Source organism: Petaurus breviceps, unplaced genomic scaffold, assembly GCF_028583685.1.
Source record: "Petaurus breviceps papuanus isolate PSGF00001 unplaced genomic scaffold, PetGlider_PUasm1.0 175, whole genome shotgun sequence".
Classification (NCBI taxonomy): Eukaryota; Metazoa; Chordata; class Mammalia; order Diprotodontia; family Petauridae; genus Petaurus; species Petaurus breviceps.
The window spans coordinates 41,075,008-41,217,834 of NW_027185764.1; the positions used below are offsets into that span (position 1 = coordinate 41,075,008).

The 142,827-nt window shown below is 36.4% G+C and overlaps 1 protein-coding gene and 1 pseudogene across 2 annotated transcripts; one reads left to right on the top strand and one right to left on the bottom strand.

Moving 5' to 3' along the window:
* Positions 1–3,993: 3,993 nt before the first annotated feature.
* On the bottom strand, positions 3,994–120,774 carry TMEM161B (transmembrane protein 161B). Of its 2 annotated transcripts, XM_069085071.1 has the most exons (13): positions 120,511–120,774; positions 114,321–114,489; positions 70,375–70,478; positions 62,818–62,901; positions 61,343–61,440; positions 58,079–58,235; positions 28,333–28,484; positions 27,707–27,767; positions 27,088–27,228; positions 24,208–24,321; positions 17,826–18,000; positions 16,654–16,750; positions 3,994–14,529 (listed from the first exon to the last, which is right to left on the bottom strand). In XM_069085071.1, exons 2-13 carry the CDS (start codon positions 114,330–114,332, stop codon positions 14,252–14,254), a joined length of 1,473 nt encoding a protein of 490 aa, XP_068941172.1. In that variant the 5' UTR covers positions 114,333–114,489; positions 120,511–120,774; the 3' UTR covers positions 3,994–14,251. The 2 variants fall into 2 exon arrangements, with proteins under 2 accessions (XP_068941172.1, XP_068941173.1); XM_069085072.1 differs by lacking the exon at positions 114,321–114,489 and having other exon boundaries at positions 120,511–120,768.
* Positions 120,775–134,906: 14,132 nt separating this feature from the next.
* Positions 134,907–135,682, top strand: LOC138159104 (CD70 antigen-like; annotated as a pseudogene).
* Positions 135,683–142,827: the final 7,145 nt, after the last annotated feature.

Genomic DNA, 142,827 nt, shown 5'->3' on the forward strand with positions numbered 1-142,827 from the left:
TTCACATACAAGAAGCAAGAGAAGTTGGAGAAGGTAAACATGGAAAAGAAATCATAAGGAACTTATCAAAGTTGAACTATTAACATTCCTACATGGAAAAACAATAATTGTAACTGTTAAAACTTTTCTCAGTATGAAAATAGTTGAAGGGAATATACATATACATATATATGTCTGTATCGGAGGCTATACGGGCATATGAATACATATGTGAATGTGTGCATATATGTTTACAGGTATACATAGAGGGCACAGGACCAATTTAATAGGAAGGGATGATACTTAAAAGGTGAAATAAAGAAGTGAGAGAGGAATATAATGATAGGAGATGGGGAGAGACAGAATGGGGTAAACTATCTCATTATAGAAGAGGCATGGGGAAATGATTACAATGGAGGGGAAGAATAGGAAGGCAAAAGGGAATGGGTCAACCTTATTCTCATTGAATTTGGCTCGGGAAGGGAATGAAATACACACTAAATAGTGTATCTCACCCTACAGGAGAGTAGGGGGGAAGAGGATGAGAAGGGGGATGATGGAAGGGAGGGCAGGCTGGGGGGGGGAGGGAAGTTGGAAGCACCCACTTTTGAAAAGGGACGAGATCAAAGTAGAGAGTAGAACAAGTGCGAGGTGGGTTAGGAGGGAGGGAAATATAGTCAGTCTTTTACAATATATCTATTATGTTAATGTTTTGCATTATCTACACATGTACAACCTATACTGAACTACTTATCTTCCCAGTAAGGGTGGGTGACAAGGAAGGGAGGGAATGAATCTGGAATTCAAAGGTTTAAAATCAAATGCTTATATATATATATATTCTATTATTAATACTATTTTACATGTAATTGGGAAATAAGCTATACATGCACTGGGGCATAAAGATCCACCATGCCCTACTGGAAAAGTCAAAGTGGGCATAGGAGAAGATATTGGAGAGAGCAGATTGGAGGAAGGGATATCCTATGCGATTGCTATTTTGGGGCAGTGGGTTGGGGAAAAACGGGGAGAAAATTTGCCAAGTCAAAATCTGGCGGAAATGAATGATGTAAATCAGAAGTTAATAAAGCATTTGAAAATTGAAAAAAAAAAAGAATCCCCAAGAATAAAGCAAAGTCAATTATGTGAGGAAAACAAACAAACCAGGAAGCAGTTCTTTATAAATCATGGTAAGTGGAAATGACTTTGCAAGCATTAGATAAAATAGTAGTGTGTACCTACTCAGTTGGAGGGAAATCATGCAAAATTGTCAAGTATTTGTCTCCTTACAATTATCTTCCCTTTCTTTGTCCCATAGTGGTGACCCCAGCCATCCTTTCTAGTGCTCAGTGACTTTTAATTCATCGTGTTCCTTGAAACTCTGAAGAATCCAGTATCAATTCATGAGTTAAATACTGACACCAAAATATTTTCTTTTGGGATTTTTCATCACTTCTTTCAGGAAACAGTGTTCATTCTGTTACAGAAATGGTCTAACTGCCAACAAGCCTCTTGTCTCTTATCTCTCTCAACTCTAACCCACTTAAAATATCAATTTTGCTTATTGGCACATTTGACAATAATTCTGAAAGACTGACATGCCCCCTAAATGGTTTTTACTCCTGATTATGAAACTTCTAACAATGCTTATCAATAGAAAGTATCCTCACTAATACCATTACTACAGATGAATATTATTGAGTACATGAATTCTCACAACGTTCAGATAAAAAAGCACACCCATTTCCTTTTAAAATGTATTTAGTTGGATTAACTTTTAAAATTTATTTTCAATTACTTTGAGCATTTTTTCTTCCAGACCTTTTGAGGGTTATATTGTACACATTTATTGTAATATGCTAATAAATCTTTCACACTGGAATAATGATGGAGCAGAACAATTACATATACAGAGGTTCAACGAAAATCCAAGCAATGAAACCTGTGGGTAAAATTGAAAGTTAGTGTCTTACTGAGTGGAATGTAATTTCTAAAACTCATGTCCACATGAAAAGTTACTCTAAAACCAAAATATTCATGCTATTAATTCCTTAGTTTCAGTATCTTTGTTATGTGTATAAAAATGCATTTTCTCTGGATGCCTAAATTCCATAACTTGAAGGTGAGTTCATTAGTTACTCACTATATCAGAAACCTAAATATAAGTTAGAGTTGAGACATAGCTCAATTTCCCTACTGCTAAAGTAAAGGCTACCTTTATAAGTCTTGAGAAAATGCTTCAGTGCTCTCTGGGATAATATAACCCAGGGAATTAACTTTAATAGCATATCAAAGCTTCTTTAAATTCTGAAGAATATCGATGAGACCAGTGCCATGAAATGTGCATAGAATCATATACATACCCCTTAATTCTGAGGATTATTAAGCATCAAAGAAAATCATTTTGTTATGGCAAGTGCCATACAACAATTACTTTGTGGATGGTAATTATATATTGGTACTGAAGTCCAGTAAACTACACTATTTGAAATGCTATATACATGTAATCAAAAGAACTATCTTCTAATCAAAAGGTATCTTCTGAAGTCTTCTAGTGCTAAGTGACAGGCAATTTAAAAGCACAAAGCTTTGAAACACAGCATGTATCATGGTCCCTCCCAGGTCAATACCTCTCAAAAGAAACACAAGTTGCATAAATTTAGAGATTCCACCCCAAATATTCACGTGGACTATTTGTGCCCAACCTGTGGTGGAATATCCTGAGCTTGTATTGGTGGGATCAGCCACAGAGAGACAAACTGTAAATTGACTCTAGCATAGAGATGCCATTTTGGTCTTGCTTGAGAATGAAGGACAACAACCTACTGTAATGGTAATGTAATTTTGAATTTGAAGATCCCTTCGTGTTGGCAAAAATAGCAGGTACTTAGCACTTAGTAACTGATCAAGCCTCTGTGGGGGAAACAGAAGGTATGAATTGATGTAACAGGAAGGGGTTGGCTGAAACAGGAAGCTAATGCTGTATATAAGGAAAAGCCCCAGAGAGGCACAGTCAGAATTTTCTTGAGACCATATCTTGTGGCAGAGCAGCTACAGAAGACAGAATGGAGAACTGAGCCAGAATTTTCTGAGAACTTGTAGTGGTGGAGCTTCTTCTGAGCAGGATCCCAGGAGCCTGGAGCCAGGAGCCAGGAGCCCAGGTGACTGAGGAGGCATGACTGGGATGCTGAGACTTTGTTTGTTTGTGGCTTGGTTGAGCCTTGAATTCCCTGGAGTGGAAATGGTGAGGGATCTGACATGGACCAGACCCTGTGAACTTCAGTGTAGAGCCGGACCTACCCAGGGAGCTGGACAAGGAACTAGGAGCTGTCTGCCATTGAACCCAGGTGACAGTCTAATGAATCCAGGTAGAATCTGGGACCATGGATGGGGATCCAGGGAATCCAAGAACAGGCCCCAAGTCAAGATGAAAAGACCTCTCCTTGGGTACTGAGTAATTATGGAATTATAGTTTACTAGTGACCTAAAGGGTGGAGGGTTTTGTGTATGGCACTTAGTAATTGATTGCCGACTAAGTGGCTGATTGAGTTAATCAAGACTTTGCCCCAAGAGTAGAAGACTTTTGACTATTGTACTTTGAGACTACTGATAAGTGACTGATTTGAGTTAACTTAGTTGCCCCATGAACGGAAAACTTGGACTATTGTACTTTGAGACTATGCTGTGAATATTATATTGTGATTTTCTGTGATAAGTTGTAATATTGTGAATGCTGTACCTTGATTTTCTGCTAAAGTTTTGTTTTCATTTGTTATGGAATAGAGTGATCACTATACTGTGTAATCAGAACCTTAAAAGCTGTTCACAGTAGCATTCTTCTGGAAAGCTTCTGTGCATGGCATTACACCTACCAGGTCACTATCTAGACTAAACCTTTAAGGAATGAAGAAACATGTTTGGAAAGTCACTCATATTTTGCTCTTGATTTGTAAAGCCAAGAAGTAGCAATTTAAAAATTATTTCAGACGGACAAGATATACAACAATCAGTACATGGGGGAGGGGGGAATATTTTTATTGATCTTTGGTTTCAAAGTTGCTGTATTTCTGATTCAGGCAGCACTATGTAAAAACAATTTAATGGATTATATCACATGCAAGGGTAAAGGAACAGAAACAACAAAGTTTCTATTATTACAGTGATGGAAAGGGAAGATACAAAAACTGATGGTGGGAAAGTATTTCTTTTCTTTTGAAACTACAGACACTGTTTATAATAACTTCCTCTGCATTTGACTGCATTTCACAGTATCTAGACATGATTACAACCAGTTTGAAAAAAGGAACTTCTTTCAAATCATGATTATTTATAGTCATTTTGGAAACAAGTATGTTCCCTTTAAAACTTTTTAAAAAATCAATATTTAATTTGTGCTTAAGAATTTTCCAAAGGGAAAAATTTTTTTAAAATAAATTATCCGGAGCATTAGGAAAAAAAAAACACCTAAATCACAAATCATTTTTTCAATAAAATCTCACAGTTTTTCTTTACTTGGCAAAATATCTTTTTAAAAAGTTTAAATCAGCAAGTTATTCATCAGTCTCAAAATCATTAGTTTTTTTTAATGACATGCACATATCTATCAAGTAAGAGGATAAAAAGCTTTTTAAAAAATCTCTTAAATAAAACATTAGCAGCAATAAAGACAATGCACCTTCCTACACATGGTGCAAGAAAATAACAAAATGGTTATACAGTAGCTTTGTACGGATACATTTCCCCTGCCCCATCATTACATTAATACACTAATTACTAATGACATTTCATTTTAGTTTGTAAAGCACAAGACACTATAAGGCTTCTTTATAAGGAGTGCTTCCTTTGGTGCATACTCTTATTATTTTAATTTAAACATATAGTTTACACATATATTTAATTCTTTACATGCAAAATGACCAAATCTTTGAATTATCCATGTATAAGTATGAACCATACTTTTTTCTGTTGAGTCACTGTGTGTAGTAAATTAAATAACAAAAATTCTAATTCTTAAAAAAATAAAACTTCCAAATTCAACAGTCGTTCATATGACTTACACATATAAAAACCACTTTACAATAATTATTCTCATTTCAATCTACTGTATTGTCTGTGATACTGTCTGCACCCATGTTGGCATGAAAGTATGAACATCCAAGTTTTAATGACTTTCAGTCAAACCAACTGGCAATTTACTTAGAAGATAGTATCCTCACTGCAAATTGCAAAAGTTCGCATTTCTGACTAGTTCACAATGTCAGATGCTACTAATCAATTTGACCAAAAGTAAAGGCCAGTAATGATCTTGGAATAAATTTTCTACCATGTATGTAAACCCAAACTATCTGCTTTCAATTCAGAAACTAATGGTATAAACTTAATTAAAAAACAACATACCCATTGCTGTAGAAAGCTGTTTCAATAGAACAGGTTACAAAATCATCTATGTTTCTCCTTTTTCTCAAGTCATCTCTCTGACAAATATGAGAGTGAAAGAAAAGATGTTTTTGGAGTGGATGAATTACAACAGCAAACAAAAGAACTTAAAAAATGTTATTTTCTCTGGACAGTAAGAATGTACTGTCAATGGCAGGTTATTAATAAAGCTTTGCCTGTATTGTCCCACCAAAATGTACAATGTTAAATGAAATGGGCAAGCATAAGGCTTCTATTTGCCAAATATGTTTTGATTCCAAAATCCTATGGAATATAATACAGCAAAAATGGCTTCTGCTTTTGCCATGGCTAAAAGTTTGAAGATATTTTCTTTTTGGTCCTCTGTGAAGTAAAATTGGGAGTTTAAAATATTGAAGCACCTTAACATTGTTATGGTTTATTCTGAAGATGAGATGGTATTTTTTTTTAAAATATGCACTATTTACAATACTGTTGTAAGTTTTTTTTTAAATGATGTCCTACAAATTGCCTTTTTTCTTTATGACAGATATTAACGGCTCCTGACAAACTGTGGGTTACTGTAATGCAGTAAGTAGCATAGATGTACAACTTCTTAGCAAGCACCACTGATGATAACCAATAATGTCAATAGCTTTAGGAACAAGAGAGAATCTCCCCCGTATTCCCTCCCCCAGCCCAGTGATTATATTGAAATATATGGCATATTTAGATGTCACTGAGGAGAGTAATTATTCATTTTCCTCTTGCTAGTTGTTTAAATTTATGGATAACGTTATAAGAAATTCAACATTAATTTAAATGTACCCAATAGTAGTCCCAAAACTACTGAAATGTAACTTTAAATCTAAATACTTAGTTTATACAAAAACAAGCATTTTAAAAGCATTTTTTTGTGAATTATAAAGTAAATTGGAACTTTAAAGATTCCTGTCTCTGATGGAAAATTCTATAATTTATATCTTGTTAATAAAGACATACTTTCAAAGTGTGAGATAAAATGTTAAGAACAGGAGGTGTTCACATGAGGCATATGACTGGTGAAAAATGATATTTACATCCTTTGAATTTATCCTCACTCACAAGTATATATACAAAATTGAATACCCAGAGTTTTGAATGCCATAAAAATCAGCTACAGAAAAGTAACATGTTATAAAGAACGGTAAAAATTAATTGAGAGCATTGGTTTATAATTCTCTAAGCATACTGTTAACAACAAACTTTACAAAGGATATGTGAAAGAAATGTAGTGTGCCTATATATGTGGATATAGACAACCAAACATTTGTTCCAATATAAAGTTTGTTGCTAAAAAAAAGCAAGTAGAAAAGTTTTTTTTTCTCTTGATAATGCTAAGTATCTTTATTATCAGTAGAATAAAGCAGCATTCTACAGTGAAATAACTTTGAGGACGTGAGGCATTTCTGTCTCCTTGTGAAACTAAAGAATATTCTAAATAATAATAAAAGCTGGATGAATTTTAAAACTGATATTTATATTCCCCTAAAGATAGAAAAATTGCAAACTTCATTTCCTCTAATTGAGCTTCAAGAGATCTTTTAAAATGCAACCACCTGTTACAGAAGAGGAAAGAAATATAACAACCAATATTTAAAGAATAAGTGCAAATACATGTAACCATTACTGATTTTACTCTCAATAGCACAATTATTTTAAAAAAGTAAGTCAAACTAGTTTGATTTTCTATGTTTTGGCATTTTTTAATAAAAAGTCACATTTGTTTTCTTCATAGAAAAGAATTAGAAATCCTGTTTTACTGTAAAATACACAAAACAGAAAACATTAACATTTAAGAATAAAAGTAGAGGGGAACAAAGTGAGTTCAGAAGAATCTTCTTAAAGAAAACAATCTTCCTGACTATACATTTCTATTTATTCCCAATATCCTTAGCAGTGCATATAGAATATCATGCCATGCACCCTATTTTCAAACTTAAAGCCTTAAAAAGTTTAAATGACTGAGACTTAAGTAATACTGTCATTTGTCTATTTCATAACAAATATACATTTTGAAAGATTTGCCATAATGTTGAATCATGTTTCTTGCTTCTAAGGGAGTTGGTACTGTATACTACTAGTTATTTTTAGATAAAATGGCAATTATCAGCCCCACTGTTCTTTACACATAGCTTAAAAGGAATTTTTATGTATACAAAAATCCCTCCCTCTCCCCATATTTTGGAGGAAAGATTTTTTAAAAAGTCATTTTTGATACAAGGGAATAAATCCTTGCATCTAACACGTACTTAACATTTTTGAATTGAATTTAAATTAAGCAATATATTCCAATTAATGTATAGGAACTCTGGGCAGTTATAATACATTATGTTACCTTCATGTTTCAGACTTTGTAGAATTCTTGCGTGGGTTAGCAGATTTAATAGCTCGAGTTTGCTAGCACATGGCAAAACTGATGTGGCAAATGCCAAGGTACCAGATATATGGGCGCCACTCTTTCTATGCCACTAAAATAGCCTCTGGGAATTTAACTGATAATGTAAGTCATCCATCTGATTTGCCACTATTGCATAGATAATACAAGGAACAGATACATTCATCCTACAGACAAGACATAAATAATGACGATATATGCATCATTGATATAACTTTTGGATTCTAATAATTTGAACTTATATCATCAGTTAGAATATGAAGTTCAATAAACATCAGTTCATATTCCAAAGATGAGTAAGAAATTTCATCATGTAATCTAGAGTGTTTGAGTGGTGAATTAAGTTTCCAGCCACTTGGGTACTATTACTATGGGGTAGTTATTCACTAACTTAAATTCTACTATCCAGACAGAGTTAACATACCTTTCAAGAATCATAATTTATACCCTGAAAATAATTAGCTATGTATACATATGGCTCATTATGTTTTCTTAACTTAAACCCAGAAAAGAAGGAAAAGAATATACAGATTGTAGCACACAGAATACTTGATAGTTTCTTTTGACTGACAGAGATGATGTATATTTAAGAGAGGATAAACTAATAGATTCTAACTTATTCATGAGAAAACTGGAAGTTATCACTTCCCTTGGTATCCACATTAGGCTCTCCAAGGCTCATAAGAAAACAGGAGTCTAGGTTCCTCCATCAACTAATATAGCCCAGGGGTGGGGAACATGTGGGCACTCTAGGTCCTCAAGTGTGACCCCTTGACTGAAGCCAGTTCGCCTTGAGGCTGCAGGTTCCCCACCCCTGCCTAGCCTCTTCTAATTACTTCCCCCAAAACCTGTCTCCTTACTAGCAGGCAATTGGTGGCATGAGGATGTTTCTAGAGGAGGTAAAGGAAATTTTAGAATCAGATGTTCCAGTTTATGCCCTGACTTGCTGCTACTAAGGATTCTGACAAGAAAACACTAACCACTGTGTTTCACAGTAAAAACAGCAGGATGGGGGGTGGGGGGTGGGGAGGGAGAAATAAAGACAGTTTCATTGGTATGATGCAGCAGCTACAGAAGATAACTAATGGTACCAGTCAAACCATGGCCGAGTGATACAGGAAAGTAGTAATATTAATTTCTTCCCCTATGACTCTCAATAAAGCATTATACTTTTCTTTTAAAGTAAAAAGAAAATTAAGGACATTCCATCCCTTGAATAAAATTCACGAATGCTATACAATATCTAAGGATTTTGTTAATGCTTGAGAAAACGGGAAATTAACTCCCTCACACTAGAGTGTTTACTGTCACTTGAACAATTTTAATTGAGTTAAAATTTTCTAATTTCAAATCCTCTACTTCTTTAACCGAAAAATCATCCCAATAACCATGAATCCCCCATTAGAATGTAAGTTCCTTGACAGAAGGAGTTGATTCTTTTTTCATCTTTGCATCCTTAATGCCTAGAACCCAGGTAAGCCTTTAACCTGTTAGCTTAACTGAATGAATTTAAGAAGAAAACATGGCATAGAGGCTGTCTTAGTCTCAGACTTTCTTGTTGGCATAGATTCTTCCCTACAAGGTACAAGCTCATTTGTCTGATAAGAGATTATCTTGCAGATGAAGAAAAAGAGACAAAGAGTTTGTTTTTGCCAAAGTCAAGTTATATAGTTCGAAATAGGCAACCCAAATATACATAACAAAAAATTAAATAGCATTTCAATTAACCTGAATAGCATATGACAGGCCCCTAAGAATCAATTCTTAGCTTTCTACAAAGCTGAAGTCAAATACCTCAACCATAATCCTAATCAACCCAGTACTATCTAAGTGCTATCTCTTCCCTCCTCTGATTACCTTATTTAATCCAACAGTCAACATTTGTTAAGTATTTACTAAGTGCAAAGCACCAAACTAGGTACAGAGGATATAAACACAAATCTGTGTTCCCCTGGTAACCCCAAAAGAACGTAAGCTCCATGAGGGCAGATGTATTTTGTTTCTATCTTTTTTATCCCACAGTGAACTTAATAGGTGCTTAATAAATGCCAGTTGGGGCGCAGCTAGGTGGCACAGTGAATAGAGCACAGACCATGTGTCAGGAGGACCTGAGTTCAAATCCAATCTCAGACACTTGACACAATTACTAGCTGTGTGACCTGGGGCAAGTCACTTAACCCTACTGCCTTGCCCCCTCCCCTCCCAAAAGTCAGTTGAATTAAACTGAAATGGATTCAGTGAAAATGTATTCCAAATGTTCAACTTCTTACACGCCTTTTTAAGGGAAGGGAGTGTTCAAGGGGAGAATATACATTTTTGTTCAATAATATGGTAAATATTTTCTTTTGTATTAGCCATTTCTTTCACTGTCAGTTAAATTCTATGACTATGTGCTTAATACAGATGTCAAGCAGCAATCTCAGATTACCCCAAAATAATTATTTTTGGTAAAAAATACTTGTGACTATAAGAAGATCGGTATATCATCATTTTCAAGTAGTACTCAATAAATGCTCATTAAGAAGTATGGTCAACAGCCATCTCTAAATATAAATTATTACTATACATATATATTCCTTCAAGTTAATATCAAATCAGATAAACTCATATCAGATTTGCAGTTGGCCAAAAGATTCAACATCTTGCCCAAGGAAAATCACACAGGGTCCAACTAGTCTCCTGCCTTCTAAATGCTGTCTCTTTTCTTTCCCTTGCCCAACTTAAAAGTCTTTTGTAGCAAAGAGAACAACAGTTGGATCATATCAAATATATAAAAACTACTTTTATCCTCTTTTTTTTAAAGGACAGAAACGGGCAAGAATAAAGGGAAACCATTGATTTCTTTGAAGAAAAGGAGTGAAAGATTGTAGCTCTAGGACCTGTTGAGCCTTCTCATCACCATTCTCCAGGTGTATGACTAGCTCAGTTATAAAGCCAGAGTACAGACATAATGAGATGAGTGGGAGTAAGAAGCTGCAACTGTGTCACTATTTGTGACTGAGTTCAAGCACTGGGATCATAAGTTTGGTTGGATCTGATTCTTTAAGCCAACTAAAGCTCCATGAAGACACTGGATGATCCACATTCAAAAATCACTTAGTTTTACTCTGCTGAGCAGAGCTACAAACCATAACAAAAAATTTTCAATTATGAGATGGTGTCAAAAAGTCTACCAGATTGAGAGACTAGATGATTTCAGAAAATGTTAAAATTCTATATTTAGATGTAGAGAATTTAACCTTTCATTTACAAGAACAAAATATTTTCTTTTGTATTATAATTACAGCATCATAATGAATACTATTTCCTTTTCCCTAGACCTATCAATTTCACTAATTAATTTTTTTTTCCTGGTAAGCCAGGAAGAAATGCTGCTAATCATTTTATTGTTGATTAGCACCAGAAATGAAAAATGGATCATTTTCCATTTATATGGACATCTGTCATGTATTTGTTGCAATTTGGGGGGACAATTGTGGGGAAAACTTCATTAAGTTTTACAATGAAGGATTTTAAGTGTTTCTACTCAATAAGTAACACACAACTGAATTATCTAAAAAATAATTTCCCCACTCAGCATGTAACTGAGAAAAATGTCTAGTAGAGGTGAAAAAAAGGGCAGATTAAACCAGGAAATTTTGAATAATCTAATAGTGTGCATTAACTCTGTTTAAGTTTTGGAATAATCAAACAAACAAAGTTCCAGAAAGAACAATTTGGTAAACTCTGAAGTACCAAGCTTCTTTAAACACACACACACACACACACACACACACACACACACACACACACACGGGTGCACATGTATGCATTTGCACCCATAAAGCTATATTGCTTGCTACAAGCCCTTGAAAACATTCTAGTTAGCAATCATTATCCTTATCTACTCTCAAAAAACTCTTCTTCAAGAATTTATTTTACAACTGAAGAGATATCTATCACTTGAAGTAATTTGCACACTGTGCAAAATTTGTGGCTTAGAAATTTGATACAAAATAGGTTTTAAAATAAACCATCAGTATATTTTTTGAATTACAGGTATCCATCTGAAATGAGGAAGTTATATGAAATGTAGTTTCTTTCAATTTAGGAATAGATCTTATCTTCTTTCTGTACTTTATTCCATAGCAAAGATTTTAAAACACTGAAGAGGACAGCCTTTGGTAAAAATCTAAAATTATAAAAGCAACAACAAATTTGACTTATGCCCACTTAATTCAGAACTATTCAAACACAATTCCTTATTTACACACATACACACACACATCATAAATATGGCAGTTTAGTTCAACAAACATAAGGAATTATCCCTAAATCCATGACATTTAGAAAGGCAGATGGGAGACATGACTATACAATAATAGGACGGTATTTTACCAAATGTAAGAAGTTAAACAACTAAATAAATGTTCCTTCTGCATAACCTGGAGAGGCTACACGCTTATGTCACCAATACTGATAGCCCTCAAAGAACAATTTTGGAACTCTCCAGTGGGAACTGGCTTTAGGAGCGCTTTATAAAATACACAGGTAAATCAATTTCACTACTTACTTAGTTATATCTTACTATGGACCCAAACAGTACTACCCAGGGTTGATTATGTACTTTATCCATCAGACTTAGCTCTAAATGACCTTTGGCTATTTCCAAAATCAAAGTCACTCATAAAGGTGAAAACTTTAACACCACTGAGAATAAATATACCACAGGCTCTGATGACTATTCCAAAAAAATGAACTACAGAAATAATCTGAGCAGTGGCAGCACTGCTGGAACAGACGATCTGCCTTGGTTGCTGCCAGGAGTGATAACTCTTATTTGGATGTCTAAGTTCTTTTAAAAATTAACCACATTACTTTATAGTTACACCCCACATAAATCTTTAAATTTCGAACTCTGAATTTAAAATTTTAAATGTACACATTTATCATGTTCATATGTCTGTAAGTGTATATTAGAAAACAAAACAACCTAATTGAATTAAAATCTATTTCAAATATTTGACTATTTCTTGCTTCTGAAACTACAGGATAAGCCATTTCCAAAAGTTCTTATTTCTTTTAGGAAGATTTGATTTATAAAGATTCAAATGAAATTTTCATTACTGATTATAATATATAAAGGGTTCTGAAGCTTTTACTCTGGGGAACATAAGAAATGACAGAGTAAGAACTACAACATATGAGTGGAGTTTTCAACTAAGAAGTGCCAAACATTTTTAAAAATCTAAAGTGTCATAAGGCAGTACAAATCAACAGCTTTCTGAACTTTCAAAAATGACTTTTAATTTTCATTCAAAAAGCCTGAAACTTCTAAACACATATGTACCTCCATTCAATCACCTTTTTGATATACAATCAGCAACTTAAAATAAGATTTCTCTGTTCATCTCTTATCACTCCAATATATTATATACTTAATATATAATATGTACAATACATATATGAATTCAGCAGGACAAAAGGTATTTTTAAGTTTGATCAGTGTCAATAAATATTTTTATAGTGTTTTAAGATAAATTTGTCCAATAATATAAAAAAAAAGAAATTGAGGCCCACTCAAATTTGTGAGATCCAATCTTAGCAGCAAGCTGCTGAAAGCAATTGTTCATATGGCCATTTATTGTTGCTGTTTTGAAGAACTGCAGAGATTGAGACAATGTACATTTTAAAATAACAAGTCCTGCTATGCTCAGGCAGCAAAGCTTGCTGATAATATGCACTTACATCTCCATTAAATTAAAATACGCTACAGCTTCCTTTGCTGTAATATACAGCAGCTGTTTCTTCTTTCCTGCTGGATTTGTTGTAGTTGCTGTTATTCATCTGGAAGAGCAACTAAGACAGCTCCAACAGAAGTTTATTTTTTCCCCTTGTCTCCCCCCAAGTATGGCTCAGTTTCAAGATTGTTCTCTTGGTAGCCACCATTAATATTACCAGTACCTTAATACCATTAAAAGGGATCAGACAATGACTGAAGTCATAAACAAAATATCAATAACAGTTGGGTGTTACTGTAAACCAAGGCATCACAAGCATTTAAATAGCCTTCTTACGTCAGTAAATGGGTATGTATGTGCATGTATATACACACATGCACACACATATACACACATATGTATACATACACATGTGTATATATATTTATCTATATAAAGAAAAAAGTCACAATTCCACTACCACGATTGAACAGTTACTCACCTACTATTTACATAACAAAATGAACAAACCAACTGGTGATTTTAAACATTAAAACATCAATTCACCCTGAGAAGACAGAGGAAGAATTAAAAAAAAGAAGCTAGTTGGATGATATGTATTTTTCTTCAGTCTTTCTGCTTCCTTCTGATTTTCCTCAGCCCTTTCTTCAAAGGCACATGGACTGCGAACAAGGTTGCCTTCACTATCTTTTGCTGTCATCGTCTTTGTTAGCTGATTAGTTCATGCCACAGTTAGGTACTGGTGGTAGAAAAGTCCAAAAAGGCTTGTGGCAAAAAGACAAGCAGCAATCCACCAGGTCAGAAATGACAAGAGCCCTCGGAAGAGCAGAGGAGTAAAGATGGTCTTTAGGCTGCCCAGCGCCATAGTTATCTGGGTAACAGTTACCTTCATTTTTTCATCAGCAGATGGTAATTCAGAGTGAACAGAACCAGAGAATGGATGGCTCTCCACCAGAGAGTCAGAGCTAGACTCAGAATAAATTCCCCAGGAATGATTACCTGTAAAATCCAAGTCAACAAATGAAACATGAATGGAACATGTTCAAAAAGTCTTGATTTTTAAAGTGAGACATGAATCTCAAAATTCTCTGGACAAACTCTGCAATTAAGAACAACAAAAATTACCAGGCCATCAGATTATTACTCAATGTGGAACATAAAATTAAAACAAAGAGGAATCGGTAACATGCTTGTGATAAAAATTGTTATTGAACCTGAGTAAATGACAAGACTACATACAATCTGACCTTGGAAGTAAAACATACAAAAAATAACTATTTCTGAATGGATTTCTAATCAGCATAGTGCAAGTCACTTAATCTCTTCAAACTCTTGAAACTTTTTCAATTTCTTCATTTATAAAATGAGAGGACTAGACTGAGATGACCTCTGAGGTCTTTTCCAGCTCTGAGTCTAGGATACTCTGATCTTCTGGAAACTAAAATATGGTAAGATAATAAAAGATATATATATTTAAAGCAATTGGGGTTAAGTATCTTGCTCAAGGTTACACAGCCAGTTGTTTCTGGGTATGGTACTAAGTGTCTGAGCCCGGATTCCATCCCCAGGTCATCCCGACACTGGGGCTGGTGCTCTTACTCGCTGAGCCACCTGGCCACCCCGATATATTTTCTTAATGAAGGGAATGCCCATAATAATAATGATGCTGGTTACTAATATTTGTTGTATTTTATGGCTTGAAAAACAACTTGTTTTTATTATTGTATTTGGCCTTCATGACAACCCTATGAAACAGGCACCACAGGCACTACCCTTCCCATTTCAGATGACAAAAATCACAGTACATTAAGTGACTTAACCAGAGTATACTAGCTAGTATACAGCAGAAGCAGACTTGAAGCTAGGTCTTACTGACTGAGCACAAAACTATGACTCTTCAGAGTTAACCAATCATAGCTTAGCTAGAACACACAAGGCAGAGGACAGATTAGGTGGCTTCTTAAATGTTCTCACTATTCTATGATAAACTCTCAGTATCATAATAACATTAAAAAAGTAATTAGCAATGTCAATGCTAGAGCCTAATAATAATTTTGAGAACGTTTTCATCATACACTCTTAGTTTTATGTTTACAACTCTCTCTTCTCTATATCATACACCTAGATTTCCCAGGTTATCTATTAAACCCATTCACACTGCACTTATAGCTTCTTTTGGTCTCTCCAAACACACCTCCTGATGAAGCTGTCAGATAAATGGTTTTCAATCTTGAATCAAGCCAAGAGGACATGATACTAGGGAGATTTCACACTTTTTGGTGCTGAATTCTAATTCTCTCATCAGAAATTTTTTTAGAATGAAGTATACAAATGAGAGACAATTAAGCTAATAACTTAGTTCAAATAAACATTCTGTAGAGTGAAAGTATTGGTGGAACATTGTTAAACTTTTAAAAACATTAATAGCAACTTAATTCTAGTAATGAGTTTTTAAGAGACCTATCCTCTTGCAACATACAAACTGAGATGAACAATATGTAATAGAGTTTGACAAATGAACTAATTTAAAATCAAAGAATTAATAGGTGGTTGATACTCTTCTTTTTTTTTTTTTTTAAAGCAATCGGGGTTAAGTAACTTGCTCAAGGTTACACGGCCAGTTATTTCTGGGTGTGGTGCTGAGTATCTGAGCCCGAATTTGATCCAGGTCATCCCGACACTGAAGCTGGTGCTCTTACTCGCTGAGCCACCTGGCTGCCCCTAAGCAATTGGGGTTAAGTAACTTGCTCAAGGTTTCATGGCCAGGTGTTTCTGGGTGGGTGCTAAGTGTCTGAGCCCGGGATTCGATCTCCAGGTCATCCTGACACTGGAGCCGGTGCTCTTACTTGCTGTGCTACCTGGCCGCCCTGATACTCTTCTTAAAGATAAAAACACAAAGCACAGAGAATAAGAAGTTAGGCAAGAAACTTCAAAACTTCATGATCTTGAGTTTTTGAAGACAAGCAGTTGAAATTTTTTTATGCTATTCCTGCTTTTTAGGATACAGGGCTTTTTGAGATGGGTGCCTAAGAGCACTCCCACTCTTCATGTTTTACATATCAGTGTGCTATGAATCCAACACAGGTACGGTAAATAGAAAAAATGTGACCGAGGCATACGTACCTAGCGTTTTCAAAAGGAGGGTTGTATGGAGCAGCATGACCAAAGGTGCCACGTACTGCAGTGCGATTACACAAAGGTAATAAAATACTCTCGCCACCTGAAAACAACAAGAATCTTGAGTGACTCAAGATACCAAGAACCTCAATGTAACTATCAGACTAAACTTACAATTTTCACAATATTACAATTGCACATAATCACAGGAGTTTCAATTGGATAAAGCATCTGTGCCTGACATGAATGAGATCAGACTTAAATTAAGTTCCTATTTCATGATTGATACAGCAAGATGACTTTGAAGATGCTGTTGTCTGGTTTTCTCATAACTTACTTTTGGGCTATTCTATTTCCCTTACAAATAACATTTCAATTAGCTGACAATCAGTAAGCATTTTACTAAGTACTTACTGTGTGAACACTTCCATAGTTCACAAGAGACCATCATCAATCAATGCTGAGGCCAAAGACCATTTACCTCAGGTTAAAGTCAATCCCTCCCTAGCTGAAGTTCCAACTGAAAAAAAGGTTTAGAATGCCATTAGGCTCCTTTCACATAGCAAAGCACCCGGTGCTGATTCTTTTCCAGCTGAGATTTACAGAGGGGGGTGTCCACTGCTCATACAAAAGCTGACTGAAATTTTCTGGGTTATGTGGCAAGACGTTATCCCCCAGGAGTTCAAGGATGCCTCCATTGTCCATCTCTATAAAGGTAAAGGAAATAGATTGTCCTGGGACAATCACGGGACAAGAAAAGTGAAGATAAAATTTGGGACAGGGTGATGAAACCCCTTCCCCCCTTAGTGGTACCCCTCCCCCCAGTCAAAGGCCTCTCTTGATCTCTCCAGATGTCTTCTCCCCAAAAGAGACTGTATTTTTTATGGTGTGTGTGTGTGTAAAATTTAGTAATTTGTGTACATTATTTTCTCCTGATAGAAGGCAGGCTCCTTAAGATCAGGGACTGCTTAGCCTTTGTCTTTGCGTTGCCAGTGCCTTGCCCAGGGCTTGGCACACATAAGGCATTTAGTAAATTTAATAATGCCTGCTGAATTGAATTCTGTTGCATATATCCAAAAGAAAATCAACCTATGGGATAGGATTAGTGTTGTAATAAGTTAATTGAATGCTATTTTCTTGGTAACAAGAAGATTGCCTCATTCCTTCAAAATATTTACCATTTTCTGTAAATCGACGGTACTTATCCGGCCAGCTTCCTTCTTCATCTGATCCACACACTTCTGGGCTAAGTTGAGGTAAGCTTGCAGGTGATTGCGCATCAGAGCCAACCTCAGAGCACACAGCAGGATTATCAACCACAGTCGCACAGTATCAAATGTCGTTTCTGTCATTCTGCAGATTAAACAAGGTGATAAAGTGTTGTCAAAGGTCAGTGGAGTTACTTTTCATTGTGCATACCTGAACACATGGACCCTAAGGAGAAGGGAAAACACAGAAGCCAGCAGAACCTTAACATTCTGCAGCAAAATCCTCTGTAATGGGCTTCTCTTAATTGACCAGAGATACTCAAGTTAGACACTGGAAAGAGAACGGCTCTAAAGTGTGATTTTATCACCTCAACATCAGGATTTCATGATCTCAAATGAAAAAAGCTCTTGAGGGTTGCATTCCAGATCTTCAATATGTAGCCTACTCTGTGTTTTTTCCTCTTGTAAAACACTACCAATATTCCAATATAATTTAACATTATATTAAGCAAGGTTGGGGGGGGGTAGGGGTAGGAAACATGAGTATATGACTGACTCAAGCTGGCTTAACCTGGGAGAGGAGTCAGCTAACATGGGTATTGAGGCCTCCTGGCCTCTTCTATCTCCCATGTGTGCCCCTTCATTGACCTTAGTCTACTTTTACTTCAGTGGATCTGTGGTTTCATTAGGGCTCATATTCCCTCCATTCATGCAGCCCAACCACACTTTCTCATTCTATGCACTTCTTGTCCATGTCCTTCTATAAACTATCAAGGGTGGAAGGTAGTGTTTACCCAACATTGTAAAAGTTTTTCGTTAAATTTTATGTATATTAATAAAGGTCCTCTGGATGTTTCCATTTGTGGACAACAGACTGCTAGTTGGAACACCGCAGAGCTTCCTGGCAAAGATCCAATCCAAAGATTCTGACCCAACAACACTCATAAGAAAAATCAAATAAATGAAGAACAACTATTGTTTTAATTATGATTATTAGCTGGACAACGTATAGAATTCATCAATGTTGATCTGGACAGACACTGCAAATGAAGAACAATTTGGACCTAGAATAAAAAAGGAAAAAGAGAGGAGGCTAGATTGTTTTAGGGAAACTGCAAAGGTCCTTTAATAATTCCAAACATTCGAGAAACCAAAGTCAATTTTAAATAACAGTATTCTATTGGAGGTATTGTATGTCTGTGAATCATAGAACAAAACTGTCTCTTAGGAATTAAAAATTAATATCCTCAGAGGGCAGTGGAGAAATGTGTGGTGGAGAGCAGACTTCAACACATAACAAATAGGAATCACTAGAGGAATAAGTAAAGGATGTCATGAAAGAAATATGCAATAAGAAATGATATGGGCTGGTCACATAGCAAGATCAGTGGTGGATAGAGCATGTGTTCCACCGGTTTCTTCAAGATGTCAAGAGGAAGTGAGGAAGACCCCCAGTACACTGGGAAGAATCACCGTGTTAAACTTATGGGAAGAAATATAATGAGCAGGTATAGATGGGTTATGATAATGGATCCGTTTATGTATTTGAATAGCAGAGCCACAATGAAGCTATTTATCACACAGATGGACTACTATCTTTTCCAATCATACATACCCTTGATGATGATGTCCTTTGTGATACTTCTTATGCTCAAGTCACTGTGATTAATGTAATAAAGCTTACAATGTGTCTGGGTCAAATGAAATTTTATTTTTCTGAGATAGTCAATTTCCAGCCTATATATTTACTGAGAAAATATTGGTGTTAAAACAAAGGACTTCTGAAACTTAGGATCTTTGAAAATACTATGTAATTTTCCAAAGCAATTAAGCTCAAAGTCCTTTTATTACTTACTCAATTCTAGGCTCAGCTCATCTTCCATTTGCACTGCCAATCTAAGATATACACGTACTGATGAACTAACTTAATAGTCTATCTAATGAATGTCATAATTTGAAATTAAGTGGGTCTTTCATCCATTTTAGTTTTCTACTATGGAAATCTCTTTTGAGCAAGTTTGGATTTCATTGTGGAGTCATCTAGTATTCTAGTAATTCATGCATCAGAAGAGTCTCATTTGCTACATTTTTGAAAGCCTACTTCTGGCCAGCAGCATCTTTTAGAAGCTCAGAATAATTCTGAATCAACCTTTTCCCAAGGACTCTGGAAACCACAACATAATCTTGGTGTTCTTCCTCTGTAGGGGGTTCAGAGGAAGGGGAGGTAGATTTTCAACTGATATGAACACAACAGAAATATAGCTCTAGGATGGTTCCAAATAGCTTTTCTCAAAGTGTGGTCCCAGGATCCATAAGCCTCTTTTAAAGGGTCTCTGAGATCAAAACTACTAATCACAATAATATCAAGCATGTATATTTCTTTTTTTTTTTTTATGAGCAATCGGGGTTAAGTAACTTGATCAAGGTTACACGGCCAGTTATTTCTGGGTGTGGTGCTAAGTGCTGGAGCCTGGATTCGATACCCAGGTCATCCCGACACTGGAGCCGGTGCTCTTACTCGCTGTGCTACCTGGCCGCCCCAAGCATGTATATTTCTAATATGGTAAATATTGATAGACAGAATCCACATAAAAAGAAGCTCTTTGGAGGTGATGCTCAAAAAATTGTAATAGTATAAAGTGGTCAGGACCAAAAAGTTTGAGAGCTGCTGGGTTAGAAGAACTTAAATGCTTGGGTCCTAATTTATCTGGTTTTCCCAAGCTTCTTAGAACCTGGAATGCTTCAGATTTAGGACTAGGGTCATATCTGATAAAGTGAATCCTAATTCATGAGGGTCAACTGAAATTAAACTGGCTCTCATAATTAAGTAGAATCACATAATCAATACAAAGTGGGGGGCTAGAAAGGACCTAACTAACCTCAGTTAGTAGAATCATGCTGGACTATACCTGTGTTTGATTCATCTCATTCTATTTTCTGAGACTTTCTCAAGGTTTTCAAAGTGCTTCAGGGCAAATCAAGTATAAACCAATAAATTAAAACCCAAAAATGTACAAAAAATGAAAGTCTCTGCAAAAATGACACAATAAACACACTTGTAATAATTTTTTTTTTTAAACTCAGTAACTTCTTCCTTAGGGCATGGAATGGGGTAGGCTGAAAACAAAGTTGATAAGACAGAAACTTATGAACACATTTTCTCAGTTGCTTATTCATTCCTCCTACAAAAGGTAGTGTATTTGTGGAGAAAAAATAATCAGAGATTATTGGTGGAGACTAACGTAGAGTGGCTAGAAAAAAAAGATTACAGTCATCAAATGTCAGCGGATTGAGAGAAAGTGAAAGAGTAGAGAGGACAGATCAGCTGGTCTATAGGTCAGACAAAATGAGATAAAGAAAGACAATGAGATTAAGTGTAGTGGAAGAACACAGAAAAGTTATTGTTTATAACTTCAAATAGCTTTTTTTCTGGACTCAATACACTGAAATGATGGTGTCGACGTTTACTATGTTCATAATGAAAAATGATTTTAAAAAGTGTGTTGATTATGACAGGAAGTAGAGGAGAGAGGCAGTGTACATAAAGGCAATGCTAGAAGATAATTAGAAAATGGTGTTGGGCTGTGTCTGACTCTCCATGACCCCATTTGAGGTTTACTTGGCAAAGACAGCTCATTTTACAGATGAGGAACTAAGGCAAACAGGGTTAAGTGACTTGCCCAGGGTCACACAGCTAGTGTCTGAGGCCAGATTTGAACTCAGGAAGATGACTCTTCCTCACTCCAGGCCCAGCATTCTATCTACTGTGCCACCTAGCTGCCCCAAAAATATGGACTTTCTTTTTTAACTGAAGAGTCCAGAAGAATACTAAAGTCTGAGGTCTTGCATATAGTCATATGGTTTATATAACCTAATTTAGAGATCCGAAAAATGTGGACCCAGAGCAAATCATCCACTGAGGTAGCAGTATGATACAGTGGAAAAGAGAACTGGATTTGGAAGGCAGAAGATCTGGGTCCACGGCCTGCTTCAACCACTTGGACATGTCATTTAACCTCTTTACAGAGTGCACTTTGCTAATCAGCAAAATGAGGATAGGAGTATTTGCATCATTTACCTGATAGGGTTGTTTACAGCAGGAGTGTCAAACTGGAGGCCTGCAGGCCAGACACACAAGCCCCTGAGGCCTTACCAGACTAGAATGTTTAATAAAATAAACAAAAATACAATCTGTAGATAACAATACAGATAATGTCAATTTGTGGTTTTACAAGTCAACATGCTGGCCATCAGGGATCCATTTCTATTTAAGTTTGACACCACTGCTTCAGAAGAGGATCAAATGAGATGATGCAGTATTATACAGTTTCATGGTTTAGAGCTAGAGCATCTTCAGAGATCACCTACCCTAATCTACTCCATTTTATAGATGAAGAAACTGAGGCCAGTGATTAAGGGACTTGGCTAAAATTTACAAAGGTACGAAGTAGCAGAGCTAAGTCGTGAACCTGGGTATTCTTGATGCCAAATCTAATGCTCTTTCCTACTGTATCATGCTGCTTAACCATTATTAATAAATATTCAGTAAGCAGTTTTTAAATTGATTCTGCACTACATCTCAAGAGCCCCAGCTAGGTATAGGATGGAGAGGTATGGTGAATTAAGGCAACCAAATCCTCTATCAATCATTCATTCCTGAGAACTTGGAAGTATTAAAAACACACATTTTACACACACCACACCCATACACACGTGTGACATGTATGTATATAATCACACAGTACTCGTACAGTGTGTACTGACATGCATGTATACAATCACACATGTGCTTGTACAGTGGCTTTTTTTTTTGTCGTCACAGTGCCGCCTTCTGGATTTCCTCATAAAGGCATATGGACTTGGTTTACTTAAATAATTAATGCTGTTACCAAATGAATACATAAATATTTGAATCTATTTCAGGGTTGAATCTACATTACAACCAATTTTGTTCTTAATTGCAAACAAAGGACTTCCTAGAAATTATTGTGCCTATATGACAGAAGAGAAATCTGTCACTTACTTCCTCCACCACCCTGCATTCTTGATTGATAGGCTGCCTGCCTGGGTCCTTTCACAATCTACCATGTGGGCTGTGAATTTTAAATAAACCTTACTGTCTGTCTAATTACTTAATGGAACTGTCTGACAGTTGGAGAAAGTCAATCAGGGGTGGAAACAGAGGTGAGAGTTTAGTTTCACTTGCAATGTTTGGGAAGCTGGGGTCAAGAAACAATGATATGGAGATAGAGGCTGAGAAAGGGAAAGAGAGAATAAAGGGTAAGGTCCCATATCTTCTGCTGTGACAATGTCTTCCTTACAATTTAAAAACACAGTTGAAGAGGAAACTGACATACTACTACCCTTCCTCCCATCTCCTTCTTTTACTAGAACTTGGGAGAAGATTGCATAATTTCATCTCCAAAGACCAAGTTACAAGCAAGAGTGGAGAATTCTGAATCAGGAGCAAGATCATTCATTAAAGAAACACTTACTAAGAAGAGCCCATTGTATACAGAGCACCCCACTAGGCACAAAGGTTAGATGAGACACAGTGCCTTCCCACAGAGAGTTTAAGATTTCCTCTGACCTTGGGATGATAAAAAATCTCTAAGTAAATGGTTATGGTTTACATAACCTAATTATATAAGTCATCTACTCCCGCCTTTTCATTTTACAGATGAGGAATACAAATAATAAGGCACTTGGCATCTGAGTTTTTAAATACAGACCAATGAAGCTATCTATAGTAAAACTGGATAATTTAAAAAGCACTATTTAACTTTAAATAATATAGAAGCTATTAAAAACAAAATATGTAATTTATCATCTATAATGTACATTCTAGGACAAATATTCTAAACCTGAGGGAATTATAGTCACAATGTGGCCTTAGTGATTCAATATATAGGTGTTCCTGTCACATTACAAGCACTTTTAAATTATGTTTTTCACTCTAAATTGCTTAATCTATGAACTTGCTATTGCTGGATAATAGTATTTTTTTTTTCACATTGCAAAAACACTAAATCTAGGACCAATGAAATCTAATAGTTTGCAACTTCAATTTTGATAACCTAAAGTTTATTTTTACCAAGTGAAGTATCAATGATGCAAATCTTTCACTGCGCTACCTAGCCACCCTGATACAAATCTTTTAAATAATATTCTTCGTGCCTATGATCTTTTTTTAAGATACATTTTTCTAATGATTTTCATTAAAATAGCATTTCAATGACAACATAAAGTCAAAAAAAGTATTGTTACACAAAATATGCAACTGAATAAAATCAATCAGAAAATCTTATGAATGAATACTTCAAAATAAAAAAAAAAAAAGAATGATACTTACAAAGGAACACTTTCTTTACCCAAAGTTGGGTTCATAATGTAGTCTTTGGTGATTGGTTTTACCCACAGCAGGACCATAAATAAGGGTGCCAAGAAGTTTATGTGAAGTAATGTTCTGAAAGCACATAAAAAATTATCATGAATACAGAAAGAGAACAAATGCTGCTAATTAACCTGTGGAAAACTTGAGTCAGACTGAAGTTGAGAATTTACTGCTGATACTATGGACTCTACTAATACTACTATCACCACACCTTACAATACACTGCTTTAGTTTTCCCCTGAATGCATTAACACCTGATCTCATTTGATCTTCACAATAATTTTGTGACAGAGCTATGGAAGACGTCATCACTGCATGCTTAGGGAACTGAAATGAGGATAGCTCAGGTCACATGGCTGATCAGGGGCCAAGTCTCTTGGTCCTACACTCTCTCCACTTCCCCTTTCTGCTATTCTTCTCCTTACTCTCAGATTCAATAAAAAGCTCTATGAGCAGTCCTCTGAATCAAGTGTTCAATGACCCCAGTGAATTTTGAGATGTAGAGAAGTCAGATTTTTACATTTAATGTAGCTAAAAGAACATGTCTTCTCATTATAGAGAAGAAAGTTATATCCATTTAAGTGGTAGTGATTAGAAAGGTCCATAATACTACTCTATAAGGCATATGGCAGACAAACTGGAGTGAAACACTGTTTAAAATAGAATCCCTTCAGTATAGAATGATCATGTAAAAAGTTTAAATCATATTATCAAAATCATATGATTCACAAATTTTCATTTCTTCTTGGATCATTAAGAACATACCTGAAATTAATTTTCATATCCTATACAAATCAAAGAAATTTATTTCACTTCTGACAAGGCAATATTCCCAATACAGCAAAGGGTTTCAGTTCATAGCTGTAACTTCATTGTTAATTGTACTCGGAATTTTTATCCCATAGGGACAGATGGTTGGAAAAGATTTTTTTTATTATTTTAGAACAAAGGCAAATTCTTTAGAACAGTTATTTTATTTTACAAGTGCTGGTTTTATTGTCAACTATCCTGAATGGCTAAAATTGAGGGGGTTCAAAGAACCATTTTTAAAAGTAAAAGGGGTGGCTCTAATATCACTGAAATGATCTGAATGTATCTGAAAATGATAATGAATTGTGTGGGGAACAGTGTTTGAGTTAAGAAACCATGAACACCTGACAGGAAAAAGGCAAAAGTTTGGCTACAGCCCTCTGCCGATATAGTAAGAGCTGATGCCCGCCATGAGGGTAACGTCTTTGTGCCAGTCACGCTCCTCTCAAAGCCAGGCTAGCATGCCCACACCCCTTGTATCTAGGCAGAGTGCTGGAACACAATGGGGGGTGGGGGCATTCAGGAAAGGGCTGCAGCAAACAAACTCCCCCCCCCCCAAATTCCCAAGCATACAAAAGCAGGATCTTTACAAAATCACATTGAAATCCAAAGGCCACTAAAATGTCCACAAAAATAATAAATGCTTAAATATTTTTATGAAGTGTTTCTTTCACCCAGCAGTCTGAGTAAGGCAGTGGGCTTAGCCAAAGAAAGAGGCAGTATTAGGTATGCAGTGTTGCTAGGGAACACTATAGTATCAAGGAGCAGCCCACAGCGGTTTCAGTAGCTTGTGAAGGGCTCCCCTCCACCCACCCTTTTCAGCTTATTTAAATCATAACGCTGGGGTTAGTGGACTGAAGTGTGTGTGTAGAGTGGAGGGAGAGAATCAGGTTTTTTCTTAAAAGAAGCCATTAGAGAGACGGGTGGTGGGAGAAAGGCTGGATGTAGCCAAGAGCATGCTGAGTAAAAGGAGGAAATAAAAGGGGATGAAGGGGTGTGTGGTGGGAGGTGGGAATAAGTACACCCACACACAAAGCATATGCAGAAAAATGGAGGTGGGGGAAACAAAACAAAAGGACTGTCAAAATTAAATAAAGGAAAATGACACAGGTAAAAGAGATATGAATGCTCATCTCCCTAAGAAAAGACTGTAAAGAAGCACCATCATTAAATACAGGGTTTTACAGATGAGGAATGTTAGGAAATATGAATTACTCAGAGGATCCTAATGATTGTAAATAAATAGATCAAATGGGAACATTTTCAACTTTGGGCTTCCACTGTACGTAAACAAAAAAAAAGGCTAGAGGGAAACTTGGACCCATATGTAAATATAGAAATAACCACCTTTCCCCAAATATTATGACGTAAAGAAAAATCTATTGATAATCAGAGAGTATACTGCAATGGGCTTCATGAACTATTCTAGAAATTCAGTAAAACATCCTCAACTAAAAAAGTATTCAATGACATACAACAGTGCAGGACCAGAAACTAAATACCAACACTGTAACTTAGAGCAATAATATGATTAATATTTTTTTACAAGATTATGTAATATCAATAATTTATGTCATGAATATCACCAATAAAAGTCATTTCTTGTACTGTTAACTAAGGTTTTAGTGTATTTGGTACCTAAACATAAAAGTTAGGAAAAAAATCATGTGCTTGTATTAAGAAAGTAAAATACATATGTGTGTACTCTAATGTTTAGTGATTATGTCACCATGAGTATTAAGAATTTAAATAAAAGCACAAATATGTCTTTATGTGTTTTATATTCATCTCAAAGAACAAAATACATTTGGAAGGGTAGGAAGAGAGGGTCAAAAGCTTTTAAAAATACATTGCACTAACAAAAATAAGAGTGAAAAGGGTGTTCAACTTGTAGAAACATGAAGTACAGTCTAAGCAGATCAAATGATTACTTCATTATTAATTTTCATTACAATAAATTGCATATACCTGCATTAAGATGAACAACATATATTTATCTGCATGTGCTTATGTACATTTTCCGCTTACTGTGTTATTTTTTCTGTTGCCAAATTCAGGGCATCCAGGTGCATTTGAGCCAGCCGCAACCCAGGGAAAGTCAAAAAAGCACCAATGAGTGAGCACAGAACGGCCAGGAAAAATTTGAAAGTAAGCTTAGACACTGGGCCCCTGGAAAAACGAAGAGATTCATCAATGTTTCCTTAAGTGACTTTATAAATTTCCTTGTTCCTATCAATTTATCCCACAAGCTACATTCAATAATCACAATCACAAACATTTTAAATAGATTCAGGTAAATTTCTGGCTTAAGACAATAGTAGTGATAAAGACAACTATGGCGTTAGTCAATTTTCATGGGCAGAAAGTATTTAAGAGAAAACATCAGAGAAAAGCAAATTCTAGTCACAATGTTTGAATCTGGAAAGGGCAAAACAAAAGCAAGTAAACAAGATTAATAATGGTAGACAGATGCAAAGTCTAAAGGCAAAAATAATAATGCAACTTCCCTGTAAGAAGGACAAAGTTTTAGGGTACAGGTAAAGTAACAAAAAGATGACACCAGAAATGACGTTTCCTTCCCAAAAAAGTAAATCTTAATTTTCAGCTAAAATATTTGGTTTTACCCTTAAAATTTTCCAAAACTTACTGGGATTCTAAACCTTGCTTTTCAAGAAACTGCATCGCACTTTCTGAAAAATTTGTAAAACCTGTAGAGAAAAAAATGGATTATTCTTATCAGGGGCAAAATACAGAATCTTTCTTTGGAAATAAAATGCTAGAAAACAGAATCTTAAATTTTCAAGTGTCTAGCTTAGCTCTTTCATGTGCTAATTAGTATGCCACAATGCAATAAAATTTGGTTATTAACAGGAACAGTCTTTGAAAACATCCCTTTGATATTTGTACATTCCATGAACGTGAATAAAATTTGCATTAATTCTTCAGGAATTTGTTTAATTTTTTTGCATCACAGAAACATTTAACTGTAAGAAAGTTGTGGGGTGTGGATTAAAAATGAAAGGTAAGCAAATAACATCAACAAAGCAAATATTGCACAATGAAGACTAGATTCTTTTAAAAACAATGAATAGCAAACTGTGCCTTATAAATGGGACATACACATTTCAAACATGAAGGAATTAAAAGAACAACTAAAACATTAAAGTTATTTTAATATAGATATGAAGGGGAGAGTGACATTTATATATAATATATATGCATGTATATGTATACATGTTTATAAAATCATCTAAAGTTCAAAGCATTTATTACCTGTTTCAAGTCCAAATTCTAGGTAGTTTTCAGTAACAATCAAGATTGCCATGGCTTTGACAAAGAAAAAAAATCCAAAGGTAACACAAACTGATCTTTCACCACCTTCTTCTACTTTGAAATAGTGTGTAGTCAATGAAAACAGTACCTTGCTGTAGGAATAAAAAGTTCAGGAAAAAAAAGGAACAACTTTGTGGAACAGCAGTATTACGTTATGCTACCTGAAATGCCATTAGAATTTCAACACTCCCTACAACATACTTGCATTCATATAAAAGTAACCTCAGGTGAGTGAATATCTTTGGAAATCTGACCATTCTTCCAGGAAGAAGAATGTAACATTTAACAACACAGCAGATTCAAGTGTGGTTTAGAATTGCCCTGACTTAGGGAAAGTGCATAAACAGTAGCAATATTGTCCTTGGACAAATAGAATAGATATTAAAATTCAAATGAGTATCATATTTTACTATAGGTTACTATAGTAATTTCTATGCAATAGTTCTTGAAGACATGAAAGACCAGGAAAGGAGCCATTTTAGGAAACTAAGATTTTCTTTCTACTAGGCTTATAATTATTTTGCCTTTTCACTATACTAGGCAATTAAGGAAAATCATAAATAATTCCTGGATTGATATGGTAGCATTTAGAACTGTAAGCCCAGGGCCTTTGAGGTCATTTAGTCTAAGACCCTCATTTTAGTAGAAAGAAACTGAGGCCCACAAAGGCTAAGGGATTTTCCCAAGGACAACAGTAAAGACTGGCAGCTTCAACTTTGGAACTTGAGTCCTTTCACTTCAAAACCATTGCACACCCCATGAAACCACGCTGCCTCTAATCCTGATGCTACTTTAAACCAGTCAAGAAACTATTAGTTTTATATCTGGAGACACTATAGTTCAGTCTGCAAATATGTGAGTTCCAAAATAATCTGTGTGATTCTAAGCAAGTCACTTTTCTATGATTTTCAAAACAATTCACAAGATAAAAAAATAATTAGTGCTAAAATGAACCTCAGAAATAATTTTATAATCAAATTACACTTTCATTAACTTGATCAAAGTGGGTCTAGTGATAAAGCCTGAACTAAAACAGGTCCTCCTGCTTCTCTGGTGATTTTTCCATTATAGTGTGATGTTTTCTTTAAAGTTAAAAAAAATCATTTATACAAATACAAAAGTATTTATGAGTTAGGCTTTAAATTCTAGCACTAACCTATCACATTTATGCACAGAAGAAACTTCTACTTATAGCAAAGGGAGATGTATTTATTCAGGTATTTGGAACTGGAAATCAATGAATTTTCCCACAGAGATAATTCTATATTCAGGGGTCTATATAGTTGAAATAGTCTTTATTGCTCTTTTAGTCTTATATTCTAACCTTATGGGCTCAGACAGCTTGGGAACTTAACTATAATATTGTTTCTAAGGAAACAGTCCTGAGTTCAAAATAACCAAGCTTAGAAATCAACTCAGATCACAATACCATCAAAAAGTGAGGATTATTTCAATTACGGAAGTGGAAAAAGTTAAGGGAATGGAGTTATACCCCTGATTCTACCAACTAACTAGCTATGTAACTTTGGACAAATCACATTTTTCTAAGGCTTCAGTTTCCTCATCTGTAAAACTTGAAGATGACCTTTAAAGTCCCTTTTAGTTCTAATATATAACTATGAGAACATAAAATAGCCACTGTTTATCATTCATATAATTATAAACCCAAGAGACTTCTTGATCCTTTATAGAGCTATTAAAAAAGTCTTTTTCAATATACCTGGAAACACAATGATATAGACATTCCCCAAGTTAAAACACAAACAACTGATCTATGTCTGATTCTAGTCTAGGCTCTGAATCACTAGACTCACTTTGATCAAGTCAACAATAATATGGTTCGATTGTAAAATTATTTCTAAGGTTCATTTTAGCAGTTATTTTAAAATTGCTACTTTTTCCCATACTCATCTCTGTAAAGAAATCAAAATGTCTCAGACTAACAGCAGCCACTGACCAGAGCTCAATACCATCTCAGTCAATACATTTTTACCTCTTAAAATTGTGTATATATTTATGCTCTCCCTTTCCCCTATCCTTTACCATGCATTGTGCAATATATTCCATTGAAAATAATCTTCTTAAGTACTAGCATTCAAGACAAATGCATATTTATTCAATTTGATTATTTTAATACTACGTAAAATATACCATTTTAAATTATTTTCCATTATAATGATTAAATATTTTTAAGTTATGTTATTAAGTCAACAGACTTTGTGTGACAGATTAGGACCCCAAACACTATTATTCCAAAGACTGCTTCTTTGAGGAAAATACATTCCTAAGCTCCAAATAATTGATGATACATTCTTCTGTTGGCCCCTCATAATCTGACATCACTCTATCTTTTCAGATTTATCTCACACTATACCTTGCCCCATTAGCAACTGGCCTATTCTCTAATCTCATTCAGCATTCTCTACCTCCATGACTTTACTCATACTATTCCCTATGCTTGCAATAACCTCACACTCCCCTCCATCTCTGCCCGATTAAATTCTACATATTCTTTAAAGGATGAGCTATTTCTCCTCAATGAATCCTTCTCTGACACTCCCCTCCCTGCCCCCTGTCATTTTTGATCCCTCCTCACTTCAAATCACCCAGAACCTGAAATATCTCTTGGTACAGCTCTTGTACCCTGCTAAAAGACTGTAAATTCCAAAAGGGAGAGAATGCGTCCAATTACATTTTCTTTTATCTCCCCAAAACAAGCATGTAACACACACCTGAAGGCAAACCTCTTTTCAAAATATGCTAAAAATAATTTCTTTAATCTGTAAGCCATTATAGTTAGATTTCTAATTCAAAGCCACCCCATGGTGAGCTGGGAACTTCTTACAATCCTCCCACTTCCTGGTCAATTCACCAAAATCTGTTTGGGGTTATCTAGGGAGGGGCCTGAATAATAACAAGTATGACATGTCAGGAAGAACCAGAAGTAAGATCTCAGCTGATTTACTCCTGAAAGGCCCTACCTAATTTAAAATTGTTTAGTGTAAGTTAAGGAAGGTAATTTGATACTACAATATGTATATCTGCCACATATAACAAACATAAATATCAAACTGTATTATTTTACTCATATTGAACATTTTGAAACTACATAGGCATTTTATTAAATGAAAACTATTAAGATTGCCCATTTTTGCTCTGGTCTATTATATACACTGAAAACATAAGAAAATATCCCTCCTGTACTTTTAGGTCCATATATCAGTGAATATAGATACTGAATATGTTAAATCTCAGAGATAGCTCAGGCAACCTAATCAAGCTCATACATCAAAAAAAAAAAATCATCCTCTATCTAGCATTCCCATAAAGTGGTCATCCAACTTGCATTTGAAAACGATCAGTGAAGGAGCCGACTCTACTGTTTGATAGCTTTAACTGGCGTTATTTTTTCCCCAAAGAGTTTAAGTGAAAGAAGAAAAATAGTTGAGGTAGGAGGATTGAAAATTTTTTTTTAATTTTCTCTGATCGTTATTAATCTGTCCTAGAATTCATTGCAACTTATGTGTATTAATAGTTAAATCTCAACCAAAGAATTTTTTCATTAAGAACTGAAACTGGGGCGGCCAGGTAGCACAGTGAGTAGGAGCACCGGCTCCAGTGTCAGGATGACCTGGGGATCGAATCTGGGCTCAGACACTTAGCACCCACCCAGAAACACCAGGCCGTGTAACCTTGAGCAAGTTACTTAACCCTGATTGCTTAAAAAAAAAAACTGAAACTAAATTCCCTTAAATGTCCTCTAAACAATATTCAATACTTCAGTCAAATGCTATCCTTCAATTTTTTTATTGTAATCAAACTATAAAAAAAAAAAAATTACAGACCCTTCCGAGTTTATGCCAACCCCTAGAAATTCCTAAACTCTACTGAAGCAAAGAAGTTGGTTTGCATTAAGTTTCTATAAAATCTAATGTCAACTTTTTCCAGATATTTAGTATAGGATAAGGGAAGGGGAGAGACAATCATATGTCATGCAAGATATGTCTATAACATACAAATATACATACACATATAAAAGTAGGATCTCACTAATCAACAAATCTGATAAATTTCCCAAACTGGAGGGGCAGCTAGGTGGCACAGTAAATAGAACACCGGCCCTGGAGTCAGGAGGACCTGAATTCAAATCCAGCCTCAGACACTTAACAATTACTACTTGTGTGACCTTGGGCAAGTCACTTAACTCCAACTGCCCTGCCTTCCCACATCAAAAAAAAAAAATTTCCCAAATTGGCAAGCTCCCTATTTTCAGGGCAAGGTTGTATCCCAGGATTTTTCTTCTTCTGCCTCCCCCCAAAATTCTTTTTAAAGATCTCAAAACCATCAGCAGAAATTCGTAAATCTTTACTAAACTTTAACCTGAGCTTTCTCACTGTTAATTACAAATTTAAGATTAAGGCAACTGCTTTAGCAATTAGAAAAGGTTTAAGAATGGTATGATCTTAGATTTGATAGAAGGCTTTCTGGAGTAGGATATAAGTGGTCAATTTCAATTAAATGTTAAAATTATTATATTTCAATGGATTCAATATGATCATTATGAATTACAATGATGGAACATGACAAAAATTTTACCTTTTACATGTTCAATTTCTATAAAACTTAATTATTATGCTGTTCTGTCACCACTTTTTGCAAGACATTGTTATTCACTTGACAGATTCACGTTTTGATATGTGTGATCTTTCCTGACATATAAGTTAAGAAACAGTTTGCTGTGAATTAAGGCAAATGAACCATTTATCCCATGGAAAAAAGCATAGAAAGACTATCAGAATAAAAATCAATCCTTCCTTTCAACACTAATTAAATACTCACTATTTACACATGAATTGTGTTTTAGGTAATGGGGAGATATAAAGATAAATAAGCCATGATCACTACCCTCAAAGAATTTATACTTGAGTAGGGTTGATAAGTGGCACAGATTATATCTAAATTGTCAGATGAGAATAAGTGTGTAAGAAAGGCATAGCTAATCTTTGATCAAGAATGGAACATACTATTTGCAATTATGTGAAACTTTTCTATCTTCTGATACTTACCAGGGTTTACTGAAATTACAGAACAATATAGTGAAGTTAAAAGTAAACTAAGCAAATGAAAAAAGTGATTAAATGTTGATTCCTTCCCAGTAGTTCAAATTCTCAAGAAAGGCTGTTTTCTAAAAGCAAAACCAAGGTTTTCCTCAAGAAGATATAATTACTCTTCCTTCAAAGCTTTCATTAGGCTAGAATGGTGGCCTATAGTAATGGGATGGAATTTAACAGGTATAAATGTACAATTAAGTACATTTAAACTTTTGAGGAGGCATGACCAAACAGGAATTTGTCTAAAAAAGATGTGGGGGTTTCAACAGATTACAAACTAATGAATCAACAATTTAAGATGGAAGCCAAAAATCTATGTTGCAATTTTAAGCTGAGGAGCAGTGTACAGGACTTGGGACTTCATAGTCTTGCTGAACTATGACCTCAGAAGCCTATATCTGGAGTATTTTATTCAATTATAATATAATGCCACATTTTAGTAGAGACAGATAAGCTGAAGACTAGAGGAAGGCAAGCAGGATGGCAAAGGATTTAAGATTGGGTCATATAATCTGTACTCCCAACACAAGGACTGAGGAGAGATGAGGGAGTCAGAATGAGGAGAAGATTTCCATATAGATGGCATGTGAAAGATACAGAAGCCAATTATCTAAAAAGAGTTCAACATGGTCATATTGAACAATAAATTTAAAAACCCTAAAAGAAACTTCCCTAAGTTCCTTCATGCAGCCCAAGACTAAATAACAAAAAAATAACTAGAAGCTACAGATAATGAAAAAGAGGGGCCTTGCTAAAGGAGCCAGCAGGTAAAAACATTAGAAATCTAGAATTAATGAGGAAAACCTTAACAAGGAAAAAACCACTCAGTGTCCTAGCCCAGGGAGCACTAGGAGACATGAAGAGATAGAAACAAGGAAGAAAAATCAGAGAAGCTTTATGGGCAAAAAAACCCACCTAGTACCTCCATCATGCACAGCCAATCACAGTGCTATAAAAAGGAACACTGAAGCCTAACAACATTCTGAACCCTGACAAACAAAAGGAAGAAGAAACCAGAATTAAGAATCCAGAAAAGTGACTTCAGGATCAAATAGATCCTTGACCTCCCCATCCAAGAGTCCTAGATAGGGTGGAACCTGGCCCTAGAACTAAATCTTAAACCAAGAACTAAGACTACTGATATGAGTAAACACAGAAGATTACATTAAAACTATGAAGAAAAATCATGGGTCAACAATCAACCAAGAGGAAACATGTTAGTGGAGAACAATACCACAATAGCTACCCCCCCCCCCAAAAAAAAAGGCTGAGAAAAGGATTACATGAATACCTGGAAAAAGTCTGGAAAAAGTTTAGAGATTACAAAAGAAATATAAACTATGGAGGGGAAGACCTGGAATTAGAAACACCTTAGACCAAAAGGTAGGAAACCTTACACAAGTAGTATGCTCTCTTTAAAAAAAGGAAAGAGTAATAAGAAATCAATGACTCCATGATACAAGAAATTCTGGGGAAAGGGCAAAGTTAGAAAAAAATAAAACAGAATATGTAAGGTATCGATTATTTTTAAAAAGCAGGCATAGAAAAGAGGTCAAGGAAAAACAACTTAAGAATTATCAGTCACTATAATAACCATGACCAAATGAAAAACCTGGACACTATATTTCACAAAATCATAAAAGAAACTGCCAAGCTCTATTAGAGGATAAAGTAAAAATAGAAAGAATCTGTCATCTCCTGAAAGAAACTCCAAAATGAAAACTACCAAGAATGTCACAGACAAAACCCAAATCTTTCTACGATACAGAGAGAAAAAAAAAAATAGAACACAGGATTCAGAAAAGAAAGCAATAATTCAACTATCAATGAATAGTAGTCAGAATCACACAAGACTTGTCAGCTACCATCAAAAGAATAGGTGATCTTAGCATATGGTAGTCCAAAAGGCAAAAGATTTAATAATAATAAACCCTGCAAAATGGAGTATAATATTTCAGGGAGAAAAAAACAAGTTGTTAAATACAATAGAGCCTTTTCAAGTATTCTTGGTGAAAAGGCAAGAGCAGAGTAGAAACTCTGAAAAGTAAACACAGGACTTTAAGACAAACAGCAGGGGATGGTTTGGTTCAATTTCTGACAATTTTAAGAAAAAGGGAGGGAACAGGGAAAGAAAGGAAGAGAAAGCAGAAGGAGCTTACTGTTTGCTTAACTATATGAGATGAAGACTATGCACACTTGCAGGAAGATGTGGTGGTGAGAGAATAAGCATCACATGAAGCTCACTTTAAACTGGTCCAAGGAAGGTTGAACACAGAGACACAAAGAGTTTGATATAGAAATATATTAAACAGGGAAAAAGGTGGGGGTAGGTAAAGGTGGGGAGGTGGCTAGATGGTTCAATGGACTGAGCACTGTGCCAGAAGTTATGAAAACCAGGGTTCAAATCTGGCCTCAGACACTCACTAGCCATGTGACCCTGAGCAAGTCACTTAACTTCTCTTTACCTTAATCCACTGGAGAAGGAAATAGCAAACTACTCCTGTTATCTTTGTCAAGAAAACCCCATATGAGGTCAGAAAGATCCAGACACAATTGAAAAACAACAAATGTAAGGAAGAGGTTTAAGAAGAAGGCTAGGATTGGTAAAGAATAAGTCACAAGCAAAACAAACTCCAAAGATTGGGGGCTGGATCATGAAGAAGAGATTAAAAGGAAAGAAACAAAGAATAAGAAATTTTGGTTGTGCTCTGGGCAAGAAGATGAGAAGAGCAAAAAAGATGGCTTTAACTAAAGATCACTCTTCTCTCCTCACTTCACCATTAAGAGAGAGATGGGAATAAAGGGGCAGAGATATAAATGGATAGGATAAAGGGAAATAAACCATTAACAATCACAACCACAAATGAAAGATAAACTTGCCAAAAGAGCAGAAGATAAAGAGAAATAATACAATATTCTGTTTATAAGACAGTTTAAACAAAGATTAACAAGGTTAAAATAATGGACTAGAGAAAAATTTATTAGATCCAGTGATTTCTGGATCTCTTGCCCTTGTATCCCAAGCTTTGCCATACCCACACTGTGGGTTACTCCCAGCATGTGCCTCCTTTGCTTTATTCACACACTGGTTAACAGGGCAGGAGGAAAACGAAAAAACATAATGCCGGGGACCACTACAAATTTACATTATCTAATCTCAATTGGACCCCCAATGTAACAAGGCAAACATTCTCTTTCTCCCTAGCTGAATGGCTATCCTCTTCATAGTAGCTGTTCTAAATCTTACATCTCTTTAAGCCTCCCATGGTACCCCTTCCCCAGATTTTGCCTCATATTACATACACACTGAGACTATTTATTGAGAGTTCCATCTTTCTCCCTCCTATCACACCTCACCTCATCCAAATGAATTGTCAATAATTTCTCCTTCCTTCCAATTTCAGATGAAGAGGTAGCCCTTCTCTACATTCACCTTTGATCTCTTCCCCTCTCATCTTCTCCACAATTTTCACTATCATCTACACATTCTCACTAATCTTCAGTCCCTATCTACTGGCTCATTTACTGCTTCCTACAAACACATTTCCCATCTTTAAAGGGACTTGCACTCAAAACTATGCCTTTAGCTATCACTCTATCTCTACTTCTCTTAGTGGCTAAATTCCTTGAGGATGGCATCTACACTTTGGAGCCTCTACTTCTTCTCATCTCAGTCTCGAATTTTCCTATGCAATCTGGCATTCTACTGAAACTACTCTCTCCAAAGTTACCAGTGATCTCTTAACTGCCAAGTGAATGGCCTTTCATCAATCCTCATCTAGCTTCCTGTAGCACTTCAAGACTACCGATTACCCTTCTTGCCTGAATAGTATCTCCTCTCTAAGGTTCCATGACATTTCTCTTTCTTGGTTCTCCTCCTATCTTAGCATCCTTTTGCTGCTTCTTTATCAATGTCACATCTACTAACTGTGCACCCTAATGCTCTGGCCCAGACCATCTTCAATTTTTGCCCAATACTACCACAGTTTTCTCATCAACAGTCATCGGTTCAATTATCATGTCTGTGAAAATGATACCAAGAACTATAATTCTAGCCACAGTCACTCTCCTGGATAGACTATACAGAGTACAGCCATATCTATATATATACAACCACAATCTCTCAACTGATGGATGGTCCCACATCACTAAATGCCTTTTGGATATCTTAAATGAATGTGTCACAGATAACTCAAATTCAACATCTCAAACAAAATTCTTTATCTTTTCTCCTGAAACCTCCCTTTATATCTAACTGCATTAAAACTGTCAAGGATGTGCCATCATCCTTCTCAGTTTACAAACTCAAAATCTCCTCAATCCATTTTCATTTGACCCACAAAGCCAATGTGTAGCAAAATCTCATTGTTTGAACATGACTAATAGGGAAGTATAATATGATTGTGTGTGTGTATATATATATCAGATTGCTTACTGTCTCAGGGAGGGGAGAGAGGCAAAAGGGAATGAGAAAAAAACTTAAAACTCAAATCTCATAAAAGTGAATGTTGAGGGGCGGCCAGGTGGCTCAGCGAGTAAGAGCACCGGTTTCGGTTTCAGTGTTGGGAAGACCTGGAGATCGAATCCCGGGCTCAGACACTCAGCACCACACCCAGAAATAACTGGCCGGGTAACCTTGAGCAAGTTACTTAACCCCAATTGCTTAAAAAAAAAATTGGGGCAGCCAGGCAGCACAGCGAGTAAGAGCACCAGCTCCAGTGTTGAGAACACCTAGAGATCGAATCCCGGGCTCAGACACTTAGCACCCACCCAGAAACACCTGGCCGTGTAACCTTGAGCAAGTTACTTAACCCCAATTGCTTTAAAAAAAAAAAGTGAATGTTGAAAACTATTTTTACATGTAATTGGAAAAAATAAAATACTATTAAGTGGGAAAAAAAAACAGATCCTAAAGAAAAAGACATATGAGAAAAAAAAATCCTAAATTATAACTTCCCAATATCTCTCATATTTATACCCTCTTCTCCATCCACAGAATTACCTTGATGGTTCAGTTCTTATCTAGACTACTGCAATAGCCTTTTAACTAGCCTCCTGGCTTTAAGTCTCCTCTTGCACTAAATCATCCTGAACTCTGCTGCCAAAGTAATTTTTTAAAATTAATTTATTTTTAGTGTTCAACATTCATTTCCACAATATTACGAGCTTCAAATTTTCTCCCTGTCTTTTCCCTACCCCCCACCCCAAGATAGCAAGCCTACTAAATACCCCTCCCACTCTGTTCTCTCTTATATCCTTCCCATACCCCCCTAACTTTCTATTACGGCAAGATGGATTTCTATACCCAGTGTCTTTATATTTTATTTTCAAGTTGCATGTAAAAAATACCTTTTTTTAACATTTGTTTTTAAAACTTTGATTTCCAGATTCTTTCCCTTCTTCCATCCTCACCCACCCCTACGGGGAAGACAAGCAATTCAATATAGGTTATACGTATGTAGTTATGCAAAACATTTCCATAGTAGTTATATTGTGAAAGACTTACTATATTTCTCTCCATTCTATCCCACCCCCCACTTATTTTATTTTCTCCTTTAACCTTCTCCATTTTCAAAACTGTTTGCTTCTAACTATCCTATCCCCAATCTGCCATCCCTTCTATCATCCCCCCCTTATCCCCTTTCCCCCTACTTTTCTGTAGGGTAAGATACCCAATTGAGTATATATGTTAGTCCCTCCTTATGCCAAATCCAATGAGAGTAAGACTGACTCATTGCCTTTTACCTTCCTTCTCAACTGTAATAGTTTTCTCTTGTCTCTTTTATGAGAGATAATTTACCCTATTCTATCTCTCCCTTTCTCCTTCTCAATATATTCCTCTCACTCCTTAACTTTATTTTTTACATATCATCCCTTCATATTCAACTAATCCTGTGCCCTCTGTATATGTATACATGTACACACATATCACATATATATCACACATACACTCTCCTATACATACATATACAAATATATTCCCTTCAACTATACTGAGAAAAGTCTTGAGAGTTACAATGATCATTTTTCCATGTAGGAATATAAATAATTCAACTTTCATAAGTTCCTTATGATTTCTTTTTCCTGTTTACCTTCTCACGCTTCTCTTGCTTCTTGTATTTGAAAGTCAAATTTTCTGTTTAGCTCTCGTTTTTTCATCAAGAATCCTTGAAAATCCTCTATTTCATTGAATGACCATTTTCCCCCTGAAGCATTATACTCAGTTTTGCTGGGTAGGTGATTCCTGGTTTTAGTACTAGCTCCTCTGACTTCCAGAACATCATATTGCAAGCCCTTCAATCCCTTAATGTAGAAACTGCTAGGTCTTGTGTTATCCTGATTGCATTTCCACAATACTCAAATTGGTTCTTCCTAACTGCTTGCAGTATTTTCTCCCTGACCTGAGAACTCTGGAATTTGGCTATGATACTCCTAGGAGTTTTTGGGGGGGATCTTTTTTAATAGGCGATAGGTAAATTCTTTCAATTTCTATTTTGACCTGTGGTTCTAGAATATCATGGCAGTTTTGCTTGATAATTTCTTGAAAGATGGTTTCTAGGTTCTTTTTTTGATCGTGGCTTTCAAGTAGTCTAATAATTTTTAAATTATCTCTCCTGGATATATTTTCTAGGTCAGTGGCTTTTCCAATGAGATATTTCACACTACCTTCTACTTTTTCATTTGTTTGGATCTGTTTTATAGTATCTTGAATTCTCATAAAGTCATCAGCTTCTAATTGCTCCAAACTAATTCTGAAGGAGTTAATCTCTTCAGTGAGTATTTGAAATTCCTTTTCCATCTGATAAATTCAACTTTTTATGGCATTCTTCTCCTCACTGGCTTTTTGATCCTCTTTTGCCATTTGAGCTAGTCTATTATTATTATTATTATTTAAAGCAATTGGGGTTAAGTAACTTGCTCAAGGTTACATGGCCAGTTATTTCTGGGTGTAGTGCTAAGTATCTAAGCCCAGATTTGATCCCCAGGTCATCCTGACACTGGGGCTGGTGCTGTTACTTGCTGAGCCACCTGGCTGCTCCTAAGCAATTGGGGTTAAGTAACTTGCTCAAGGTTACACGGCCAGGCGTTTCTGTGTGGGTGCTAAGTGTCTGAGCCCGAATTCGATCCCCAGAGCTAGTCTATTTTTTAAGGTGTTATTCTCTTCAGTGTATTTCTGGGTCTCTTTTAGCAGGTGGTTGACTCTCTTTTCATGATTTTCTTGCATCATTCTCAGTTCTCTTCCCAATATTTCCGCCACTTCTCTTATTTGATTTTCAAAATCCTTCTTGAGCTCCTCCATGGCCTGCAACCAATTCATATTTTTCTTGGAGGCTTTTGATGCAGGACTTTTGACTTTGTTTGTCTTTTTCTAGTTCCATGTTTTGATATTTTGTCCCCCAAAAAAGATTCTATGGTTTGTTCATGCTTCCTCTGTTTGCTCATCTTGCCAGTCAATTACTTGACTTTTTAGCTCTTTGCCATAGTAGAACTCTACTTCCAGAGTGGAGATAGCTGTGTCCCAAATTTTGGGGTTTTCAGAGCTGTTGTCAGAGCTGTAAGGAGGACATCCTCTCTATAGCCACCACAACCTCTGGCACCCTAGCATTCCTCACCCCAGGACCACCACCCAAAACTACAACCCAGATCCAAGCAGGTCAAAGCAACAGCGATTATCCTCTCAATGGTCGCCTGGTTCCCCTATGATCTGCAGGTCAGGAGCTCCAGGGGCAGCCATGTGGCAGCAGCTGCAGCCCCTGCCCTGCCACCACCTCTGTTGCCCCAGGGGCAGGGGCTAGACTGTATTCTTCTCTCAGCCAGTTCCAAAAGAGTTCCCAACTGACCTTTTACTTTCTGTTTGGCGTTTATGGATTGAGAAGTCCGGAAACCGCCACAGCTGCCAGTGATTTACTCTCCTGAAGTCTGCTCTGGCCGGTCTGAGCTATGAGTCTGCTGGCATGGCTTACGCAGGACTTTGCTCACCTCCCAGCCCAGTGTGATAGACCTTTCCTGTCGGCCTGCCAGGCTGCCTTCAGCAGATTTGTTTCTGTCACTTTGTGGGTTCTGTAGCTCTAAAATTTGTTTGAAGTAATTTTTTACAGGCATATAGAGGTGGTTTTATAGAGGTGGAGGGGAAACCTCTAGTATCAGATGTATGCACAAGTGAACTTTATCTAACATTTAAAGAATGATTAATTCCAACAGTACAAAAACAACTCAAAAATAGGAAGGATACTCAAATTCCTTATATGCCAAATGTGGTTTTGATATCCAATTAAGCAGAGGGGAAAAAAGAATGTAGCCCTTTACTATTTCTGTTGAATACGAATACAAAATAATAAATAAAATATTATTAAAAAGTCTACAAGATACTAGAGAGGGCATCCATTATAACTAGGATGCATACATAACAGGAATGCAGAATTGGTTCAATGAACAGACAACTACAAACATAATGGGATTGGGACTAGATCTGTCATTTCATTGGTATGAGGAAACTATCAATACAGTTCAGCACCTTTTTTGAAACTCAGAATCTGAGAATCGCCTTGAATATGAAGAAATTAAATGGTTTGTCTATGGTCATGCAGTCAACATAGATATCAGTGTCAAAACTGAAATCCAGGTTTTCCTGTTGCCAAATTCTATCTAGTCATTTTTCAATTGTGTCTGACTCTTTATGACCCCAACTGAGGTTTTCTTGGCAAAGGTACTGTAGGGATTTGTCATTTCTTTCTCCAGCTCATTTTACAGATGAGGAAACTGAGGCAAACAGGCTAAGTGACTTGCCTGGGGTCACACAGTTGGTATCTGAGGCCAAATTTGAACTTAGGAAGAAGAGTCTTCCTGACTCCAGGTTCACCACTCTATCCACTGCACCACCAGCTACCCCAAGTTTACTCTAGGCACTATACTATGCTGATTCCCAAATATTTACAAAATACATGTAAATATATAATAACTAAATCTATAAAAATAACAGATCTTATTAAAAAAAATCTACATGAAATTAAAAGGATGCATACAATGTTTTTGATAAAATCCAATACTCCTTTCTGCTTTAAAAAAAAAAAAGGAATAAGTGGATTATAGGAATAAATGGGCCTTTCCTTAATAAGGAAAATAGTACACATCTAAACCTCACAGCTGTAGCAGCGGTTCCTAGATCTGCTTTACTAGGAAAGAGAGCTGCTTAAGGGGTCAACAATCTTTTTAAAATTCCATTCATTAGTTCAGGGGAAAAATCAGCACCCTGAACTTCAGAGAAAATCCAAAGAAAACAGAGAAAATACAAGCAGAGAAATAAAGACCAACAGACAGGGATTCTAACTGTCTGAGAAATTAAATTAGCACAGATCAACAGATCCAACTGTCTGACCGAGATGATACATACATAGTTACCAGAGAGAGAAGCACCAATATCTATCTGGCTTTTTCAAAACCTGGGGGGAGGGAGGTGCTCCTTAATGGCTACCCAGAGTCTCATCTGGTCAAATCACAAGAACACTATTCCAATGAGTGAACTCCAAAGAAAATGCTAACCTCAGAATATATACACCCTTTCTGTCCATTATAACCCTCTTGACTCAGTGCCTAATTAGAAATTAACAAAAGGTGTGAAAGCCTTCCTACAAATAAACCTCCCCTAAGGCAAGCTTACCTTAATGGGCTCCATATGATGCCGATTAATGGATGGGGAAGATCTTTATCCCATTAACCTTAACAACCAATATTAAATGAAAAGAAGAAAGGTTTCCAATAACATCAGGGATAAAGCAAAGATGTCCATTATCTACAATATCATTTAAAATGTGGTAGAAATGGTAGGTGTAGCAAATAAGAAAAATATATTGCACAAACTGGAAACAAAACTATTTTTTATAGATGTCATGATGGTCTAAAGAAGCCTAATATGTAAACTAAAAATTTGCTGAAACACAATAACTTTAGCAAGGCTAGAGAATAGAAAATAAAACTAAATAAATCAATAGCTTTTCTATTACCAAACAACCCCCCCCCCCAAATCCAAAAACAAAAACCAGCAAGAAGAGAGAAAGAAAAATACTATTTCAAATAACTAAAAAATGTGTATTATATCTCAGGGTCTATCTACCAAGTCACACCACAGCAATTATATAAGAATATTAAAAACTCTTTATAGAAATAAGGACAGATCTAAGTAACTGTAGAAATATTAATCAGACTTTGATAATATAATAAGCTTTCTAAATTAACTTATGCCAATAAAACTACCAAAGGATAACTTTATAGATCTATTTAAAAAAACATCATAAAATTCATCTGAAGGTACAAAAGTTCAATGTCAAAGGAAATGATATAAAAAGTGGGAAGGGAAGATAGCCTAGCAGTACCAGATGTGAAACTATATAATACAATAATAATCATCAAAAGAGTTTGGTACTAGCTAAAAAAAAAAAGGAGAAAATCATTCAGAATAGATTTTTTACAAAATATACAAAAGCAATTACGCACACATATGAGGTGAGAGGGAGAGAACATGAGAAACAGTGTGAAAGCATTCACAGTGTTTGAAAATCACAAAACACTTAGTTTATGGAATAATCAGATTGGATGGATAAAACTGCTCTGGGTAATGGAAAGCAGTTTGGCAGAAACTGGGTTTAGATAATCATCTCACACACCAAGATAAGCTCTAAAAGAATATGTTACTTAGGTATAAAAGATCACAAATAAGTTAAAGGGGCAAGGAAGAAATCAACTTTTGGAATTGCAGATAAGGGAAGAATTCCTAACCAAACAAGGATAGAGAGGATCATATAAGATAAAATGATTAAAGTTTTAAAAGTCATACACATGAAATAAATAGTTTAAATTTAGATTGAAAAGAGTTAAATAGGACAAATTCTTGCAAAAGTTTCTCTGATAAAAGTTTGAAATCTAAGTTATACTAAGAAACTGACTTAAATATATTTAAATGCCATGTTACAACAGACAAATGATCAAAAGATATGAATATAATTCTCAAAGGAATAAATCCAAGCTATCAATAGCTATACTAAAAAAAAGGTCCTAAGTAAAATAAATCTGAGGTTCCATCTCATGCCCATCAGATTGGCAAAGACAACAATAAAGGATAATTACAATTGTTGGCAGGGTTTTAAGATGTACTCTTTCACACTTCCACTTCTACCCATTCAATCAACTGCCAAGGCCTGTTTTGACTTCTGCAAAATCACTCATGTACGTCCTTCTCTCCTCTAATACTGTAACCACACTGCAGGTTCTCATCACCTCATTTCTGGACTATCTCCCACAAAACTATCAAGTTCTTCCCCCATTATAGTCTATCGTTCATTAAGCTTTCAAAGTGCTTTTCATCAAGCACAAGTCTGACCAACTCATACCCCTGTCCAAATTCAAAGAATTCTGGTGACTCTGTGTTGCCTCTAGGACCAAATATAAAATTCTGTAGCTTATAGTCTTTCATGTCCTGACCCCTTTCTACTTTTCTAGTGTTCTTACACCTTTTTCCCCTGCCTCAGACATACTCTATGGTCCAGGAACACTGGTCTCCTCACTATTCTTCAAACACTACACTCCATCTCCCAACTCCAAGTGTTTTCACTGGTTGTCCTTTTGGCCTGGGATTCTCTCCCTTCTCATTTCTGTATCCTACTTTCCCTGGTTTCCTTTAAGCCTCAGCTAAAGTCCCACCTTCTACAAGGAGCCTTTCTGGATCTCCCTTATTGCTAATTTCTTGCCTCTGTTGATTACTTCCAATTTATCCTGCATGTATCTTGCTTGTACACAATTGTTTGCATATTGTAACTCTCCTTGAAAGTAGGGACTTGTGTCCTTTTCCTTTCTTTATATTCCCAGTGCTAAGCACAGTGCCTGGCACACAGCAGGTGCATAATAAGTGCTGTTTGACTGATATGCACATTGTAGAGCTATGAATTGGCCCAGCCATTCTGGAAATCAATTTGGAATTATGATCCCAAACTCATTAACCTGTAACCAACCCTTTGACTTTTTGCCAATACACCAACAATTTCAAAGAATGAGGAAAAAGATCAGTATGTACAAAAGTATTCATAGAAGTACTTTTTGTCGGAGAAAAGAACTGGAAACAAAGGGTCATCTATCAGCTGGGGAAAGCTGAACAAACAATGGCATAAAAAAAAGGAATGGAATACTATTTCAATAGAAGCAAAAACAAGAGTCAATTTCAGAGAAATTTAGGAAGACTTTATGAAATAATGCAGGGAGAAGATCCTGAAAAATTAATTTATAACAACTTTCAAACAACTTTAATCCACTTAATAAGCAACTATGATTTCAGGATAAATGGTGAAACATTCTACCCACTTTCTGACAAGAGATGAGATAACTAAAAGTACAGAGGGAAATATATGTTTTTGGACACAACCAAAGAGGAAATGTTTTGTTTGACTATGCACATGTTACAAGGGTTTTGTTTTTGTTTTCCAATTTGGTGGGGAGATCAGAAAGTAGAGGGAGGCTTGCAATTAATTTGTCCTTCACCTTCCTCAAATTAAAAAAAAAAAAGGCAACATCAATGATGCTTTTAAAAAAAATGTATAGAAGACAACAGAAAGAAGGCAAATAAGAAACAGTTAAGACATCTTTAAACACTGCATGTTAAATTTATTAAGTACTTAAAAGGAAAAGGACAGTGTTATATAAGAGATCCAAGTTTACACACAATCCTCTTTTTTAGTTTATATATGGATGTGCTCATTTTATTTGGCGTTTGAGTTCAAAATTTTAAAAAAAATTATAAAAGATCATGTGATAATCAGGTAAAGGAAATGTGGATATATAATCTGGAGATATATTAGAAATGCTTAGGGGACATTTAATAGCAGCCTTCAAATATCTGAAGGGCTCTAACATGGAAGAGGGCTTAGATTTATTTTACTGAATACAGGGGTTAGAACAAGAAGCAATGGGTGGAAGCTACAATGTAGCTAATCATAGGCTAGATGTAAGGGGAGGAAATTTCTAACAATTAAAGCTTTCAAAAAATTGAATGGGCTGCCCCATTGCCAAAAATACTATACAGGAGGTTCTTGTTCAGGTACAAACTGAATTAGGCTGCTGAGATGTTGTACTTCCAAAAACATTCAATTCAATTATTTATTGAGTGCCTAATATACATAAAACTCTTCTAGGTGATCAGGTTTCTCAGACAAGGATGAAAAAGTCCACTTCAAGGCCCTTAAGTTCTACTGGTTACTTGATTGTATCAATCATTAACAAATGATATAATGACTGTATTTCATATAATGACTGAAAGTAAAAAAGTGGGGAAAAAGGCGTACAGGGGAACAGAGGAAAAAATTCTGGATGATATTGCAAGTTAGGAAGAATCTATATTCAGAATCCTACATGCAAACTGGAAGGAACTTCTGAAGTCACCTACCTCAACCCATAAATGAACGGATATTTTTTCTACAACATCCTTGACAAATGGTCATCTGACTCAAGTTTTTACTTAATAAAAGGTATCACCTTTTACCTCTGGTAGTAGCTCCTCCTGTAGAATAGAAATTCATTGAGAGTAGTGACAGTTTAGTTTTTGCCTTTATATCCCCAGAGCCTAGCACAAGTAAAGTGAACTCCTGAAGTAGCCTATTCCAAAAGAACTGCCTTCTGTATTTCCCCACAGGGTTTATACCTTTAAGTAAAAAAAAAAAAAATGGTGGGGTAGGAGAAGAGAAGGGGTAATTCCCTTCTGTCTGTTGGACAGGGCTATATTTCCTTTCAACCTTCTTACCCCAGCCCACCATTCTCCCCAACAGTGAAACTCATTATAAAAAACTTCGGTAAGGTGTATGTGCTCACTTCATGGACAACTGACATGCTGTTGCAGTAGGATGAAGAAGAGAGAAACCTAGTCAAAAGTAAGAAGTGTTAATAGTGGAAAGATAAATAGCCTCCAGCCTACGTGCTTAGAATTTTGAGAGCTGAAAAGGAATTTTAACATTAATTTGTACAGCTTCTTTAATTTTGTAAGAAATCCTAGTTCACCCAACAGTGCCCCTTCCTACCTAGAAAACATCCTGCTAGGGTCCTTGGTCCAAGCCACAGGAAACACCATCCATGACAAAGAGAAAGAAAAGGCCTTGTGAACTCTTACAACCAACTTTTTGAGCAAGTCTACACATGCTGTCTTTGTACCCAACCTAGCCTCAAAATATTCTAATCAGATTTTCTATCCTTACTATTCTATTCTATCTGAACTCTCCAAGAGTAACTGGGAACCCCCTAACACCTACTTGATATACTGAATTGATATGTTGAACTTGAAATGAGAATACCTAGGTTCAAATCCCAACTCTACCATGCTATTACCTGTGTCTCCAACAGAAAATTGCTTCTCCTGAGTTTCAGTTTTTCTGTCTGTGAAATGGAGTTAAGCCATCTAACCTTTAGATTCCTTTTCAGTTTTAAATTCATTATCTGATACAGGTTATTTTAGTCCTTTATCTTCCTTGAAACCTCTGAAACAGTAACATTATTGATGACCTCTTTCTGAGTATTTTCTTCTCCCTTGGCTTCAGACATTAAGCACTCTCCCTATCTTTCTAAACATTCTCACTTCCTGACCTCTTAAAATAGGTGTTCCCCAAGTTCTCTCTCTGACCCTCTTTTCTACTCTTTCCTTTAACAATCACATTTATTCCCACAGCTTCCATTACCAACTCTATGCAGATTATACAAATCTTTATATGTAGCCCAGATATCTCTTGTGCCATCCTGATCTGCCCTGTGTTTTCAGCCTTCTACACATTTTCCAAAAATCTTTGTTAATGCTGTTCCTGATGTCTAGACTATTACTATTATCCTACTTTCTGAATAAATGCCACATTTCTTTACAGAATGTTAAAGGAAGTATGGCAAAATTAATTCTCAAAATACTTGAAAATTCTACCTATCCCTAAAAAAATAAGAAAGTCTGTAGAACTGGGCACAATAGGAATGATTCTCAAACTCTTTCATCCAATGACTCCCTAGGGCTCATTATTACCAATATCTATATTTAATGTATTAAGAGCAGTAGAAATAAGAAGAACTCAATTTGAGCTCCAATTCTGTCACTAATGAATTATGTAAGCAAATCACTCAATCTCTCTGGCTTGGGGTCCTGATCTCCAAAATAGCACAGATGAGCATTAGATGATCTCTAAGGTCTCTTGAGAGTGCTAGATCTGGAGTTAGGAAGAGCTGAATTCAAATCAGGCCTCAGACACATAGCTATGTGACTCTCAACAAGCTAATTAATGTAGACACCTCAGTTTCCTCAACTGTAAAGTGGGAATAACAATAGCACCTATTTTGTAGGAGATTAAATGTGAGAATTAAATGAGATATCTGTAAAGTGCTTGGCCCTCTACCTGCCACAGAGTAGGTGTCAATGAATGTTTATTTCTTTCCCACTACCAATATAAAACAAAAAGGCCTGTATGTTTCAGAGTTATTAAAAAAAAAAAACCTTACAAAAATTATTTTTCTTGACATTACAGTTCAAGGATCCACAATATTACCAGTGTGGGTTCTCTAACCACCAATGCAGACCACAATTATTTTACAACTTCGATTCACATGGTGAGGAAAGTTTCTGTTCTTAGGCAGATTAGTTGATCTTTGAAAAATCACTGTTTCATGTATGACCCTCCTTCCACCTTTAGCAAATCCTTTCAGAGTTTGGAATCTGCTTGAATAGTTTTTGAAAATGAATGTTGTCTAGGGGCAGCTAGGTACACAGTGAGTAGAGCACTAGCCCTGGAGTCTGAAGGGCCTAAGTTCAAATCTGACCTCGGACACTTAACAGTAGCCATGTGACCTTGGGCAAGTCACTTAACCTCAACTGCCCTGCCTTCTCCCTCCAAAAAGCAAAGCAAAGCAAAACAAAACAAAACATAAAAAAAAGAAAATGAATGCTGTTGTGGGTCATCAGGGTAGGTTTGCAGCAGATACGTTAAGATATAAATGCAGGAAAGGGCAAAAAGAGAGAGGAAATAGGTCTACATAAAACATCTGGGGTTTACTATAATCACAAGACATTTGTTGGGCTCTGTAGGTCATATGAAAAAGTTTAATAAATTACTAAAAATGCTCATAAGAACCTAAAGAATAAGTTTACAGTTCTTTTATTTTCACTGAAGAGTAAAGAATGATGTTTGTCTGAACAATGTTGCCAAGAATTTAAGAATTAAAAGATTGTTATCATATTGGAGGAGCAAAATAGAGGTCTCTGGGTCAGAAAAAACTAAGTTTTAACTTTTGACAGTATATCTTTGGCCCATACTGGCTGAATGATGGCTGGGACAATCACTTAACCTCCCAGTACCCTGGATAACTCTCCAAATCTATCATTTACAAAGCATGTGCTGATCTTCACTGGTAGACATAATTTCTTCATGGGAAGTTCAATGTACCAATAAAATTATAGGCCCAGTTTTAGTGAAAACAATTTTTTAGGACTATTGCTACACTCATTAACTCAATTTTAATTTATATACAAGATTATATTACTATTACTACAAGTATTTAATGTCAACAATGTGGGCTTTATCCTAATAATATTTTTAAAATCTGTCTCATTGGTTAAATTGCTGCTTTTTTTTCATCTTCCCCTTTCCCATTTCTAGTGTCACCACCCTCATCGGTGTAAAAGATACCTGGATTATCCTCCTAAGTAATCTTTCTGCCTCTGGCCTTTCCTCTCTGTAATTATTTTACATATCATCTTAATCCTAGACAACTAAGTGGTAATGGCCCTGGACTCAGGAAAACCTGGGTTCAAAGATAGCCTCAGACTATTAATAGCTGTGTGATCTGAGGCAAGTCAATCAAACTCTGTTTGCCTCAGTTTTCTCAATAGTAAAATGAGGGTAAATAACAATACCTACCTCCTAGGCTTACTGTGAAGATGAGAAATGAGATAATATTTGTAAAGAATTAATAAATGCTTATTACCATTCCCTCTCTTCCTGAAACATTATTTTTATAAGCTATTCTCGTGGTAAGCAAATCTATAGTAGACCTCTAATTACAGAATAAAACAAGAAATTCCAAAGATTATCATAATATGATCTCAACTGGCTTTTCCAATCTTCTCTTCTTACTTTCTCCTCCTTCCTCCTTGTTCCTTCCACAAACCTCTAACCCTGTACCAGTTAGGGAGCAAACACGTAATTGTATCATATGGTTGTAGGAACTGGAGCTGTGGGGACTATGGAGATCAACCCATAAAATCTCTTCATTTTACATATAAGAAAAATGAGGAATCTCCTACCTTTACTAATGCTATTTTCTCTACATAATGACCTTTAAGTCTTAATTAGAGTTCTAATCTTTAAATTTTAAAATATACTTAACATATATTATCTCAAGAAAAACTTTACAACAAATATGAAGTGAGTGTGATTTTACAGTTGAGAAATCTGAAGCTGAGAAGGATTAAGGGACTTGTCCAGGGTCACACAGCTAAATAATATCTGAAAAAGACTTTGAATTCAAGTTTCCTAACATCAAGTCTAGCCCACTATCTACCATGTAGCCTAGGTGTCAATTTTATACCACTCTCCAGATACCTAATTTATTATTGCCTTGTGCTATTTTTCATTTAACTGTTCTTATGTTTACGTTCTACTTCCCCAGCTACCCTTCTCAAAGCAAAGACAATGTTAGACTGCTTTATATATACATGCATACATACATACACACACACACACATATATGTATATATATATATACACACAAAGGGATACACACACACACACACACACACACACATATATATCCCTTTGCCCTGCCAGTCTTAACTGGATGAATGACAATGAACTTCTCAAGACCAGGTACAAAAGTACAAAAATAAACACAATACAAAAGTGAGCCATGTGAAATCACAGATATAGAGCTGTATCTGGAGATTATCTAGTCCAAATCCCTCACTTTATAGGCAAGGGGACTGAGGCTTAGAAAATCTAAGTGACTTGCCCAAAGTCATATAGCTAGTAAGTGACAGAATATTCAAATCCTGGGCTTCAAAACTATCACTCAATGCTGCTTCGCTCAATGGCCCTCTGTCAATGGTCTTGGCCATAACTTGCAATGGCAAGTTAATTTTATCTCAATAAAATTCTTCGCTGTGGTTGTCTCTCAATTTAATCCACTAAAATTCAATCTAGATTTTGGAAGATTCTAATTCTACAATTTAATTTCCCCCTCCCCTTAACACTATTTTCTCAAGTGAGTTTAGCAAATTCAGGGCTAAAAATTTACTTTCTAAAGCATAGGCATGAAAAGATTTTTATTTCCAAATTCAAGATATCTAGGGAACTGGTAGAAATATACAAGAACTAGAGTCATTACCCAATAAATGGCCAGAAGACATGAACAGTTTTCAAATGAGGAAATGCAAGCTATCAATAACCAATCAATAAACATTATGTGCCTACTACATTGCAGGCACTGTGTTAAGTGCTGGACAAACCAGATTAAACAACCATACTAAAACTCCTAATCACTATTAATAGGAGAAATGAAATTTTAAACAACTCTGAGGTTCTACTGCATACCCATCAAACTGACAAAGATGAGAAAAAAGGAAAAAAAAAAAGTAAATTGTTGATGAAGCTTTGGGAAGTCAGGCATATTAATAAATTATTGGTGGAACTGTGAATCAGCCCAATCATTCTAGAAGACAATTTGGAACCTACCCCAAGTAGCTAAACTGCACAACCAGTAATACCACTGTTAGGCTTATGTTCCTAGATGTCAGAGACAGAAGGAGCGACACATACAAAAGTATTCACGAAAGCACTTTTTGTTGTGTCAAAGAACTAGAAAAAAAGGGAGTGCCTATCAATTAAAGAATTGCTGAACAGGGGCGGCTAGGTGGTGCAGTGAATAGAGCACCAGACCTGGAGTCAGGAGGACCTGAGTTCAAATCTGGCCTCAGACACAACACAAAAACTATCCGTGCGACCTTGGGCAAGTCACTTAATCCCAATTGCCTTACCTTTTCCTCTCCAAAAAAAAAAAGAAGTGCTGAACAAATTACAGTATATGAATGTAATGAAATATCATTGTACCCTGAGAAATGATGAAACAGGTGAATCAGAGAAACACAGGAAGACACATGAGCTGATGCTAAGTAAAGTAAATAGAACTAGGAGATTAATTATAAATAAATTATAATTTATATTATATATTTATATTATATATTATTAATTATAACTTAACTAATTCTTATAGTTTACATTATATATTTATATTATATTATTGTAAATTAACTAGATTAATTATAAATGACTACAATATAAAGGAAAATCACTTTGAAAGATGTAAGTATTCTGATCAATGTAATAACCAACCATAATACCAGAAGATAAATGAGAAAATATGCTTAATACGTCTTACTACTGAAAAAATACACAGAAGAGAGTAGAAAGAAGTTCATATGATGTCACAGTTGGGACTATCATGCTAAATTTAATTTATTCTGAGAAAAATGTGCATAATGACATTTACTGTGTACAGTTTCACACATAATCCTTTTTGTTCTTTATATAGAAATGTTTGTAGTAATTTTTAAATTCAAATTTTTAAAAATATTTTAAGCTCAAGTATTGTAAACAGTGAAATGACGTATTTCCAAGTAACCTCAACTGCACAGTACTGAAATACTCAAAGTGGCAGTTTAGAACCAGCAGCTGGTTTCACTGGACTAATAAGAGGGGGCACTTCTGGTAACACTGAAGTACCCCAGTGAATCCCAGTGGGAAAACATTAATATTTTAAGCTAGCTTGCCCAAGTGGTTCTACCTTTATTTCTATGGAAAGCCCTGAATTTTCTCCAGTTGCAAATACAGAATTGTGATAAAATAAAAAGTCTATCTTAAGAATTCCCTTGTATAGGAAATAAAGACCTAAAGGAAGAGATTCTCTGTTGTGCACAATATTTTGAAATACTGCAAGTCTAGAAAACATTATCCTGTTATCACATTGGGCTTTTGCAAACTACACTAATTCAAAACAAGATTTATTCCTTAAGATTAGAATTTGGTATACTTCAATATGATGTGGTACTGTATTAGACAAAAATATCACCTTTAAATAAAACAGCCTGCTACTAATATTAGGAATTCCAAAGTACAAACATGGGTCTTGACACTACAGAGAATGTAGCTGCTAGCCTACAAGTTTTAATTTATATCAATGTTAACCTTCACATAATTTCCTGGTGAACTGTTATACTATTAAATAGTGATCATCTTCTGCTATAACAGGAAGTCACTTAATATTTTGAAGATTCACTGTATTTTTCTAAAAGAAGACAAAAAATGACTGCTACGATGACTTCTTAAACATTCTTCCTCTTCTACGAGATACTTATTAATATCAAATTTTTATCATCTAGAATATATAGAAACAGGGGTGGCTAGGTGGTGCAGTAAATACAACACCAGCCCTGGAGTCAGGAGGACCTGAGGTCAAATCTGGCCTCAGACACTTAACATACACACATACAAAACAAACAAACAAACAAAAACAACCTAGCCGTGTGACCTTGGGTAAGTCCCTTAATCCCAATTGTCCTGCCTTCTCCCCTCCCCCCCTCAAAATGTAAAGTGTATTACTGCCTATACTGTATCTAACTCCAAATTATATAAATCTATTTTTTTTCCCTTTTTCTTGTAAGACATTAAAAGAAAAAAGGACTATAGTATTAAAAGAAGCATCTGACAAAAACAACACTACTATGGTCACTAGTGAGAAATTTTTGTAAATCCTTAACTTTGGAAAAATTTAGCTTTTACACAACAAGTCATTTTCCCACTTGTCCAAAAGATTTTCATGTACATCTAAAGTTTCTTAACTTCATACAGCAGAGAAAACATCTCTTTTTAGTGACCACTGGGAGAAACAAATACTTCTGTTTCTTTTCCTCTACAAAATGAGTAAACCTACATCTATTAGTCCAACAGAAAAAGCAAATGAAGCACTTATATTAACTGTTCTGTTCGACAGTTTGCACATGGAATGTTAACAATGAGTAGCACAATAATCCTTAGGACCTGTCAAATAGAATCTTTCAAGAAAAACCATATTAATCTGATCCTAACTTGCAACTTGATAAAAAAAATATTTTGTGAGATTCCTATTGTTAAAATGTATACTTTTACATTATTGATATGAAAGCATATTATTTTATTTTAAACAGAAGAAAAATATTAAAATTCTTCCACAAATAGAGAAAACACAACTATAAATGCTATTTTTTAAAAGAGGAAAGGAATTTTGTAGCTGATTAAAATTCTTATGATACCGTTCATTTTGATGAATGTGGAAGTCAAAGTATTTTGGAGTACAACAGGCAAAGATCTAAGAAAAGATCCCTGAAGCACAAAATATAAAGATTTTATAAACCACTAAGTAACCTAACTAATAAAAATGTTAATGTTCTTAAGTTTTATGTAACTTGTTAAAAAATTAATCTCATCTCAATTTTAAGCTTAAGAAATTATCACCTTAACAAAAAAAAAATTGAATTGTAAAATTAATTAGTTCTCAGAAATAAGGTTGTATGGCCCAAATAAATTCTCAGTCTAATCATAAGTCTCTGACCTGAAAGCTAAGTGATTTGCCACATTAGCACAGACGACCTAGAAAGATTTGAAAAAGAAACAAGCTTTGATGTAATATGCTATATGCAAGTTTTTGAAACAAAACAAATATTCTGGCAGTCTCAACAGCTTTGATTCACTGGAAATATTCAATATCTTATGCTGTCTACGTCAGGGTTTATATGGTAAAACAGAACATTTCTGTGAAGTAGGAAAATGAATTAGAGCCATGCGTGGAATTCAAGAAAGGTGACTTTTCAGTGCTTTACTTTGCCACTGTCATTACACTCTACAGTGAACAAATGTCTTCAGTGACCTTTGATCTAAAAATTTACCCCATGACTGAATGCTTAACACTGACAGAATTAAGAAATTCTAAAAAGTATTTCAATTTAAACTAACAATTTACCTGGTACAAAATTTGCATTTCTAGATATTTCCCTCAAACTAAAAAATTTAAACATGCCATAAAAACACACACAATAGGGTTTTGTACCTTAAAGCATCTACATTGTAAAATACAAGCACTGTGGAAATGTGACTAATGATCCAGCCCTTTAACCAAATATAATAGGACTACTGAGAAGCTTTATCTTTCTTTGTAAAACAGCTTTCTACTCACTTAAATCGAGTAATTGACTCAATATTAGTCCCTGTGCTATAGTTTGCTCAAGTTTTTTTAAATCTATACAATGTTAGAATTTTAAAGTTTCTAAGCATTTCATTCCTCACCAAAAATCTTAAGAATTCAGTACTTAAATTAAATTCTCCTTCTGCTTGCTTCCCTTATTCATAACTGGAAAATTAGTAGGCACAGAGATTGAATGACTGTAAAGGTTTTATGGGACAGCATAGATGGCTAAGGTGGTATTTGGGGCATATTTAGTGTAGACATAAATATATTTAGTATAACAGAGTACACTAAGGTATTTACATATTTTCCATACATCTCCTCCATCCTAAATCTTCTATCATGTATGTTTTACAGTTATACAGAGTAATTTCAGGTACTGCAGGAAAGCAAATTTGGGGAAACAGGTAGTCTATGATTAGAAAGGGGCCAATAGTTTAGAACTAAGAATCAGATTGGGTTGTTTTAAGAGCAAGGCTGAAGTTCTGGATAGTTTTAGGGCTAGGGCTTGACTGAATGCATGGCTCATATAAAGCTGATAACAGATGGAATCTGAGGATCTATAAGGTTTGGGACCTTCTGTGTCATTTTTTTATGTGTTCCATTTATTTGCCTTCTAGAATTTCTTACAAGGCTCTACTGTAAATTCCCTTATAGTCATTAGTTCTATAACTAATTAGTCAAATACAGGTGAAAACTATGACAGCAACAAAATTATGCTTTTTTCACCTTTAAATGTAGAATTAACTATTTAAGCTATATATCATCAATTTCAGGTGTTCTAAAAAGTACAATTCCAGCAGCAATGATTGCAGAGGTATTCTGATTCAGCTGATTTATGTGCTATTCTAGAATTAAGAAGGGCTATTGTCCTATGTAATCAATGGAGACATGTGTTTGACTAATAAGCAAGCACAGACAATAAGAAAATGAACAGAAGCCAGACAGAGGTCATTCCAACTAGAGTCTACACACACAGGGAATGAAAGGCATACCAGATACACTATAGCTAAGATGAAAGATAGGCTGTAAATAGTATCATGGTTGGTGTTAGATCGTCTGGCATTTTAAAGGAATTTTAGATTCCTGCATACCTCATACATCTGAAGGCAGGAAAAGAGTAGATTTTCTCACATTCTACAGGTTCTTTTAAAAACCCCTTCCCTCTTCTTCCCTTCTTCCATTGTGGAGGGTCAGAGTTGGGGGAAAATAGATTGTATTCTAAGCCCTTCAGCACATTCTGTCCCCTCTATGATGGGGAGACAGCAAGCTCCTGGGATCCCGCAGGGTTGGCATTGTTTGGTGACTTTCACAATAGCTCTGTTAAGACTAAGCCAAGTCAATTCAATGCTGGAGAGTGTGTGGGACCTTTACTCTCATATTATTAGCTAGTGCTAGCAGTGAAGCAAAAGGTGAAATGTATTCATTCACATGATCAATAATTTGCCTTGCCATTAACAAATATCCTTTTCTATATTCTCAACAGGTATCCAGGGCAGTATCATGATCTAAAACAAAAATGTACATAAATAATGCTTTTTCCTTCTTAACAAAACTATTATTTTACATGTGTATAAATGTATATATTCACATTATAAACTGATGAAATAAACTGGAGTAAAATGAAAAGCAGAACACGAAGTAACATTGTTTTAGCACCATGATATTTCAAGAGTCATTAGAAATCAGTATCAGATGTATTGAAATGCAACATCTATGACATTGGAGGACAACAGTCGGTCAGGTTAAAATATTTTCATTATGCTTTATATAGCCTGACTGCTGATTATGAGGAGACATTCTGCTTTAATGGAGGTTTAAGAAATTGAATTACATGATGATTTTTAACTACTGAAGTAGTTCTATCAGCTAAAATCCATAGAGATTTAAATGCTTGAACTAAATTTGCTACTACAATTATAGAAATATGGATATCTTATGCATGCTTTTCAGCTAATTTGGATGATTAGTGCTTTTATACAGTACAGCATTTTGCTTTGTAAAGATGCTGGCAGATAAAGCTTTGTACTGAATACGAGGTCTAAAAATTCTACCTTAGTTTCAGGGTATGTTTTCCTAGGTCAACTAATTTTCAAAATATGGTCAGTTCAGAGTATACCCCAGATTGATGTTTGTTCAGTATCTTCAAAATGTCAGAGCCTAACAGAAAAATAAAAGCTTGTGTTTTCAATATTCTTGCTATCTTTCAAATTGTGACATATTCTATAAGCATACACTGGAAAAGGAAAATAAATTCACGAACTATCATTTGAAATGACCATAAATGGTACAGTGAAGGATACATTGCAAAAGTCAAAACAAGCAAGCACCAGACAACACTGATATTCATTTCCTGTGTAGGTTTCATCAAACTGTAGTAGACTTCAGTTACTAGATACACTACTGTAGCTGCCACTGTGAAATCCACCAGCCATTGATATTCAGGAAAATAATGCAATGCTGAAAAACAAAGGTTTTCAAACATAAAAGTTTAATCTAAACTTTCACCAATAGTAGATACATACTTATATACTTAACTTGAAGCATATTAAATTCTATTTGTGGATTTTTATAAAAGATTTGCAAATATCGAGATGCTAAAATCCAGTTAAAAGAATCTTACATTCAAAAACTAAATGTTATAAATTTTAGGATTTCATGCATTAAACAATCAAAATAAACTGATTTTCACCAATATATTTAAATTCATGTTAAAATGACTATAAATACATTGTAGTTTAATAATTGACTACTGATTTTTAAGAAAATTCTGAAGAGTTATGTTTTTTAAGAGAGAATTTCATTTATGACATCTTATCCTGAGGATACTTATAAGGCTGGGTAAAGTATACTGTCTTTTGAGCTTTGTTTCATAAAGACAACATCAATGATAGAGGAAGGGTTATTCCATATGAGTTACTGCAAGCCACAAAAAAAAAGTGTTAAGGTGAGTTTCTCCCCACCCCCCCATTCGGTGGTTCCCTACTTAAAACACTGAGAAATCCTTTGGATTCCACAAAACCAGTCTCTAAGTTCTAAATGTTCCATCTCCAAATGTTTGCATTATAGGCAGAATACTCTGAATATGAACAGGTTTTCTACTTTCTTTTGGTCTCCAAATTACTTAATAGTTTTCCTTAAAGGGATTCTTTAAAACTGACCTAAGGTCTTGTATTCTCCATAATCTTCCTAAATTCTATCACTTGGGAAAGGACAGACCAGAAATCTAAGCAGGGCCAGGGGCCTGAACCTGAATAGGATTTTCTTTTTTAAAGAAGGAACAGGTAAAAGGAAAACATACCAAATAGGTGAAAGGTAATGCTGTTTCTATCCCAAGGTATTTATCTTCGTGTTTCTATTTCTCCCTTTATCCTACTTATACTGTTAAAACTTCAGGGATTAAGCAAACACCATTAATACCTTATAAAGAATTTAGCCCAATGGTACCTACATGGGTGTCTAAACAAATAATTTGACATTACATAAACACCCATTGATACAATCTTGTTTATTACCAAATCCAAATTCTGTGTGTCAAACTTTGTTTCCACTGACTTCTAATATAAAATGAATAGACATTCCTTCGGGGGCAACTGTGGAAATCAGGGATGGAATATTTGGCTCTTACTTATAACACTTTAAAATTTTGTGAATCTTTTTAAAAATCGCCCTTCTAAAGGAAAATTTATGTTAAAATAAAATAATGCTATTGAAAACAAGGCAGGTTAAGAGACTAAAGCCTTAGTGATCTCCATGTGAAGAGGTAATATAACAAGATGTAAAGTAACAAGCCTTAATGCTTTTTCAATTTAGCTAAAATTTTCACTTGCTTTCAAATTGACTTAACACTTCTAATTTCATACCCAAGGTAATTGTTTTAGCTCTCTTTTGTGCACTTATGTTCTCACATATACTTAATGACTTCTGAATGTAAACCTAAAGGTTTCATCCTATCAGATTTCTAGGCATCTCCAAGCTTGGTTGTCTCCCCCACTTAACAAACATTTATTAAAAACTCACAGGGGTGGCCAGGTAGCACAGCAAGTAAGAGCACACACAGGCTCTAGTGTTGGGATGACCTGGAGATCAAATCCTGGGCTCAGACACTTAGCACCCACCCAGAAACACTGGGCCGTGTAACCTTGAGCAAGTTACTTAACCCCAATTGCTTAGGGGCGGCCAGGTGGCTCAGTGATTAAGAGCACCGGCTCCAGTGTAGTGATGACCTGGATCAAATCCAGGCTCAGATACTCAGCACCACACCGAGAAATAACTGGCCGTGTAACCTTGAGCAAGTTACTTAACCCCGATTGCTTTAAAAAAAAAAAAAAAACTCACTATGTGAAAGGCACTCTTTCCCATAGAGTTCTTGATTGTTGTTAATCTCTAAATCCCTGACTCCAAAATGGTGAACCAAATATTTGATCAAATAGGTTTGGATAGTTTTAAAACATCATTAATAATAATTAAATCAAGACTTCAAATAATACTATGTCCTGTCCATTTGTTCTAATGAGGGGGTGGGGGGGAAAGGGAAGGGAATCAAAAGAAAAAATCACTCATAGTATTCTTTTAGTCTTTTAAGTTCTTTACCTTAGATTTATCCCCCTGTGTATGTAAAGTATATTCTGTTCATCCTATCTCCTGCATTTACAACACTAGTATGAAGTCAAATATAAGTCTACTAGGTTATTTTATATCATACTTATACAATGTTAAATTTCAAAAAGGCAGAATTCAGAAATATATATATATAGTCAGACTCAGAACTCATAGCCTCTCAAGTTCCATGTAACAATGGTCACAATATTTTAAAAACTCTAACAACAGATTTATTGTATTTTATTATCATCAGTTCCTCTGAATTTGGCTATTCAAACATAACTGCAATCTTAGATTCTTTTAAATTATTATTCTTTCTAAAATGTTAGGCACTACACATATTCTTACACTTATACTCAAAACAAGCCTGTTAGGCAACGAAAAAGTAATATACCCATTTTAACTTTAGCTAAACTGAATCAAAGAATTTTCTTTTCAGTGACAAAGTAAGGGTCGAACTAGAACCATAAATGAGGTTTTATATAAATGAGGTTTTGCATACTTCCTATCTACACTATTCTCTAACAGATCTAAATGTTATAAACAAAGCAATTTGGCACTAACATACACATCTATCAACTGAATCTAATCATTATGAATATTATAGTAGAATAAGATTTGGAATTAGAGGCATTAAGAAAAGGAAAGCTATGTGGTTTCAACATTTCAAAATTTCAACATTTATGCCTGAGAAATAGTATTTTTTTATAAGCCACTTAAGTTCTTTCTTTTCCCATGGTAAAAATAACATAAAATTCACTATAGTCTAAACAATTCCATGAAGAAAAAGATTATTAAAAGAAGTCTCTACGAACTTCTTAGTTCTAAAAGTTTACACAGTTCCTACATATTAACATTAATAATATAACAGCAGTAATCAACTAAATTTGATTGTTTTAAAGGTAATGTGCAACTGAACTTTAAAGAACTTTTGACCAAAACCCCTTTACTGAATTTTTTCTTACCTAAAGTATCCACTTCTGTAATTGACTTTGTTTCTAGATGAAGATCAATATCCTTTGGAATGGTTAGTGGCTTACTTTCAATATGACCATTATATTTCCTTTAAAAATGAGACAAGAAATACAAAAAGTTATCAAATTGTTGTCTAGGTTGCTATGTCAAAATTTAATTTTTTAAAGTGAGAAGCTCAACCTCTGATATTTTAAATAATGGGAGGGATGAATAGCTGATATTGAATTGATCAGTTATTAGAAAGAAGCAAAAATTTTAGAGGTAAATTATTTTACTGAATGATTATTTGGTAAGCCTTATTAAGTGAATACACTAGACATCCAACTTAAAGGAACAAGTATTTTATTTATAATGCCAATTGGTTTATTAATAACTTAACAAACAACTTCAAACCTTACATCCATCCTCACCGTTTGGAATAAAAGTCATAGACTTGAATCTCCCAAGAGATTGCAAATACAGAAATTTTATTGAGTCAGGAGCAGGACTAAAGAAAGCAGTTTTACAAGTATTGCTGTCATTTTAGAATTTAAAAAATAAAGACAACCGGGCAAACAAAACATATATAAATCATATGTACCCTACAACTGAGATATAAAATTATTTAAAACATGAGATGAGCTTTAATTTAAAAAAATAAAATGTTATAAAAATTTAATTTATGTTAATAAACTAGCAAATACTCACTTAGCACCTACTATCTACAAGGCATGGTCCTGGACACATTTGAACTGGTGAAATAACATGAATATGTTTTAAATAGATCCAAGCATCCTACTAATGAGAAGAAAAGAGCCTATATTTCTGGTGTATACATTTAAGAAATATGTCATGCAAAAGTTTTTGAACACTACAAAACTGAAAAAATTTTAAAAATCCATGTATATAAACAGTCCTGGACTATAAAGGTCTATAACACTTTATAGTCATATAAATATTTCATAAAGCTTTGATAAAATTATTTTTATGTATATATGGATATTTTATAGAGCACTAATGAAATTATTCTAGAAAGGAAATTTTGGGTAAATCATTTTATTGATATAAGGAACTCCCAGAATATACTCTTTCAATCAGCAACTAATCTCTATTCTCTCAGAAAGATGGCTGGTGTATTGAAAACACTATCACAGTTCAAGGTCACAGAAGGATTTGAACCCTGGTCTGCTTTGTGTTCTACCTCTCCACAGATCTATTTACAACACAACCCTGCCTTAAGACTGTTAGTAGTCAGTATCTAATTTATGTTTTCTTTATTTGGATTTTTGCACATCAAATTTTCTTAAAACATTTCAATTATACAGACATTTTATAACCTGTTTGTTTCTATTACAAATTCCTTAGTCTCTTCACCTTGATATTTATCCTAACTCCTAAGTTTCTGTCTGAAAGCAAAAATATTCTCTTAACAAACTGTATCCAATAATATGACACTATAATACAAACACAATAATGACACAATTACCTATCTTTTTTGCTCTTTCCCCTTTGTTGTTTTCCTGCAAGAAGGCGTAACTCTTCTTCTGTAGGATGCTGATACCATCGCAAACTAACAAAACAGAAACAAACAAAATAAGTTGTAAAAATATATTGGGGCATTTAAGCTTTAAAAAGATACTGACATGTTCATTCTAAATATTACATAGTAAGCCATTCTTTCTGTTATTCTCTTTATTGAACTGTGACACCATGGCAATAAATAAATTATGGCTTTATTTATAGATATTACTTATATGCATAAGGTTAAGTCCAAAAACTTATTTTAGATAGCATTTTTAATTTTCCACTTTCTGGAGGAGGTAAGCCCTACCTAAACTTATTTTTTCCCCAGAGATGTTAACAAGTGGTAACAGTGATCAATTTGCATTGCCCATCTCAATCTCTTACTCTATGTATCAAGTAGTGAAACAGGAAAGGAACCATGGAAACTACACGAACTACAAAAGAGATAATAAATTGTTGATAATCAAGTTTTCTGTATTACTTACTTCTTAAAAAAATAAAATTTGTATTTACACTCTCCAAAGAGTTTCTACATGGAGACATAGGGAGAGAACAATTAAAAAAAAAAGACTGTCAGGGAGGGGGTATTTGAAGTAGGAAGGCAACAAAGGGCAGGTAAGGTACTTTCAGAAATGTTAGCGTGGGATCAGAATTTTAACTTGCAACATTTATCAGAATTACTCCTTTATAGCCTTGAAAATTAATAACACTAGAGAGAATTATCTTAATACACTAAAATTTTGCCTGTTTAGTACCCTCTACTCATTTTAGTCAAGTTTTCTGGATAGGTGAGGGTTGATCTCTATAAGCACCAAGCTTTTAAAAAAATAATAATTCAGTATAGAAATATGAAGGGATTTTTTTAAAGAGTAAAATGAATAATGATGACTCAATTCAGCATTGCCATTATGATAAATCATTATGCTATGCCATAATTACAGTAAGATATGAAAGTTCTGAGATGTTGTTTGCCTGTACACTAAATGGCCTCAGACTGCCATGCCCTTTTGTCTTTTACAAAGTTTGTGTTTGTCTTTTGGAGTGCTGTTTTCTTCTGCAGTTACTTTTTACTGCTATCAATATACTTGCCTATAAAAGTGCTGCTTCAATTTTTAAATTTTAATCTGTTGCATGTTTACAAATCAAATAACAAGGATAGCTTTATTAAAGTAAATAGGATTTGAATAAGAACTTGAGAAATCTGTATCAATAAAGTACATGGACTTTGTGACCATTATTTTACTTATTAAGTCCCACCCTCCCCCTCCTTTTTTTTCTTGTTTTTGACTTTTTGCTTTGTCCCAAGTTCTTTAGTCGTATTTCTGAGATGGAGCAAAATGTCACTCTATATCAAATACAAGTACAAACATGCCAAAATGTCTAATAGTATCTGGACTATTCTTGCCTGCTGATTCACTCACACAAGATGATAATCTTAGCTTAAGATGTCATTTTAGTAAATCTGCTCAACAATCTAATGTCATCAAAAAAGTATATAATTCATGTACTTCACAAAACTAAAAAAAATATCACATCACTTCAATTAACCTATTTTAGAATTTAAGAAATTCTAGTATCAATTACATTTTAAAAACTAGTTATAGAAGGAAGTGAGAATAAAGTTGAATCTTGAATCTTTGGGAGAGAAACAGAATGAGAATGAAAATGAGAATATGTGTATGTGGTATGTGCATATGTAAAATATAAAAGACTGATTAAGACTTCACCATTCCCAAAATGCTTCCAACCCTAAATACACAACATAGAAAACTAAAGAAATATCTAATCTCACTTTTCAATTCTTTTTTTTTCCAGTTTCTTTCACTTACAAAAACATGTAATTTACACAATACAACAATTTACAAAAAATATGTAACATTTTCATTTCTAGAAAATCTGCTCAGCCTTATTTCTTCAAATTCAGTTTCTTGTGCACATGCCTAAAAGATCCCTGTTCTTCTCTGCTAACAACTTTAACAGAATACCATGGTCATTTCAGAGAGAAAAGGAAAAAATGGCCAAGGCAAGGAGAGCAAGGGATTCAGGCATTTCACTTAAAGCTGAGGCATTTAAACTTTTTCACCATCCCTTAAGTTACAGGGCCCACCTACTGTGCATTTGAATAGTAGGTTTAAAGGAGGAAGCTGGTGGTGGGCTCTTAGGATCAGGCAACATGCAAAAAAACAGGCACAAGAAGCTCCAGCAATTGAATATGGGGGTGTTTTCATATCTTTCTTTACCCAATAGGTGATGAGTCAAATTCAGTGTGCATCTGAACGAGTAGTAGATTTTTGATTAGGGACATGAGAGAGGTGGCAATTCATCAAACTGAGGAGCCTAAGGAGATGGAGGAGGAGGTGAAGATAATGCATCAGGTTGAAGGGCACAATCAGGAAAAGAGAAAAGCAAGTCTAGCAGGGCACGGACATGGAGAAAAAGCAGTGCCTTCCCCAAATCCCCATGCAAAACCCACTATTCAAATGTACAAAAACTATAGCCTATCACTTACCTCTCCAAGAAGAGAGGGGCCAAGCAAGACACTTCAAAACAAAAAAGGAAGTTCAATTACAACAGAGTATAACACTCTGTAGCTCTAGATTTAAGACTTTTGGGATGGGGTACTGATCAGAGAGGATTGTATATTCTTCTTTTATGTTTAGGAGTAATACTTTTCACTGGACGATATATCATATAAACACCAATTTATCCCATTGCTTGCCAGTTACCCTACAGTATCCATGCCTTTAATAGTCAAGTAAGTGAACAGGGAAAGGTACAAGAAGTGTATCTGTGGGTCAGGGAGAATAGCTTATTTCAAAGGGGAACAATAGCTGAAGAGCCTAAAGACCCAACACTTCCTGGCCAACATTCTGATGCTGCCAAACTCCCCAGTGATTTTTCTTTAGCCAGCTGATAGGAATGGGATATGGTGAAGCTGCTAAAGAGATGGAGACACAGACCCTAAAAAGTTGCCTGGTTTTTCTAATTTGTCAAAAATTCATTCCCAAATATGAAAAGTACTTAGAGAAGAATAGTTACAGAAAACTAGAAGAACATGGGGGAATGAAGTGGGGAGGGGGGGGGGAGTATCATCAGTCATTTCAATAATACAGAATAAGTGTGGTCCCACAGAGGTGAGTTATAAGCATAGATGATATTTCCTAAATCAGGGGTGGGGAACCTTTGGCCTCGAGGGTCACATGTGGCTCTCTAGGTCCTCAAGTGTGGACCTTTGAATCCAAATTTCACAGAACAAATGCCCTTAATAAAAGGATTTGTTCTGTAAAACTTGGACTCAGTCAAAATGCTGCCCCAGAGGACCTGGAAGGTCATAGGTTCAATGACCTAAATTGTACTACATAGTTATTAGCATATACTCAGTAATCCCTATCAATATTTTATAGTAATCTTCTTCATATTTTAGGATAAGATTGGCTAAAGATAGCTTTCTAGGCATAGGCTATATGAAAATATATGGGAGAAGATGGAAAAAGAAGAAAAATCCCATTTTCAATACAATCTTTTGTTATTATTGTCTTATAAACCCACTATCTTTTCCTTCTCTATAGCTGACCAAACCAGGATCAGAAGTCAAAAGGAGGGAGTTGAGCTTTAATGACACTGTCTACAGTAGTGACTGAAGTTGAGAAATCTTAGTGAATTTCTGAGAACAGAAATCCAATTGCCTCATGTTATTAGGATACCTAGACTTAATTGATGACTACCAATTAAACAACCATAATTCCAGAATCATACTGTTTATGTATAAAATTCTGATAGTATTGGTAGTCTAAAAGTTTTCTTTTAAAAATAATTCATCTCTCTCACAACAAGCTGTATGACCCTGGGCAAGTTCCTTAATTGCTCAGTGCTACAGGCAACTTTCTATACTATAAGCTGTAGGAAGCTGTTGATCTGAACTGGTCAAGAACTTTTCTGGCTGGGGGGGGTGTAGGGAAAAACAGAACCAATCAAATAACAGCAAAAATTTTTCATAAACTAGGGGGAGGGGGAAAGGCCATAGAAGTCTAAGTGGTAAATGGGTCAGACTAAAACAAAAATGTACAAAGCAAGTTTTGGTATATATATACATCATTAAGAAAACAACAACCCACAGATGTTCAGAGTTGTAAGGAATATAAGCAATCCTCTGGACCAGAGAGATAGCCAACTCAGTCCACAGGAGGACTCTTGAATTATATTGAAATGCAATTTGGGAAATATATAACAAAATAAATAAAAATGCAATGATACTAATTTGTGGTTCTCTAAGTCAATATACAGCCCACATGTAACCCATTTTTATCTGAGTTTCACACCACTGCTCTAGACCAAAGTTTTCCATGAAAAAGAATGTGTACTGTGTGTACTTACCAAACATATGCAACCTTCCAGGGAACTCATTCGATTTTGAGACAATTTTTCCTAACATCTCAAACCTAAACTGGCCACTGCAACTTCCAACTACTGCTCCCATTTCTGCCTAACATGGTTAAACAAAACATATCTAATGGCTCTTTCACATTCCAGTCTTTCTGAACAAAGCTGTCATGTCAGTCTGTTTTTCTCTAGCTTCTATACACCCAATTCCTTCAACCAATTTTCACGACATAGATTTAAGAAACCTTCACCCTTGTGGTTTTCCTCTTCTAAGGGCAACCAGACTGTGGACTTATCTATGCTCTTCCTAAACTGTTAGCACCTAGACAATGTTTTTACATTATTTATTTTTGATGAGTTGGTTTTTTTTTGTCATTAAAAATAGCTTTCATTTGAGCTCTCAAGCTCCTGAAAGCATTTTCTCAGCACTGAAGAATTTTTAGCAAATTTTTCCTTTTACCCAGCAGAAACACATTCAGAAATATATAATATTCACAATGCTTTTAAAGTATCACTATGATCACAAGATGTGGAGCTGGAAAGCTGGAAATACCACAAAACAAGGGTCCTGGGGTCCATGAACTTAAAACATTTTTACAACTGTATTTAAATTTCAATATAATTGGTTTTCTCTGTAATCACATACATTTTATTTTATTCATTTAAATACACTGTGAAAAGGGGTCTCTAGACTTTTACTAGACTGCCAAGAGTCCACGACACAAACAAAAGTTAAGAACCCCTGTCATGGAGTGAATTCTAATCTAAGATCTTAATCTCAGAGGTTTAAAAAGTAAAAACCAGAAGGATTAAATGACTTGCCCAAAGTCACAAAGGTGGTAAATAACAGTCAGAATTTGAGCCCAGGGCTCTTCATTCTGATTCCAGCCCTCTTCCTATTCCAGTACATGGCTTTCACATGAGTTAACAAATAAAAAGGCATTAGAACTTTTGGACTTCACATTTATGTAAAGAATTTTAATATTAGCTAATAAAAGCAAAATAAATTTCTCCACCAAAAATTTAAGTATTGTTCTGTCTCAGATCTTCTGCATTCACTATGTAAAAACCAGAACACTGGAGATAGTGAAATATTTTTTAAAAAGATAATAAAAATTGGCTTGACTAAAATGAAACAATATTCCTGGAAAGAATTTAAGTGGCACCAATAGATTGTATTCAATATCAATTTTGGCACTGAATGCAATTTTAAATAACGCAACTCATCTACTTTATAACAAGGTCAAACTTTCATAGCCAAAAAAGTTACAAAGTACTTTTTTCATTTCACTGTGAGGTAGGTGGGCAAGTTTTTATTATAATTATTTAGATATAAAACTGAGACTCAGAAAAGTTAAATGATTTACTTATAGTTCAAGATTCAAACCCTTATCACCTAATTCCAATCTACTTTACTGATTCTCTAGTACAAGTTTATGAACTGTGACATTCTCCATAGATCAAAATCAAAGGCTTAAATACCTCAAATTACAAAGGAAATTCAGTAATCTGGATTTTTAGAACTTTTTTTCCCTAGTAAAAATAGCAAACTCAATAGGCAAAAACTCAAGGTAATATACTTTATCACATAAAATACATAACAGATGAAGATAAAGAAAGGTCTCCAAGGACAAAATATCAGTTGAAGGAAAAAAACAGAACCATAGTCTTCATGGACTGTACGTTTATAGTGAGTTAGCAGCCGTGTCTGCTCTTGTTGAAGTATCTTAAAGAGCTATCCAAACACAAACACACACAGAAGTTATCAGCATAAGACAGAGGCAGGACAGTGTGATCTGAAGAATCCAAAACTTCATAAATGCATTAAGTCCAATTTTATCTGTAGAATAAGGATATATAAATTCAAACTCAAATAATTTGTAATCTGTAAATTTGTTTGCCTAAAGTTTCCCTTTACATGATCAATGGGAAAAGGATAAGCTAAGTGAATTAATTACACAAGTAAGATTATAGAACAAATGTTAAGCCCTCTTAAAAAAAAACTACAATTATTACCCAACCACACAATCAATATGCCAATTACAAATGATCCATAGCTATTAAAATAGGTCTCGCAGGTTTAAAAAAAGTCTTTGTCATGATATTACTGATAGTTATAAATCTGAATTTTAAAATTTCTAATTTAAACTACCTTCCCCTTTTTCTACTAAACCGAATAAGTGAGGTTCTACAATATTGCAAATAGATGTGGGGAAAAAACTGGAGAAAATGCTAATTAGTCAAGATGACTAGGATTTAGAAAACAGGCCTGATCTATTGGGAAATATTAAAGGAAATAAAGTCCTACCTATCTTTAAGTATATGAAAATATCATGAGGAAGATGGTGTTCAGTTATTCTCTATCCCCACAAAAGGCCCAAACATAAGAAAATGTATAAAACATACATCAAGAGAATATGGTAATTTCACAAAGATGAAAAACTCGAGGGAATGTTACAGACAAATAAGTAGCAACTTTGATTACTGCAATCATGGTATAATCAATAAATCACAATTTAGTAAATACCTACTGTATTAAAGGAACTGTGTCTAAGTGTTAGGAAAAAAGAAAACAAAAATAAAAGCCTCTGCCCTCAAGGAGCTTACATTCTATATAGAAAAACTACATGTACCCATATAAACTTAAATACCATGAAGTAATACCTATCCTTGCTCCCATCCTTTCAAAGTAAAAACATTTTGGAGCTCTTGAGGATTTCTGCAAATCAAACTACAAACTCTACTTTAAGGAGAAAATAACTGCCATTAATTGGTACAAATGATAACTATTTAAAGAGATGGGTTTGTTTAATTCAAACAACCTCACTTTTTACCATTGTGACCAAAAACATGAATTTTCAAGGAATCTGATGAAAATTAAGGATGATACCTATGTCTATGGAACACAGCAAAATTTTTAACTGGTTCACATGGGAAATGAATCTATTACCTTGACCTTATCAGCTTTTCAACAACCAAATAATTACATGGATAATTAATAAAAATATAATTTATTTTCCTTTCTCGCCTTTTTTTTAAAGTTGTGACTAGTAACTAATACTCATTTTCTGAAGTTATCTCTGCTATTAAACTAAATTTATTTTAAAGTTTTATAAAAATCAGTTTATTCTTTACTTACCTGCCATTACAGAGAAGCCAGCGAGCAAGAGAATAATGAGGTAAGATCTTCTGCATGACACTGGCCATCACCATGGTAACAACCAGTTGTATACCTATCACACCCTGTGGAAAAACAAATTCAATAATACATCAATGCTCAGTTGGAGAAGCAATGTAGAGATCTGTTGGGTTTCCTTGAAAGAATCTCACATATCCCCTAAATAATGTTTTAAAAAAACACTTTACAGTAAAGGTCTGTTTACTATGAAAATCTATCATAATGTTAGATATTCTACATTTCAAAAGTAAATGTTTAAAGATTTAAGGTTCTCCTTATTATCCTCCACAAGAAGTTACCAAAGGACCATATCCAGGTATATAAAAATACTCAAGGTGAACCTAAACTATGTGGAAATTTTTCTGCATAAGTTAAATTTCCTTATTTTTCCACTGAAGGCATAATTTTTTTTTAGTATTTTGTTTTCTCAACTTACTCTTTTTAACCCACTAAGGACAACAAACTTTTCCAAAATGACATGCCAACCTGGTGATCCCTATTCTTCTAGAACATACAATGTATCAATTCTAATAGTTATCACAAAGTAGTAAGAGGTCTGAATGCTTTTGGATAAAAGACACAGTGTCCCCAAATCCTGATGTCACCTTCAATATGCATGAAAGAGATTGCTGATTCCTTTCCCAGATTCTAACTAGAAGCTCAATTATTATACAAAGAAATTCTATGTAATGCTAGTCCTTGGTAAAGGAGGTTAAAGCCAATGAAGTAGTAAAATAACCACATCTTGATATTAAATTTCACCTAAGTAGCATCTCATAGCATAATCAATAATTATAATGATGTGAGGGCAGAATTCAAGCAAAGCTTTTGTATAAATTTCAAAATGAACCTAAAAACCTCTGGTTATAGATCATTTTTAGAAGGTGACTTTTGTAGAAAATTTAAAAAAACCCCTAGTATATCATACTAAAAGAACAAGGTTGTAATGGTGGACAAGCACATATCATAGAGAACTTATTTGATTTTGTTATCTTAGTGACACATAATATGCACAGTCAATTTGGAGAAGAACAAAAATTGACTGACCATGTGACTAAAAAGTTGGCTGATTATTGGTTCAATATTAATTATTTAATATGGCTATTTTATATGCGATCAGTAGATTCTTGGTCTGTTTGCATAGACCAATTTTAAGATAATGTGTATATATATCACTTAGCTCTTAAAAAAAACAAAAACATTTTGTTGTGCATGGGTGAATACCAGCACCCACAAGAAGGCAAACAAAAACATTTGAAAAGTCAATAAAATAAGAGAGTAACAAAGACAAATAATGATACTTTGTTTAAGAATCATTTCCCAAATATAAATCAAACAAATGATGCAGTAACTATTTCCAACTTGAATTTATTTCTGAAGATCCTAATATGCAAAGTTATGTATTAGATAATTTCAAATAGTTTGATGTCTCTGACAAAATTACAATAGTACTTAAACAAAACCCACAGAATTTTAAAGTCTCAGATTTTTAAAAAGAAAATGTGATAAAACAGAAAACAATTCCCTAAAATACTATCTTATATAAGTAAAAGAAAAATGAAGCATTGTTGTGAAGCACCAATACAACTTCTCATTAGGAAACACTGACAGTCAAAAAAATCATGTGATTCTTAGTAACAACTTTTGAAAATAATATGAGATTTAGAGAATAACAGAGACACATGGTGTGAGCTCACAGGCATCAAAACATAATAAACAGAAGAACCGAAGAAAGTAAACAAAGACATGTATGATTTAAAAAGATGACTCACATGGCAAGTGAGGAATAACTGACAGATAGTACCTTATCTGTTCTATTAGTATCTTTTCTATATCAAGAGAAAGCAGAAAAGTTCCTTTTTACCCACATACTGGGTATACTGGACCCCTTATAACGAAAGGAAGACATAAATGTACTGCAATCTATACTCAAGGAAACATTCATATGGCATTTGCAGATTCATGAGTCAAGATTTAGAATAAAACCTATCAGAAAGTAAATTTTTAAAAAAATCAACAATGTAGGAAATATTGCTGAATGCAACCTACTATATAATTAGCCTTCAATTCCCTCAAAAAAACAAACCAAAAATACTCTAAATTAGATAAATAAAATAATCAAAAGCATCAATAAAAAATGCCAAGGGAAAGCATTATTTGTAATGTAGAAATACTAGAAACATTTCCAGTACAAAAACAGATAAAATAAGGATGGCTCCTCGGTCTGTCCTTACTATTTGACATAGTTTTACAAGTGCCAGATAGAACAATAAGACAATAGAATAAAATGAAAGGTAGTGACATTAGCAAAACAGAGAACTCTTGGCAGATGACCCAATGGATGATATACTCTGAAAACACCACATAATTAGCCAACACTAACCCTTCCCCACAACAACAACAATAACAAAAAAAAACAACCCACCAAGTCCCCAAAACCCTACTGAATTAGGACAGTATCTTCAGTAATAGTGCTGGACACAAAATAAATTGATACAATCATCAGAATTTATATATAGTGTTTACAAAAACAGTTAATAAAAGTTCCTTTCAAAACAAATACAAAATACATAAACCAGCTGGAAATTAACAAACCATGATACATATCAGTTCCTTTTATAATAATAAAAGGAGACAAATAAATTAAGTGACATTCACTCTTCATTGTTGGGCTGAAATAATGTAATTTATAAAACAAGTACTAGACTCAAGTTACCAGGGTATTATTTTATACCATCTAAACAAAACAATAATGAAATCTATTTGTATTAGAGAAATTAAATAGCGTTATAAGCCTAAAAATGTATTATAAAAGTAAGCCATTAAAGTTATTGTGATTTAAAATATAAAAGAGAAAAGTAAATCATAGGATCAGACTAAGTAACCAAGAAACAAAGCAAAAGAAGCATATCTGATAATATCAATAATAAAATACTGAGATGAATGAACAATTTGAGAGACAGTATTTCCAGGCAACTGATAATGAATTTATTAATTAGGCTAGCTAATAATAAAAAAATGATGGGTGGCTTCTCTCGGCAACCAAAGACTAAACCATGGAGACAATGTTTTAAATACCTCTGGAAAAGTGGGTGCCCCTGACAAGTAAAAAATCAACTCTGACTGGTAAACAATTAATGAAGGGGTAGACTTTTAAATAAGGAGGTGGGCTGAAAACCTTTAGCTCCTCCTTCTTGATCATGAAACTCAGCTCCTTTCAGCAATCTAGACAAAGGAATTATTTCTACCAAGACCACCCTGGCTGGTTTTCTCCTTCATTGAGTTGGGTCACCCTAAGCTTTAATGGAAGGGTGCAAGGGCACAGACTTGATCCTTTGGGGATGAAATGTACCTAGAATAGATTCTGTTTACATTCTAAGGTCTGCTAGTTGGGTGGGGTTCATCTCAAGATTGAATGTTCCTAAAGGATTAGGACAATCTCAAGGATCAACCTTGTCCTTCAGAGACTGGCTGACTGACCTACAGGGGTTGGTCCCTGAAAGAAAAAAAAGTAGATCCTAATTAAAAATAGGTTATTAATATAATAGAAAATAATAATTTCTCAAAACAAAAATCATATGATCACATGCACAGATGCAGAAAAAGCTTCTGACAAAATACAGTACCCATTAAAATTAAAAATTAGAAAGCATAGAAATAAACAGATTTTCTTAAAAATAATATCTATCTCAAGCCAAAAGCAAGCAGTAATGAGGATAAACTAGAAGCCTTTTCAATAAGATTAGGGGTGAAGCAAGGATGTTTATTATCATCACTATTATTTAATATTGTACTAGAAATAGAAGGTATATCAATACAACATGAAAAAGAAAAGGAAAGGATAAGAACAGACAACGAGGAAACAAAACTATCGCTCTTTGCAGACAATATGATAGTCCAACTGGAGTACCCTAGCGAATCAACTAAAAAACTAGTTGAAGTAAGCTGCAGGATATAACATAAAGCCACATAAATCACTGGCATTTCTACATATCACCAACAAAACCTGGCAGGAACAGATAGAAATTACATTTAAAATAACTAAAGAGAATATAAAATACTTGGGAGTCTATGTGCCAAGACAAACCCAGGAACCATAGGAACATAATTACAAAACATTTGTGAAACAAATAAAAGACAGATGTAAACAACTAGAGAAATATGAATTGCTTATGGACAGGTCAAATCAATAAAATAAAAATTATAATTGTGCCATATCAATCAAATCACCAGGAAGGTGGCCTAGCAGTATTAGATTTCCAACTATATTACAAAGAGGCAAACATCAAAACAACTTGGTATCACCTAAGAAACAGAGTGGTCCATCAGTGGAATAAATCAGATACATAACATACAGTAATAAATGAATGCTGGGAAAACTGGAAAGCAGTTTTGCAGAAACTAGGTACAGAGCAACATCTAATATCAAATACCATGATTAAAATAAAAATGAGTACATGTCTTAGAAATAAAGGGTGATATAAGGAAATTAAAGGAACATGGAAAAATTTACCTTTCAGATCTATGGATAGGGGAAGAGCTTATCACCAAACAAGAGACTGTCAGGATCACAAGAAATAAAATGGCTAATATGATTAAATTATATTAAAAAGTTTTTGCATAAACAAAACCAATGCAGCCAAAATTAGAAGGAAAACAGAAAAATGGGAGAAATTTTTACAATAAGTTTTTCTGATAAAGGCCTTACTTCTCAAATACATACGAAACTGAACCAAATTTGTAAAAATAAGAGCCATTCCCCAAATGGATATGTAACACTCTTTTCAGAAGAAGAAATCAAAGCTATAAATAGTCATAAAAATGTTCCAAATTCAGGGCTAGGTGGTGCAGTGAATAGAATCAGGAGGTCCCAAGTTCAAATTCGGCCTCAGACACTTGACACACTTACTAGCCCTGTGACTTTGGGCAAGTCACTTAACCCCAATTGCCCTACAAAAAAGCAAAAAAAAAAGTTCCAAATCAGTATTGATAAGAGAAATAAAAATTAAGACTACTCTGAGGTCTCTACTTATCAGGTTGGCATACACAATAGAAAAGGAAAATGACAAATGCTGAAATGGAAAAATAGGGACACCAATGCAGTTCTAGTGGAGTTATGAACTGGTCAATCCACTCTGGACTGCAAAACTTCATATTTTTTGACCCACAACTACAACTAGGTCTGTATCCTAAAGAGAAAGAAGAAAAAGGAAAAGGACTAACATGTACAAAAAAATGCACAGTTATTCTTTTTGTGGTGGCAAAGAATTGGAAATTGAAGCAATGCTCATTAACTGGGGAATGGCTGAATAAGTTGCGATATATGATTGGTATGGAATACTACTGTGCTCTATAAGACATAAGGAGCAGGATGATTTCAGAAAAACCTGGGAAGAATTTTATGAACTGATGCAAAGTGAGCAGAACCAGAAATTTAAGACAATTCCAAAGGACTCACAATGAAAAATGCTATCTATATCCAGAAAACTTTTTTTACTTTTTTTTTTCCTTTTTATTAGTTTCTCTTTTTGTTTCTTTTTTTGAAACATGGCTAATACAGAAATGTTTCGAATAACTTCACATGTATAATTGGTATTGCCTTCTCAGTGTGTGCAGGAGGGGCTAGAAGCAGAGAATTTGGAAATCAAAATTTTTTAAAATGAATGTTAAAATAAAGTCTAATTATACAAAACAGGAAACAAAACAGAATCAGAAACCATAAGAAAAAAATCCTCTAACCCAGTGTCTGTTAAACCAAAGAACACAAATTACTGGCAGTAAGACTCTTTTCCTGACAAGAACTACTAAGACAACAAGAAAGGTGGTTGGCAGAAATTAAATTTAGACCAACAACTTATACCATGGACTCCAACAAGTTCCAAATTGATACCTAGCCTGAAGAGAAAAGGTCACACTATACATACAAAAAAGGAGAAACTTCCCATAACTATGGCCATGGAGGATAAGGGGGTGGGTAGGGAATAACTTTTAGCTAAATAAAGAGCAGAGAATATCACAAAAGAGACTATCTTGATTAATAATCTTTTAAAAGCTCTTGTATAAATAAAACCAATGCTTAAAAACTAAGAGAATCTATAAAGGGGAAAATATTTCTACCAAATATGACGAACACAAACATACTATACAAAATACACAGAAACATAACACATTGTTATGGTTTCAGGCTAGACTCAGGCCAGTCTTCCAGTTTATACTCTGGAAGATGAGAAAAAAAGGCAATGAGACTGGATCTTAATTCTTTTCTAGTACCCAGAAAACCCAACATAGAGCTGAGCACCACAGGCATTAAATGCTTTCTGAAAGACAGAAAATAAAATAAAATTCAAAAGCTGCCAGTTCATTACCTGCCTTACCTAGTTCCTCTTTTCCACTACAGATATAATAATTACTAAGAGTTCAGTCTTAGTAACTAGCATATAACTCAAACAATTAAACACTATTACATAATGCAAGTTTTTATCATTATAATCTTTTCTTAGTAGTCTTCCCATCTCTCAACTTAAATGGCTTCCTTCTATCCTAGTGCCTAGGAATGTTCACAGAACATAGTGGGTGTTTAGTAAATGTCTTATGATTTGGATTCTTTGCCAAACAGCATTGTACTACTTTGTCAAAAGTGCCATTATAATTCTTTTATAAACTGTCCTACACAGAATAATCCCAAGGAAATATGGCAATTCCTATATAACAAATACCTAAATTTTGATGGTGCACAAAGCAAAATGTAATAAAACTTGATGATATTCATGGAAGTGAATGGTGAACTGAGAGGATAAGGCTAAGAAGAATAGGCTTTATAGGCTTTGGAAAGATAAGGTAAAGAATAATGATGTGAAAGGGTAGAAATACAAAGGCTTCCAATTAGAAGTCTAACCTTTTACTCAAACCAGAATCCCTTTCAACAGTACTTCTAATTGAGCCTTTGCTTGGACATTTCAAATGATAGAAGACTCACCACTTCAAAAGAAAGTCACCTGTACTTTGACAGAGAACATTTCCTAGGCAATGGACTGGTAGAGATGATCAAAAGCCTTGTGGACTTTAGTTCTGATGTAATGACTCTTAACAATTGTGAGAAACTAAGTGTCCCAGTAGATAGAGTGCTAGACCTGGAGTCAGGGGGTAATGAGTTCAAATTTAGCCTCTTGCAGTTACCAACTATATGACCCTAGGCAAGTCAATTAACCTGTTTGCCTCGGTTTCTTCATCTGTAAAATGGGATTAATAATAGCATCTACCTCCCACGTTTGTTGTAAAGATAAAATGACATATTTATAAAAAGTTTAGCACAGGGCTTGGCACCTAGTAAGCTAAGTAAATGTTTATTCCCTCCCTCTTAACTTTTATGATTAAAAAAAATAAAAATAATAATTACTTCACAGAAAATTATTTTATAGAAAATTTTGAACAACTACCTCTGTCATTTGAGAAACATTTATAGCTAGTCATAACTTTGTGTCTTGAACTCCAGCACCCCATCATCAACTCTTTGCTGACATATTTGATTGAACGTGCCAGTGGAATTTCAGACTCAACAAAATGTTTCTGTTCCTTCCTGTCTCCTGAGGCAGTCATTATTAAAAACAAACAAACAAAAAATCAGGAGTTAGGTTTTCCCCTCATCGAAGGTCTCCAAACAAAGCTTGGTAGATTTGTTGGAGTACAGAATCTTCTTTAGGCCTGGCTTAGACCAGGCATTTGCTGAGGAGCTTCCAACCCTGGAATGCTGTGACTCTGTGATCCCTCCAGTCAACAGCATTTCTGACCTCAGATTCCCTGACTCTTTCCCCTACCTCACCCTCCCAACATCCAATTTCTTCTCATAGCTTTTCAATTCTATTGCCATATAGCTCTCATACTACGATCCCATGGCGATCACCCTAATTTGTCTTTATTACCCCTTGCTGGGCTCCCTGTAATAGTCTGTTGATTGACCTCCCCAGTTTTTACTTTGTTATCTCTCTGACCCAAATATGATGAGTACAAACTCGTCAGGTGAACATACAAATTTCTCCATAATCTGGCTCCAATCCAACTTTCCAGACTCACTTGGAAACAATACTCTACACTCCAGCCAGACTGGCATATCTGATGTCTTCACAGCCATTCCTTCTGTTGTGCATCCTCCCATCATGCATCTCCAAAACCTTCAATCTCCCCTTCTGTAATGGTAAGGGAATTTGAAGATCTTCCCCACCCTTTAATGGGCCTCATTTAGAGCACAGGAGAAGCTTGCTTAGAGGAGGCTTGTTTTTCACCACACCTTATGTTACTTTGTAATTAGGCAGTGGGTCAGGAAAGTTGTGATATTCTCTGACTCTGAAGAAGGCTATATAAAAATACCCTGACCTGAGATTCTGCTTTGGCGCTCACTTATGGGAAGAGCTGTGTGATCTGGCCAGATGAGACTATGGGCAGCTGTTAAGCCCCCCAGCTATGAAAACCCAGATGATGGTGCTTCTCTGGTAACTAACTGCATGTATGTAATGGTCAGACAGATAGAAGCCCTGTCTGTTGATCTGTTGAATTGTTATTTTCTCTGTATTTTTTGACTGCTTGTAATTTGTTTGTATTTTCTGAAGTTCAAGGTGCTGACTTTCCCCCCTGAACTAAGTGAATGATATGAGTCTGTGTGTGTGTGTGTGTGTGTGTGTGTGTGTGCAAGCGAGTAAGTGAGCACTAGCAGCCATCCTCGGTATGCTATGGTGCTTGCTTTTACACCTTCCATATTCCCTATTATTCAGGAATTGTAACCTCTTTTGTCCACCACATAGAATTCTTATCTTCCAGGATCAGCCCAGATGTTGCCTCTACAGTGAGGTCTTCCCTGATCCCCCCCAAGCTGCTAATGTTTTCTTCCTAAATTACTTCTCTGCATACATAGCCATCTCCTCATTACATGTAAGTTCTTTTAAGTTAGAGACTTTCTTATCTGTCTTTGTAAGGCCTTGAACACAAAGGGCACTTAATAGGAACTGATGGGATTTTAGGCAAGTATTCTTATATGCATCAAGTTTTCTACCAAAGTTTTCTTCCTTCCATAAACTGTTCAATCTTTCTTATGTAAAAAAATAAATCATTTTAGTAACTATTTTTGCACAAGGCAGAAGTTTTCCCCAATTATATACTATTTCCTATAGCTCAAATGTCATAGTGTTTCTAAGATTTCTGAACTGACTTACTATATCAATGCCAATTATGTTAAATTATTACTTAATACAGTAAAACACTATAGCTCTTAATTTGATAAGTCCCAATCATTTGTTATTTTAGGAATACTAAACTTTATAACTACCATTTACTATTTTTTAATTGCCACTTTCCATAATTTCTAGGTTTTACATAAACTTAAGATATTGATGAGGTACTTGGGATCTATGTTTGTAAAATCAATTTGTAAACTCAGTTTGTAATACTAATTTGTAACATCAGGAATGATGGGGTGCTTGGGATCTATATTTGTAACATCAGTCTGTAAAACTTTGTAACATCAATTTGTAAAACCAGTTTGTAAAATCACACTCCATTCCCCCCTCCCCCAGTCTCAGAGCATTAACTCTGTCCCTTCTCCCCACCCCACCCCCCTGCCCTAGCTTCAAAGCATTAATTGTGCCCACCAACAACTCATGGATTATTTATCTCAGCCTTGAAACACTAACAAGCTATACCTATCAATCCTTCACAAAAGTATCTATACACATTCCAGCTTAGGCAACTATTATCTCCCCCTTGCATAGTGTCTCCTTGCCCCCATAAAATCTTCAGTATCCTATCTCTAGGTTGACACGTTGGCTGCCTCAATGAATCCTTCAGGACCCTATCTCTGGGTTAACTCCTTTGCCTATTATCCCCTGAGTCTCGGTTATTAGCCTTGGTTCCCAGACATCAATCATTCCCAGACATCAATCCTGTCAAACATGACACTGATGGGTGGCAGACTGGGCACTTCTCCATCACCCCTTGACCACTCACTGACTTAGTGACATTTCAAGCCTAAAACCACACCTCTAGGTAGCCCCACCTTGGGCTTTTTCCCAGTGAATCATGGGTAATACACCTGAGCAGTTACATTACACTGTCCCCACCTTAACTCCTCCCTAATCCCACCTTTAATCACCTAGTTAGCATAATTGGCACGGGTTCTACTATGAATGATTCTATATAAATCCTAATTCTACCCCTTTAAGGTTGCAGGTCCCTAAGGATCCTTGCCTGCTGTAAGGAGTATAATAAACTTTTTCAACTCTGACTCCAAGTAAGCCTGAGCTGAATTCTTTCCAGACTGAATCGAAGGTTCTGGTCTTAGATAAGATCAGTTCCTGCTGAACCTATTGGGAGCCATCCCTCATAAATATGATGACTATTTGTTATTATGTTAAGGAATTTTGCTATAAAAATAAATCTATAAAACAAAAATTTTTATTATCATCTTTCATGAATGTAACCTTAAATTTATATATATTTTTCATTAAAATATTAGGCATTTAGCTGGGTAGAGATGTACTAAAGATTCTTAAGTCCATAAGACCTGAAGTCTCAAACACAATCACAACCATATGGGTCACTGACTCAAGTAGCCTTGATGATTTTAATAGCATCAAGACAATAACTTGACCAAGGAGATGGTTTCTGTCTGGATTCTTTGCCCCTGGGCCTGGATTCTTTTGATAGCTGAGGCTAGAGAAAATTATTTATGAAATAGCTCATAAGCACACAAGAAGGGTGAAACAATGGGGAAAGTTAGGTTTTAACCTTTTTCATAACTATTAACCTGAGGCCATGAATAGCACTGGAAAAGTTATTTGACTATGGACTTCGAAGAATGATCATTTCAATTTTTGTCAGTAATTTGGTTTCCCATGTAGATTAAAAAATTCTTCTATAAGAAGCAAATTTAAAGAAAATTTGCCAAAGTTTATAATGCATCAAACAAGTCAAAATATTTGCTAATATCAGAAATAATTTACTAATGTAAAAAGAACACTGAATTGGAAAAAGGAAAAAAGATCTCAAAACTGTGAACAAAAAAAAGTAAAAAAGATCTCAAAACTATGAACACAGTGTCAACCTCAATGGGGCTGTTATATTTCATTAAACTAGCTTTCCTGCAAATGGCAAACCAACTGAAACAAAAAAGAGGTCTAGGTGGCACAGTGAATAGCACTGGCCCTGGAGTCAGGAAGATCTGAGTTCAAATCCGGCCTCAGACACTTAACAAAAAAAACTAGCCGTGTGACCTTGGGCAAGTCACTTAACCCCAATTGCCCTCCAAAAAGCAAAAAAAAAAAAAAAAGGAAAATTAATGCAGCAAAGATTTTCACACTTCAATCTCTGGCTTTAAAATTACAACTATAGGCATAATGGTTTGTCAACATTTATTAAGTCCTTACTTGGTACTACCGTGTTTTCCCGATAATAAGACCTATCCTGAAAATAAGCCCTCCCCTTATATGTAAGATTCCTCTAAAATAAGCCCTCCCCCGAAAATAAGCCCTATTGAGATTGCTACGGTAGTGAAGGTGATCCCCTGCGCTACACGCTACATTACGGTACCCTCTATATGCACCGTCTCCCCCCCCCCCCCCCCGAAACACACCCCGCCCCCCCCTCCCCCCCCCCCCTTATGGTACCCCCTCTGTGCGCCCCCCCCCCCCCCCCCCCCGGGTGAAACACACGCCGCGCTCCGAGCTGCATCCAATCAGAGCTGCAGCATTGAGCGCGTCATCCTGTTCTTCCCCAGTGATTTGCTTGCTGGCGCCATTGAGAGCAGTGCCACGGAGGAGAGCTGAGGCAGGACAACATAAGCCCTCCCCTGAAAATAAGCCCTCTGGTGTTTTTCTTTCCAAAAAAATTAATAAGACAGTGTCTTATTATCGGGGAAACACGGTAGTAGCTGTTCTAAGCTCTGGGGATACAAAGAAATGAAACAACGAAGATACTTGTGAACAGTCCAGGGAGAGTAAAGGAACTGAACACCTTGGCAGAAGGAGATCCCAGGGGACCTCTGTATTAGTACTGGGTGCAGGATCAGGTACCATTTAGCAACCAATTGCACAGTTCTCAATCATAATTTCAGGGGGAAAAGGAAGGTCTTGGTCTCAAGAAAGCTGGTAACTAAGCTGTTACCAGAGTCCAGACAAGGATGGCAATGAACAGACTTCTCCCTAGATCACACCATACTGGAAGCACCAAAAACTTAAAAGCCCCCAGTCTGAGTGGCGAAAGCAGCAGAAGGAGGACATACAAGATGATGCTAAGGCAAGTATACTTCCCAATAAGTGGTGACCAAAGCCCAATTCTAGTAACTTAAAGTCCAGTTAAGAAGTAGCTGCAAAAACAAGCAAATCACAAAACAAAAACAAAAACCTGAATATGAAAAGGTCAACTGGGAAGCTAAAGCTACATACACAGACCTGGCTTGTGTGTGACTGATGTGAAATGGAAATAAAGAGGAATGAGAGGGCGGGGCAGAGGGTTAGAGAGGAGGCCACAGAGAATGGAGAAAATAAATGCTTGCTAACTGAAAAAATAAAAGTTACATTTTTAAAAACAGAAATAAAGGAAAACAAAATCTATGTTATGTCCAAGGACTTATACCATGTGTTCTCTGTATTTGTCCCAGGTTTTGCAAAAGGAATGCAAAAATATTTCCTTCTTATAGATCTTCTTGAAGAAATAAAAAAGATCACAATGAAATAGTCTCAAAGAAGATAAATTATTCCATATAATGCAAAATAATTCATAAGCAGCATGTAATCAATCATTAAGGCCAGAGTTCCTCCTCAATTTCACAGCACAGAAAAAGGCTCATATATATTTAAACAAAATTCACTCTATATCATTCTTAACCCAGTTGTTCAAATTATCCAAGTCTTTAATTATTATTTCCTATGAATTAATATTTACTGTCATAGAGAGGTAATGTGGCACATGAATAGAGCACTGAACTCAAAGTGACTCAAATGAAGGTCTGGGTTCAATTAGGATCTCTGACAATTATTAGCTATGTGGCCCTGCCTGGGCACTATTACTTAACTGAATAGTTTCTCATCTATAAAATGGGGATGAGAATAAATGTTTCACCTATCTCAATATAACTAATGTGAGTTTCAAGATCACATAAACATTTTACAACCTTAAATAGACTATATGAAATTTAATTTTGATCAAATCATCATTATAATTACTAAGTACAGATCAGACTTTACATACAATAAAGCCAAATGTCTAACTACATGTGATACCTCAAAGATAATTAGCAACTTAATGTAAACTCAACCTTAAAGACAAACAACATCTGGAAGTGGGCCAAGTGTCTGAATTATTGAGTCAAGATGGCGGAGTAGAAGCAGGACCTCCCTGCTGCTCCGGCTTCCACCTTCCCCAATCCATGTAAAAAGGGGAATCTAAACAAAATTTGGAGCTGCAGAACCCACAAAATGACACAGAGAAACTAACCTCCCGCTGAGGACAGACCAGCAGGCCAGCAGGAATCGGTCAGCACAGTGTTCCAGGAGCTGAACCCAGCCCCACACTGAGGTTTTAGCCCCAGGGCGGGCCTAAGCAGCCTCTGGCCAGAGGGGCTCCAGATCAGCAGCAGCTTTGGCCATTTACAGATTTATCAACACACAGATGCAAAGGACAAACTAAGAGGTGAGTGCAGTCTGGACTTTGGGACCCAGTAAGTGGGAGTGCATGGCTTTTGCACCTGGGGCGAGAAGCCGCTGAGCCGACAGCACAGCCAGCCAGCTAGACATAGCAGCTTCAGCTCCTGGCCTGCAGAGTGTAGGGGGACCAAGCACCAGTCTGAGGGGTAATCGCTTTTGCTTTAACCTGCTTGGATCTGGATTGGAGTCTAGGGTGGAGGTCCTGGGGTGTGTGTCCACCATGCCAGAGCTTGTGGAGACATCAGAGAGGGCACCCATCTAATACCTCCAGCAGCTGAGAAAACCCCAGTGTTTGGGAAGAAAGCTCCCCCGTCTGGAGGCAGAGTCCTACTGTGGCAAAAAAAAACAGCGGTCAAGTGACTGAGGGGAGACAAGACCAGGCAAAGGAAACAAAGCAGAAAGAAGATTCCAACATTAGACTCCTATTTTGGGGACAAAAAGGAGCAAAGCATGGAACAGGAGAAAGACAGTGAAGTCAGAACTCCTGCACCAAAAGCTTCCAAGGAAAATAGGAGCTGGTTACAGGCCACAGAGGACCTTAAGAAGCAGATAAGAGAAGTGGAGGAAAAATTGGGAAGAGAAATGAGAACGATGCAAGAAAATTACGAAATGAGAGTCGAACAGCCTGACAGAGGAAAACAACACCTTAAAAAACAGACTAACTCAAATGGCAAAAGAGGCTCAAAAAGGCAATGAGGAGAAGAATGCCTTAAAAAGCCAAATTTGCCAGATGGAAAAAGAATCTCAAAAGCTCGATGAGGAGAATCATTGCTTCAGAATTAGATTGGAGCAAATAGAAGCTTATGACTTTTTGAGAAATCAAGATGCTGTTAAACAGATCCAAACAAATGAAAGAATAGAAGCAATGTGAAATATCTCATGGGAAAACCACTGATCTGGAAGATACAGGAGAGAGAATTTAAAAATTATTGGACTACCTGATAGCCATGATCAAAGTAAGAACCTAGAAATCATGCTCCAGGAAGTTCTCAAAGAAAACTGCCCTGATGTTTTAGAACCAGAGGACAAAATAGAGGTTGAAAGAATCCACCGATCACCTCCTGAAAAAGATCCCAAAAAGGAAACTCCTAGGAGTATTATACCCAGGTCCAGAATTCCCAGGTCAAGGCGAGAATATTACAAGCAGCCAGGAAGAAACAATTTGAATATTGTGGAAACACAATCAGGATAACCCAGGATCTGGCAGCTTCTACACTGAGGGATCAAAACACTTGGAAAATTATATTCCGGGGGTCAAAGGAGTGGGAATTTAAACCAAGAGTCACCTACCCAGCAAAACTGAGTATCATGTTTCAGGGGAAAATATGGTCATTCAATGGAATAGAGGACTTTCAAGCATTCTTGATGAAAAAACCAGAGTTGAATAGAAAATTTGACATTCAGATACAAGAAGCAAGAGAAGCATGAGAAGGTAAACAGGGAAAAGAAATCATAAAGAACTTAATCAAATTTGAACTATTAACATTCCTACATGGAAAAACAATAATTGTAACTGATGAAACTTTTCTCAGTAGTTGAAGGGAATAGAAATATATATGTGTCTACATATGAGGGTATATGGGCATATGAATACATATGTGAATGTGTGTATATATGTTTACAGGTATACATAGATAGAGGGCACAGGACCTTAATAGGAAGGGATGATACTTAAAAGGTGAAATTAAGAGGTGAGAGAGGAATATAATGAGAGGAGATGGGGAGAGACAGAATGGGGTAAACTATCTCATATAGAAGAGGCAAGGGAAAATGGTTACAATGGAGGGGAAGAATAGGAAGGCAAAAGGGAATGGGTCAACCTTATCCCCATTGAATTTGGCTTGGGGAGGGAATAAAATACACACTAAATAGGGTATCTCGCCATCCAGGAGAGTAGGGGGGGAAGGGGATGAGAGGGGGAGATGATGGAAGGGAGGGCAGGCTGGTGGGGAGGAAGTTGAAAGCACCCACTTTTGAAAAGGTATGGGATGAAAGTAGAGAATAGAACAAGTGGGAGGTGGGAGGGAAATATAGTCAGTCTTTTACAATATATCTACTATGTTATTGTTTTGCATTAGCCACACATGTACAACCTATACTGAACTGCTTATCTTCCCAGTAAGGGTGGGTGACAAGGGAGGAAGGGAATGAATCTAGAATTCAAAGTTTTAAAATCAAATATTCAAATATATATACATATATATGCACATATACCTATATACATGTATATACATATACTATAATTAATACTATTTTACATGTAATTGGGAAATAAGATATACAGGCACTGGGGCAAGATACACTGGAAAAGTCAAAAGGGATATGGGAGAGAGCTGATTGAAGGAGGGGATATCCTGTGGGACTGCTATTTTGGGGCGATGGTAGGGGAAAACCGGGGAGAAAATTTGTAACTCAAAATCTGGCAGAAATTAATGATGTAAAATCAGAAGTTAATAAAGCATTTGAAAATTTTTTTTAAAAGTCTGAATTATTTGATATGTTAGGGAGGAAAAAGAAATTATTAGTATCTTGTAATGTTTTATATAAGTTTAATGCTTATAAATCACACCTAGAAAGATTTAGAGTAGAACTAGGGAATGAAAAATCACACAACATCTCCAACATATAAAATATGGGTTTTCAATCTTAACTTTAAATTCATTCATTAATACTGCAGACAGTCTTCCAGATCATGTAATCAACATAACAGAAAATGTTTCTAATTTGTATTAACTCTCAATATCTCCCCAAAACAAGAATTATGTGCATGAGGGTAAAAGCAAAGCCATTACATTCATTACAGCTGTTCCCTCAGGCCAAGACACCAAAAACAGCTTACCATGGTGAAAAAAAAAAAGTCTTAACAATTAACAACAAAAAACACTAGTTCCTAACATACTCAGCACTTCCTTCCCAAAAAACTCTCACAGTCTATCAGAGAATACAAGCAGAAACACTAATTTGGGGTTCTGGGATCCACTCAGCAGTTTCCTTGCTGCTATCTGTCCCTGGCCTCATATTATCATTCATTCTGTGGCAACAAGTAACAGACTCCAACTTGGCCTACCCACTTGCAGAGGGGGATGTACAGAAAAACAGGAGTTCACAATGCCCAAGGAGAGAAATAGCTGTAAGCAATGTTTAGTCAGAAGAATAAAGAACTGAAGGAACTGGGGCAACAGAGGGAACTGGGTTAACAGAGTGAACAGAGGGTATCAGCATGGAAGAATATGGGGCTACACCAAGAGAAAAGGGTTAAAATCCTAGAGGCCAGTTGAGACATTCTCCTCCATCCCCTCCCTGGATCCAGTGAAAAGTGAATTTCCCAGTGTGGGAGAAGACTAAGACAGCTTTGAGAGCTTGATCTTTGGGCACCTGACATCAAAGGGGAAGGAGTCAGAAAGTAAACAGTAGGAGGAATACAAGAAAAAAAATAAATTTCTAAATATCTTAGAAAAAAGAAAATACAGTTAAAAATATGGAGCACAAGCACATAAATTGATAGGGAGGATAGCCACCAAGACATATAAATTGCTGCAAATATAGAAAAATAAATATTATAAGACTAAGGAAATCAAACCAATGCCTGATGAGTGAGAAGGCCCAGTAGATTCCCAAGGGTGCACAGAACTGTAAAATAGAAAATCTATTTTAATTCTATTTCAAGACTTAGTCATGATGGAATACATTAACTGTAAGATTCAACTTACCCTGGTAGTTTCACCCTTCAACCTACATCCCAGAGAAAGTTGCCTAAGCCTACATCCCACAGAAACTTATTTAAAGTTCAAGTCTTGTAATTACCTCTACTCTTTACTCAGATAGCCTCAGTAAATAGAGCCTCAATTTTATTATTTTAATTTGTATCCTCATCTTGTTATTATCTACCTTTGTAACCTCACCCACCACCAAATTCTAATTCAATCAAGGCAGCATGGAAAAGTTCCCAGTCTAAACCTATTATCTGAAGATTATTTCCATTTTCTGAAAGGGGGAGGGTAGGGGAACTGAGGTTACTCATTTGTAATGGGAATGCAAATTTTTAAGATCTTCCCTGCCCCTAGGCTAAAGTGAACCTGGAGCCTGGGGTGGGAGGCTTGTTTTTTCAGTAGATACTTTGTGATTGGCCAGTGGGTCAAGAAACTTGTTACATTCTCTGAGCCAGGAGAAGGCTATATAAGCCCTGATGTGTAGCTTTGTTTTGGGGCTCACTTTGAGAAGTGTTCTGTGATTTGATCTGGATTCTGGGAAGCCATTGTTGAGAGCCCCCCCTCGGCTTTGAAAAACCCAGATGTTGAAACCCAGATGTTGATTTGGTATGGATATAATGGTTGGACAATTTGGAAATCTGTCTACTTGATCTGTTTCTGTGTCTTGATAATTCTGTCTGTATAAGGGGTGCTGACCTTTATCCCCTGAACTAGGTAAACAATACATATTTGACTCATTAAAGTAAGCTTGTTAACCCATTTTGAGTTGCTTTCCTTTAACAAAGCAGATCTAAGAACCTGTGTTGGCAGCGACCCTGGGGACTCTTGGGATGCTTGCTGCTACATCATTCTTTCTATCTCGTCATTAAAAGTATATCAATCTGAATTGTATAACCTTTGCCAGAGGAGGTCCAAATGATGAAGGAAGACACACCTAACTTTAAAAACCCTTTCAGCCCTGACTCAGGGTCTGATCATTGAGAAAAGTCATAGACCTGATCTGTCTGTTACTGGTAGCCTAACAAATAAACTGATCATGCACAGAATCTCTCTCAGTTTACCTGAATTCTTAAATGTAACAGAACCTCAACAGTAAATTCCCAAATGCTTCAAGAGAGAAAGAGAAATGAGAACTGTGAAAGAAGTTAAAAGAGAAAAGACTGAAGAATTTATGTACTACACAATAGAAATAATTAGCAGAAGAAAAAAACTTAAATTTATGGTGGTCTCTCCAAAGAAACAAAAGAACTCATTTGGAGAAATATAAATATATGGAAATATAAATATGCTGAAGTAAAAGAAAATCTGGAAAAAGTTTAACACATGATCTCTATACAAGTAAAATACATGGAACTAAATGACAGGATGTGTAAAGATAACAGAAGCACCATGGGTCTCCCAAAAGAACATGACAAAACAAAAAGCCTGAACTACAGTGCAAAAAAAAAAAAAAAATACAGAAATTTTAAGACTTCTGAATACAGAAAAAAAAAAAAGCAGTAATCAAAAGAACACACACATTCCTTCCAGGAAAACAGTTCTATACTAAAAACTCCAAGACATGTAGTGCTTAAACTGAACAATTTCAAAAACAAAAAAAAATTCTTTAAGTTCCCAAGAGAAAGATCTTCAAATAAAAAGGAAAGGAAATTATTCAGCATTCACCAGAAACCACAGAAAGTAATGAAATCATATATTCCAAAATCATAATGTGAATAATGAAAAGTCTTTAATGTACAAACAAAATAATCAAATTAATGAAGAGCCTGTCAGTAAAATGTAAAATCACACCAGGACCAAATTATTTTTAATTTATGCAAACTCCAGGAGAAAAAAGTCAAAAGGATAAATAAAGTTATTTCTACTACTGTTTAATTCACTTAAACAGATATGAATACCACATTAAAAAAGACTAGGAGCAGAAATCATGTGACATATTGTAGTGACTACTATGTTATTTTAATGCATAAGATAAGAGATTTCAGCATCACAACAAAAATGCTGAGCTACTAAAATATAAATACCTGTTAAGGCATGTTTTTCTTTATTGAAGGTTATAAACAATCTCCCTCCAGTTTTAAGAAGGTGAAAGTTATTTATTATACTTGAGGATCTAAACAAAACATCCAAACCACATTAAGATTAAAAAAATTACAAATATTTCCAACAGAGGAGTAATAGGGTAAAAGCACTGAAAAGAATGATTTGATTCTGATACTTTGTATATATGTATAATGCTGCCAAAAGAATAATTTTAACTCATTTTAGTCTCTTGGAACTACTCATAGAATTCTTTCTAGACACATGTTACTATTTAAATTTCCAAACAAGAGTGTTTCTATTAATATCTCTGCTTCTCTAGGGTACGTACCTAGCTGGCTCAGGGGACAGAGTGCTTGTCATTGTTTAGTCGTATCCTACTCTTTATGACCCCATTTGGGGTTTTCTTGGCAAAGATACTAGAGTGGTTTGCCATTTCCTTCTCTATCTTATTTTACAGATGAGGAAACTGAGGCAAACAGGATTAAGTTACTTGCCCAGGGTCACACAGCTATTAAATGTCTGGGTTTGCATTTGAACTCAGTTCAAATCTCACCTTGGATATTTACTAGCTGTGTGACTGACCTTGGACTCCATTTGCCTCCTTTTCCTCAACTATAAAATGGGATAACAACAAGACATCCTTCCCCTACAGCTATTAGGACTATCACTGAGCATTGCACGCAGCAGGCACAACATAAATGCTTATCTCCTTCTCTTCCCCTTTACATTGTAACACAGCCTCTTTCCTAGTTTAAGCTCTAATCACCTATTGCAAAAAAAGTCTCCTACTTGGTTTTTCTGCAACCACTTTTCTCCCCTCTCTAATATATCCTCCACATGAGGTTCAAAATGATTCCTGAAACACAGAGATCTGACAAGGTCACTCTCCTCCTTTGAAAACTGCAGTAGTTCACTAAAGACTCTAAGGACAAACACAAAACCACCAACATTTACTTCTCCATAACCTAGCACACACCTATCTTTTCTTATTTCATGTTACACCACTTAAAGTATTTAGTGTTTTAATACTAGTCTACTAGGTATTCCCTATACATTTCTCATTCAAGTCTTTACACAATCTGTCTACCCCCCAGAAATAGAACTAGCTTCATTTCTACTTCTCCTTTAAAAACACAGCTCAGTTGCTATCCTGTCAAACAAGGCCTTTGTTAATGACTCATCACTTGAAAATACTTCTTATTAAGATGGCAGAGTAGAAACGGGGCCTCCACGCGGCTCTGACTTTCACCACTTCCAAATCATATAAAAGGGGACTCTGAACAAAGTTTGGAGCTACAGAATCCACAAAATGACACAGAGAAGCTAACCTGTCGCTGAGGACAGCCCTGCAGGCCTGCAGGAATTGGTCAGCGCAGCCCCTCTGGGAGCCAAACCCAGCTGCTTCTCCCCTTCTCCCCCGCCAAGAGGCAGAGATTTTAGCCCCAGGGCAGGCCTGACCAGACTCCTGCTGGATGGACTTCATATCACCAGCAGCTGTGGTGGTTCAGAATTATCAACACATAGAGGCTAAGGATAAAGTGAGAGGACAGTGCAATGGGGACTTGGGACCCAGTAGTTTGGATTGTGTAGGCTTTTGCCCCCGGGGCGGGAACCAGCTGAGGGCTGCAGCACAGCCGCTGCCAGTTGGTGTAACAGCAAGCACCCCAGCGTCCCCCAGGGTGTCTGCAAACACAGGTTCTTGGATCTACTTTGTTTAAGGAAAGCAACTCAAAATGGGTTAACAAGCTTACTTTAATCAGTCGAACATATATCGTTTACCTAGTTCAGGGGAAAAAGGTCAGCACCCCGAACTTCAGAGTATACAGACAGAAATATCAAGACACAGAAACAGATCAAGTAGACAGATTTCCAAATTGTCCAACCATTACATCCATACCAAATCAACATCTGGGTTTCCACATTCTGGGTTTTTCAAAGCTGAGGGGGGGCTCTCAACAACGGCTTCCCAGAAACCAGATCAAATCACAGAACACTTCTCAAAGTGAGCCCCAAAACAAAGCTACACATCAGGGCTTATATAGCATTCTCCTGGCTCAGAGAATGTAACAAGTTTCTTGACCCACTGGCCAATCACAAAGTATCTACTGAAAAAACAAGCCTCCCACCCCAGGCTCCAGGTGCACTTTAGCCTAGGGGCAGGGAAGATCTTCAAAATTTACATTCCCATTACACTTGGCAGCTTCAGCTCCTGACCTACAGAGTGTAGGGGGACCAAGCGACCAGTCTAAGGGGTAATCACACTTGCTTTAACCTACTTGGATCTGGATTGTGTTCTAAGCTGGAGGTCCTGGGGTGTGTGTCCAGCTTGCCAGAGCGTGTAGAGGCTTTAGAGAGGGCACCCAACTAATACCTCTGTCAGCCGAGAAAACCCCAGCGTTTGGAACAAAGCTCCCCTATCTGGTAGCAGAGTCCTACTGTGGCAAAAAACCCAAAAGACAAGTAATTAAGTGGCAACATGACCAGGCAAAGGAAGCAAAGCAAACAGAAGAATCCAACATTAGACTCCTATTTGGAGACAAAGCAGGAACAGGAAGAAGACAGTGAAGTCAGAACTCCTGCACCAAAAGCTTTAAAGGAAAATACGAGCTGGTTACAGGCCATATAAGACCTTAAGAAGCAGATAAGAGAAGTGGAGGAAAAATTGGGAGGAGAAATGAGAACGATGAAAGTAAATTATGAAATGAGAGTCAACAGCCTGACTGATGAAAATAACACCTTAAAAACCAGACAAACTTAAATGGCAAAGGAGGCTCAAATGAGGAGAAGAATGTCTTAAAAAGTCGAATTTGCCAGATGGAAAAAGAATCTCAAAAGCTCACTGAAGAGAATCATTCCTTCAGAATTAGATTGGAGCAAATGGAAGCTAATGACTTTATGGGAAATCAAGATGCTGTTAAACAGATCCAAACAAATGAAAGCATAGAAAGCAATGTGAAATATCTCATTGAAAAGCACTGATCTAGAAAACAGACCCAGGAGATAATTTTAAAATTATTGAACTACCTGAAAGCCATGATCAAAGTAAGAACCTAGAAATCATCCTCCAGGAAGTTCTCAAAGAAAACTGCCCTGATGTTTTAGAACCAGAGGGCAAAATAAGAGGTTGAAAGAATCTACCATGGGGTGGCCAGGTAGCACAGCGAGTAAGAGCACCGGCTCCAGTGTTGAGAAGACCTGGAGATAGAATCCCGGGCTCAGACACTGTATCAGCAATGCCATATTCACAATGCCTATAGAGATTACAAATATGCTGATATAATTATCCATTAGAAAATACGTCATGTTTGCCATATGAGGAAATAAACTAGAAAATTTATTAAGATACCAAAAGACTGAGTCCCAAAACCAGAAAGTGAAAGCCATCAGAGTAGTTATGACATTGGCACAGGTAGATAAAGTAGAAAGCACCCACATTTTCAAGCCTTTAAAACAGAACAGGCTACCTCAGGCAAAGGTCCTCCTCTCCCCACTCACAGCAACCACCCAGCGTCCTGGAAGCGCACTCCCAGCAGCTCCGGCCCCTGGCAGTCCTCAGCAGGAGTCCTTAGCAGAAAGTCCTTAGCAGTTCTAACTCAAAAAGGGCTTCGCGCTGCCACTGCCTCTGCTGCTGCCGCCGTCACCACCACCGCCAGCCACCGAAAGAACGCTAGCTTGGCTTCCGCTTCCTCTTGCTCCGCCCCTTCCTGCTACGTCAGCAAGTCCAACGGGGCATGGAAGATCTTTAAATCCCATAACCCTTACAGACACTTAGCACCCATCCACAAACACCAGGCCGTGTAACCTTGAGCAAGTTACTTAACCCCAATTGCTTAGGGGCAGCAAGGTGGCTCAGCGAGTAAGAGCACTGGCTCCAGTGTAGGGATGACCTGGATCAAATCCAGGCTCAGATACTCAACACCACACCCAGAAATAACTGGCCATGTAACCTTGAGCAAGTTACTTAACCCCGATTGCTTTAAAAAAAAAAAAAGAATCTACCCATCACCTCCTGAAAAAGATCCCAAAAAGGAAACTCCTAGGAATATTATCGCCAGGTTCCAGAATTCCCAGATCAAGGAGAGAATATTACAGGCAGCCAGGAAGAAACAATTTGAATATTGTGGAAACACAATCAGGATAACCCAGGATCTGGCAGTTTCTACAGTGAGCGATCAAAGGGCTTGGAATATGATATCCCAGAGGGCAAAGAAGCTGGGATTAAAAGCAAGAATCACTCACCCAGCAAAACTGAGTATCATGTTTCAGGGGGAAATATGGTAATTCAATGGAATAGAGGACTTTCAAGCATTCTTGATGAAAAAACCAGAGTTGAATAGAAAATTTGACATTCAGATACAAGAAGCAAGAGAAGCATGAGAAGCTAAACAGGGAAAAGAAATCATAAGGAACTTATTAAAGTTGAACTATTAACATCCCTACATGGAAAAATGATAATTGTAACTGACAAAGCTTTTCTCAGTATTAAAATAGTTGAAGGGAATATATATATATATATATGTGTGTGTGTGTGTATATATATATATATATATATGTCTATATCAGAGGGTATACAGGCATATGAATACATGTTAATGTGTGTATATATGTTTACAGGTATACATGGATTGAGGGCACAGGACGAATTTAATAGGAAGAGATGATACTTAAAAGGTGAAAGAGGAATATGATGAGAGGAGATGGGGAGAGACAGAGTGGGGTAAACTATCTCATATAGAAGAGGCAAGGGAAAATGGTTACAATGGAGGGGAAGAATAGGAAGGCAAAAGGGAATGGGTCAACCTTATTCTCATTGAATTTGGCTCAGGGAGGGAATGAAATACAACTAAAAAGGGTATCTCACCCTACAGGAGAGTAGGGGGAAAGGTGATGAGAGGGGGAATGATGGAAGGGAGGGCAGGCTGGGGTGGGAGGGAAGTTGGAAGCACCCACTTTTGAAAAGGGATGGGATCAAAATAGAGAATAGAAGTAATGTTAGGCGGGATAGGAGGGAGGAAAATATAGTCAGTCTTTTATAATATATCTACTATGTTAGTGTTTTGCATTAGCTACACATGTACAACCTATACTAAACTGCTTATCTTCCCAGTAAGGGTGGGTGACAAGGGAGGAAGGGAATGAATCTGGAACTCAAAGTTTTAAAATCAAATGTTTAAATATATATACATATACTATTATTAATACTATTCTACATGTAATTGGGAAATAAGATATACAGGCACTGGAGCATAGTGATCCACCATGCCCTACTGGAAAAGTCGAAGGGTGTATGGGAGAAGATATGGGAGAGAGCAGATTGGAGGAGGGGATATCCTGTGAGACTGCTATTTTGGGGCGGTAGGTAGGGGTAAAACGGGGAGAAAATTTGTAACTCAATATCTGGTGAAAATGAATGATATAAATCAGAAGTTAATAAAGAATTTGAAAAATGAAAAAAAAATCCTTATTATTTTCTATATACTTATCTATATACACGATATAACTCCCCATTAGACTAACCATAAGCCCCCAATGGGTAGGGACTGTTCATTTTTAGTTTTTAAATGTCCTGTGTCTAGCACAACACATTGCACATGTTGTGGTGGTTGCTGTTCAGTCATTTCAGTCATGTCTGACAATTTGTGTCCCACTTGGGAGTTTTCCTGAGAAAGATAATGGAGGATTTGAACTGAGGAGGATGTCTTCCTGACTCCAGGTCTGGCACTCTAGCCACTATGCCACCTATATGCCTTGTACATGGTAGGTGTTTAATAGATGTTTCTTGGATTTAACTATATTAACCTGAATAAATTAGTTAAGCATACCACAAACTTAATGAATAGGTGTGTGTGTGTGTGTGTGTACACTATAGCACAAAGCTACACACCTGCTAAACAATCAGACAAGACCATACTAAGATAAAATAATTGCTAATAACTAAGAAACAAAAACCAAGGACCTAAATATGTAATACTTATGTCTGTGGCTGAAAATCTGAATATTATTGCCATTATTAAGTATAATGTAATATGTTACCTATGTTACAGTAAGCTGATGGAAAATTCTTTTGGCTGTCACTATGAAATCTAAAAAAATTTAAAGGTGAATTTAAAACAGAAACTGATGATAATTCAACTTCAGACAAAAAGGGATAAACAGAATAACAAAAAAAAATAACAAAACAAAACTTAGAGACACTGTTCTGTAAAGAAAAACTGGATGTTTATTACAACCTAATACACTATTATAACCTAATATAGTATTTAATATACTATTTATTGTGTTAGAATGTAAAGGGAAAGAGAAGGGGATAAGCATTTATGTTGTGCCTACCAGATATTATATGTTTATCATAACCTAATATACTATTTATACTATATTTTCATTATAATATGTATAGTTTTTAAAGAAATTGCCTCTAAAATGTAATAATAAAAAATTAATTTTAATTTAAACCAACTTTTAAGCATGATATACCACATTATTTTCCAGAATAGCTAGGTCAATTCATAGCTCCATCAATAGTACATTAATGTTGGGGCGGCCAGGTAGCACAGCGAGTAAGAGCACCGGCTCCAGTGTCAGACTGACCTGGAGATCGAATCCCGGGCTCAGACACTTAGCACCCACCCAGAAACACCTGGCCATGTAACCTTGAGCAAGTTACTTAACCCCAATTGCTTAGGGGCGGCCAGGTGGCCCAGCGAGTAAGAGCACTGGCTCCAGTGTTGGGATGACCTGGTTCAAATCAGGGCTCAGATACTCAGCACCACACCCAGAAATAACTGGCCATGTAACCTTGAGCAAGTTACTTAACCCTGATTGCTGTATAAAAAAAAAAAATAGTACATTAATGCACCTATCTTTCTACTGTGGACAAATTATTTAATATATTGTTCAGAAAACCTTACTATGCTGTTTAAAATCTTTATGTGATTAGAGATTGTTTGCACCCAGAATGTCATCCTGACCTCAGTATCTCTAGGAATGTCAGAGATGGCTATAAGGAATTCTGGGTTTCCTTGGTCCTAAACCCACCCCAAATTTTTATGTTTGGGGTTTACAATACCAAGGACTTGTTTTGGTTCCACCCCAGCTTGTGTTTTGGGTCTCCCTGGAGTTTGGGCTTCCAATTTTATTGAATGTTTACATTTACTGATACCCAACTCAATCAAGAATGCTCAACTGTGTAGATATGATTGATATACAGGTATCCTTGTCAAAATCCTATTTAATGTAAACCTTTCGGAACCTGGGGGAGAGAGAAAAAGCCACACTTTTTCTGTCTCATTCTCCTTTGCCAAATGACCATATAACTTTTTTTAAAGTTTTGGGAATTGTACTGCCTCTCCAAGCTGATTCTTTCCATCTTTGCCAAATTGCTGTATATGAGAAGAAACATGAGTTGTTTTGATTTGCATTTTTTTTACTAAATAAGGTTTTTATTGATGTTTTCTCAGTGTTACATTATAGTTTTCCAAAGTACCCCTCCTCCTGCCACTCCAAAGGAGGCATTAAAAGGAAAAATATATATGTAACATATATTATAATATTATATATAATATTACTATATATATATATATCTTTTTAAAGCAATGAAGGAAGAAAAAAAGCTCAAACAGTTAATACAATGAAAAAGTCTAAGAATGTGTAATGCGGACCTTCTGTCTTCACAAAGGTTTGGGTTGGGGGGTATCCTTTCACATCTCTTTTGAATTATGTTTGATCTTTAAAATTTTGTTACATTGACTTTCGATTTTCTTTGTTTTTGGTTGTTCTTTCCCATTACATTGTTGTGGTTGTGCATTTTTTTGCTCTGCTTACTTTACTCTGCATCAGTTAACACAGATCTTTCCATGCTTCTCTGTATTCATCACGTACTTCATTTCTTAGAGCAAACTAATATTCCATTAAATTCATGTACATTTTGTTTAGTCATTCCCCGTGATGGGTACCTACCTACTTTGTTTCCAATTCTTTGCTATCACAAAAAGTGTTCCAGTGGCGGCTAGGTGGCGCAGTGAGTACGGCGCCAGCCCTGGAGTCGGGAGGACCCGAGTTCGGTTCCAGCCTGAGACATTTAACACCCACACAAAAATACTAGCCATGTAACTTTGGGCAAGTTACTTAACCCCAATTGCCCTCCAAAAGGCAAAAAAAAAAAGTGTTCCTAAAAATGTTTTGGTGTATAAAGGAAGTTTTTTCTTATCAATGGCTTTCCTGGGTCTAAAGCCCAGAAATGAAGTTTCTGTTTCAAAGGGTAAGGACATTTTATTTATTTCATTTGCATAATTCCACATTACTTTCCAAAATGGTTGTGCCATTTCACAACTTCTCCAAAGATGTATCAGTATACCTATCATCCCACAACTCTTCCAACTACTGACTACTGCTACATTTTGTAATCTTTTGTCAATTTGCAAAGGTGTGAGATAAAACCTCAGGGTTGTTTCAATTTGTATTTCTATTATTATCAGTGATTTGGAACAATTTTTCATATGTTTGACAATAGGCTTCAATCTTCCTTTTGAGAAATGTTCATTTATATATCCACTGATGATTTATCCATTTGGATAAACTGATTACATTTTAAAAGATAGGAAGGAAATGGTTGCTATGGAAATCATTCTCCCTCAGCAATCCTTGTTTAGTTAGAACAACTTATCAAATAAAAACCAATGCCAAACTAGAAGAAAGAAAAAATGAGAAGATATGGAATGCAAATGAAGCAATGGCAACCAAAGGAACTTAAAAAGTTACTCAACAAAAATAGTAAATTGAACAAAAAATCAAGACAGACCATTATTTTCCAAATTAATTTACCAGATACGAATTGCCACAAAAAGAACTTAGATATTACCTTATTTATCTCCTCCCCAAACACAAAGAAATGGAAGATAAAGCATTGCAAAATGTAAGTACTTCTAAAATCTTATAGAGAAGGATGATGATACCACTGATAAGGAGTAAAGGGGAAAAATACAATTTAAGGAAAGTATGGAGAACTGACTGAGCAAAAACATTCTAGGGCATTTAAAAGTACAACTAAATGACAGAGTACAGCAAAGAAGGGATATGAAAGTTATCTATAACAAATTCCTTTTGCCATCAATGACATTGGAGCTACCACATTTATAATAAAACATCATAACATTCTAGAAATGTATTGTATGGGGAATTGGAAATAGAACCGAAAAAAACAAGAATGAGAAGGGCAACTAGACACAAAAGTGGGACTGGGTGTGCTAGAGGCAGCACGGTTTAAAGGATCAATTCTTAAGGTAGAAGAATACCAAAGGCTTGGAAAAAATCTTGGACTAAAAAAGATGACCAAGAAAATAACAATAACTACAGACATATGTCTTTAGTGTCCTTTTATATACCTTGAGAGTACTGTGTTCTAAAGTCTGTCTGTTCTCTTCTAAAACCTTTATCATGATGTAGACACATATATGTAGAATATTCTCAAAATTTTGTAGTTAGAAAGTATTCCACAACATGTCACATCAATATAGTTCCATAGCTGACCAAAGGTGTGGAATACACAAGATACCATTGTTTATATTTGCTAAATATAAAAAAAAAATGTTGCTATGGTAGAGCAAAGCACAACCTTAAAGGCTCCCCAAAGAGAGTGTCTCCAATGAACATATCACAATCATAGAAAATCTTATGAGAGAAATAACAGGTGAGATAATTTAGTTCAATGCCCCTCTGATTATTAACAACAGAGGAAGGAAAAAAGAACGACATGTTGTCATCAAAAGGATGTGCCATTGTCACAGAGGGGGCCCAGTAGGAAAGAAATGTCAGACTCAAGGCTCTTGTTCCCAAGAATGATTACAAGCAGATTAAAATGTAATTGGGAAATGTTTAACAAAATAAATCAACATGTAACCCAGACAGTTAATCTGTGGTTTTATAAGTCAATATGCAGCTAGTAGAAACCATTTCTATTGAGTTTAACAACATAATTATTGAGTCCAAATACAAGATGGATTCTTTATACAGAATAAATTCTCCAGATTTTATCAACTGTTGACAATATTGTTGTGATTGCAGTAAGCCTCAGAAAACTGCAGTTTCCTAAATGAGATCCATAATTACTCTATAGTTTTACCAACTATTCAAACTGGAAAACCAAGTAGAGGCAAGAAAAAAAAAGGGGGGCAGCGGCTAGATGGGGCAGTAAATAGAGCACCTGGAGTCAGGAGGACCTGAGTTAAAATCTAGCCTCAGACACTTAATACTTAATAGCCGTTGTGACCTTGGGCAAGTCACAACCCCAATTGCCCTGCCTTCCTCTCTCCAAAAAAAAAAAAAAAAGAAAACCAAGTAGAAAAAAATAAATACCAATCTGACTATAATAAGTCATTATATGGAAAAACCATAAAACTTGTCCATCAATACATATGTAAGGAAAATATGGTAAATATACAATGAACCAGACAGGCCCATCATTGGACAAGAAGAAAGTAGACTGGACTATCTTTGGAAAACTGTAGTTTTTAAGGATTCTAAGCTTTATCTAACATAAAAGCAATCTTTTAGGCAATACTTTTCTCAGCAATTCTATATAACTATGAATCATAAAATATGACAGTCTCTAAAAAATTAAAGTTGTATATTACATAAAAGGCAAAAGTAAAAGTATACAATGGACATGAGCAGACTCTAACACATTACTGATGAAGACCTGTAAAGTAAAAGTGATGAAAAAGATATCAACCAAAATGTATGGTTAAATGATACAGACTGATGAGAAACTGAAAGCAAGGAAAGGATAGTATACCATCTTCACTGGTATCCTCAGATTTTCAAGAGGAAGCAAAAATAGCCCCAACACATTGGGTACAAACCTTGTTCCAAGTTTATGGGTACAGATAAACAGAAGTCACATTGGACAGGTAGGGATGAATGGATTGCAATCTATACCCTTGGAGGAAATACCTCTATCACCAAGAGCAAAGAAGCAAAGTGAAGTATAAAGACAAGCACCTGCAGAAGCCAACAGGTTTTCATTCTATCAACAACTATACATTTCTCATCAGCCATTTTTCACTGATTTACCATTTCCTTCTCCAGCTCATTTTACAAATGAGGAAACTGAGGCAAAGATGGGTGAGTGACTTGCCCCGTGTTACACAGTTAGTGACTGAGGCCAGATTTGAACTCACAAAGAGATACCATACGCAAATTAGGAGAGCAAGGAATAGTTTACCTGTCAGATCTATGGAGAATGGAAGAATTTATGACCAAACAAGAGATAGAAAACATCATGAAATGCAAAATGGATAATTTTGATTACAATAAGTTAAAAAGTTTTTGCAGAAACAAATCCAATGCAACCAAGGTTAGAAGGGAAGCAGAAAGTCGGGAAAAAAATTTTATAGCCTCTCTCTCTAATAAAGGCCTCATTTCTAAAATATATAGAGAACTGAATCAAATTTATAATACAAGTAATTCCCCAATCAATAAATGGCCAAAGGATATAAACAGGCAGTTTTCAGATGAAGAAATTAAAGGTATAGTCATATAAAAAAAAGTTCTTAATCACTACTGATTAGAGAAAGGCAAATTAAAACAACTTTGAGGGTACCACCTCACACCTATCAAATTGGCTAATAGGACAAAACAGGAAAATGATAAATATTGGAGAAGATGTGGGAAAATTGGAACACTGATGCATTGCTGATGTTATGAACTGATCCAAACATTCTGGAGAGCAATTTAGATCTATGCCCAAAGAGCTATAAAACTGCATCCCCTTTGATCCAGCAATACCAGTCCTACGTCTGAATCCCAAAGAGATCATTTAAAAAAAAAGTGGAGGGGAAGAACCCACATGTACAGGAATATTTATAGCAGCTCTTTTTGTGGTAGCAAAGAACTGGAAATTGAAGGGGATGCCCATCAACTGGGGAAGGGATGGACAACAAGTTGTAGTATATATATATATATATATATATATATATATGTATGTATATATACACACACATATATATATGTATACATATGTAATGGAATACTATTGCTCTACAAGAAATGATGAGCAGGCAGATTCGAGAAAAACTTAGAAAGATTTACATGAATTGATGCTGAATGAAGTGAGCAGAACCAGGAGAACACTGTACACAATAACAGCAACATTGTACAATGACCAACATTGAGACACATTTAGCTCTTCTCAGTAATACAACTATCTAAGACAATTCCAAAGAAGTCATGATGGAAAATGCTATCCACATCCAGAGAAAGAATTATGGAATCTGAATGCAGATCAAAGCATACTATTTTCACTCATTTTTTTCTTTCTCATAGTTTCCCCCGTTTGTTCTGATTCTTCTTTCACAATGTAACTAATGTGAAAATATTTGAATATGATTGTACATGTGCAGTCTATATCAGATTGTTTGCTGTCTTGGGAAGGGGAGAAAGGAGAGGGGAAAAAAATTGGAACTCCAAATCTTCTAAAAGTGAATGTTGAAAACGATCTTTATATGTAATTGGAAAAAATAAAATACTATTAAGTGGGTAGAAAAAAAGGTGCTAAAAATGTATATAAAGATCCTTTTCTTCTTTTCTTAATCTCTTCAGGTCATAGGCCTCATAGTGGTCTAGCTGGGACATAATTCCAAATTGCTTTCAAGAAGACCTGGAACAATTCACAGCTCTACCTAACAGTGTATTTAGTGTGCCTGTCTTCCTAAGACCCTCCAACATCTGTTATTTATCTCACTTGTCATTCTGTAATCTGATGGTTATGAGGTAAAACCTCAGAACTGTTTTAATTTGCATTTCTCTAATTATTAATGATTTGGAGCATTTTTTATAAGATAGCTTAGATTTCTTCCTTTGAAAATTGCTTGTTCAAATCCTTCCATAATTTATCTATTGGGAATTGGTTCTTGCATAAATTTGAATTAGTTCCATATACACAGATACATATATACATACATATAAACATACATGTTTGGATATAATCTTTATCAAAAAAAATTGCTGAAAAGTTTCCCCTACCCTCCAGTTACTCGTTTCCCTTCTTGTTTTAACTACATTAGAGTTGTTTGTTGAAGCGTTATATAATCAAAATTGTCAATTTATTTTCTGGGATCCTCCTTACCACTCTCCCCCTAATCATAGTACCAAAAGGTAATTTCTTCCTTGCTCCTATAATTTTGTTTATGATGTAGCTTTTTACATCTAGATCATGTATCCATTTAAAGCTTACCTTAGTATGTGGTATGAAGTATTGTTCTAAAACTAATTTGTGCCAGACTTCTGTCAAGTTTTCCCAGCAGTAATTTTTGTTTGTTTTTTGGAATAGTGAGTTCTTACTGAAGCAACTGTGGCCTTTGGATTTACCAAACCTTCTATTACTATATTCACTTGTTTGTGTACATTGTGTAATTAAACTGTTCCATTGATTAATCTACTTTTTAGACAATACCAAATTCCTTTAATGATTACTATTTTATAGTAGAGTTTGGAAACAGGTACTGATACGCTTGCCTTCCTACTCACTTTCTTCATTATTATCCCTGAGATTGTGGACATTTTGTTCTGCCACATGAATTTTATTCTTTTTCTAGGTATATAAAATATTCTTTTGGTCATCTGATTAATAAGTAAATTAATTTAGGTAGACTTAGAATTTTTATTATATTAACGCAATCTAACCAGGAAGAATTAATGTTTCTCTTCACTTCTACAAAGTGGATTCATATAGTTGCTGGTAATATCTTGGCAGATGTACTACCAAATATTTTATAACTTCTATAGTTATTTCAAAAGGAATTTCTCTTTCAAGCTCTTCTCACTGGTTCTTGTTGTAGTATTACAGGAATGCTGATGATTTGTGTGAATTTATTTTATACCCTGCAACATTACTGAATATATTGCTTTGATTTATTTTTGGAGTGACTATAGGGTTTTCTAAGTAAATCATAATGTCTTCTGCAAAAAATGATACTTTTTTTATTTGAAATAGTCAGCAAGCATTTATGAAGTGGCTACTATGAGTCAGAACTGTGCTAAGTCCAAGGAACACAAAGAATGGCCAAAAAAATAAGCTCACTGCTCTCAAGGAGCTAACAGGGGACACAGAATGTAAACAACTATATACAGATAGGCTATATATGTATTTGTAACCCTATGTTAAACTGCAGTAGTGATAATGGGTATCTTTGCTTTACCACTGACCTCAATGACTCTTACTTTTATCCATTATACATGTTTCTTCTTGAATTTAGGGAAATATTTACTATATTAAAGAAAGGTTCATGTATTCCTCTGTTTTTCTGAGTTTTTAATAGAAAGGGGTGTTAGATTTGTCAAAAGTCTTTTCAGTATCTACTCAGGTAATCATGGTTATATATTTTCTATTATTTACATGATTTTTAATATTTATTGTCTTCCTTATTTTAAGTAAACTCTGTATTCTTACTATAAACTCAAAATAATCATAAGTTATAATCCTTCTCATTTAAGTGTTTACTTCAATGTTCATTAGGGATATTAATCTCTAACTTTCTTTTTCTACTCTCTTTGGTTTAATTATCAAGACCACATTTGTATCATAGAAATAACTTGGAATGGTGTATTGTTTTGAACATATAACAGAATTTACTCATAAATCTCTGGTACTAGGAATTTTTCCCCTCTCCCCTTTTCAATAGTTCATTTGTGAATTATTTTTTTTGTCTAATATTAGCTTTTTAATTAGCCTAGCTCTTTCAGTATTCTGAGCATTTTATATTTTTGTAAATACTTCTCTATTTCCTATAAGTAAGCAGTTTGTAAGCTTTTTGGTCTTGGGATCCCTCTACCCCCATAAAAATTATTGAGGAACCCAAAGGGTTTTTTTTTATGAGTTATAACCACTGATATTTATTTTATTAGAAATTAAAATGTCTTAGTATTATTATAAAAAGTTTGCAAGTTCCTGAAAGAGTATCAGGAATCACAAGGGATCACACTTTTGAGAACTGTTGTATTAAGTTATATTTCATTAACATGTTATTGGGCAAAATAGGTTCTGATGAATTTACATAATGAAATTATTCTAATAAATTTCATTTTTGAAATGAACAATTTAATGATGTTCCTCTCTTTTTAAAAATCAAATTATCTAACTTTACATTACTGGATTTTTAAAAGAAGTAGCTTCTAGTTTTATCAACTAAACAGTCTTTTGCTTAGAATTTTATTAATTTCTTTTATTCTTTAAATTTCTACTTTGTTGCTTATTTGAAGATTTGATATGCTACTGTTCAAGTTTTTTTAGTTACCAATTCTACCTGACTTACTCCTTCTCTTTGTTGTTGATTAGTTTAAACATAAAAAGTTTCCGTAAGTGCTTTAGTGGCATCCCTAAAAAGTTTTGCAATTTTGTCTTATTTACTATCATTTTCTTTGATGAAACTTTTTTATAATTTTTTCTTTTACCCACCAGTTCTTTGAATTATATTTAGTCCCCGATTACTAGAAATAAATTTATTGCAGTTAGGTCTCACTGTTCCCCAAATGGTCAATTTTTGTAAAGAAGTCAAGTTCAACTGAATGGCATATAAAATCCTTTATATTCCAATCAATTAATCAGCAGAGATTTATCATTTCTAAAGGGTTTAAAAGGAATACATTACTGTCACCTATCATAGTTTTTAGGTATCCTTATTAATTTGTCCTTGAAATATTTAGATGCTATGCTATTTGGTACACATATATTAAGGACTGATACTGATTCATTCTTTATGGTACCTTCATATAATGTAATTTACCTGCTTATCTTTTTTTATCATGTGAATATTTATTGCATCCCTATCTGCCTCTGCTTTTTTTAGTTCAGTTGGACTGTAACAGATTTTGCTCCAGGTCTTAATTTTAACTATGTGAATTTTTGTGTTTAAAGTCTGTTTCTTGTTTCTTGTGGAATTCTGTTTTCTAGTCCATTTCTAGTACATTCTGCTATCTTCTTCATTTTATGAGTAAGTTTATCTATCCATATTCAGTGTTATGACTGTTAAATGTGTTCCCTTCCATCTTATCCTCTTGTAGTTTTTATTCTCTTTATTCCCATATGCTTCTTTACAAATACGGAGTTTAAAAAAAAAAAAGGAATTTGCCTGTCACTTATAACCTATAAGAGGTGACTAGGCTAGGGGCGGCCAGGTAGCACAGCGAGTAAGAGCACCGGCTCCAGTGTTGAGAACACCTGGAGATCGAATCCCAGGCTCAGACACTTAGCACCCACCCAGAAACACCTGGCCGTGTAACCTTGAGCAAGTTACTTAACCCCAATTGCTTAGGGGCGGCCAGGTGGCTCAGCGAGTAAGAGCACCGGCTCCAGTGTCGGGATGACCTGGATCAAATCCGGGCTCAGATACTCAGCACCACACCCAGAAATAATAACTGGCCATGTAACCTTGAGCAAGTTACTTAACCCCAATTGCTTAAAAAAATAAAAATAAAATAAAATAAAAAAGAGGTGACTAGGCGGCACAGTGGGCCACTATGTGGAGTCTGGAAAACTTGAGTTCAAATTCAGATTTAGACACCAACTAAATTTCATTTTCACTTGGGCAAACTAGGCAAACTCAAACCTCAACTGCAAACTGGGAATAATAACAGCACTTACAACCCAGCAATGTTGTAAGGATCAAATGGAATATTCATAAAGAGCTTAGCACAGTGCCTGACATATAGTAGGCACTTAATAAATGCTTGTTTCTCTTCATAAATGAAGCAGCAAATTCTTCTCCTTTACCCTGATTCTAGGGTCTTTTTTACTCTTTCTTTCTTCCTTTCCTTTTAATCCTCCCTTCAAATTCCTCTTTCCAACATTCAAATTCATTTGCTTAATAACAATATCCTTATCAATTATGTCTTCCCTTTTGGATTCCATTCTCCCTTTTCCCTGCCCCCTCTTAATTCTCTTTTGAGTTTAAAATATTTTAACAGCAAAATATGCATGTGTGTATTTTGGGAGGTGTAATTATGCTCAATCTTCCTTTGTCTAAGTTCAAGTGAAAGTCATGTTCATTTACGTATTCCTCCTACCCTTTCTTCATTTATGTATTCTTCAGCTTATACACTACCATTAGATAAGTGATTTTCCTCCTCTTCTTTCTCCTTTTTCCTCCAGTGTAGAACTGTACTTCTTCCATTTTATTGTTCTCCCAAGACCATTTAAAACAAGAAAATCAACCAAGAGGCTTTCTGTTACTTTTACTATGACTCTTAAATTCTGAGAAATCATGTCTCTCACTCCTCTATTAACATGTAAACTATTCACCCTCACATATTCCTTTTCAATTTAACAAATGTGTACCTTCTATGTTTCTCTTAGCAAGTGTACTTCCATGTCAAAATGCTTACTCAGTTTTGGTCTTGAAAGATCCATTCCCCTTCTAATACATTCCCCTCCCCTTCTGCAGTATAATTAGCTTTGCAATATAAGCTATCTTCAATTGTAAGCATATATCTTTCATCTTTTGGAATTCTGTATTCCAAACTCACCTCTCCTACATTATAATAGCGGCTAAGTCTTGCATGAGTCTTACTGTAGCTCCTTCTTTGGCTGCTCATAGTATTTTTTCTCTGACCTGGAAGCTCTGAATTTGGCTATGATATTCCTTAGCTTTAATTTTGGAGTTTCTTAAAGGATTGACCAGTTGATTATTTTCATTTCACTTTACTAAGAGTTCTGAGCATTTTTCATTTATAATTTCTTGAAATATGGTATATTTTTTCTTGGTGGGGGCAGGTGGGTAGAATTGTCTTTATTTTCAGGTAGTTCAGTAATTCATAGATTATCTCTCCTTGATCTGTTTTCTGGGTCAAGTGATTTTAATAATATTTACTAGACTTTTATCTTTTCTTTTTCAATGCTTTAATATTTCTTTTTATCTTCCTGAGTCATTTTCTGCTTGGCCCAATCAAATTTTCAGAGCATTCAATTCTTGACAAAGATTGTAACTGTTCATCCTAAGGCATACATTCTCCTTGGCATTCTTTCCTAACCACTTCATTATGCATCAATTACTTCAAATACTCAGATTTTCAAAATACAGTAATTACAAAGCTAGCCACAAGATTTATAAGAATAAAAGAAGCGCCTCTGTAAAATTTAGAAAGTCTTAAGGAAAAAGGAATATAAAGTTCAGGGTACTAAACACATTGCTACAGAACAATTAGGATATAAGCTACAGACAAATACCTGCTGGAGAATTTCTGTTTTGACAGGAAGGTTGGGCTAGTTGATTGCTGTATTTCTTTCTCTCTAAGATTCTAATATCTCTTTCTCTGATTTTTGTTTTTAATTGAAATCTTTAGTCACTGCTATTAAGAATGAGAAAGAAGGCAGTATTCATCTTGAAAGACCAAATCAATTAACAAACATTTATTTTAAGGAGCTAGGTGATATAGTAGATATAGAGTGCCAGGCCTGGAGTCAGAAAGACTCACCTTCCTGAGTCCAAATCTGGATTATATGACCCTGGGCAAGTCACTTAACCCTGTTTACCTTAGTTTTCTCATCTGTAAAATGATCTGGAGAAAAAAAAATGGCAAACCATTCTTGTATCATTGCCAAAACCCCAAATTCGTCAATGAAGAGTTGGACATGACTGAAACAAATGAAAAACAATATGTGCCAGTTACTAAACTAGACACTGGGTATAGATAAATACAATGATTAAAAGAGAAAAATATACAAGGAAGATTTTGTATCCCTTCTTTATCCTCCCTATTGCTGCTAGCAGTAAAATTCCTCATAAAACTACTAAAGTGTGTGCTTACTTCTGGGATAAGACAGAGAAGAAGAAAACGATAGTGCTGTGCATTGAAGTGCTATGGAAAGACTACATACATCTTTACATATTATATCTCACCTTAATGCAACAGACCATTGTATCATTCTCCACCATAAATGCTTAAATAAAAGAATTATTTTTTAACTTAAAGATGAATATTTAAATTAAAATCACTTTATTATAGAAAAAAATTAATATGTTCTCAAAAATCATTCCATTACTTTCTCCTGATGGGAAAAATTTGTCTCATTGACTCTGGTCCTTAATTCCATTTCCCATATTCTGTAAACTATTTTATTTCTTTTTCTTAATATTTGATATACAAAGAGGAAAGAGTTAGAGGCCTCACATCAACCACTTTCTATACCTGGAATATTCATGGCTGCCATAAGTGCTGGCCAACACAACTCAGGAATTTGAGATTTCTTGTATGCTGTTTCTGCAGTCCAGAGGTACACCATCACCATCAATTGGGGATGGAGGGAAGAAAAAGAGGAAGTCAATTTCCCTCCCCACTAGAAACCCCCAAAACTTCAATGCTCCAGTAAATCTGAACAGTAGATTTCGTGGGAGATTTCTTAGGGACCCTCTGAAACACAAGATCCAACATTTCATTTACAATTTTAGGGGAGGGTAATTCTTCAAGTCACTTTATAATAGAGATGTCATGGAAGAATGAGGATAAAAGGGAGCCTGGCTCCTTGTGGTTCCCCTCAAAAGTAACAATGAAAATGCCGAAAAGAAATGATACATGAGGTTTGTAGAACATAAATTAACCCCAAATCATACATATTTTTAAGGTATCAAAACAGCTATAGTGCTGAAAATGGCACCTCTGCCCTTTAGTTTCCTGCTCAGGTCTTCCTAATTCTTAGAGATTTCTTTCCAGATTCTTCTGGTATCATTTTTCCAATGCAAATCACAGGAAATGTTAATATTTTCTGATTTGACAAATCTAAGAAGGCAATAAGTCACATTCTGGATGCAAGTTTTGGAAAGACTGTACAGCTACTGATTTTTCATGTAAGGTCAATGCAGGCCTTCCTTTCTACCTCCTCAGGAGTCACGTAATACCAGGCCAAGTCTCTTCTTTCTTTATCCAATATGTATTCTTGACATTATCCACAGATTATTCTCATATATTTCCAAGGAGTATGAAAAGCTGCTACTACCTCACAAGGTACAGACATATCTTCTGTGGGTATTATGGAAGATTAACTGCTCCCTCCCCTCCTCCTCTTTCTGGATACTCTTCAACTTATCACCGTCTTTAAATTGTGATATAACACAATGCTCTAGATGAGGTCTGTAAGTATTAAGGTGTAAGGGTTATGGGATTTAAAGATCTTCCATGCCAAGTTGGACTTGCTGATGTAGCAGGAAGGGGTGGGGGGGGCAAGAGGAAGAGGAAGCCAAGCTAGAGTTCCTGTGTTGACTGGCAGCTGCAGCCGGAGGCAGCAGTAGTGGCCAAGGCAGAGGTAGAGGCAAGAATTCTTTTTTTTGAGCCAGTCAGAATTTCTGCTAAGGACTCCTGCTGAGGACTGCCAGGGACGGGAACTGCAGGAGGCCAGAGCTGCTGGGAGCACGCTTTCTGGATGCTTTCAGTTGCCGTGAGTGAGGAGAGGAGGACCTTTGCCTGAAGTAGCCTGTTCTGTTTTGAAGGCTTGAGAATGTGGGTGTTTACTACATTGTGCCAACTTCATAACTACTGTGATGGCTTTGACTTTCTGGTTTGGGGACTCAGTTTTCTGGTATTTGAATAAATGTTCTAGCTTTATTCCCCATGTAGAGAGCCTGGTATATTTTGATTAATAACCATATCAGCATAGCTACTGTAGGCATTATGAATACAATGCATTGTTGATACATAAGGGTACAAAGAAAGGCAGAAACAGTGCCCAAATTGAACCCATACCCCAAATCACCAGTCCAAACCACTTCAAGTCAACTACATAATTTTCTCCTTCTTAGTAAGATCAGGCCCTTGTCTTTTCACCTTCTGCTCCTTCTCCCACAATTTTCTATGGAAGTCCCAACTACCTCATATAAACAGTGCCCCTAAAGATCACATAACATAAGCTACACAAAACTATTCCAGGCTCACTCACCTCTTACAAACATACCCCCCCTTATGTTATCTGTTTATTCTTTGTTATTTAATGTTTTCTCAGCCTCAAAATTTTTAAAAAATATTCCTTACAATGTTTTTGTACCACTACACAGCAACCAGATTAATTTTCCTACAATCAAGCAGGAAGCTCTGACATTGAGAAAAGGGAAAGTAAAGCCAAAGGTCATTAGTTAATTGTTGAGGTCTGTTACAATGTACATTATGATAAAAATCAATTTAAGTCCTTGTTAAGGATGCTATTTACATAACCACATAAAATGACAAGTAATTCAGAAGAGATATTTCAAAAATACTTGTCGCTTATCTAAAAAAAAGATTAAGTACATTAGCTTATCAAATAAACAAAATAATCATCGCCCAGCAGAGTTCTAAGTATTCTTGGACATTCAAATATTGGTTGCTGCTCGTGTTCTTAAAAGTCTGGACAACTCTTTTGAAGTTCTCCTAAAGAGCCATTTCTGTAGTCTAAGCATACATGGCACACTGGTATCTGAGTGCACACTCAGACACAGCCATCTGAAAGACATTCCAAAATATGCATCAGGGAAGGAAAAGAAATTTCCACCACTGGGGATCCCAAACATATACATAGTCCTTTGTCTAACTTCCCCTCACCCCTCTGCCTGCCCCATTAATCCTACAATCCTGTCCCCACCCTTCTAAGTGCAGGAAAAGAGTAGAGTTTAAGAGTCTACAATGGATGGTCACTGATAATGAGGAAGAGAAGAAAAACATTCTTCTCTTTCTACTACCTTGCTTCTATACTATTCAATTTCCTCAGCCTCCAGAGTTTTTCTCAAAAGTGGATGAATCTTACTACAATTATTTAAGTCCATTACCCAAAGACTGGATTACCTAAGTGGCAGAATCATAGAACCTTAAGGGGTTGTAAGGAATCTCAGAAGTGATCTAAGCCAGGGGTGTCAACTCAAACAGAAACACAGGGCATTAAAATGTTGTGGGCACATTAACATTATTTATGTTTTACTATATTTGTATTTATTTTGTTAAATATTTCCCAATTAACGTTTTAATCTGGTTTGGCTTCACTCAGGAGTGTTTACCATCTCTAATCGAATCCAATCAACAGCTTAAAAGAAATTCCTGCCACAATATTCCCAAAAAATAGTCATCCAGCTTCTATTTGAATATCACCAATGAATGGGGCAGTACTTTCCAAGAGTAGACAGTAAACCCCAAAGAGTTTTTTTCTATCAAGAGAAAAAAAAAGGAAAGTATTTGGGGAAGGAGGAAACCTCTTATAAAACATCCAAAGAGGAGCTTATTCCAGGGCCAGAAATATCAGGAAAGAATGCTGTTATATGCTTTTGCAATGAGATAGGGAGAAGGGAAATCCTGGTTAAAAGTAAGAAGTAGTAACAGTATAAAGACAAGTAGGCCACATCCTTAAGAACACAATCATATAATTTTAAAAGCTGGAGGAGAATTTAGATGTTAACTAGTCCATCCCCCACATCCTGCACTGAAAAAGACTGTTAGTGATGGGAGCCAGCTCAATACCAGTAAAGTCCCAGGTGTCCGCTGCTTATTTCAGATCACCTTCCCACTATATTGATGGAGGTCTCCACAAGAGCCACTATCAAAAACTTGGATCTCTAACTATTCCACAAATAAGAGGGAAGTGACACTGGCAGCCTACTTTGCAGCTCTGAACAAATCTTCCATTATAAGTGATGAGGTACGGGCTAGCCCCCTGGAGTGAGGTCTCCTTGAGTCCTTGAGGTGCAGGCTCCAGGAACCTCCCCTGGACTCTTGATTAAATCATCCCATTTGGTAAGGCATTTGCATGAGGCAATAAGCCTTACATTGTGGCTGAGCACAAGCCTCAGTAGACTTCCCACTATCAAAATAAATGGCCTAGCCCACCTAAGTCTGTAGCCTCCAGCTACTTCCCACTCTTAATCACTCATTGACCTCATAAACTCCTCCTCTAGACCACTCCTAGATTCCTCCCATAACTTTCTGTATATAAGACCCCATCTCACACCATGTGAGCCATAGAATGCCATAGAATAGTGAGAGCTCCATAGAATGACCTAACACAGACTTACCATGTCTAATGCAAGAGAACTTTTAATAAATTTTACTTTTCTTTGGCTAAGAAGACTTGAGTCGAATTCATTCGGCAGGACCCAGCTTGTTGGTATTTTGGGGTCTCCAGAGCAGCCCTAACCCTCTTAGAGGGTAACCTCTTCATAAGCATTCCATCATATTGCATGCTAATACAATGAAAACTTAATATATTTGTAATTTGTTTAAAAACATCCAAACATACACAACAAAGTATATCTGAAACCACAAAAAAACTCTTAAAGGTCATCCAGTTCAAATGTAAGTTGATTTTCATTGCAGCAATTTTACCTTGACTTTGCCCAAGTTCCAATCTCTCTAAATAGCATTTTTACCTATATTTAGTTTTACGGTGAAACATCCCCAGTTATACCCACAGATTAGAATCTCAGGATTCAATAAAACTAGACCACAGAAGTTGAGAATCTTGTACCTTAAATATCACTTAATCACTGCCTGCTTCAGTTTCCTATACTATAAAATGGGAATAATAGCACCTACCTTATAGGCTGTTTTCAGGATGAAATGAGGTAATATTTATAAAGCTCTTAGCACAGTGCCTCACATAGAATAGGTGCAATATAAATGCTTATTCCCTTTCTTTCCCTTTCCTCACAGTGCCTAGTACATAGTTACATAGTTATTATGTAAAGAAGAATGTCAAGGGTAGAGGGGCCCAACCCTTCTGAACCTAATGGCCTAGCAGGGGAATAATGACACACACACCATTTAATTCAACAAATATATTAAACATCCATGGTGACACAAAATGAAAAACTATATCTGCCCTCAAGATGTTTACAAGTTAACAAGGGAAATAAGAAAAGTACACAAGTATGAAACAAGGAAGAATGTAGCAAGGAAAAAAGAGCAGACTAGAAATGTTTTGAACTAGAACTGGAATCTCATAGGAATCCTAAAACTAAACTTCCCTAAAAAGAACATTATCTTTTCCCTAAATACCACTCCTCTCCAGAATTCCCCTATTACTGTTGAGGGCATCAGTATCTTTCCAGTCATCCAGATTCACAAGCTCAGTGATGTCTTTAACTTCTCATTCCCTAACCACTCATATCCAATCAACTGTAAAATCTTGTTTTTATCCCTATAACATCTCATCTTCTCTGTACTCCCACAGCTATGACTCCAGTTCAGTCGCTCATCAACTCTCACTTTAAGTATCATAACAACCTCCAATTTAATCTCTCTTAAATCAAGTCTCTCCCCACTCAGATCCATCCTCCATACAGTCCCCCAAGTGGCTACTCTACTAAAGCACACATCTGATTACGCCCTTACAACCATGATCTGGGGCAGCAATTCCTGAGAAGGGGCTAGTCATCCCCCACCACCTTCCACACAGCAGAACAGCCAGGCACCTGGTAGGGGAGACGGGAGGCAGCATGGGTTAGGCAGGTCAAACAACCACAAATACCTTGACCATCATCTTCCCTCAGACTTTGATGTGTACAGCCCAGGACGCTGAACCTAAGAGCCTTGGGAATAGCACTGCTTCCAGTCAGGCACTCCCATCCATCATCCTGGGAAGCAACCTCTGTGGTGATACAGCCTGATAACTGCTACTGCAAGGGGTACAGCCATAGCTACCAAAGAACCAGAAAGGAAAATTCTTGACACCAAAGACCTTGGCACCATCAAACAGTTCACTATCAGAAACCGATAGGATTTTATCAGTAGAAATTATATTAAAGAAACATTAACATTTGCTTTGCTGCCATATGTCAAGGACACTGGGTCTTTTTTCATAACTTACAACTTAAATCTTTCCTATGTGTTGACTTCCCAGCTAGAATAGAAGAGAGCAGAGACTGTTTTACTTTCCTCTTTGTGCTTTCCATATAATAAGCACTTAATAAATTATTTATTCATTAAAAAGGAACAACAAAAAAAAACTTCAGCAGTTCTATTAATTGGAGGATCAAATATTAAAACTCTATTGTTTGGCATAAAGTTCTTCACAGTCTGACTTCTTCCCACCTCTCCAGTCTTCTGACACATTAATTCTCTCTACTCTGTAGTTCAGCCAGACCGATCTACTCCCTTTTTTTCTGAAATGACATATTTTCCATTTCCAAGCCTTTACATGTATGGGACATTCTTTTTTAGCTCTCCAGCCCTTAGAATTCTTGACTTCCTTTAAAACTCAGTCTAAGCAACACTATCTAAACAAAGTCTTTCCTAAATCTCATTAGATGTCACCTTGCATTGAATTTGATTATTGTTAAAGCCTAAAATTATAATAAGACTTTTGGAACATCCTGTGCATCAAAACACATATATATGTATATGTGTAACGGGCCTGGGAATTTGAAGATCTTCCCCTGCTTCTTAATGGGCCTAAGGAAATTTGAAGATCTCCCCCTGTTCCTTAATAGGTCGAATGTAATCACATGGAGTCTGTGGTGGGAGGAGTCTGCTGAATAGGTGGAACAGAGCCCAGAAGAAGCTGGGAGTCAGAGCAGTTAGAGCTGGCGGGTAGAGAAGACACAGGCAGGGAGACAGCTAGGCTTGTGTTTGTTTGTGGGAATGCTAAGGGATGGTGAGGCTCCTTGCTGTGTTATGATGTATTAATTTCTTTGTTGCTATAATGTATTTGACTTTCTGGTGTCTGAATGAATGTTTTGCTTCTCTCTTATGTATGGAGGGTCTGTTATATTTTGTGATTCAGAATTATGCCAGCATTCATAGTCACCGTCAGTGCTGTGCATATTGCACTGGTGCTACCATACGGACATATATATATATATATATATATATATATACATGCACACACATACATACACATATATGTACATCTTCTATTCAAATGTAAGCTCCTTGAAGGTGAGGAGCCTCCTTTGTGTCCTCTTCACTTAGCCCAGTTCCTGGAACATAGAAAGTCCTTAGTATCTAAGAACCTGATTTGTATAAAAAGGAAGGAAGAAGTCCTACATTCATTAAAGTTGTTCAGGGAAGACTTCATGAAAACCATAGTCCCTGATTTTGGCCTTAAAGGAAGAAAAGGATTTCAACAGCCATTTATTCTTTCAACAAATACCCACTAATTGCCCAGTATATACAAGGCACTAGATAACATTTCTATTATATTTTACAATTATATTTCTATTACTTTTGTACAGTTTACAATAAAACAGCAGCATAGAAATATTTCTTTTAATTACAAAACTAAAGACTAAATTCAATTTCCCACTGTCTTTTGGCATGCATGCATCATTTGTTTTTGCTATTTGGTTCAGACATAAGAAAGTGACAAATCTTTAAATGTGTACTAAAATAAATATATATATATATATCTTCACATCATATAAAGCAAGCTGATTCACACATTAAAATTAATATCTAAACAACTATTTTCCTTATTTCTAATTTAAGAATGGGTCTTTCCATCTTGCCCAGGTTGGAAATGCAGGGGTAACTCACAGGTCTAATCCTACTAATAGCCAGTAGCTTTGAACTGCTCATTTCTCACCAGGGTACTTCTTAGGCAACCTGTTAGACCCACAGCTCCAGGAGGCTCACCACTTCAATGCCAAATTTAGTGTGGAACACCCAAGTAGCATAGCATAGTGCAGACTGAAACTCCTGAGCTCAGGAGATCCTCTAGCCTAGGACTTCACAACTTGCTTATGGCCTGAGGTTTGCAGCTTGCCCAAGGATTTCAGATGCCCCAAAGGAGAGGAAAGCATCCTTCCTATGTAAAGGAAAGCCTCTGGCATGCGGCAAGCAGCTCAGGGGCCTCAAGTTGTACAGGCCTGCTCTAGCCTCAATCTTACCAGTAGCTGGGATTAAAAGTATGGTCACTATGCCTGGAAACCAATTTATTTACATAATATCTGCTGGGGAGGCTAGGTGGCAGTGAATAGAGCCCTGGAGTCAGGAAGCCCTGAGTTCAAATCCAGCCTCTGACACTTGACACACTTACTAGCTGTGTGACCTTAGGCAAGTCACTTAACCCCAACTGCCCTTCCTTCCCCTCCAAAAAGCAAATAATAATATCTGTCAAAAAGTAATGTTAACATATCCTTATTAAAAGTTTTTAAGTATTCATAGTACTAAATCTTTGAAAGTTATTTTTTTCCAAGAGTAAAACTCTATGGTTACATGGCTCAGAAAAATAGTATCCCTGTGACTTGACACCCTTCACAGCTTCTTACTCTAATAATGTATAAGCAAGTTCCTTTCATGAACTGAGCTAAGCTTTGAGTGCAAGTAAAGATTGTTCAATGCTTGACAAACTTTTGTTCAAGGTTGCCATTTGCTGTAATATGATATTTCAATTAGAAATGTTCTTCTGGGTGGGGCTGCTTTTTCACCAGGACCTAGAACATTACATTGCACACAGTAAGCACTTAATGTTTGCTAAATTGAACTTTAAATGTCCTTTGATTTTCAAGAATCAAGTCTATTAGGTTTAAATTTTTCCCAAAATTAGCAAAATAATATATGTAATATATACACATGTATATAATATGTATATACATATATATATATAAAATATACACACATTTAAAGAAAAAGATGGTCTCAGAATTGTTAATAAACTGAAAAGTTCTCAGCAAAAGGAAATTATAATTTAATCTTTAAGGGTAAAATGATTAGATTTGTATTATTTACCTGTAGATTTATTTCCTAATCAATTTCTCCTAACTAGAAATGAGTACTTTAAGTTGGTCATTTATACTACTTTCTATGTTCTATAAACTAGCTTTATTTATTTTTCATTTTATTTTTGATACAAACTCTAGTCTTTTATTACTTTGGTAAGTTTTCTAAAAATAGAATGGAGCTTAAAAAAATAATCCTGGGGGGCGGCCAGGTAGCACAGCCAGTAAGAGCACCAGCCCCAGAGTAGGGATGACCTGGAATTGAATCCTGGCTCAAACATTTAGCACCCACCCAGAAATAACTGGCCATGTAACCTTGAGCAAGTTGCTTAACCCCAATTGCTTAAAAAAAAAAAAAAATTATATATATATAATCCTGGGCCTTTTGGGGGCATTTATTAATATAGGAATACTGTTCTTGTTACATATACCAGTTGGTTTGGAGACATACCGTGTTTCCGCGATAAGAAGACACTGTCTTATTGTTTTTTTTGGACAGAAAAACACCAGAGGGCTTATTTTCAGGGGAGGGCTTATTTTAATGAACATTGACAGCAATTTTAATAAACAGGTAAATGTGAACAAAAAAATGTACCTTTATTCAATAAGCAAATCACTGGGGAAGAACAGGATGACGCGCTCACTGCTGCAGCTCTGATTGGATGCAGCTCGGAGCATGGCATGCGTTTCACCTGGGGGGTGGGGGGGGACAGTGCATACAGAGGGTACCATAATGTAGCGTGTAGTGCAGGGGATCACCTTCACTACAGTAGCAATCTCAATAGGGCTTATTTTCAGGGGAGGGCTTATTTTAGAGGAATCTTACACAGTAAGGGGAGGGCTTATTTTAGAGATAGGTCTTATTATCGGGGAAACACGGTATGACAAAGGAAAGCAGAATATCTTGACTTTAAAAATATAAATGAGAAAAAAATGAGTGAATCACCATAGTATTTAAGGTTATGGCCATGAGAACTAAAAACATACATAAACATTCCTAATTATGGAAATGTAGATAAAATGAAGAAATATAACCTAGAAGTCAACTCTAGTAAAATGAAAATGCTAGGCAATGGCAACAATAATCAGACCAATATGTACAGTATAGAAATATACAGTATATTCTCCTTTGTTCATTAAGAACAAAGTCCTGAGGCTTTATAAAAGTTATATGTATCACCTTTTGTAGCAATCTAAGTTTTAAACTCTGGAACAGAATTTTAACCTCAAATAATTAACCCACTTCTTACTTTCACAAAAGCCAAGTGATTCAGGCCAAGAGTAGGTAGGTAGGTCTCTAGTCCACATATGGGAAAACTAAGTCTGAAGCTAACACTGTTGACAGAACATAAAAAATGTCAGTGTGTTAGACCTATTATAATATGGCTCATTATTCCATCTTTGAAGGGATTCTTGTTCATCCGATGCACTGATATCCATAACTGCCCTTAAAAGTCCATTATGGATCCATGACCCATTAATTAATTTAAATGTGTGATAGAAGCTATTTGTATTTTCATCCTTAACACAGCATGTAGTACCAAATGTGTCTGGAAATAGACTACACTTTCCCCCTTCATGATTGGTTTATATAAAACTTGAGTATTACTTACAATCTGTTACTTTTCAATGTATCCTTTTCCTTTTAGAACTCTTTCTTTCATGGCTGCAGCCTATATCAAACTAATAAGAGACCTTTTGGGATCAAGTTGACTTTTTAAAAGCTTCCCTGAGTGGTCCATTAGTTAGGTGGAATATGTTGAACAAATACATATTCATGGTTTTTAATTATATAAGCTAGGCTTCCCTTTTTTTCAGGCTGAAGTTACATTAAAGAAAAGTCTAGCCCTGTAAGTTATTTAAACTGATTAAGTGAGTGAACATGTTTTCTGAAGAAAATTATGTAGCAACTCACCTAACTGGATCATTCTCTGGGGTAAAATATATTGTATCATAGAATGTAAGGCTGAAAGGGAGTTTATAGGTCATTTAAACTCAATAAAATAAGGAAACTGAAGCCCAAAGAGGCTAAGTGATTTGCCCAAGGCAAATAGTAGATAGCAGAAACTGGATTCAAACACAGGTTCTCTGACTCCTAATCCACTGCTCTCTCCATAATACCACACTGCCAACTTCTACATTAAATAATGCAGTATAGTATAATCTAAGCGGCAAATGAGAATAGGCACAAAATACGAACTAAGAGGTCTTACAATACAGCTCACTATGATTTATATATTCAAAAATTTTAGACTCAAAGTATTTTAGAAGTTGCAAAACAAAAAACAAGCAAAAAACCCAACTCCCCAGACATATTATCTGGATGTTTCAAACAGATGACCCTGAAAAAGTACCAAGTGAAGGTTAACGTTCACCAGGACAGGTGGCTTATGCGGACGCAGGTAGGGGTAACAGTTTTTACACGAGCACCAAATCCTTTCAAGTTCAAAGATGCTGGGGCTAATTTTACTGCTATTCTTACTCTTACCCAAGAGAAGGAAAATAGACTTACTACTTTGCATCCATTTTTGTACTCTAAGAATTTTTTCTAAATGATTCCATTTTCTGATAAGAGGGTGAGTGGGTCTTCTGCCACAGGCGCAGAAGGTTGCACATGCAGAGGCTCTGACTGAGATCGAGGTCCTTGTGACCTCAATTTTGCACACAGTAGGGACTTAATGGATGTTTGTGGGGCAGGTTTGTACTCAGCTTCAAACTCGCTAGTTTCCCGGTGGGAATTAGAGCGAGAAGCAGGTGGGAACACTACTAGCATCTTACCTAGCACTCTCTTCCCCCGAGGATGACTGTGAGGGACGCCCCAGAAGGAGCCCAGGGACCCACAGCCACCTGCCGAGCAGGACCAGGAGCCGGGTGGGCTCCGCCTCCGGAGCTTGTCATTTGGGTCTCACCCGCCTCCCATCGATCCTGGAAGGGAATGGCCAGGACCTCCCTCCCTCTGCATGTACCCCAGTCCCGCGCTTTCCGAACACGCGGACTCACCATGGCGCTGGAGCAAGGTGATCCCACCTCCTGATTTCCCTGGGACGATCCGAAATGTCTCACCTTCCCCTCCGGGAATTTCTGACTCCTTCTAGGAGCGGGGATCTTCCGGCTCCAGCCGGAAGACAAGAGAGCGCGGGACAGGAAGTCCCGCCCCCCCACCAACACGCCGGGACGACCTCGCGGCACGCAGCCAGCGAGCGGACGCAGGGGCGTCTTCGGTAAAAAAGGACTTCCGTGGAAGCCCCGAAGACTTCAGCGAGGGGGAGGGGGTCTACGTGGAGAGGTGGGGCTGTCACCCGCGCCGGCGCCTGGGAGGGAGGAGGAAGGAGACGCCGGCTGCTGGGCCAGAGGTGGAGGAGGAGCTGCAGGCGCGCGGGCTGCCTGGAGTGTGAGCATGCGCGTGCGCGCAGCGGGGCTCGGGGCGCCCTTCAGAGCTTGAGAGGAGGAGGGTGGTGGCCGTGCCTGGGTGGCGAGCGAGTGCTGGAGCTGCAAAAATCGGACCCTCCCCCCACACACAAACCTAGGGGGTAACCGATCCGGGGCGACGGAAAGTGGAGCCTTCCGCCTTTCAGGCGGCACACGTGGCTAGAACAGTTCCCAGCACCGCCCCGCCCCCCCCCCCTTCGTGATTGCCACACCTGGGCAGGTTCCTCACTTAGGAGTCCGTCCCTCCCCCGCGGGCTGCCCCCTGCCTCTTTAAAGACCCCTGCTCGTGCTTTCCTTCTGCACCTCTCAGACGCCTCCTGTGTCCAGGTGACTCTTTAGCTGCCTGGGCACACCGCCCCTTGGCTTTCCTTTCCAACCCACTCCTTTCTCTTCGTGACCTCCCCAATACCCTTCTTACCTCGGCAGGGAGAAAGCTAGCGTTGTGGAATCAGGTTCCGACCTTGACCGATAAATTTCTTTGTTTTTTACGGAGACCGATAGGAGCTAGGAATGGGTGAGTCTCTCAAGGTCCATCATTTAACATTTAATTAACACCGACTTGCCAGGCACTGGTAAACACTGAGGATACAATAAGAGGCAGAAGATAGTTGCTGCCCTCAAGGAGCTTACAATCATAATGTAGACAACATGCAAACAAATACAGAGGACAAATAGGAAATAATTAAAAGAGGGAAAGCACTAGAATGAATAGTGGTTAGCAAGGCAAGATGTTGGTTGGGACTTGAAGCCAGTGAGGGCAATAGTCTCAGAGGAGAAGGGAAAGTGTCTCCTGGCATGCTGGAAAGAGAAAATGCCAGAACATGAAGAGGAAATGTCGAAGAGTAAGTTGTATGAAGACTGGAAATATAGTGTTGGGGGTGATGGGACCTGGACCCCTAAAAGGAAAAGACCACGTCTTGGCGCTTGAACTTTTCCACACAAGCTTTTTTTTTGCCTGAGGCATCTGGCCCATCCCAATCTACCTCAAAGCTCTAATCCTTTTAACGGCCATTTCACTTAGACTTTCTTGACTATTTAACTCCTTTCATTAACCATCTAACTCTTGCACTTGGCCCACCATAGGCAATTTACCTAATCCCATCCAGGTCGTCTTACTTTTTTCTTTTTTTGTATATAAGTATCAGTCCCATCCTCATCAGATCTGTGGGCTCAGTAGAAACTCTGCATGCTTATATTGGCCCTTTAATATTGCAGATTTACTAGGAATTTTGCCCGCTTTATTGGTGTTATAATGAAAATTTGCTACTCTGAAAGGTTTTGAGTGGTCAGTTCTTTCAAGGCAGACGCCTGCACATACCCTTGCATTTCGGGGTTCCCAGCACCCAAAACTAATGGTAGGACAGGGTTAGGTTATGTCGGTCTTCTTACAATCCCAGCCTAAGGCCATTCTGCAGTACTAGAAGGAAATGAGGAAGAATGGCATCAGGGAAAAAGACCTCTATTTGCAGCAATGGTGTAACACTTCATGGGTTGGAGAAGGGATGAAATAGGAGATAGAAGAAGACTGGGCCCACCCCTCACCCCCCACCAAGTGCTCAGCAACATTTTTTCATGCCATCTGATCTTGCAGCTCTGGTATAGTGGGGAAAAAACAAAACATTGGTTTTGGAGCTAGAGAATTTGGATTAAGTGTTCTACTATTTATTGTATGACTTTGGGAAATACTAAGATGTTGTTCTCATCTGTAAAATAAAGGAGTTGGGTTAGACTAGAACCCGTAAAGTCCCTTCAACGAAACAATACTCAAGGCATCCGCAATTTCTCTTAGGAATTTGAGGCACTGGTGTTTCAAGAGAAGAAGCTGAAAGCAAGAATGTAGTGATGGCACTACCTCCCCTTTTCAGATGCTTCAAGTAGACACTGGGTATCAGTCTCTTGATCCTGAGAGTCCTAATCAAAAACAAATAAGAAAAAAAATGGGCAAGTTATACGGGATAAGAGAAGGGTACAAAGTAGATAGTGGAGTGAAATGTTAAGGGAGACTAGTAATAGTATCTAGTAGAGATAAGGTGATGAAATTGGGGGTTTCTGAGGCTGCTGGTTATTGTAGGAATCGCCCTCAATAAGGCCCCCGTTTTTACCCTATATGGTAGCACTTGGACTAGGAGCAGCTACCAGTAGAGAGTGGCAGGGATCATTTGAGAGCTCTGTGTAATTGCTGCCTTTTGAAAGCAGCAGCCACCTTCATAAAAAGGTATGGAAGGGAAGAATTTATGTGTTAAAAGATCTGACATCAAAGCCAGGACAATGCATTCTCCTAAATTGGGCATTTTCTTTGAGATTGTCTCCATATATGTTCCAGTCAGGTGCAAATTTTTGTCAGGCTAGAATTTATTCCTGCAAAAATGAGACCTAGGGGAAATCACAACTAGATGTCTAGCTACTTAACAGTTTATTGCTAAAACCAGAAGTTTCTGCACTCTAGTTCCTGTTCAGTACTCCCACTTTGTGATGATGATAACATCTGGTTAGTATCCTTTAATTTGAGTTGACTGGCTGCCCCCCATCACAACAAGCTACTAAATAGATCCCTAATAAAGTGGGACCAAATTGTGAGCAGTTTGTATCCATTTGTAGAAGTTCGTATATTTTACCCAAACCATTTCATTCTATGGCATGCGGTAGCCCCACAAACCTCAAGGGAGTAATAGGATTTACAGCCAAAAGGGACCATAGAGATCATCCAGTTCCCCATTTTATAGATGAGGAAACTGCCTGCATATAAGTTTCTAGTTTTACCATAGGCAGAGAAGAATTCTTAAGAGAAGAGGAACAGGAAAAGTAAGGCGGGTGGGATGGGAAGAGAGCATGGATAGCTTGGAGTTCAGGTGAGAGAATCTATCAAAAAGGGCTTCTAGTAACCAGTTGAGAGAAGTAGTAAAAGTACTCTGTTCTTTCAATCAATCATTTACTATCCATGTGCTAAGCACTGGGGGTATAAATACAAAAAATAAAATGACCCCTCCTCACCATGTTTCTAAGAACAGATAAAATATATATGTATACAGCATGTATATATAAACTATTACACTATGACATACATATTATTTGTGTTATTCATTTTTTTCCATCGTAGCTGACTCTTAATGTGACCTCATTTGGGGTTTTCTTGGCAAAGATACTGAATTGATTTGCCATTTTCTTCTTAAGCTCATTTTACAGATGAGGAACTGAGGCAAGCAGGGTCAAGTCACTTGTCCAAGATCACATATCTAGTAAGTGCCTGAGGCCAGATTTGAATTCACAAAGATTAGTCTTTCTGACTCCCCTGTGCCACATAAAATAAATGCATATAACATACATAAAGACAAAGTACCATGCAAGGTATGACATTAGCAGTTGGGGGCATCAGGAGAAGATTCCAGCAGGAAAAAGTGTCTGAGCAGTATGCCACTGGTGGGTTGAAATATGACTGGGAAGGATTATTCTAGGGCAGAGGTTCTTAACCTGGGATCTATGAACTTTTAAAAAAATTTTATAACTTTCAGTAGAATTTACATAATAATATCCTTTGTAATCCTATGTATTTTGTTTCGTATGTTTAAAAGCCTTCTCAGAATGGGTCCACAGGCTTCACCAGACTAACAAAATAGTCCATGACCCAAAAAAGATTAAGAACACATGTTCCATACTCATACAGGTCTTTCTTAAGCTGTGTCCTACTTTCATTATGATATTCTTCAATTTATTAAACCTATCTTTAAGTGTCTAAACTATTTGCTGTTCATTGAAATGCTTTCCCACCTATAAAGCCCATAGATTTCCTTCAAAGCCCAACATGATAGCCTTCAAAATCCTTCCTCACTAACCCTTTCCACAGTGAACTTTCCATAACCTTTAATGCATACAGTTTGTACCATGTTATTATATATTCATGAATTTGTAAAAAGCTTCTGTAAGTGTCCAGTGTTTTATTTATATCTTATTTCTCTAATTAAACTACAAACTCCCTGGAGGACAGAGGAACTTGTTTTCATTTATATTCTTCCAAAGCACAGACAATAGTAGAGTAGGTCCTCAATAAGTAGCTTGTTGATTAAATGAGATATTTGTAGAGTGCTTGGTACAGTTCCTGGCACATAGTAGTCAACTTATAAATGCTTATTCCAATTTCTTCCCCCATCCCCATTATTGAATGAATGCTGTATGATTTCTAGATATCCCTTCATGTACTTAAAAGCAATAAAATTGTTCTTTTTGTTTTTCTTCTGTCTTTTCAACCAAATAATTGTTGATAGTTGTTGGAATATCTTAGTGACAAGACAGACTATTCAGCTCTTTTATTGCTATCTCTCTGATAAGTACAAATATAAATTTGCATCATGTTTAACAATTTCTAAAGCATTTTATATGTTCTCATTTGAACCTTAAAACAATCTTTAGAGTTTTATTTAAATGTTTTATATAGAAAGAAATTGAGACCTCAAGAGCTTGTGAGTATTGGGTTGAACTCTGTTCAACACTGAGATACCTTCAGTTTTAATACTAAGTCTACAAATTACAAAGTTGGGGCTACCGCCCAGGTGTTGTGATTCCTAGTTCAGTACTCTTTCTACTGTATTATATATAGTTGCTCTCTGACTTATTCTGGGCCTTTAAATAATTACAATAATTACTTTCCCTTGGATTTGTTTTTTAAATATAGTTTAATTTGGTTCTAGTTAGTATGCTCTAAACTAGGTGTAATACTATGATAAAAATCTGACCCCTGATTAATGACTTTATAATACTTATTTTAAACAACTTCAGTCTCAGATCTTTCATGTGATGCTTTTTGATATATTTCTTGCACCTTGTACAAAGTCATTTAATTACTAGAGTATCAAAAAAGGCCCCATAAAATAGATTTACTTATAGTACTGTTATGAGAGTAGAATTCCCAAAGTTCAGTGTATTTGGTGTTCCTGTAAGCCACTAAATCTGTTGTATTTAGATAGCTATACTTTCTTACATATTAATTATGGTCACATTTTTCATCCTTTAGAATTATTTGACTTGATTTCCACTGTATTAATGTTAGGTCATTACTAGAATTTATAAAGATAACTTTGAAATGTCATTTAAAAAAATAAATTATTGGTTTTTTCACCCAACTTGTCATTAGCAACACACTTTGCTCTTTAAATAAATAGAATACATAAATATTGGGTATTAAGTACAAGTGACCAATATACCAGTCCCTGCCTCTGTTAAAAAAAAATGTTTTTTTTCAACTACCCTTCCACCTTAGTTAAGCCAAATTTGGATGACTGATTTGTCTTCAAGAAAAAAGGATTTTGCAAATTATTTCAGCAACTGATTGGTATAAAATGGCTTACTATCAGGACATACATTCTTCCTGCAATTTACACCAATCTTCGGGCTATTGCCAGTTGTCTTGACTTGTCTTGCCCCTTGACTCTTGTGACTGGAGGAGAGAGTAAGGTTTTGTGCAGTTCTCTTGTCGCTTAAATTCAGTTCATTAAGCAAGTCAAGACATCATGCTTGTGATGTTGTTGGTCCTCTCCACGAATAAAGGACGTAACAACAACAATTATCTCTTGTTTGTTGGGTGGATACCTGGTTATCATCTTTAGAGTGATCCTTCATGTACTTTTACTGATCATTGTGAAGATTATCAGTTTACTCTTTTCTCCTTCCCACTAGGGACAATGATCCCAGTTGTCCATCTTTCAAAAAAGTTTGTGGTTTTCTATTACTACTAAGATAATTAGGTCACAATTTTCAGAACCAATGTCAGAACACCACTCAGTCACATAAAATGAGATAGCAGGATTCAGTTATGGCTAGCCATTGACTATCACTGGTTTTAAAGTGCCAATTATCACTTTCAATTACAAGAGTACAAAACCTGACTTTATAAACAATATATTAAAGCCTATTGTTGATAGTATATAAAAGTAGCTTATCTTTTAAGTTTTTACATACTGCCTGGTCATAAGCTTATAACAATTGAGAGAGTCTGCATAGTGTGTGAATGAACATTTCTTAAGCCCTTAAACTATGTTGAACACTGTGTTGAGCTTTTGGGCTATAAATAAAAAAAATTAATTGATCTTTCTCTCAAAGAACTCACATTCTAGTTGGAGGGAAAAACACTTAAAGGAACATTCAACTGCAGGATGGATGGGGAAACCTAAAGATTCTTAGAGTGCCTTGGTAGGTGTGATGGGATTACTCAGGGGTTTGTAAGCTGTAGTGGCAGGGCAGATGATAATTTCTTATGGTCTCATCATTTCTGATTGTAGTCAGTGATTTCCCTGCTCATCCAAATAGTGTCATCTGCATAGGAGGGGTATAACTCAGAATGACCCTGAGGGCCATGATAGAGCATTGGCTCTGGGTTGCCTCTGAAGGTAAGTCATCAACCTATTGGGAGGGAAGGAGGGCCATTGGCAAGAATACTCCGGGGAAGGGCACCCCCACGGCACCTACTCTGTTGGGTCCTCTATGGCCCAATGTGATCTGAGCAGTGGGGAGCTATTGAGGAAAGGGAAGGGAGTGGAAAGGACACTTGTTTTTTTAGTTACATACTCAGTTCATTGATTTGTTCTGTTTTTCTTTTGTTGATGAAAGGGTTTGGAGATACATTTCCCTTAAAGACTTCTTTGACCTAGATGTCAAGAAAACAGATTCACATGTAGCCTCTGATGCATGCTACTTATATGATTGGGAATATCTCTTAATCCCTCTGAGCCTTAGTTTACTTTTCTGTAAAATGGGAATAATAATACCTGAAGTACTTACAGGGTTATTGGTGAGACAGTTGACAGATGTAAAGTGCTTTATGAACGTAACTGACATTTACATAATATTAATTCCAGAAAAGCTTCTTTAAAGATATTAGAGATGGTTTAGACAGGGTCTCAAAAGAGCTTTCCAGAGGATTGAAAACAAAGCTTTCCAAAAAAGGAGATATGCAGAATCCTACTCATATCACCATTTTTGGAATTAAAATTGGGCTTGATTGTACAGATTGCTAATGGAGTCTGGTGCAATTAGATTTTTTTTAGATCTGCCATTTTTTTTGTATAATTACATTTCAAGATGTTGGTAAACTTCTGAACTAAACTTTTGTAATACGGCATGTGCTTGAGTAGTTGAATTCATAACTATCATATTAGTGTGTTAGGATTTATGAGGACAGACTTGACACTGTGATGTCAAAAGTGACTCAGTAAAATCCTAGATAACGCTTTTCTTTTTAAGGAATGTTATATGTGTAATTTTGGTGAATATTCTATCTACCCAATTTTCCAATCCATCCACTCCTACTTGGCCTGTCTATATCTGCTCACATCAATATTCCCATCAGACTTTCATATTTCTCTGACTCTTTGATAATTTTGATAGTCAAAAGGAGGCTAGAAATAACATTGGACACCTTCCCAGATATTTGTCATCCTCATTCCAAATGCCCAAATCTGAGAATACCCAGGTGACAGCTGTTTTACCAGTCCTGGGCTCAGCCACATTTTAAAATCCAGTAGGTCCTCTCTCTAAGCCATTGTGTTTCAGTGACTGAACATAAATTTAAAGTCAATTCTGACTACCACTATTAACTCTTATGATCTTGAATAAGTCTCCTGAGTTTCAGTTTCCTCATCTTTAAAATAAAAAAGTTGAACTAAGAAAGCCTCTCAAATGTTTCTAAGTTCTAAATCTGTGATCCCAATGTAAATCCTCTCCCAAAGCCCATTGGTATGGGATGTTTTCCTTGTTGTTGGATATAAAGGCCCTGTCCCATGTGAGAGCTTCAGTTCTCAGCCAATCCACACTTTGGGATACTTCAAGCAAGAGTCTTCCCCTTTGGGGCTCATCAAGCTTCAAGTCTTCTGTAAGTATCAAGTAGCTTCTAGTACCCTTGGCTTTCCACTTTTGAAAGAGGATGGAAGAGGCCAACCCCACTAAAAGTTGCTATGAAGGAAAATTCTCTGGGAAAACATGAGAGGTGATGACAGTCACTCTTGTATCCCTATTCTTAGCTTCCTACTCTAGAGATTTCAGGAAGTATTCTCCTCAGGTGACATCCAGAACACTTGACTTTGTAGAGCTGAGTTATCTCACTCCTAATGGGAGAGTCCCTTTAGTCTGTATTGTCTGGTATATATTCTGTATATTACTGTAATGGAAATGCAAATTTAAAGATCTTCCCTGTCCCTAGGCTAAAGTGCACTTGGAGCCTGGGGTGGGAGGCTTGTTTTTCAGTAGATACTTCTAGATTGGCCAGTGAGTCAATAAGGTTGTTACATTCTCTGAGCCAGGAGAAGGCTATATAAGCCCTGATGTGTAGCTTTGTTTTGGGGGCTCACTTTGAGAAGTGTTCTGTGATTTGATATGGATTTTGGGAAGCCGTTGTCCGGAGCCCCCCCGGCTTTGAAAAAACCCACATGTTGAAACCCAGATGTTGACTGGGTATGGATGTAATGGTTGGACAGTTTGGAAATCTGTCTACTTGATCTGTTTCTGTCTTGATAATTCTGTCTGTGTATTCTGAAGTTCGGGGGTGCTGACCCTTTTCTCCTGAACAAGGTAAACGATATATGTCTGACTGATTAAAGTAAGCTTGTTAACCCATTTTGAGTTGCTTTCCTTTATCAAAGCAGATCCAAGAACCTGTATGGGCAGCCACCCTGAGGACGCTTGGGGTGCTTGCTGCTACAAAATGGCGTCACGAACAGGATCTGCAGAGTAAAAGGAAAGTATGGGGGCTGGGATAATTGTTTCCCAGTTGTGGTAACTGTGACTCTGTGGAGCCATGGACCAGGAGAGAAGAATGGCCTGCATGTGGACTTCACTGAGCTGAGAGCAGGAATGGTGAGTTGCCTGCATCGGGACCTGGGCAGAAGCCAGGAGCGGCTGCCACCTGCAGGAGGAGAAGGAGCCCAGGAGTTCGTAATTCAGCCACAGGAAAAGATAAGAACTGAGCAGCAAAGCAGGGGCACTGAGTGTGTTTCCTGGCTGCATCCCACAGTTTGGGACCCAGGGGGAGGATGGAGTTGTGACTATGGTGGGTGGGATGAAGTGCCATGAACCCCCAAGGACCCCACCTTGTTGGTTTTGTTGCCCAGCCCCCTCTCTGTATTTGGAAGCAGAGGCTGGAGCTGTGTGAGGGGAAGGACCCCCCCCCCCAGCCCCAGAACTTTATTTGGACTCTTGTTTTGAATTGAAGTGATAATGCAATATACTTCGTGTTTGTTTAAGGCCCAGTGGCTACTTTGGTCACTTTACTTCTGTATCTTGAAAATGTGACCTAAGAGATGCTTAGTGCTAATTCAAAAGTAAATTGTCTATGCTATGGGCATGAAAGATCTTGGGGCTGAATGTAATGGAAATGCAAATTTAAAGATCTTCCCTGCCCCTAGGCTGAAGTGCACCTGGAGCCTGGGGTGGGAGGCTTGTTTTTCAGTAGATACTTCCTGATTGGCCAGTGAGTCAATAAGGTTGTTACATTCTCTGAGCCAGGAGAAGGCTATATAAGCCCTGATGTGTAGCTTTGTTTTGGGGGCTCACTTTGAGAAGTGTTCTGTGATTTGATATGGATTCTGGGAAGCCGTTGTCCAGAGACACCTTCCCCCCCCGCCCTTTGATAAAACCCAGATGTTGACTGGGTATGGATGTAATGGTTGGACAGTTTTGAAATCTATCTACTTGATCTGTTTCTGTCTTGATAATTCTGTCTGTGTATTCTGAAGTTCGGGGTGCTGACCTTTTTCCCCTGAACAAGGTAAACGATATATAACCCATTTTGAGTTGCTTTCCTTTATCAAAGCAGATCCAAGAACCTGTGGTGGCAGCAAACCCTGAGGACGCTTGGGGTGCTTGCTGCTACAATTACCTTCTCTGATTTCTGTTTTGTTACATTTTGTATAAATGGGCTTCTTTGCTATTCTCTTTGTGTTCATTATAGAATTGGTATTAGATGGGAAAGGGTGTCAAGCTTGGGGTCTTTCCTTCCCTCCAAATGACAAAGCAATTAGAAATTAGATGGAATTGGGGCATCTAGGTGGTGCAGTGAATAGAGCACCGGCCCTAGAGTCAGGAGGACCTGAGTTCAAATCTGGCCTCAGACACTTGACACACTTATTAGCCATGTGACTGTGGGCAAGTCATTTAACCCCAATTGCCCTCCAAAAAGCAAAGCAAAACAAAACAAAGAAATTAGATGGAATCAAATCATGTTCTCTCTACGAGGTCTTTAAGGGAGCTGAAAAATAGGCTTTTAGCTTGGTACCCCTATTTCCGAGGAAAACAGGGTAATAGCCTCCTGGCCCAACCCTCTGCTTCCCCTCTATTAGGAATGTCTTCCTTGGAAAAGGGTGAGAAAAGAAGAAGCTAGAGATATCTATTTGGCCTTCCTTCAAGTCACACGAGGACAGCCTCCCCTTGCTACACATGGAGCCTCACTACACATACAGGGCCCAGTCTGCTCTTTGCTACACTAAAAACAATAATCACATTTATGAAGAATTGTTCTGGGGGAATTTGCTTACCTTTACCTTTTACTATCAAGATCATTTCTGGAAAAATCCCACTACCTCTGTCCAGAGCAAACCTGCCATTTTATAAAAAAAAAAAAAAGGACAGAAAAACACTTGATACAATAACAAAATATTTCAGTGAAATGTAGCATGTAAACAGCATTTCTCCACATTTGGAGTTTTCAAAGGAGGAGCGTTTCCCTTTATGGACTAGGGCAGGGGATGGGAGGTAACAGGGAGGAATAAGGTTGGTAACTGGAGATCCTGCATTGGGCATGAGTTCTCTCACTTGGAGAGAACCTAAAGAATTTAAGGAATATTTCCTTTTAAAGGTTTGCAAAGTGGGTCAAGCCACAGGCAGCATGTTCACCTCCTTTCTCATCCATTTTTTATGGGTTTTGGGGTTTGTATATATACCTATAAGGTAGAATTTATAGGTTTGCCTGTTAATAGAAACTTGTGCTTGCCTAATAGTATAGCAATACATCTCCACTGTTCTGGAATTTCCTAATAAAATCAGTGTCTGTTCTTCCTCCCTTGTACCTCAACCACTGAAGCAGGAATGTGTTTACCTTGAGAGTAAAACCTCTTCTCAAATCTCTGCCTGCTGCCACCATTAATCACACCAGATGCCTAGAACAGCCTGGATTTTCTTTTATATAAAAGGGAAAGAGGTTCGCAAGTAATATCAATAAGGAACTGGGAAAACAAATCATTTATAAGGAAACAGCCTCCCTGGCTTCCTGCAATGGAGAGTAGGACTGACTTGGTCTCCGAAGTTCAACCATCTCCTGGAAAGAGAAGATATTGTCCACTAGCTTACCTGACAGATAGCAAACTTTGAGCTAATTTGTGTTTAATGAACAAGTGATGGGAAAAAGCAGAACTACCTCTGGCTTATCTCACCAACATGGCCCATCAGTTTTAACTCCAAAGAAAGCCTCACTCCTTAGCTTCCAGTCCTCATCATGATTACTTGAGCTAGCAAGATCTCAGAGGCTGCTTTTGTGACAAAAGAGAGCCATCTATAAGCCCCTTAACTCTGTCTTTGCACACTCTCCTGAGTGTTGGGAACATGACTCATTGTGAATTCTTCTTTTCTTTCTCAGAAACTCTAAAAATCACAGAAAGACAAATTCAAAAGACATCACCAATGAGTGAGCTCTGAGATAATGTCTGCCAGAACCCCGTCCCATCATCATATTAGCACCATCTGGGCAAGGAGCTAGGGAATACAAAACCCAGGAATACAATTTTTTTTTTAAATTTCAAGTCTCCTATGACTCTGCCACTCCATACAACTAGCATTTATATTTTTCCCCTCTTGACTGCCAAACTTGAAAAAAAAATCTGTTGTAAGTCATTGCCTCTACTTCCTCAAATCCCTCTTTATTTCTCAAAGCCTTGCAGTCAGACCTTTGGATGTACTTTTTAACTGAATGTCCTCTCTGTAAGTTTATAAATAATCTCTTAATTGCTAAACTGAATGACCTTAGCTGACCAATTGAAATAACCAGTCTTGCTCCAAAGAACTGATGGACACACCTCCCTCCTCTCAGCAGAAAGATGGGTAACTACTGAAGTAGAATGTAGTATATGCTTTCAGATGCAGTTATTGCATCAGTTGGTTTAAAAGTTTTTCTTTGTTAGGAGAGGATTGAATGGTGATAGAGTGGTTAAAAGAATGAGGGATTCAGGGTAAAGGACAGTTGAACTGGTTCACTACAGTGTTAAGATTTGGAAAGAAGAAAGGTGAGATGGGATGAAAATTGGGAAAAGCAGGAATAACCAGATGCTACAATGACGACAAAGGAAAGGTTTAGAGTTAAGGTACAGGGAGAGAGAGCCTCTTAATAGATCTCTAACCCCAATATTTCCCATCTCCAATCCATCTTCAACACAGCCAGCAATATATTATTTATAAGGCAAAGGCTTCTTTGCCATGTCACTTGCTCAAAAACTTTGAATGGCTTCTCAGGGACTTTAAGATAAAATATAAATTCAATCTGGTGTTTAAATATCTTCATAATCTAATTTGAATCTACTTTTCCAAACTTAATACTTGTGCCGTACAAGAACCATCAGCCAAAATCAATTGCTAGCTGTTCCTGAATTGGATCTTCTCTCCCACCTCTCTGTACATTGTTCACTGTTCCTGAAATTCATTCCTCCTCACTTGTGACTCTCAGAATTCTTGCCTTCTTTCAGGGCTTAGCTTAGGCAACACCTCTGTAAACACTTCTGATCACACCAGTTGCTAATGGGGTTTTTTGTCCCTTCTAGTTATCTTGTATTGTACTTATTTGTTTGTCTTGTTTTGTTCCTTTCTGTCTCCCTCCAGGCCAACATTGTTTTATTTTTGTCGTGATAGCCCTAGTATGCAATAACTTCCATGTAGCAAGCTTAATAAATATTTATCCAATCAAATTGAAACTAAATCCAGGCCTTTAAATCCAGAAACAACATTCTTTCCACTATACCATGCTGCTTTTCATTCCCTTGTTCAATGTAGACTAACAATGATCTATAAATAATGACAGAACTTGAACAATAGCTCATATATGTGATTGAATGCATAATATTAATTGCCAAAATACAATGAGAAAAATATATCTCAGTGGATCTTTGCTCTCATTTATGTTGACATTCTCATCTTTCCATCAGTGCAAAACTCAAATCTGTTTATTCCCTCTTATCCTGTTTCCATAATTTTCTATGCTGTCCCATGGATCTTCTACAGGTCAACTTACTGTATGTGTTCTTCTAGTCAGTGGTTTCCAGTGTTTTTTGTTCCAATGACTTTTACCTCCTAAATACAGCAAATTAAAATTTATATTATGAAGTTGTAATTGCAAAATATTTTGTTCTACCTATAGTTATAAACACACTAAATATAAAATTATAAAACCTATTTACAAATATTCTGTGGGACATTCTGTAAGAATTAAAAGAAGTAATCTAGTAAAATCTTCAAGACAATATTAAATATCTTTATTTTACAAATTTTGCTGAATAAGTAACATTTTAGTGAAATAAGTTACAAACTTGAAGAAGTTTAACATATAGTAATCATATTAAGCTTAATTTTGATGTTAGTCTTTTTTTTAACAAAAGTTTTCAGTATTTGTCTTATCACCAGACAAATGCAATCTTAAATCTGTTTTTAATGAAGCTTATTTTTGTATTTTGATTTAAAACAAGAATGAAATAGAATTGAGCCCTCAAAAAAATATGTCATAGAAAATAGTCGGAGAATTTTATAAGCATTTTTCTAAGAAAAAGAAATTCATCTCCCTCCTTCCCTCTATTCTTTGTTTTCTTCTTCTCTGCATTCTATCTTTCCCCCCCTTCTCTCCCTTTTCTTGTGTGCATGTGTGACTACCTCTTCATCTGCCTACAAGGCTTGTATTTCCCAACAGTCCATTTGTCCCCCAGCTCCCTTTTTCCCATAAGGAGAGCAGAACCATGGCCTCTGGGGAGGGCAGGAAGAAGTTAAGGATCTACTTTTGATGTTCCCTGGTTGGCTTTTTCATTGGACTGTTTGCTGGTTTCCTGGTGTCCTCTCTGGTTCGCTACTTTCTCTACCGACCCCTCAGCAAGGTCCACCATGAGCCAGAGAACAGCACATTCAGGGAAAAACAGGAAGGAAGAAAGGAGGTAATTCACACAGCCCATTTCCTGCTCAACCACACAGGTTCTCATCAGGACAACACCCTGCTGTGGCAAGGGGGTCCATCCCTGGGCTGCTCCTTCATTTATGGCTTCACTCTGTTCACTTCAGGGTTCCCTGAAGACCTAGCACAGTGGCATTTATGGCATCTATGTCCAGGTGACTCTGGCCAAATTCATCCAGGCCAGAAGCCGGACACTGAGCTCAGAGAGGTCAAAACCTTGACCATTGGCATCCTTTCTGCCCAGGACCGCCATTCCATCCTCCTCTGAAGGCCCCTCCAGAGACGATGTTCACTGAGCGCCAGCCTCCAGGTGAACCTCAGCTTCCAGGACACTCTATATGTCAATCTCACGTATCCCCTAATGCCTTCACCCAATGGTGATGAGACTTTCTTTGGAGCCTCTTGGTTATGCCCACCACCTCCTTCAAAGTACTAATGGTTCTGGACTTTTGGGACACCGTAACCCAGGGTAGGTGAATTCCCTAACAATTGATGCCGAGTAAAATTCTGTTAGCAGTGCTTCTGGTCTAAATTACTAGCCTTACTTCCCCTTATTTCCTGAGTGCATCCTAACCTATAGCAAACTTGAACTTCATGCCCTTTCCCAAACTTAGTATTAGATCACCAGCCTCTCTGTATTCCTGCAAGTTCTCCCCTGCCAGGAATAGACTTTCTTCTTAGAACCAACTTTCACAATTCTTCTCTTCCTTCAAGGTTCAGCTCAAAGCACCATCTCTATTGCAAAGCCTTCTCTGATTTTCTCAGTAGTCAGTATCAATCTTTGAATCTTTACATTTCCAATACTTGAATTTTGTGCATAGTAGGAATTTAATAAATATTGAAATGAATAGACACATTGGGATAAGGCATCTCCTACAGAGGTTTAGCCACAACTGTTTGGTGCTTTTTGTGGCTATGGATTTCCTTTGCACTCCTGTATCTGGTGATGACATTGAATTCCAGGGAGGGGAGTGATTTGCCTAAAGTCCTAGGATGCAGGTCTCCTGACTTTTAGTCTGGGGAGGGTTGGGACAGAAGAAGTGGGACCAGGGGGATTAGGGAGTGCAGGAGTGGGAGGATGAAAGATTTGACTAGGTAGTAGATGTATGGGTAGGAGTATGGAGCAGAGCTGGTAATGTCAGTGCTAAAGAATCAGTCCTCCCAAACATCTTGTCTTCTGCCCCTAGAACAAGGATTCTTTAAAAAAAAATTAGTATTTTATTTTTTCCAATTACATGTAAAAACAATTTTTAACATTCATTTTTAAAACCTTGAGTTCCAAATTCTCTTCCTTCCTCCCTTCCCACCCTTCTCCTTGAGAAGGCAAGCAATTTTGTATAGGTTATGACATTATAGACATACAAAACATAGTTCCATATTAGTCATATTGTAAAAGAAAACACAGACAAAAACCCCTCAAGAAAATTAAAGGAAAAAAGTGTACTTCCATCTGTTAAAAAAAAAAAGAAAAATTCATTTTAAAAAATGCTTACTAACCTAACCAATCAATGAAAATGAGTAGGCTTTTATGATATAAAATACTTTTCTACTGGCTAATGACAAGTATTTTAAATGATAAACATGCTTAAAGTTCAATTGCATATATTGCTTCATCTTTAACAATATTTATATAAAAACTAATCTTTGTAAGGTAAGAATCTGTTCAGACAAAACAGTTTTCCCCTTCTACCACTGGCACACCAACTATCACTCTTAAGATACAGCCAGCCCACCTCTTCTTCTGATCATCTGTTTCATGGATAATATACCTTACATCACTAATAGTGAAAAAGTCATTATTAGAAATATGCTGCAGCCTAGTTATGCCTTCCAAGAGAGAAAACCTAATATAATAACTGATATTTATATAGTCAAGGTTCACAAAGTATTTTACAGCTGTTGTATCATTTGATCCCCACAACGGAGCTACTACAAACATTGTATCTTTTTACAACTCATAGGATCATAGTTTCAAAACTTAGAGAAATCTTAGAGAGGCAACTAATCCAAACACCTTGTTTTTGTTTTTGTGTTTTGCATAAAGAATCTGAAATTCAGAGAAGGGAGCTGCTCACACACATAGTGAATGGCAAAGTAAGAATTTGAACCCATGCCTTCTCACTCCAAATCAGATACTTTTTCCATTGTACCATATTTGTTTCAAATGTTCTTATTAGATTAGAAGGAATGTAGCTGAACCCAGGACTGGGAACATAGTAATCAACTGTGGATCCCCAGGATTATTAATATTGGATTAATAATGGTCTGGAGCCAAGGGTGGGGACCCTGTAGCCTCGAGGCATTTGAGAAAGTAACCAATACAATGTACAGTCTTTTTTTTTAAGTATCAAATTTATCACAGAGTCAATGTAATTAATAGGAACTCTTATGGGAGCATTAACATAAACAAATCTTGGAGAGAACAATCAGATCCAAGGGGATGCCTCAGAAATAACATCTGATGGATTAGAAAACTGGCTAGGTAGAATACTCACCATAATCACTTTTGTAACATTCCTTGAGAAGAAAAAATCTGGCAAGATTTTATAGTCATTTATGACATTACTGTCAAATATGTACTCATGAATCCTAGCATGATAATATGGATGAAATAACAATCATGTCATCACTATAGTTCAATGGTTCAGAAATGTGGAAAACAGCATGACTTCTACGTTGTCTGTAAATTAGACCCAAACTTAAATGCTGATAATGCTCATCATCATCCTTATCACTTAATACTTACATGTAACTTTAATTTCTAAAGATAATTTTCCTCACAACAACCCTGCAGGTAGTTTATGCACGAATTATTATCCCCAACTATGCAGTGCAAAAGCTTATTGATAAATCAGGGGAGGCATCCTGGTCCAGTGGAAAAGAGTGCTGGCTGTCTCTGGGGTTAGAAGACTGGATGCAGATCCAACTTCTGACATTTACAACCTTTTTAGAGGCACAGGCCAGTTGCTTTCTTTCTCTGAACCCCAGTTACTTTGTGTAAAAAATGGTGGTGGAGTGGTTTGGACTGAATGATCTCGAATGTCCTTCTCAGCACTAGATTCCATGATCTTATGATTAAATAGATGAGAAAGTGCAGAATCAGAGAAGTTACTTAAGCTTGGTCTCAAAATGAGTAAGTGTTCAGAGCAAGGATTGGAACCCCAGTCTCCTAATTCCCAAGTCCAACTTTCTTTCCTCTACACAATGCTGTTTTATGGATAGCAATAATTGTACTGGGCTGCAATCCAATGATGCCCTCAGGGCCTATTAAGGTTTGTTTGGTTGTTTGCTCTTAAAACAAATGGTCTTAAATCACTGGACTTTTTGACTTCCTATCTTTTCTTTTTAAAAGGTTTTATGTCCTTCCTAAATGTCAACTGTCACTTCATGTATCTTCATGCCATGCCACTGCTCCCATCCTCCAAACTTTTTTCTCCCTCTCCTTCCCTTCCCTCCTTCCCTGTGGTGCCATTCACATCTCTGTGTCTTCCTAAACCAAAACACCACTCCTTAGCCTCTACTCCCCAGTAAGTATTGCTTCCCCGATTAGGATGTAAGCTTCTTGAGAACTTGTCTTGATTTTTGTATGTCTATTTCAGTGCCTGGTAAAAGTGATTAATAAATGCTTTTCATTCATTTAGTTCTTAAAACTATTTGCCTGCCGATAATAATAAAAAGTAACAGTAGCTGGCATTTTTATGTCACTTTAAGGTATATAAGCCATTTTACATCAATTAACTCATTTCATGACTTTTCACCTGTACTTTGCTATTATTAATAATCTATGGGCTGAGAAACCAAATAACCTGAATATTCATTCTGCCTCAGACACAGAGTATGGTATAGTGGATAAGTGTTGGACTTGGAATAAGGACTTGGATATAAATCACCTTCAGAGATTACTTAACTGTGGAATCCTGGATAAGTCATTTGATCTCCAAGCTTCAGTTTCTTCATTCATGAAATGGGGATAATAAGAATACCTACCTAACAGTTTTGTTTTAAGAATCAAATGAGGCATCCTGAAAAAGCTGGAAGAACTATAAAAATGTGAGATTATTATTTTCTCATCCTGTTCAGTGGAGTTCAGATAGAAATAGCCTAGGGACAAGTCACTATACTACTCTTTTTCTTTTGTGTTTAATGTTTGATAGATTATTGCACAGGTTATTTTTGTTGTTGTTTTCTAATTGAATGAAGGTCTTGGGATGTAAACTTGTTTCCTCTAGACTCAGTGAAGTGGACAGCACTCCAGCTGTAATATGTATTTCTTACTGTTCCTGCATGATTTTAATTTCTTTTACTGTCTCTATATTTTTTAAAGTTTAGAAGTTATGAGCATTCGGCATGATGATATCTATTTAAAATGTTATTAAATTTTTGTGGGTCAATGTTAGATCAGAGTGACTTTGAGCAATGGTTTTATCAGTAAGCATGCTCAAATTCCAATACAGTTTACTTGTTGAGTTCTCAAAGGTTGTGGAGAGAGGGTTGTATTTGTATTATAGAGATTTGTCATCTGTTACTTTATGAAGAATAGTCAGCTTCTGGTGTATACTTCTAACTCCATGTGCATTTGGTAGGTACTAAAAAGTTGGCTATATGTTGCATAGTTTTTGTCATTTCTTTGCAAAGTCTGTATCAATCAGTTAAATTCAGGGTCTATGAATGAACTTTCTGTAATTTCTGTTTAGTTCCTAGGAGCTTTACTCAGCTCACAGCATGAGATTCCATGGATCCAGTACTCCATGTTCAAGGTACTCCTTGAATTCTTTCCTCTAAAACTAGTTAACTAGCTTTTGCAAATATGTTTACCTTTAATAGCCTGTTAAAGCATGATAATTTACTAAAATAATGTAGTAAGAAAAGTAGCAATAAAACATCTTCCCAATAAACCTAGGGAACACAAATATACCTAGCACCAAATGTGAGAATCTGTAAACATCATGTTCATGAAAAGAGAGGCACATGCATAGAGTGACCAGGGCAAACATGATGAGAGGCACACACATGGGGAATATCTGTGGCTAGGACAGGGGTGGGGAGCCTGCAACCTCAAGGCCACATGTGGCCTTCTAGGTCCTCAAAGGCAGCCCTTTGACTGAATCCAAACTTTGCAGAACAAATCATCTTAATAAAGGATTTGTTCTATAAACCTTGGACTCGGTCAAAAGGCCTAGAAGGCCACATGTGACCTCCAGGCTGCAAGTTTCCCACCTCTGGGTGAGGACATTGTAAGAAGAAACAGTTCACACCTTTGATGTTACAGGGCGGCTCATATTGCTGGCACTGCTACAACTGAGCTCATTCTCTAGTCTCTGATGGACGTTGCTCTACTGCACTCTGCAAGATGCTGGTCTGAGGGATCCCATTACTATCATCTCTGCCACCTCCAGCTATTGGCTCAGTTTGAAGTCCTTGGCCAGGGTATCACAATGTTCTTTTAAAAAGAGCAGGAGCCCTTAGTTGCTTTGGACTCCAAGTAGCATGTTATATCAGGAACAATGTGGACTGCCTTCTTCCTTCTCCAAAAAAGTAGAATGCATTTGGAAATCTCTCACTAGAAGATCCAATAACTAGGATTTTTTTTTTAACTCAGGAGGCCTTGAAACAGGAGTTGCTCACAAGGAAACTCTGAGAATTGATGCTGTCCCGGAAATCTTTCTCTGCAAGAGGCTAAATTCTAGTATCATGCTATCTAGGGAATTTGGAATCCTCTCTCATCTCCAAAGAAGATTGGGGTTCAGGAAGTAATATCTTTCCATTCCCTTCTCAGTCTCTGTGCAAACATACCATACTTCTGCCACAAGGCACCACTGCTGATTCTGGTGGTGAGTAGAGAATTTCCCCTTCTCCCATGGGTGCCCACACAGGGACATACACATACAACTCAAGAGGAAAGTAGGAAGACAGAAATGACTTCTCTGATTCAGCCCTTGTATTGCTATCATGCATAGTCTCTGTTTTTGTAAACAAAGTCCACCTGACCCAATCATTTGCTTAATGTTCCCTTTTGATGTACTATTAATTGAGTTTATGAACATGATGAACATGAAAGCCCTTTTCATTTTATTTTTAGCTCTCACCTATTTATCCAGTGGTAACCTACTATCTATTATGTTTGATCCAGGGGTATATCTGTTATCAGCCTTATTGTTGTTCTATGAAATGTCTGTTTGTCCAAGAAATACTTTTGTAAACCTTTTACTATTATGCAGTGAGAGAACATGCAGTTCTTTTATTATGCAATCCTTTTTGATAAGAATGTTAATCTTCCTATATATACTTTGGGATGATGCACCTTATATTTTGTTCATATGTGAATGTTTATTTGGATATTTTCTAAATCCATTGCTGTCCATTTTACTATTAGAATGGTGTGTGCTAGATTGACATTGCAGAAATGTTAATTGCTCTAAACCAGGGGGAGGGAACCTGCGGCCCCTAGGCCACACGTGGCCTTCTAGGTCTTTTGACTAAGTCCAGATTTTATAGAAGAAATCCTTTTATTAAGAGGATTTGTTCTGTGAAGTTTGGATTCAGTCAAAGGGCTGCACTTGAGGACCTAGAGGGCCACAGTTTCCCCACCCCTACTCTAAACATAGTCTTTCCACTTAAATTTGACTTCAGAATGTCAGTGAGTCTCTTAATATATACAACCTCAACTTAGTTTTTTTAAATAATTTTTTGCTACATGTATCTTGCATGTAAAGAACCAAATATTTGAAAGTATCATTCTTATTCATTGGTTCAGTTTGAATTCTTAATTCATGTTCAAATTCCTCAACGCTGTCATCCACATCATGGACCCCATGAGTGAGGGAGTAAGCAAAGTAGATTTTCAGTCAAGTTAATGTACCCTGTATCCTGAGACCCTTACAGTAGCAGAGAAGGCTATATAGGAACTCTCAAATACCAGAAAACTATGCTGCAGTAGTAATATTTATTGACAAGGCATCCTGATTAACATGATATAATCAATCATAAGAATCAAAGAAACAGTCAGAAGAACAATATGGAATTGCAGGTTCTCTCTACTCAGAACTTTTGCAATGATTGACTTGTCACAGATGATAGTGGATCAAGTAGCTCCTTTTCATATTCTGGTACGACACGAAGACTAGACATTCCAGAATAAACTATGAACTTCAATGTCCCACCACTTTAGTGTGAATATGGCACTGACCACCAAAGTAGATGAAGACATGTTTGTCTTTAGTATGTGCCAGTATTACATAATAAAATTGGAAACAGATTTTGCTGACTATAATCGAGGGTTATAACAATGTTTTTCGCCAATGATATCCTCATTTCTAAGTTACACAACAACATATTGCAGATCAATGCAGGTTATTATAAAAAAAATTCATCTGTAAATCCAGATTAGATGAAAAGAGTGGAAGCTCAAGAATTATGTAAATCTAAAAAGGAAAAAAACTAAGTATCTTAAAATTATTGAAAACTCTTAGCTTACTGCCCACTTCAGAAATTTTACCCAATAATGATTTGGGCAACAGAAGCAATGGAAATGTATCAAATGATTCAGAGGAAGAGAAAGTAACACCTAGTTCAGAATTGGTTAAAGCCCTTTTTTTTGTGTTTCATGGTATTGAACGCAACTAGTAAATACACCAATGCAGAGTTAAAAAAAATTGTAAGAGGGGCTGTAAAGGGACCCTGCCCCGCCCCAGGGGCGGAGAAGAAGACTAGTA

Excerpts from the sequence above, each read along its gene's own strand:
- TMEM161B (XM_069085071.1), bottom strand. Across the intron at positions 24,322-27,087 it reads GCAACAGAAAAAATAACACA|AACATTACTTCACATAAACT; the intron begins GTAAGCGGAAAA and ends ATGTGCTTTCAG. Across the intron at positions 18,001-24,207 it reads GGTAAAGAAAGTGTTCCTTT|AATGACAGAAACGACATTTG; the intron begins GTAAGTATCATT and ends TTTAATCTGCAG.